Here is a 144,179-nt window from a genome sequence, read left to right as displayed (position 1 = left end):
ATGTGTCACAACATCCAGGGTATCTGCTGTATGCAATGTCTTTGTGATTTATGTGACACACCGTTTATTTCCTGTTCAGTCCTACTTTCACTTTTGAGCGGAGCGGAGCGGGAGCGGAGATGTCTTCCGTCAGCCCGGGAGTGTCCGTGATTTATATGCCTGTAAATTAAAGCTTGCTTTAAACAAGCCAGACTTTGTGGAATTTATTGCTGGCACAAAAGGCACACATACCGTTGCACAAGAAGAAGTTTGAAGTTTGAAGCTTGAACAACTCTGCAAAAGCACTGGAGAAGCAGGAAAACGCAGCAGAAGCGTAGCTGGACACCACTCCAAGTGCTAAACTGGTTTTGAGGCTTTTCCAGTTAAAACCAAAAGCCCAACAGGCTGCCCTCCTTCACTGCACCTGAGGGGAGCAGGCTAGTTTAGGAGCTGCAAGAGGGGCCTTATGGCCCAAACGGTTCTGTACACCTCAGGCAGCCACCTCCCTCTGCCTAACAGTAGGTCTCCACCCCCATCGTTCAGCCCAGACATTGAGATCCAGCGCCGAGGGCCTTCTGGCAGTTCCCTCACTGCGAGAAGCAAAACTACAGGGAACCAGGCAGAGGGCCTTCTCGGTAGTGGCGCCCGCCCTGTGGAACACCCTCCCAGCAGAGGTCAAAGAGATAAATAACTATCTGACATTTAGAAAATACCTGAAGGCAGCCCTGTTTAGGGAAGTTTTTAATGTGTGATATTTTAATGTATTTTAATATCTATTGGAGGCCGCCCAGAGTGGCTGGGGGGACCCAGCCAGATGGGCGGGGTACAAATAATAAATTATTATTATGATTATTATTATTATTATGATTATTATTATTAGGCCAGCCTTGGCCATACCCAAAGACACTCTAGACATACACTTCCATATACAGCCACTAACGCTTATCTGCTATGGGCTGGATGTTATATATATCTTCTTCATAAGCTAATGTGAAAGAGGGAGACTGAAGGGAAATGTTGTTTAGAAAGAAAAGCAGACCTAAACATTGGCACATTCATCATCCACTAAAGTAGGATTGACAAACGCTAATTTGTTAATCCAGCAGATGGCCAGGAGCTATGGCAATACATTTTCAACAACAATGTCCTCTGTTTTAATGTGAACCCTTAATACCTGGTTACAGGTAGGTAGCCGTGTTGGTCTGCCATAGTCAAAACAAAATAAAAAAATAAAAAATTTTCCTTCCAGTAGCACCTTAGAAACCAACTAAGTTTTGGTACAGTATAAGCTTTTGTGTGCATGCACACTTCTTCAGATACCTTAATACCTGGGTAAAACACAGTCCTTCATCGTGCTCTCCTCCCCTGTTCTTGTGCACTTTATTGACAGCTACACTTAGAAGGAAGAAGCGGGATATGCTGGGCCTATATGGCATGCTGAAGCAGCCACCAGTGAGTCAATCGTCTTGCTCTTCCGATCCCTGAAGATAGCTCAGTAATCTGTGTAGAGTATTGTGAGGATGACATGGCTGTACTGGAAAGCCCTAAGGGCTTTGCGACAAGTTACTAAAAGGACCGTTTCCTCTAACAGAACCCTGTCCAAGCAATCACATGGGCTGGTGGGTGGAAATATGTCAGAATCTTTGCTTGTGAAATGCCCTGTCCCAGGAGAACCAAATGGATCCCACCATGATGGTTTTTCATTGTCACTTGAAGACCCTTTTATTCCCGGGGTTTGGGGTTTTTTCCTAGAGTTATACTGCAGCCTTCAGTTAAAGAAACATCCAGGGCCATGTTTAGCAGTTTACAAGATCTATTCCGACATGCCTTTGGCCTCTACAGCCACAGTAGGCTGTGCAACCTTCCAACAGCTTCACCTCACTCCCAAATGCACACTCTTTCATTGTCTCCTGAGGCAGACAGATGCCAACATGGCCTCGCTGGTGCCTGATTTTATTTTCTGTACTTGTTTTGTATTTAACTGATACATTTTAGCAGCTGTGCCTGTTTTGTTTTCGTTTTGTTCTGTTATTATTTTTTAGGTTGAATGTTTTTTTTAATTTTTGATGCGAGCCACCTTGGGCTACTACAATGGAAAGAAGAAGAGGAAGAGGGAAGAGGGCAGCGAGGAGGAGACAATGACTGGGGCTGATGGGAGTTGTAATCCAAAACATCTGGAGGGCACCAGGTTGGCAAAGGCTGGCATAGTGTACGCTGAGAAGGGCAAGTCCGTGATAAGTAGTCATGTTTTCCTTCAAATACCCAGTCAGCTTTCCTGCTCACTACTCCTGTGAATTTTGAAGGAAAGTGTTGATATTTTAACATGTACTTTACCTGTCAGGCTACATATATATTTTAGTCTTGGGTATTCAAAGTTTGTGCTAAGGCAATAGCATGTCAATAATGTTTAAGCAGGGATGGGGTGTGGGCATTCTCTGTCTTTCATATGATTTCCCATTGGTTATCTGGGTGGTACGGAACATACTTTCATCATCATCATCATCATCATCACCATCTGTAGTTCTGAAAAGGATTAGGAGCCAATCACTATTCTTTCTCTTCTTTCTTTCTTTCGAAGAGGCCTCTATAACGTTCAGTGAAGTCACCTGCACTCCCAAACAAATGCACAAGCTTTGGTTTTACTGCTGAGTTCAGCAAAGAAGAACCGCTTTGCCCTTTGGGCAGTTTTGCAAGAATCTGTGCACATTGTTCAGCACTGTTGAGAAACGTCTTGGCCACTCCATCAGCCGGTGCAAAGGGAATGCAGAGCGAGACAATAGTGAGGATGCGCCGCCATGCCTGCACACGCCCAGAGAACCTGCCTGTTACAGTTGGTGTAAGCAAAATATATGCCGCTTTGTGAGAATTAGATATCCCCAATTGCTGGATTTCCCATGGTTAAGTATCTATGCATACCTGAGGTTATCATTAGGGTAATTTTGTTTTCTCTTCATTTGCATTCTTAGCACACACCACTATATGCTTACAGTGCTATTTGCTATATATGGATACACTGCATACTTACATTACATAAACGAGGCATGTTAAACAGAGCAATTCAAAGATATACCTCTCTGTCTCTCAAAAGCTGTGTGAGAAGGCATTCGCAGTGAAAGATGATGACTCACAGGTAGAGGGTTAGAGGTTAGAATGACAGTGCCATGCGGTTCAACAATAGGAGCCGAACGCCCACAACAATAGAGGAAATGAAATTAGGATGATTCTATTTTGGATGTTTATCCCATGAAAAAGCACCCCCTCATCCCATGATAGGATGTTTCATTTATGCCATCTATTTCCACATTTCCAAAGGTAAAGGAATTCCAAGGAACCCTGAGATTGTAGCTGCTCATCAAGACTGTGGACAAGAGAGCAGAAGCAATGGCGCCTTGGGCAGGTCTGTTTTGCCGCCATTTCCTAGAACAGAAATGGCAAAACTGGGGGTTGGGGAGAGCAGGGAATGCCTTCCACTGTTGTGGCTTCAGGAGAGCGGAAGGTAGTTCTGTTGAGCTAAAGAAATACAGCAAAGAGCCCCGGAAACAATTAATTCTATATTCTTTATTTTATAATCTCACATGCCACACATTCAGTGAAACTATGGTAATGATATGTGGCACATTACATTTATTTAACGATAGATCCTATTATAGTAGGGTGTTTGTAGGTGATGCAAAAGCACCATCTTGTAAACTTGCTAATGCTGTAGGTAGGTTTTTGTACTGCAGGAGGTAAGATGAAGGATACAGTGATGATGATGATATTTTTATCCAGTTCTTTTTCCAGTGAGCTCAGGGTGGCATAAATGGGTCTTCCTTTTATTCTCACAATAACCCTGTGAGGTAGGCTAAGCTGAGAGGCAGGGACGAGCCCAAGGCTACCTGGTCAGCTTTGTGGCCAAGCAGGTTTTGAACCTGGGTCTCCCCAGTCTAAATCCAACACTTTTACCTTCTACATGACATCAGCACTCACATAGTAATAGAATGGCTCAAGTAGAAACCAGACTTTGAGATTCGCAGGTTTTATCTTTAAGAAAATGAAAGCTTCATGATTTCAGAGATACGCTCGAAAGCATCATATCTCTATTAAGTTAAAGATCTAGAAACATGCCGGTACATACAAGGACTACATTTTTTTCCATTCTAAAATAATACATCTTGCCCAATGTCAAGATTTCTTTCTTACATTTTTTTTTTTTACATCTGTGGCTCGCTGTTCCAAATTAAATTACAGCACTAATCATTAATGCAATTCACGCAGTTGCTTGGCACCCATCACTTTTTGAAAAAGATCGTCGGTATTGCATTAGAGGAATATTATGGAGATCTACTCAAAAAGTTAGTCCCATCGACCGCACGTAAAGGAGCGAGCCCTGGTAAACAAAGCAGGGCTCACTTCTGAATAAACATGTGTCCAGTTGTGCCTACAATTTACCTCCTTATAAAGTTCGAAACATTGTTGTTGTTGTTGTTGTTCAGTCGTTCAGTCGTGTCCGACTCTTCGTGACCCCATGGACCAGAGCACGCCAGGCACGCCTATCCTTCACTGCCTCTCGCAGTTTGGTCAGACTCATGTTGGTACCTTCAAGAACACTGTCCAACCATCTCATCCTCTGTCGTCCCCTTCTCCTTGTGCCCTCCATCTTTCCCAACATCAGGGTCTTTTTGAGGTAGTCTTCTCTTCTCATGAGGTGGCCAAAGTGTTGGAGCCTCAGCTTCAGGATCTGTCCTTCCAGTGAGCACTCAGGGCTGATTTCCTTCAGAATGGATAGGTTTGATCATCCATGGGACTCTCAAGAGTCTCCTCCAGCACCATAATTCAAAAGCATCAATTCTTTGGCGATCAGCCTTCTTGATGATCCAGCTCTCGCTTCCGTACATTACTACTGGGAAAACCATAGCTTTAACTATACGGACCTTTGTCGGCAAGGTGATGTCTTTGCTTTTTAAGATGCTGTCTAGGTTTGTCATTGCTTTTCTCCCAAGAAGCAGAGTTCGAAACATACCGGTACTTATATCTGGTTATGACGCTTGGTGCTTAACATTTGCTTTTATAGACACATGCAGGAGAAAAGTTCAAGTTCCTTTGGCATTTCATTGTCACATATATTTTTGAAGTCTGCTATTTTTAAGCAGCAGCAGCAGCAGCAGCAGCAGCAGCACTCTTATTGTTGTCACTGCTCCATAACCCATCTCAGATGGATAATTATTATGCAGTGGGAGCCACCATGACTTACCGGTAACTAAACTCCAGCCTCTCTCTGGGGTAAGCAGCCAGCCTCAAATCACCCAAGGCATCAGGTTTACGCAGGACAGCAGGCAGGAACATGCACTGCACACCAACCCTTTGCTCTGCTTGTCTGTGCTGCACGGGTGAAGTCCCAGCCTGCCTCTCCTCTTTGTGCCAGTATTAACCCTCGCCTTTCCCCCTGCCCATTCCCAATTATTTTGAAACACTCCCCTCCTTTCTCATATTTTATATATTTCTCCTCTACACACATTTAATTATATCGTTCTGATCGTTTCCTTACCAACTGCCTCATGTTTGCTTTAATGTTATTTGGTGCGCCTCTTCTAAGGGTAGGTGATATTCCTTTTAATAATGATGGAGCAGTATTAGTTCTTATGCACATCGATCCCCTCCCCCCCCCCAACCACAGCCATAATGTCCTTTCTTCTATCAGACCAAAATCAGCAGATAACGGCTAAGGTTGCCAGGTTCATAGCAGGGGCAATTAGAATAAGGGCTACTAACTGATTGATGATTCAGGATTTTAAAATGTGCTTTTATATCAAATTCTGTTTTCTGTATATATTGTAATGTTTTATTGTTGCTATGGCCATTGGCTAATGTGAATAAAGTTTTATCTCCCCCCCCCCAAAAAAACCTTCCAATCAATAGCTTGGTTTTAAGCATTTGCACAACGTTCTTCAGCCAAAAAGGCTCCCAAACCAGGTTAAAGTTCATTAATGGTGGGGGTGGGGGGGAACACTCAAGCCACACCCTGTCCTCAGGTTTATAATCTAAAAGGTATAACAGGAAGGGGGGGATGGGAAGAGGAAAAAAGCATGTTTGGCACAAGTTCTGAAAGTTGCCAGAGAACAACCAGAGAGGGTGGAAACAGTTCAGGTAGTTTGACTGGCAACTGCTTACAGGTAGGTAGCCGTGTTGGTCTGCCATAGTAAAAACAAAATAAAAAAAATTCCTTCCAGTAACACCTTAGATAAAGGTAAAGGGACCCCTGACCATTAGGTCCAGTTGTTTCCGACTCTGGGGTTGCAGCACTCATCTCGCGTTACTGGCCAAGGGAGCTGGCGTACAGCTTCCGGGTCATGTGGCCAGCATGACAAAGCTGTTTCTGGCGAACCAGAGCAGTGCATGGGAACGCCATTTATCTTACCGCCGGAGCGATACCTATTTATCTACTTGCACTTTTTGACGTGCTTTCAAACTGCTAGGTGGGCAGGAGCTGGGACTGAGCAACAGGAGCTGACCCCATCGCAGGGATTCGAACCGCCAACCTTCTGATCAGCAAGCCCTAGGCTCTGTGGTTTAACCCACAGCGCCACCCACGTCCCTAGTAGCACCTTAGAGACCAACTTAGTTTGTTCTTGGTATGAGCTTTTGTGTGCATGCACACTTCTTCAGATACACTGAAACAGAAGTCATCAGACCCCTATATATAGTGAGAGGGTGGGGAGGGGTATTACTCAGAAGGGTGGTGGGAATGGGTGATTGGCTGATAAGTGTGGTAAACCTGTTGATGACTGTTAACGACTGCAATTGGTCTTACAGGAAAGAGCATGGGGTGAGATGGCTAAAAATAGCTATATCGTGTATAATTAGATAAGAATGGTGACTTCTGTTTCAGTGTATCTGAGGAAGTGTGCATGTAGGCAACTGCTGACAGAGAGCCAAAGGCTGCAGTGACACCATACATTTAATACACATTTAAAGCACATGGCTTCCCCCCAATGAATCCTCAGCACGGTAGTTTACACCTCACAGAGCTACAATTCTCAGCACCCTTAAGAAACTGTGGTTCCCAGGATTCCCTGAAGAAAACTGTGCACTTTAAATGTGTGGTGTGCATACACAGCCATTGGCAGCTGATCTCTCACCTGACCACTAGTTGATTGTGTCACTGCGAGGCAAAGGAGGTGGTGGTGAGGAAGTTGGCGCAGTGAAAATGTACTAGCAGAAATGCCAGATTGGCTCAGTCTGTGTGTTTGCACCGTGCCAACCTCACCGTGACCTCACCTGCTTCCCTTTATCTCCTGGTAAGCAGCAGTGATCTAACTGACATCACTCTCTGTACTGGGGTGTTGTTGTTGTTGTTGTTGTTGTTGTTGTTGTTGTTGTTGTTGTTGTTGTTTTACTGTTACTGTTGAGGTGGTTCTTCTTATGTTTTTAATTCTGTATTTGGATCTTGTTTGTAAATCACCTAGAGACTATATTAGATTACTATCAGCATCAGCATAATTTTTTATGAAATATTTATGCGCTTTCTAACATTGTTGTTACCCACCCTGAACTCTATCAGGAGGAAGGGTGAGGTCTAAGAACAATCAATCAATAAAACATAGATGAACAAATGGAACTATTCACCAACTCAGATAATGCTGTAATTGGGCCCCAAAAGTAATTTCTGCCACTCTTGTCTTGAGCCGTCATGCAGATTTCATTACCCTCTGAAGCATATAGGTGAGAATGATCTCATTCCTGGAGCCTCAGCATGCTGACACAAGGACATTTGTGGAACTTTCATCTTTTCCTGCTTCCTTCTCTTTTGATTCTCTGGCTGGCACATCCCAAATAGGGCTGCAGGGATGGAACACAGCTCCCAATGCCAAAAGATGGAGATGACATAAGAGTTCTAAGAACAGACGGAGGCTGATTGGCTGAAAGTGAGCTAATGGCTTTCGAGTGAGATCTAGTCAAGTAAGGTACATAATCAGTAGCCAAGTCATCTCACGGTGACATCTACAGTTGGGTTGTATCCCATCTACCCCACTCTGGGAGAGCAGCGGTCATGGTCCATCACCCTGTCGCATCTCACTCTCAGATATAAGACAGACTGTGTCACCTTGCTGTTGGTGCCAGCAACTTCGCTGCATGCCTGACTGCATCCCTACCAAGGTCTTTGCTCTACCAGACTTTGTCAGAGCATCTTTCTTCTCCCATCAGGGTCCCATCTGTTTCGAGGAGTGATGACATTCCCCCTCAGCATGACGTTGGCAATCCCAGCTTGTATGAAGCCTTCTGTTTCGCCGAGTTCCTGAAGTCATCGTGGCTCCAGATGGCCTCGTATACGGATGACTTCATCCTTTTAAGCACAAAGTCATTGCATGCACTGCATTGTGGGACTAGGAAGCAACACTTACATTTCTTTATACTGGACTTTCTAGAATGCCAGAGGGAAAGTGATGCTGGTAAAGGAAGATCAATGATCAGGATCACTTCACACATGATATACTTCCAATGTAGAAAACACCTGCATGCATTCTATGTAGATGCCCCCCCCTTTGTAATAAAGCTATGAGGATCTACTTTTGTTGCCTGTGCATACCATTGGAAACCAGGGTTTCTGCTTTGTGGGCATACATTTGCACATGCATGTCCTTGGGCAGACCCACATCATACATTTAAGGCACACCCAACACACATTTAAAGCATACAGCTTCCCTCGGGGATTCCTGGGAACAGTAGCTGCCCTTTCCATAGCTACAATACACAGCAACTTTAACAAACTACAGGTCCCAGGATTCTTTGGAAGGAGTCATGTGTTCTATATGTGCAGTGGATATACAGTTCTCAAACTTGGTGCTCAAACTTAATCCGTTCCGGAAGTCCGTTCCAAAACCAAAGCATTCTAAAACCAAGGTGCGCTTTCCCATGGAAAGTAATGCAAAATGGATAAATCCGTTACGGACTTTTAAAAACAACCCCTAAGACAGCAATTTAACATGAATTTTACTATCTAATGAGACCATTGATCCATAAAATGAAAGCAATAAACAATGTACTGCAGTCACACAATCAGTAGCTGAACTGGGTTCCACACAGTCACAAAAACAAAAACAAAAAGAGCCGCAAAAACAAAAATGCAAAATAAATAGCAAAAACAGACAGACCTCAGCATAACACTCAAAATGGCAGTGTGGCACTCAAATCGGAAGCGTAACATTCAAAATGGAGCACGTTTGGCTTCCGAAAAAGTTCGCAAACCAGAACACTTACTTCTGGATTTGCAGTGTTTGGGATCCGAGGTGTTTGAGTACTGAGGCGTTTGAGAGCCAAGGCACCACTGTACTTTAAATGTATGGTGTGGATCTGCTGCTTGCCTCATATGCACATGGATTATGCAGATTTTATTGAATAGAGGTGCATCTGATGAAGTGAATTGTTCATGCAGCAATCAATTTTATAGCCTTTATGGTGCTATAAGACTCTTGTTTTTTATACAGTCATATCTACATAGTTTATATCTTGTTATCTTGTGTTCTACAGTCTACATTTGTGGGCCTGGGATTTTCTATATAAAGCAGGGAGCAGGAATGCGATGCTTGTCACTCAGTCACTCTCCTAACTTCCTTTCCGTGTCTTCATTCTCAAATTCTATTTTCTGCTAATATTAATATTAATTAAATATGAATTGTGCCAACAGCTGAGCAGATGTTCTTCTAATTAAGCACCTGCCATTTGCAGTCAGTTGTTGCTAATCAAACCGACTCCCACACATGGATGGAACAATTTCCTCTTAAAACCAGCCCAGCTATGAAAGCAATCAAAGGTGGTAGGACTCAAAACTTGTTATTGCTTTCTCAGGGCCATCAAATTTTAGATCTGGAAGGTAGCTTTGAAGTCATCCGATCAGTACAGGGTCTACAATGTAGGATGTAATTACGGTATCCCTGACAGATGGCTGTTTAGCCTTCTCTTTTCCATCAAAGGAGAGCCCACCATCACCTGAGGTTGCCTGTTCCAATGCTCAACAGCTCACAACAACTGGATTTTATTTGATTGGCACAGAAGAGCCAGAGAGCAAGTACGATATGGTTGTTAGAGTGTTGGGCTAAGATCAGGGAGACCAAGGTTCAAATCTCCCACTCAGCCATGAAGTGTGTGACCTTTGACTGGCCATGCTCTCTCAACCTAACCTACTTCACAAGGTTATTATGAGGATAAAACAGGGAAGAGTGGGAACTGTGTATGGCACCTTAAGCTCCATGGAGGGAAGGTGGGGTATAAATGTAAACCTAAATAAAAATAAATAAAGGTGGGTTGGTGGACAGAAGAAGAGTCCTGTTGAATCAGGCTAATGGCACATCTAGTCCAGCATCCTGTTGCCACAGTGGCCAACCAGATGTCTAAGGGAGCCCACAAGGCAGGACCTGAGTGTAATAGCACTCTCCCCACTTCTGAATCCTAGCAACTGGCATTCAGAGACCCCCTGCCTCTGACAGTGGAAGAGGAACACAGCCATCACAGCTAGTAGCCCTGATGCTTTTGGTCAGCTGCCTCCATTTGGTCAGGAGAATGAGCTCAAGGAGCTTTGCTCCTTTCCGCTATTGAATTCATTTATTATATTAATTCATTGGGTTAAACATTTCTGCTCCCTGCAAAATGCACGTTTCTTGTTTGTGTGAATTTTTCACTCCTCTTTTTGAAACTGAATGAGAGTTGGAAGGAAAAGCGAAGGCAGAGGAAGGCACTGACGACAGGAGACAACCAATGTGACATTCTCCCGTCACCATCCAAGTCACACAGAGTTGACGACCGCAACCAGAATGCGGATGACGGGCATCCAAATGAAAAATACAGTGGTACCTCTGGTTACGTACTTAATTCGTTCCAGAAACTGTTCTTAATTCGTAACCTGAAACTGTTCTTAACCTGAAGCACCACTTTAGCTAATGGGGCCTCCCACTGCTGCTGCGCCGCCAGAGCACGATTTCTGTTCTTATCCTGAAGCAAAGTTCTTAACCTGAAGCGTTACTTCTGGGTTAGCGGAGTATGTAACCTGAAGTGTATGTAACCTGAAACGTATGTAACCTGAGGTACCACTGTATTGCAGCGCAGAGGGCAACTTCTGTATCTTGATGTGCAGGGAAAGCTCTTTCTATACAGCTAAATCCTAGCACAGTGGCAGATTCAGTCATGGATTTCTGTGGGACCAACCACGATGTTGATTAGGTGGGGAGGTGCTTGCAATTGACATGTTTGCCAGGATGCAGTTAGCCAGGCATCCTTCGGGTCTTTCAGCTTCTCTTACAAACGGAGTCTGCAGCGAGGACTGCAGATGTGGCAGAGAAAAGAGCCTGCTCTGGACCACGCAGCCCGCTCAGAAGCTTCTAAGTGCTAGCAAGGTTTGCTGACACATCATCCATGCATGCTGGCACCTAGAGGCCTCTGGAGACTCTGCCCAAGCATGCAGGCCTACCCACTCACATCCTCCTTTTCTGTTGCCCTGGGCACAGCACACGGCCAGCTGAGGGAAGCCCCATAGGTTAGAAGCAACTGTTCGCATATGACTCTCTTCAGACTCTTTTCCTGCAATGGAAAGAATTGCAAAATGAAAAGGGCTGGTTGTTAGTTTTGCTCCGCTTCTAATATCAAATGCCCTTTACTGAACCTGTCGTATTTGCGCCTTGACTTGTGAGGTTTTGCATTTAAATTGCAACATTCCTTAAAGATACATAGAACATCTATAAGATACAAAAAAAACAAACAAGCAACTATCCATGCCAGGTTAGAGTAGCAGGTGGAAAGATTAACTGAAGCCATTCATTGGAGGGGGGGGGGGGATTTGATTTAACATATTTAAGTTTATAATCATACCATAGCACATCCAAAGTTACAAGATTCCCCCGAATCTCTGGACTTCCCACCTTCCCCTCCATGGGTTCTGTTGTTAAACCTTTTCTACTGCATCTTTTTTTAAAAATAACTCCCCAAAAATTTATAACCCCATTTTGTCCAGAGTTCTCGTTACGTTACAAGTGTTAATGCAGTCCTGCTAATGTTTTCAGCTGCTTACAGTGGTCTTCAAGGTAAATTATAATTTTTTTCCATTCCTTATTAAAGTTTTGGTCTTCCTGGTTCCTAAGCCTCCCGGTCAGTTTTGCCATTTTGGCAGAGTCCAACAACGTCATTTGCCATTCTTCTCTGGTAGGGACTTTGTCTTCTTTCCATCTCTAAAGCCATTCATTTTTCTTCCTTCATCTCTTTGCACACATGTGCAAAGATCAATGAGGTCCAAAGGAAACCCTGTCTATCATCTATTCAACTAGCTAGCTAGCTAGCTATCCTTCCTGCCTATCTCATATGTTTACAGCACCATTCAGGCATAAAACAGAGGTACAAGCAGGATCAGAAAAACCCTGACCCTTGCAGAACATAAAATAATAAGAAAATATAAATCTGGTGAGGATTGGAAACCCTGAAAGTGAAAATTCACACACCCCACAGCTGCCCGGTGAGGAATGCAGACAGAACCAAACAACAATAACCACAATAACAACAAGTTTAGGCCTGCTTATGGGACTGAATCTGCTTTGGTTGCCCCAGTGGATAACCTTTATTGGGATAAGGACAGGAGGAGAATGTATAAAAGCCCTGTACAGCTTGGGACCAATGGTACCTAAAATATCTTCTCACATCTTATCCGCCCAATCAATCCCTGCCCTCTGCAGGTGTGGGCCTCCTGCAAAGACCACCTTAACAGAAGATCAATTCTGCACAATGCAGGAACCAGGTCTTTAGTGCTGTGACACCTACCGTTTGGAATCCCTCCCCAAGGCGGATTTAAGGCAGCGTGACTGGGAACCAAGCTTAGGGGGTGCCACAGGGCGTCACAACTATGGCGTAACGCATTGAGCAGCATGGAAGGCGAGAGGCAGGGGGTACCATTTTTTTGCCCCATATAGGATGCTGCTGAAATTTGAAAGACCAAAGTCCACTTCTGTCCCTCCCCATGAATAATAGACAGGCACTGCCTTGCTAATACCTGATGGAGACCTTCCTCCTTCAGCAAGCCTTTTAAGATGAGGTCTTTCCCAGTCTACATCTGTATTGACATTGTCCCCCCCCCCCCAGTCCAGATAGCCTGGTCCTAAGTTGTTCAGGACCTGATGACGTCACAAGGACTTAGCTCAGGGGCCAGTGCAATTCATTTATCAAAGGGGTCATATGGGAATGCTAGGATGGACCACTGGCCATCCCAGCCACTGCATTTTGCACCAGCTGCAGCTTCTGAACCAACTTTAAGGGCTGAGACACATACAGCACATTGCAATCAGGGCCGTCTTAAGGGGATCGGCTGCCCTGGTGCAACGATCCCTCGGCGTCCCCGGTGGGCCGCCTCTCCACCCACCTCCCTCCCACGCTGGCCGCCCCTCGGGAGGGGGGGTGGGCGAGCGGGAGATGAGGGGCGTGGCGCTGCAAGCCGGCCGCCCTCCGGAGCCCCAGCTGGAGCGCTGGGAAGGGCGCGCAAAGCCCTGCGCTGCTCCAGCGCCATGCCCCTCATCCCCCGAGGGGTGGCCAGCGCGGGAGGGAGGTGGGCAAGCGGGGGGTGAGGGGCGTGGCGCTGGAGCGGCGCGGGGCTTTGCGCGCCCTTCCCAGCGCTCCAGCTGGCCAGGGCAACCGGTGCGCGAGCGCCTGCCCGCCCACCCGCCCATGGGGGCGGGCGCGGGTTGGGGAGGGGGCGCCTGGTATGCCGGCGGGCTCGCGGGGGCACCCCTGGGGGGCCTGGCGCCCTGGTGCACCGCACCACCCAGCCCCTATGACGAGACAGCCCTGATTGCGATAATCCAGTCTTGAGGTAAGTAATATGTAGCTCACTGAGGCTTAAGCTGTCTCTGCCCAGGAAACAGCACAGCAGGAACACCAGACAAAGCTGCTCCAGGCCATCCAAACGCCCCAGGCAGGCCACCCTAACCTCTAGTGGCAAAGATGGATCAAGGAGCAACCCCAAGCTATCAACCTGCTCCTTCAAGGGAAGGAGTGCAACTCCATCTAGAACTCGCGGGACGTACAGAGGGAGAGGTTTTAAACAATAGGACCATGTAGCATAAGGTCCTGCACTCTTTGCATCAGATGGACTGGTTCATAAGGCTAAATCTGGTGCATCCCACCGGTGACACTGAACGAAGGTTTTATGTATGACCCGTGTATGACAAAATACTTTTTTGTGGGGGGATTTGATTAGGAAACAGTGTGGAAAGATAGTACTGTATCCCTTTCATGAGCACCTGCAGGAATTTGGGGACGTCTTGGTGGGGGAATATAGCACACTGAAAGGGGAGAGCAGGTTAGTTTTGTGAAACAGAATTGTACCTGTACATTTTGCCTCATATCTCGAACTCTGCAAACGCTAGAAACTTAACAACAACAACCCGGAAAACTGGCAATCTGAGGGCTGTCCCCTGTCCCCACTGGATCTCTCTCTCTCTCTCTCTCTCTCTCTCTCTCTCTCTCTCTCTCTCTCACACACACACACACACCCCTCCAGGTTGCAATATATCTGATCTCCCCGTTGCACCCTCGCGCACCCGCACCCCCCCCCTTTCGCTAGACCTCCTCCTTTTCCTCTTTCCTTCCTTCCTTTGGGGTGTGAGCACACCGGGGCGGGCGCGGAGGCCTGGCCACCTGCTTGGCGCGCTCGGTTCCTCCTCCTCCTGCCGCCGGAGGAGGGGTCGGAAGAGAGGCGCGCCTGCCCGCCGCCCCAGCTCCTGCCTGGCAACTGTCTTTCCTGCTGCTTGGCTGCGGGCGCGCCGCTCTGCCTGGAACTTCTGCTGAGCCCAACTTCTTGCAAGCGGCAGCCGGAGCAGCGCTCGCCATGCGCCCTCCGCAGCCGGCCGCGCACTGCGCCTTGAGAGAGGAGGACCCAGCTGGACAAAGAGAGCGCCGATAAACGCTTGCAGGAGGACATCGCCTTCTGCAACAACCAGGTAAAGGCGAGTCGTGGCCGGGGCAGCTTCTCTTGGGAGCCTTTACCATATTTATTTCACGGGGTACCATCAGAAACCTACCTTTGCGGAGGACATCCTGGACCTTGCCTTGCGCAAGAGGCGCATTGAACCCAGAGCCAAGGCTTTTTTGGTTGGGAGCTGGGCATGATTGCGGCAAAATTTTCTGTTCGAGTGTGAGCAGCCGAGGAGCAGTACAAACTGGTGGTGCACGTTTCAGTTTTGCTCTTCCGAGCTTTGGAGACTCGTCGGGGCAGGCGTTGTCTCCCTCCCTCCCTCCCTCTCTCTCTCTCTGCAGTTTATTCATTTCAACCAGCCAGAAAACAGGCAACAAGTTGTTGGTTTTTAAGATGGTGTTGTGAACTTTCCTGTGCACGTTTCCCAAATTTTCTAAAGCATTTCCTTTACATTCTTCTATTTGAATAAATCTGATTTAGGTCTCTACCTTTTTGGTAAATGTGCTGTATAGCACCAACTTTGATAGCGGAGACATGTGCACATTTCTTTTTTTTTTCTTTTTTAAACCCATGTTGGATTAAGCCTCTCAAGAGAGCAGCACTTGTTTGACGGAGGATTTCTCTAGTTTTGCCTGGCAAGTAGCACTTTTTTCATTATTTGAGTGTGTGCATATTGCCGGCTGAAAGTGCAGCTAGGTCCTTCTTTGTGTCATTTCGAAACAAGCCTGTTTTTTGTGTGCAGAGGGGATGCATCAAAAGGCATTATTTCGTCAGAAAGAACAGGATAGATTTGGATTGTGGCTGATACTGTGTGTGCATTGCTCCCTAAACCAGTGGTGAAAGCAACCTGGATGCAGAGTAAATGGGCACAGCCACTGTATCTTTATTCACTTAAAAAAAAAAAGCAAATCAAAGGGCTGAATTCTTATCCAGGATAACATTGTGTGAAAAGTTTTGAATTGACCCCAGGATATAGATTTTTGGGGATCATTAAATAAAGAAGCAGACCTGATGCAGTGATGGCCAAACTTGGCCCTCCACCTGTTTTGGGACTACAACTCCCATCATCCCTAGCTAACAGGACCAGTGGTCAGGGATGATGGGAGTTGTAGTCCCAAAACAGCTGGAGGGCCGAGTTTGGCCATCACTGCCTGAGAGGGAAGGGCAATAGTTCTGGGGCAGAGCACATGTGTTTCATGAGAAAGATCCAAGGTTCAATCCTTGATGCCTCCAGGTAGGAAACTAGGAGAGACCCCCTGCCTCAAACTCTGGAGAGAGTAACTGCTAGATGGAACAATGGTCTAACTTCATGTAAGGCAGTTTCCTATGAGTGAGGAAAAGGAGAAAATGTAAGAGAGCGCTGTTGGGGTGATGCAGCTATAATCTGATTCATATTTGGAAGTATGCACCTTTGTATTCAAGGAGCTTTCTGTCCAAGAAAATGTGCTTTGAATTGGACGGCAAGGGTATGAGGAGTGGGCCATGAAATCCCACAGGATCAGGCAAGCTGCTTGTTCTCTCTGTCTTTTATATGGGTATCAGAAGACTGGCCTACCTTTCAAGGTCATTCTAAGGATTACCGAGATAATAAATGTGATGCGCTTTGAACCCTTGGAATGTATAGTGCCATGTATCGTTATCAGCAAGACTAGTTTACAAATCAAAATGTTGCTTTATCTCTTTGTTCCTCTCATTGATTCCAGTGTGACCCAGAAATATGTATTTATTATTACGCTTATATTCCTGCCTGTCCTCCCAAAGGTGCACAGGGTGGCATCCAACACGCGATAAAACAATAAAAATGCTTTTAAAACATGAGAAGCAACTCCAGAACAAATGCAGACTGGGAAAGATCTCCACTTAAAAGGCTTGTTGAAAGTCATGCAGTCCAAGGTCTAAAATCAAGGGTCTAAAGGTGGTTCAGAATGGTTTTAGGGTTGGATCCATCACCCAGATGAATGAGAATGTTTAAACCGTTTACTTTTGCTTGCCCATGTGATTCTGGCTTGAACAGGAAGCCTAGGAGTAACCGCCCAGATGAGTATTTCTCTTTGATGTCCAATTCTGCGACAATTTACAGTGGTATATTTGTTATGACTAGTTACGAATTGAATGATTATATGGGGGAAAGGTGGATGTGGTGATTGAATCACGCAGGTAGTATGCAAGTGGGGTTTTATGGCCCTCTGTATGTTTGCTTATGGCAGCTATCTTAGCTAACCCATTCATCAATATTGTGCCTTCGTTGGGAATGTTTCATTGGAACTTGCAACTTAAAATGAAGTTGTGTCAGAACAATTGCGCCGAAAAGAGATTTTGCTGCCACACGTGTCTTTCTCTCCTCTGAAGATTCTATGATTTCTATGATTACGGTAAAGGTGGTCCCTCACACCTTCCTGCCTCCTTCAGTCTCAGCGCTGCTCTCCTTGACAGATCTCTAGTTGTGGGAAGTGTTGAACAGATGTTTCAGTGATGCCAAGGCCTTGCAGTTTGCTCTCTTTTCTCGCAGGGGTGTTGTCAGTGAACGTGCATATGTGTCAGCAGATAACCCGATTCTTTGTCTGCCTTCGTATGGCTGACTGCCCTAGATATGAATCTCTAAAGTAAACTGAAGTCAACCGTGGTGTAGATGCTGTTCCCCTCAGCGCCCACAGAGAGTGAATGATAGAGGTTAGGGGAGAGATAGATGGAGACCAGCCGAGAGCATTGACCGAACAAAGGTAACACGCAAAGGTAACATAGGAGCAGAAGTTATCAGATAATTAACCTCCTTGGGGAATTAAAAGTAGACTAGGTGAACAGCAAGAGGCCATAAGGACAAAGATCAGTTGCTCAATAGCATCTGCTTTTTGGACAATGTGGTATTGAGGAGGCGCAGCCTAGCCTATCTAGAATATCTGGATTAGAGACAGTTTAGGAACCCTGTTAATTTAAGTGGAGGAAAACCGGATTAGACCAAAGCATTCTGCTTTAACTGGGTGGAGGCGAGTGAGACAGCCAATGAGATTATGAGACTTTTCTTTGTTTTTCCACTATTCACAGACAAATTGAAGCTCATACAATAAATTAGACTCGATTGCCACTTGAGCCTGAAACGCATTGTAATTGGGTTAGATGTAGTGTGACCCAGCGATGCCTCCATCTGAAACATGCACACAAGTCATCTCCAGGTGGGACAGATTCCAGTCTGAAACCCTGGGAAACCACTGCCAGTCAGTGCAGACAGTCTTGAGCTAGTTGGGCCAATGGTATGACTCAGTATAAGCAATTTCACGTTTCTATGTTCCTATTATGACATACATAAATTCTTTATATGAGGAAGAAAGTGACAATATAATTAATTTATGCAATGCACAGAAACACACACACACACACATATTCTGAATAACAACAGTTGGTTTAGGTTGGGGATTGCTTATTTTCTAACATCCATTTCTCCCCTGTTTTAGTACATCACAGCTCCATAAGAGTATGATGAACATTGCATAATTATTAATCTTATCCACACTATCCCCAAGGAGTTCAGAACAGCAAATCTTGTGGTAGCTCATGTTATCATTTGGGCAGAATGAGAGACTTGCCCCAAAGCTCTCCTGTCTCATAGGTAAGCAGGGATTTGAAACGGACTTTTCCTATGTCTCAGCCTAACTCTCTAACTGCTGTACCGCACAGCTCAGTCCCTTGTGAAATTTGGCTGTAAAACTCAGATCAAGCATAGTCTACTACTGTTTTTATCCTGCTCCCAGCTTTCTGGTTGTAAAGGGCTGTGTGAAGGGACGGAGGTGGTATACGCCACTTTGCACATGTATAAAATGTAGCTTGGGATTTAACAAAGAGTTGGTTAAGTGTACCAAAGCGCATTAATTTCTGTGGGTAAGGGAATTCAGCATGTGACATATTCATGTACGGCGCAGGCAGGCACATGTGCTGGAGAACTCAGATTGATTTCTACTCCCCCCTGTGCACATATGTGCTGCTGCCACATAATCTAGGAAGTGGTCCTTAGAGGAATCTGTCCCCAGAATAGCCGGATGTATGAGGTAAATCCTAATGCTACAGATAATTAGAACATCCACAGAGAGCTCAGTATTGTGAGCTGTGCTATCTTCTTACTTTGCTAAAGAAAACCAACAACCCAGCACCGCCCTTTCCGTTTAGTCACGCTGAAGTCATTTGGCTTGCTTCTGCAGCCTTGCCAATGCTTAATGGGCGCCATAATCGGTCTAGGCCTACTCTCACTTAGGAGCACTGAATAAGTGTGCTGGAATTAGGAGTAGTTTGGGAAGAGCTTCATTTAATTTTGACTTTGTATACATTCTTCTAGTTTGTGTAAGACAGGGGAGGGGAACCTTAGGCCTGTGGCCCAAATGCAGCCCTCCAGGCACCTCTGTCTGACCCTTGGAACTCTCCCCAGGCCACCTACTCCTTGGCTTCTGCTCTCCCCACCCCACCCCATGTTTTGCTTGGCTGCAGTCTATCCTTGAGCTCTGATAATGCGCCTTGCTTGTCAGGATGGAGGATAGAGGAGGGTATATGAATAGTGCGTGCAGAAACTAACTTACTGTACAGGTAAAATGTGCATTTGTTGCTTTGTCAGCTTTTGCCTCTGGCCACAGCCACCACTGGCGTGTGGCCCTTGCAAGGATGACCAGAAGAGAATGTGGCCACCAAATCCAAAAAGGTTTCCCTTGCCTGGTGTAAGATGTAGGGACTTCAGGTGTGCTGGTGGTCTGAGCGTATCTGTAAGGATTTGAGTGTGGTTTCTTACCTTTGTTTACTTTGAACAGTAGACCCTCAAGTTCCCTCCACTTTGCAATGGTGATTTGCAACGTTGCATTGTTGTTGTTGTTTTTATTTGTTTCTTAAATGTGCACACAGCTCTTCATCCGCAGATCTCAGGGCGGATGACGACACAAAAATACATCGGTGGAGAGGGGAAGTGTTGTCCAAGAACACACATCCAGTTTCTCCTTGAGCCTACAGAACTCATTGTACCATCCTCTGGATCACAAAGTGTTCATGTCAACTCGGTAATGTGCTTGCACGCGGTAAGCGCAAAATGGCTTATGCGTGCTTGGAGGTATTCCACAGAAAAGGTGGTGCATCTCTCCTTGTGCCAAACATGTTCCACAGACTGATACTTTTGTCCTGATAAGATATATATGAAGAAGCATTTCGGATGTGTAGGCCAAGTAAACAGAGGGAGAAAACAAGGAATAAGTTTGCATACACCTGGAATCCAACATCTGCTGCAGGCAACAAATGCATTTTGCATTATGTGCTGTTATAAGCGGCTGTTGGCTCCACTGCAAACCATACCGGATTGTTTGTGCCAGTTGTTGGCTACAGACAGGGCTTTTTGTTTCCGTGTCTGTACGTCCTGAAACGCATGCTTGTGTGAGAGTGCATGCACATGTGATGTGCACATTTCCATATGAGAGTCAGCACATTTTAGCCTTCACTGATGCATGGATGTAATAGAATTAAAAAGTGGCAGGTATCTCTTGAAAAGCAAGTGCCATTGTGTGCTTCAGTTTTGCTGAACAGGCAGGTCTTCCAAATTCTCTTGCAGTTTTTCTTAGGAGGTGGAGTAGAAAGGCAAGCTCAATGGAGCAGAGAAGCTTTTACTTGGAAGAAGGAGCCGACCAAACATCAAGATCTAAGACAGTTGGACACTTTTAAGCAAGATGGTGGGAATTGTTGAAAAGCTAAACAGAGGTAATGTTATCGAGTGGGGATGGGGACCCTGTGGCCTTGCAGATGTTGTTGGGTTCCACCTTACGAAGTCAGCACGGCTAATGGTCAAGCATGATAGGAGCAACAACATATGGAGAATCTCAGGTTTCCCATCCCTGCTATGTATCTCAGGTGGAAGGCTATTTGGGCTTGGTGGTATGAGGCAAGCTACTGGGCTTTCAGCCTCAGCCCCATAGGAACAACCTTGGTTTCAAATTGTGGTTTGTCTGAATACCACAAGCCCAGGGCTGGAAGACATGCTAAGCCAAAGCATGATTTAGCGCAGCACAGTGCAACAACAACATAACTGGGGAGAAGCAAAGTGCCTGCAATCTTTTCTCTGGGAGCTGTGCATGTTTGCTTGTTCATGCTAAGGCATGGTTTGGCTTAGCGTTATGTGCAAACCAAGTCCGCAGACTAGCAAAAAGACTGCAGCTTGTTTCTCCAATGCTTTATTTGCTGTTCAGCTTTTTATCCTTGTAACCACAAATCAAGCTGGTGAGTATTTTGGGTGGTGTGGCCAAAGAAACCATGGCTAGACTGCTGTGTTGGGTATGGACATTCCAACAAGCCACACTTTGCCTAAGCAAATCATAGCTTAGCGTTAGGCATAAACCAGACTAACTTGTCACTGCCATAAGAACGGGAAGCCAGGACTATTTTTGTATGCTGAGATTTGACATTGGGGCTATAACATTTGAATGCTGCTGCCTACTGTGGAGATCAGTCAGGCTGCATAATCTCATGCCAGTCTTGCCACACATTCCTGGCAGTCACTGGTGCTGATGTGGAGATTCACAGCAAGATTGGGACAATTGCTGTCAACTGTTTCAAACATATCTTACTAATGTTTTTATTTATTTTTCATGGTGCAGAAGGTACGTTTTGAGAAAACAATTGTTGCAACAATAAACAGCAAGCAACTTGTCCCAATATACTGTAATTACTGACTTTTGTCATGCTATGCAACAAAGTTTCATTTGATTACTCTGAAGGATCATGAACACAGTTTCCCATGAGTGTGGGGTGGATTCCTGCCGCAGTCTGAACAATTTATGTATTGAATAAACATTTGCTATATGTTATAAAAGCAATTGGGATTGTATTGCAGCTCTCAATAGAAAGGCTAAGAGGTCATCAGGATAATCTTGGGTGGGTGGGATCGTAAACCCAAGTTGTGCTAGTGAAGGAGGTGTGTGTGTGTGTGTGTGTGTGTGTGTGTGTGTGTTTCAGTTTTCTCTCAGTGTAAACAGTCCATGAATTAGTGTTGGAAATGTAACAGTAATAATCATTCAGTTTGTAATGTAAGGGTTAATTCTGTTATCATTACATCAGCTAACCAAGGGGGGGGTGGAGATGCTGCTTAGCAACCACTGAATATGGCATGATCTCTGGTGAGGTAACACATGCCCTGACTGGCTATGTAGCTCTGAATGAGTTTTTCTTCTGTATGTTTAGCTCCTAAAAGACAAACTCCCTCTGTTTTTTGCTCTTCAAGTTATACACTCTTTTGTTCAGTTTGTTTAGTAAGTGTTACTGGGATTTTATCTCTGGATTCCAGCTACTTTACTTAAGTGACTCTGAAAAGATAGAAGATACTGAAGAATTAAAAGCGTGTGCTTGTTAGACTGAAGTCATGGTCCATACTGCTTACTGGATGCCTCTTCAAAGGAAACAGTCTCAGTATTTGACTTGGCTGTGATCTTTCAAAGCCTTCCACTCTAAATAAATGGCGATAAGAGATAGAACTATTTATTTAATTAGTTTTCAATCTGTGCTTCATCAAACAAGTGATCTCAGGGTGGGGTGCATCAAATATAAAATCAAACTAACAGTGCAACAATTCCGATAAAAGCATTCAAGGCAACTTAAACATTAATCCATATAACCTCTACTCCTTGCTACAAAAATCAGTGGCCTAATGTGCCCAAACCCCACATGATTAAAAGCCTGTCTTAAGAGCTGAGTTTTTAGCTAGTACTGAAAATCGACCAGTGTTGGCAGGAGGCAGGGAGGACATAGAATCATAGAGTTGGAAGAGACCACAAGGGCCATCCAGTCCAACCCCCTGCCAAGCAGGAAAGTTGACATGTTTTGAGTCTCTTAAAAGAGTAATTGGTGGGCCATAATCTATGGCTGGTTATGGTTGGCTTAGTGGGTCATGGTTTGTTGAGGTTCAGAGCAATGATGAACAGAGGTCTATTCAGAATATTTTGTGGCTACTCTACAGCAACATATAAGAGGGTAATACCTAGGGATTTCTAGTCAAAACTGCCACCCCAGAGGCTTGGTATTATCTTACAAGCTTTCTTTTACATTTAATAGAATGATGACATTCTTAAGGTGACTGGCTAGACTGTGACTAATTATGCAGATGGAAGGAAGAATTTTTGCTTTTTGTGCAGAAGGAAGATAACTTGCCCCTGTTGAAATGCCCCTTTCTACACATTTATTGAACGCACAGGATTCTGTCCTTGCTTGTACATGGTTAGCCCCAGCCAGAGCTGAGGATGCTGTCCCTTCCTCTTTGCCGGACTTGATATCCCATGGTAACAATGGTCAGGTATGATGGGAGTTGTAGTCCAGCACCAATTTTTTGGGGGGGGGCACAGGTTCCCCATCCCTACTGTAGGCATCAATCTCTTTGTGGCTTTAATAGCCCTTTGGAAGCATTCCTATGCATTACAGCTGAGTTCATCACCTCATCCCTTTTTACCTCTTTGCATATACAGTGGTACCTCGGGTTAAGAACTTAATTCGGTCTGGAGATCCGTTCTTAATCTGAAACTGTTCTTAACCTGAGGTACCACTTTAGCTAATGGGGCCTCCCGCTGCCACTGCATCGCCGCCACACAATTTCTGTTCTCATCCTGAAGCAAAGTTCTTAACCCGAGGTACTATTTCTAGGTTAGCAGAGTCTGTAACCTGAAGCATCTGTAACCCGAGGTACCACTGTATAAACTCAACAGTATGAAGTGACAGAGTCTCAAAGCTGACTGCAAACAGAAAGAGACGACTGTTGGCTTCACCTAGCTCTACAAACTGCGAGGTAAAAAACAACAGGTGTATTTGGATCCTAATTCTGAAAGTAGTTGAATATTTTTTTTACAGAAGGTAAAGTGATTCTTAACGCTTTCCTCCAGAGTAGCCCAGGAGTATTTCTGCCTGCAAAGGAGGGAAATGGATTAGTAATGGAGGATCTTGATGGCAGTTTTTGTGACTGGAGATTTGTGTGTGGAGAGTTCATAGGAGAAAATCACCAGAAATACTCTGATTAAGAGAAGAGATTCTGTAGGCCTGTTTTAAAATTTGGGACAAGAGCACATATGAGATGCACATGGCATGCTCCTTTCTTTGCATTCTGTCCTCCTTTATCATTCTAACACCATTGTCTTCAAACAAATTTACTGATTTATTACTGATGTATTAAAATCATTTATATATCACCTTTAAACCAGAAGTTACCATAGTGTTGTACAGTATAATAACTTAAGAAAAACCACTATCTTTTCAAGGTGCTTTTCAGTCTTTGCAAATATTTTCAGAGGTGATCCAGTTTTATTTGCATCCTAAGATTCGTTGCAATGCTACTGCTGGAATATAAAACCATAGATACTGTAGAGTCTGAAATGGCAGTTCTTCCCGATGCCATAATGGCTGATTTTGTGTCCTTCAACCAAGGGAAACTGGGCAAAGTATTTCGAACAGGAATCAATAATTCTTATGAATATAAGATCAGGGAGAGAGGGCTGCAATCAAATACGAAGCTTTTTTCGTAGTCTCTTGGGGACATTGAATTGGTTAAGAAGAGATAATACTACAAAGAGAGGTAGACTAACAGATCTAAGACTTTGATGGTTGTGCTGCAACAGGCTAACATGGCTATCAATTGGGTTGCTAACAAGTGATAAGACCAATAGTTGATTTAGCTGCTATTCTGTCTCTAAATAGGCCTTATCTAGACATCACACTTATTTATTGTGACAGCCATGAGCTTCAGTGAGAGCCAGTGTGGTGTAGTGGTTAAGAGCAGTAGACTCATAATCTGGTGAACCGGGTTCATGTCTCCACTCCTTCACATGCAGCTGCTGGGTGACCTTGGGCTAGTCACACTTCTTTGAAGTCTCTCAGCCCCACTCACCTCACAGAGTGTTTGTTGTGGGGGAGGAAGGGAAAGGAGAATGTTAGCTGCTTTGAGACTCCTTAGGGTAGTGATAAAGTGGGATATCAAATCTAAATTCTTCTTCTTCTTCTTCTTCTTCTTCTTCTTCTTCTTCTTCTTCTTCTGTTTTCCACCCTCTTCTTCTCTGCCATGGTCATGTGTAGATTGGAAGCTTTCACTTCCAGTTTCAATTAACCATAGTTTAGTGTGCTGTCCAAACTATGAACTGTGGTTAATGTTAACTATGATTAATAAGGGCATGTTGAGGGTCACCTAATCTTGAAGTAAATTTTTCTGAGTACTTCTTTGTGACCATACCAGAAGTGGGAAGAGAAGGGAATGTGTGATCCCAAGGCTTGCTGCAGCTGTTTCTTGTAATGCCAAATCATGACTTCATGTGATGTCTGAACATGTGCCACAGTGATCATTATACCATCTATGTCTTTTAGTTAACTTTGGTAATGGTATATGGATTTCTTTTCCTATTGGACTAACAGTGTTATGTGATATTTTTATTCTGTCTCCAATAGTCACATTTAAAAGAGACAAAGTCAGCCCACCTGCATTGATACACCCCCCTAAATTTATTCTTGAGGTCCCCCCCCAGCACTCTGGAGCAGATGTGGGGAGGGTGTCGGGCATGCACAGGAGAAGGGAAAGAGCCAGTGTGGTGTAATGGTTAGAGTGTTGGACTAGGACCAGATCTGGGTTCAAATCCCTACTTGGCCATGGAACTTACTGGGTGAACTCCGGCCAGTCACTGTCTTTCAGCCTAACCTACCTCACAGTGTGGTTGTGAAGATAAAATAGGGAGGAACAGGACCATTTATGCCAGTGGTGGCCAAACTTGGCCCTCCAGCTGTTTTGGGACTACAACTCCCATCATCCCTAGCTAACAGGACCAGTGGCCAGGGTGATGGAAATTGTAGTCCCAAAACAGCTGGAGGGCCAAGTTTGGCCACCACTAGTGTATGCCATCTTGAACTCCTTGGGAGGAAAGGTGGGATATAAATGTGGTTGGCAAACAAAGAAAGAAGGAAGGAAGGAAGGAAGGAAGGAAGGAAGGAAGGAAGGAAGGAAGGAAGGTACTGCTAGCACTAGCAGTAATCCTTGTGCTAAGAAGATGAATCAGTTGAATATAGTTGCTTTTCAACCACCAATTTATACAATGAATTAGGTCAAGACCAAATTGTTTGAAGTTAGAAAATTATTCTCATTCTATATCTTTGTGCTTATTGCTACACAAGAGGGTCAGATTGAGAGACCAACTGAGACAAAAGGAAGAGAAGAACTGCAAAATAGCCCAGGCTACTACTGTGAGGAAACTGAGTGGAGCACAGACAAGAAACAAGTCAAGGGAATAAAGAGAACGAGAAATTAATATGGCACACTAACAAGCCAGAGTTAAGATTTGAGAATGTGATTGACTCTTTAATGGAAATAAGTCGTAAATAAATGTGCTTAAATTTTACTGGCTCATGCCCATGACTTTTAGTTTTATTAAAGCTACCAAGTCAAGTTCAACTCCTTTTTAATAAATATTCACTGTCTCACAGAACAGGAGGGGTCTGTTGACAAAAATGTTAGTTTTAATGTTGTGCCTCTGCCATCTGCGGTGGCACCTCAGCCATGTAATACTCTTCCCAGGGAGGCTCGCCTGGTGCCAACTTTGATGTCATTTTGGCACCAGGAAATGTCCTTTGTTTACTTTCCCAGGCTTTTAATCTTCTGTGCATCACTTTTATGCCGCTTGCGATGTGTGTTTTTAATTCCCTTCAGAGAGCTATATTTCCCAGAGTTCCCCAGGAAGAGCAATTGCTTGTTAAACCACTCCAGGAATTATAGCTCTGGTGGGAATAGGGGTCACCTAACAATTCTCAGCACCCTGAAGACAAACATTGGCTCCCAGGATTCTTTGAGGGAATCCATGTTTAAAGTGGTATAGAGCGCAGATAGGACCTAAAGAAAACTCAGTGGATGGGGGCAGGCCTATCCTAATGGTAAGCACATGCAGTGCCTGCAGAATGTCGCCCTGGCCTCTCCAGCCAAAAGGATTAAGAGGTAGCTGATAGGGAGAACATTGGCCTAAAACCCTGAAAAGTCACTGCTAGACAGAGAAGATAATACTGGGTGAGATGGACAAGCATTCCGCCCTGGGAAAAGTCAGCTTCATATGTTCCCAGGTGTTTTGGGTTTTTTCCAGTTGGAAATTCACAACCGTGAATTCCAAAGTACATGAAATCCAAACTAACAGTGAACGGCAGTTGTACTGCTCATACGTTGTGCAAATTTTTTTTTTTTTAAAAAAATGGGGGAATCCTGTCATTTAGATTCTCAAACTTAATTCTGTGTTTTCCCCGGTCACTTTACTATTTGGTGCCTCAGTTTCCTTATTGTCAGGTGGGATGATGATTAAGGTAATTGTAATGACTGATTAGCTCAGGGCTGAGGAATCCTGTGTCGCCCTCCCGATTTCTTGAACTCCAGCTCCCATCAAGCCCTGTCAGGGATGATGGGAGTTGGAGTCCATCTGGAAGGCCCCCCACCTCCACCCCTGGATTAGCTTAATTAAAGAAAGAAAGCAGCAAGGCCTCTTTCCCTAAAATGTGCAGAGTTCAGAGACTCCCTGACTCACAGTGTATTTTACTACTATAGTATTATAAAGTATTAGTGGTGCTTTGACCATTAGCAGCATAAATAACTGTCAGGCTTGTTCACGTCAAGTAATAAGTAATGATCAGATGATATACTGCCTCTGATTATTTTCCTTCCCAATCAGTTGGACTTGTATGATCCTGTTTGTATGTCTGGAAAGCAAAAATGTACTTTGCTATTTCCACATTTGGAATGAGAAGGAGAGGAAAAGGAAAAGGTGAAGAACGACAGATGTCTCCATTATCAGTGTTGGCATGAGTTATATCTGGTCTCAAAATGCCACTGGGGAGAGAAAGTGAAGGTGTGAAGATGAATTTACAGATACCAATTTTTGGATGCTCTTGATAAGCAGGTGCTAACTGTTGAAGATGGGCAACTTCAAGGCCCCTGCTGGTCTCTCCTTTTATAGGACTGCATGCAGACCATGACTTCCTCCAAAGAATCCTGGGAACTGTAGTTTGCTAAGGGTGCTGGGAACCATAACTTTCTGAGGTATAAAAATGCAGCCTACTTCTTAGTCTTTAAATTGACAGAGCAGTCCTTCAACCCCCCTGTAACATCTGAGGCTCAATTTAGACATAATAGTAAGGTAAAAAGGTAAAGGACCCCTGGGTGGTTAAGTCCTGTCAAAGGCGACTATGGGGTTGCGGCGCTCATCTCACTTTCAGGCCAAGGGAGCCGGTGTTTGTCCACAGACAGCTTTCCAGGTCATATGGCCAGCATGACTAAACCGCTTCTGGCACAACAGGACACTGTGACAAGTGCCAGAGCGCATGGAAACACCATTGACCTTCCCACCGCCGTGGTACCTATTTATCTACTTGCACTGGTGTGCTTTCGAACTGCTAGGTTGGCAGAAGCTGGGACAGAGCAATGGGAGCTCACCCTGTCATGGGGATACGAACCGCCGACCTTCTGTAATCTCCAGCAACAAAATAGGCAGAGGAGACATTTAGGTGAACTGGTGCTTCCATCCAAGAGCTGATCATCTTGCTGTTGACATTTATACCACAGCAGCAGCTTGAAAACAGACCACCACGAATTGTGGCTGCCATTGGATCGGTTCTTAAAAATACCACTTGGAAATAAATGCTTCTAGACCTGAGCCAAGGAGTGATTTGCTACTCCAGAGAAACTCATGTAAGAGTCACTAGCCATGTTTTGATAATCATATATTGGCTTAATGAATGAGTCTCATGCTCCCACGCAGCCATGCCACTTCCCTTTGTGTGAGCTGTCAAACTAATCAGAAAGGGTTTGGTTAACTGTAGTTTCTTCTTTCATCTAAACTCAGAAACTGTGAGGTTTGGAGCTTTCAGGGTTAAAGAAGCTCAACAGTTCGCCCCTCCCACAGGGAGGAAATTGTGTCATACATCCGGGTATCTGCTGTATGCGATGTCTTTGTGATTTATGTGACGCACTGTTTATTTCCTGGTCAGTCTTACTTTCACTTTTGAGCGAACTGGAGAGGCAGGAGATGTCGTCTGAAACTGGTTTTGAGGCTTTTCCAGTTAAAACCAAAAGTCCAACAGAAACCATTGTTAGCAGCTTTTGAAGAAGCCAGGAGGTCTGAAGTCAATTTCAAACCTGCCTCATCCCAAAGCCATACTATTGCTTCCTGGTTTGAGTGAAATGGGAAACTGTAGTTTAAGGTGGGCAGCAGTTTTTAGCCTGAGGGTTATATGGTCAACCTTCTAGTAATGGGCAGAACCAGAGTCAGAAGTGGGGATGACGACAGGAGGTGTGGCTCTTATTTATGTACAGTAGGCTGCATTCTAGCCATGCAAAATGTATGAAAATTACATACTAATTCCAGACAAAAGCACTTGAAGACAGCAGGGAGCAGAGCCGGTGAGTCATGAGGGCCAAAAAGACAGGCCTGGAGGACTGCATTTGGCCCACGGACCTGAGATTTCCCACCTCTGCTATTGAAGGTTTACTGGCTTGCTTGCTCACCCACACAAAGGGAGGAGTGAAGTGGCTACATGCAGAATCATAAGGCTTGTTCATATCTTAGGTTATTAAACTAAGGTGTGATCATCTGAATGTGACTCATGTTATGTCTGAACTGAGCAGAGTACCATTGCACTTCTACAATACAGAGTTGGACCTGAAGGACCGGAAGTCACTGGAGCTTCTTCCACAACTAACCAAAACATCCACGCAGGCATATGCAAGCAGAGCGATGACATTTCTGCTATCTAATCTGCTAATTTATCCATTTATCTGTCTTTATTGCCCTGGGGCACAGTTTTTCTGATGACAGCGCAAACCTCTTTGTTTACTTTATAGGACTCCTACTTCTCACAGAGAACCTTCAAAATGTTTACAATACTCATATCAAAGCCTATAATTGAAGGGTGGGGTATTGCCCCCTCCACCCTGAAGCATAGCCAGGCCCATGATATTCATAAGAGAGCCAGAGTATCTGATTGTAGGTTGGGTTGGGTGCAGGGTGGGGAGAGATTTACTGAATCGTAAAGACGTTTGGGGAAAACTGCCCTGATTCACATCATAGAGCATTTTAAAGGAAAGTTGCCTGCTGCTTCTCTGCTCTTGCAATCCCAATGCATGCCAGTGCCATCAGTGTCCCTTCCCCGTCTTTACAGTATCAGTGGAGAAAGCTTTTAGAGGAAAACAGCTTGGCCAAAATTCTGTGAGTGCAATGGAACCTTTCCTCCCCCAACAACCAGCTTTGGCAGTTTGAGTGTACACTTGCTGATTTGGGCAGCACAATTGTCATGTGCACAGGTACACAGATGGTACACTCATTGAATGTAAAGTGTATATTTGCACTTACATTTACTCTATATTTACCAACCATAAGAAATATGTTGCAAATACGGGTGGAATAGCCAGAAGCCATTCCAAGTAAGGAATTGCAAACAAAAATGCTCAACACTCCAGGTTTTAAATGGTTACCCATATCATGTTGCTCTAGGCTGTTCAGCAATTTGGAAAATATTTCAGTGCTCTTAACAGCAACATTTTTGGGTTTGGGGGTTGTTGTTTTAAGTGAACTTGCGATTCAAAGCTGTTAGGAAAGCAGTTAACGGTACATTTTGCCTGCGTTGCTCCATCCAGTTGACTCTATTCCCCCAAACAAGCTCATACACACACACCCACACACCCCAAAAAAGCATACCCTGCCAAATCCAGTGTAAATACAATCCTGGATAAGCATTCACAAATACACTTGGTCAACAAAAACACACTTTGCTATGGCATGATGATATAGAGATAACCGTGAAAAAACAAGAAGTGAAATTGAAACTAGTTTGTCATGGCATTTTCCAAAGAAAATTAAGTGGGGAGAGAAGTGACACAAAATGCAAAATAGCACGCAAGACTCCTCACCCTCTGCAAATAAAAAAATATGGTGTAGAAAGGTAGTTACTTCACAGGTATCAGAGAGGTTGGGAAGCTTTGCAGTCAGCATAGACTTTTGTAGTTGACACCAAACATTGCATACATTACCACGAGCGGCCATTGGGGTGGCTTCCAGATGTTGTTGGACTACAACTCCCATTAGCCCTTGCTAGCATGGCCAAATGCAAGGGATGATGGGAGTTGTAGTCCAACAACATCTGAAGAGCACCATGTTGTCTACACTTGCTCTACATTCAGATGGCCAAACAACATGTGATGCTAAACATGTCACTGGGAAGCATGTCAAGTTTTAAAAATTATAATAGTAGGCAAGTCTCCCTATTTTCATCAGGACCACAACATACAGAGAGAGTCATTTTAATCCTTACTTTCCCACATCCTGCCCCCCTCCCACCTCCACTTCTGCCTTGTTTTTAGCCTTTAGAGAGAAAGCTCCCATTGTCCATGCTTGTGATTTTCCTGTCTGCTCTATCCCTAGATCTGGATGGAGATATCATGGAAAGACACTGATATTAGAAACCCACATACACTATTAGAGGGATGATCCCTGGGAGAATGGAATCCAGTACAAAACTGATACAAATTTCAGCATTCTCTGTACGAACCAGAAACTGGCTTCAGTGAACTCCCAATTTTCTTGACCCAGGGACAAGGGAATCACATTCAAACAGCCCCTGTTGCCCCTATTCAAACTGAGATAGGACAACAATCATAGTATAGAATGGAATTTCCTCAGGCTGCCTGTTATTTACCTGAGTATCTGATAAGCACTTTATCAGAGGCCAGACTTTTTCTGCACCCAAAAAATTATCATCAAACGTATTCACCAAAGGAAATTAAATCCCTAACTGATCCCTTGACCACTGGCAGTTTTGCCCAACACATCTTCAAGTTTCAGAGCCTTTACTAGGTATTTCCCTGACATAAAAAAGACCTCAATAACCACAGGAACTAGAAACTTGTTGAGATTCCCAGCAAGCCAAATTCTGCACCACAATTTCAGTGCCTGGGGCATCTGAGTAACCTTGGCCTTGACCACAATTAACAGAATAAACCCTATTTTTCTTCTTCTTGACAGGCTGTTGTCTTCCCTTTGCTGCAGAGTTCAGTTTAAGAGCTGGCTTTGTTTCTGCTTCAGTCTTCTTCCTTGCAGTCCTCTGTTAACCTAAAAGTTGGGGTTTTCTTAAAAGGTGAATCTGTTCCACATCAGGGCAGGGAAATGTTTCTTCTGTATTTTTCTCCAGATACTTTTAAATGAATTCTAATAACAACAAAAAAGTTACAGAAAAAGAAGGAATGAAAGAAAAATTGGGTTTTTTAAGGATAAACTGTTACCATTACCAATAAAGAAGGGTGTGAATACAGCTATGTAAATTATTGAGTCAATAATAAAACATGCAAAGAGGAAAATGATGTGTGGCCTGTAATGATAAAGGATCCCATAGTCCAAATAATAATAAAAATATTCAGAAAAGAAGATAAAAATAATATTGAACTATACTAAATTCAGACAGTCACATAGACATGTGGTACCTGTCACACCTGAGCCACTGTACTTGTATATTTAAAAAAATTAGACCAAATGGCAAAGCAGTGAACTTGAGGACTTTGGCCTCTGGGCAAATTTTATGTGAGATTTTTTTCAAGAAGGCTGATTTGCCAGGTCTTAGAATACCAATAATCCAGATTACTGAGATCAAGGTGGGAAATCAGTTCCTTGTTATTCAGGTTTTCATCAAAGTCTGCAAACAAATTCAAAGGAGCCAGACAAGGAGAGGAGTTCCTCCTGTAAAAGGTAAAGAAAGGTACCGGTAAACGACCCCTGGACGGCTAAGTCCAGTCAAAGGCAACTCTGGGGTTGCAGCATTCATCTCGCTTCAGGCCGTGGGAGCCGGCGTTTGTCTACAGACAGTTTTCCAGGTCATGTGGCCAGCATGACTAAACCACTTCTGGCGCAACGGAACAATGTGATAGAAACCGGAGCGCACGGTTTACCTTCCTGCCGCAGGGGTACCTATTTATCTGCTTGCACTGGTGTGCTTTCGAACTGCTAGGTTGGCAGAAGGTGGGACAGAGCAACAGGAGCTAACCCTGTCATTCGGATTTCAACTGCCAACCTTCAGATCAGCAAGCCCAAGAGACCACAGGGCCACCTGCATCAAGTTCCTCCTGTATAATGAGTCCACAAACCCATGTGTGCAACCATATATACACGTAACAAGAAACTGTAGCCAGTCCTGGGCCTTTTATGCATATTTGTATCATATATGCTTTGCCAGTTAGTCTCATAAACACACTTTACATGTTCATGTGTACACACATCCAAAGTGAACACTGATGTACACACTGAGGTGTACACTTTGACTAGGCACTGGAAGAAATTCCCTGGTGATAAGAGGATAAAGGAACCAATTACCTTGTGCTGCATAGGGTGGGATCCTTCTCATGAGGTATACAAGCAGAGATGTCTGCTGTGGATATTCTGACTCTGGATTTCCAATTTGGGGTTGGGTGGCACACAGCTCTCTGCTTCTATTAACTTAGTTCTACAGATTCATATATGTACATGTTCTTTGGTAAGGATGGGGGAAGAAGTTTGACTCAGTTCCGGTTTAAAGGCAAACCTACTTAATTTTCACCTTCTGAAACAATAGGCAAAGTGAAGCACAGCCATCCTTCAAAAGTTGCACTTCTCTGAATTTTGCAGTGCAGTTTCCCAGCCAATTAATGTATGCAAAAATGCATAAACTAGGGTAAAGTGTGCATATAAGCACATCTATGAGTGAAAATAGCATGCAAAGATGCATTATATTGGGGGAAACTGCTTTGCAAAAAGGTGTACGTTAAGCAAAACGGCCTATAAAAGTGGAAATATTAGGAGAAAATTGCATTAAATGCAAAATTATATTAAATCTCATGAGGACTTTTAAAAAAATAAAGTTTGCAAACTAGTGTGGAAAAACAGAGAACTGATTGTAAGTTTGAAAGATTAAGAAAGGGGAAGGAACTGAAATTGACAGGCTTGCCTATCCCTGTTCTTTGGTCTAGTGGAGTATTCTCTCTTCTTTTCTCCTATTCACCCATTTGTTGAGGCAGCTTCCAGGTAATGCTATCAGGGAGCCAGGTGGTGAGCACAGTAGCAGATTTCTGGGCAATGCTGGCTGGCTTCCTTGCATGAGATGGCAAGGATTCCTTTTCCTCCCCCACTTTTCCCAATCACCTGGACAAAGGCTGTCTATGTTGTTGCCACACAAGACCCACATGCAGCAACATGCCTACCCTCTCTCTAAAGGTTACAGGGAAGAATGAAGACAGGGGGAGGGAAATAACTCTTCCAGCTCCACAGATAAGTCAAGAAAGGGTCAGTTTTATTGGGGCTGTAAAAGTGCAAAGATCAGAAAGGCAACTGGGACAGAGATTACGGAGCATATGCAAAAATGGAAGCGAGGCTGAGGGAGTCAGGAGAGAGGTCCAGGGGAATTTATGGTGGGGGTTCTCCAGACTGGGTAAGCACATCCAGTATTTATTTATCCTATGATATTTCCTACCAATCCTTCACCATAAGGTCCAAGGAACGGTTACACAACAATATAGTCATACACTTATAACAACAAGCAAAACAGTTACAGTGATGGAAGCAAGTAGAACAGTAAAATTGTTCTAACCAAAATCAAACAATCCCCCCCCCCTCTTCATTTCCTCCTCCTCCTCCTTCTTCTTCTCTCTCTCTCTCTCTCTCTGGAAATAATTTTTATTTGGTTTTACAAGTGTAGAATTATACCAATTCAAAATACAAATCCATATTTAGAGATTTCTCTGAATCTCTTGACTTCCCACCCTCCCCTCCATGGCTCCTACTGTCAACCTTTTCTATTGCATATTATTTCATAATCCATATTTTATATCTCTCCATATTGTCCATGATATTTGCTACATTACAAGTGTTATTGGAATCCTGCTAATGTAGTCATTTGCTTACAGTGGTCTCCTAGATAAATTATAAATTTTTCCCGTTCTTTATTAAAGTTTTTGTCTTCTTGGTTCCTGAGCTTTCCAGTCAATTTTGCCATTTTGGCATGCTCCAACGACTTGATTTGCCATTCCTCTCTGGTAGGGACTTTATCTTTCTTCCATCTCTGGGCTAGCAAAATCAAACAATATTGATGCTACAAAACAAAATTTGTTGTTGTTGTTTAGTCATTTAGTCGTGTCCAACTCTTCATGACCCCATGGACCAGAGCATGCCAGGCACTCCTGTCTTCCACTGCCTCCTGCAGTTTGGTCAGACTCATGTTGGTACCTTCAAGAACACTGTCCAACCATCTCATCCTCTGTCGTCCCCTTCTCCTTGTGCCCTCCATCTTTCCCAACATCAGGGTCTTTTTGAGGTAGTCTTCTCTTCTCATGAGGTGGCCAAAGTGTTGGAGCCTCAGCTTCAGGATCTGTCCTTCCAGTGAGCACTCAGGGCTGATTTCCTTCAGAATGGATAGGTTTGATCATCCATGGGACTCTCAAGAGTCTCCTCCAGCACCATAATTCAAAAGCATCAATTCTTCGGCGATCAACCTTCTACCATAGCTTTAACTATATGGACCTTTGTCGGCAAGGTGATATATCTGCTTTTTAAGATGCTGTCTAGGTTTGTCATTGCTTTTCTCCCAAGAAGCAGGCGTTCTTTTAATTTCGTGACTGCTGTCACCATCTGCAGTGATCATGGAACCCAAGAAAGTAAAATCTCTCACTGCCTCAATTTCTTCCCCTTCTATTTGCCAGGAGGTGATAGGACCAGTGGCCATGATCTTAGTTTTTTTTATGTTGAGCTTCAGACCATATTTTGCGCTCTCCTGTTTCACACTCATTAAAAGGTTCTTTAATTCCTCCTCACTTTCTTGCCATCAAGGTTGTGTCATCAACATATCTGAGGTTGTTGATATTTCTTCCAGCAATCTTAATTCCGGCTTGGGATTCATCCAGTCCAGCCTTTTGCATCATGAATTCTGCATATAAGTTAAATAAGCAGGGGGACAATATACAGCCTTGTCATACTCCTTTCCCAGTTTTGAACCAATCAGTTATTCCATATCCAGTTCTAACTGGAGCTTCTTGTCCCACATAGAGATTTCTCAGGAGACAAATGAGGTGATCAGGCACTCCCATTTCTTTAAGAACTTGCCATAGTTTGCTGTGGTCAACACAGTCAAATCCTTTTGCATAGTCATGTGTCAAATGGCAGAGTAAAGAGTTGTGTCTTTACTCTTGGGGCGAAAGCTGTACCACTGGGAAGGAGGCAAAGAGTTTCACACTTTAGGCGCTGCCACAGCCAAACCACATTTCTATGGAATCCTTACCAATTCAACAGACAGGGGTTTCCTCTCAATTCAGATGTATTTTTGCTGAATGCTGCCTTTAACATCGTGTCAGGGAGTTTGAAATTGTTTATGTCCACCATCATGTAATCCTTATTTGCATCACAGTGCAAGGTGCAAAATGCACACTACTGTGGATGCCCAGTGAAAGGGCTAGCAAGGGGATCTGCATGGAGACAGGTGTGTTGGGACTTCTTCTTCATCTTTGGTGATCACTTGTAGCCGAGTAAGATTGTCTTCCATAAACAATGAGTCCGTAAGTGACTGTGGAGGCCAATTCTGGATCCACATGTCTTTCCACAGTGGGGACATTGGTTTCCGGGCAGGAGTTGATCACGGTGTGGATTTGCCAAGCGTGCCTTCCTCTTAGCATGTTTCTCCCTTGCGTCCTGAGTTTGAGTGTCTTCAAAGCCCACAACACCATTGGTAAAGGCTGTTCTCCAGTTGGAGCACTCGCAGGCCAGTGTTTCCCAATTGTTAGTGCTTATACTACATTTTTTTAAGATTTGCCTTGAGACAGTCTTTAAACCTCTTTTGTTGACCACCAGCATTACACTTTCCATTTTTAAGTTCGGAATAGAGTAGTTGCTTTGGAAGACAATAATAAGGCATCCACACAACATGTCCAGTCCAACAAAGTTGATGTTCAAGAATCATTGCTTCAACACTGGTGATCTTTGCTTCTTCCAGTACACTGGCATTAGTTCACCTGTCTTCCCAAGTGATGTGTAAAATTTTTCAGAGACACCATTGATGGAATCTTTCAAGGAGTTGGAGATGGCATTTATAAGGACTTACAGGTGGTCAAGAATGAATTTGCTCTGCACACATCACTGTTCCTTCCTTTGAAGCGATTATAATATAAATGGTCTAGCAGTTCAAATGTGTGAATTGCCTCAAACTACACCCCATTTAAATGAACAGGTCCAAAGACAGTTCCGCAGAACTTCAGTCTTATCAGTTCAATCCTTTAACAAAAGTTATTTTTCTGGAGTTTATTTTCTTATTTGCCAGCACCCCCTTTTTTTCTTCCTGTGTGCTGCATTTTTTACATTGTAAGCACATGTCAAAGAGAAACGGCCTTAATTTTAATGCAACGACAGCACTTAGTTAATTTTAGGCACTTATACTCCTAGCAGCAACAGTTGCAGTAGTAATAATATAACTTCCTTTCCCTCTCTATCAAAATTTCATGGATGGCATAGAGAAGCAGAAGTAGAAACTGGGGAAGCAGAGGGAATAGGATACCTTTACTGTTTAGTATCACCCGTCCTCATTCTACCTGCAAACAGACAGTGCAAAAATGTTGGTAGTGCTCTTGTGATGTTCCAGTTCCTTTTACTGGGACTTGTATGGGAAAACACCCCAGTACAGTATTGTTTTGAGACAGGTTCTACAGCCATTTTGTTTTGTTTTTAATAGAAAGACACCCAAATAGAGAGCATCGCCAGTGTCCTCATTGCTGCTGCTGTAGGTCTCAAAGAATCAAGGGCCAACATATTTTTACATTATCAAGAAAGGAAATTGTGTGTGTGTGTGTGAGCGTGCGCATTCATTATACTCCAGATGGAGGAATTAGTCCCTGAGCAAAATATATAATTATTGGTCACCAGTAATATTTCCCACATTTCAAAGAAATTCCTCTCCAGAACCTCACCCTTGTGCCAGCCTCTTCATTTGAATATGTCGTAGCCAGACTCGTAAATGTAGAGTCAAATGGGATTTTAATTTAGGCTCACCAAGATGGCTGCTCAGTTAAAATGCTGAATTAATTAAAAACATAATGAGGTGCTTGGGAAGTGTACTTATATTTAAGAACCTGAAACCTTTAGTGAAGATCATGAGTCATTTGGCAGAGATCTCTTGGTGTTTACCTACCAGCACTTAACACGGAACCACCTGTGTAGCTGGTGTTTCTTCTTCTTCTTCTTACCAATGTATTATTACAAGGAGGATTCCCAAACCACCAGAGCAAATAGGAAGGGCAAAGTGGGGAGATTAGTAATGCTGGTTCTAGTATGGCCACAAAGCAAAACCCCACCTCTCTCTCCATCCAGCCAGTCATAACACAGTATAGCAGGCACACCTGCCTGAGGCTCCCCGCTTCTGGCTTGGGCACACCTCTGTTCCTCTGCTTTTTCTCACCAGTTGCTGTATCAAAGATCAGCACCTTGCCTGGCCCCAGCCTCTGCAGATGACTAGCAAGCCTTTCCAAACCGGTTCCTTTGTTTTGGCAGCCACCAAGCCTCCTTCTTTCCTGCCTGCTTGAGTTGCAATGGTCTTCAGACAACCTTTGCAAAGTCTGGAAGGTGGGGTCAATATGGGGCTTCTGATAGATCCCAGAATCCTGCTCTGAAAATTCTTGAATTGAAGCTCATCATCATGGGTAGATGCCCATGTCTACATTGCCGGGAATTAAAGCGGCGAAAATAGGAAGGGATTTCAGAAAATCGGCAAAATCTCCGGGATTTTACTGACAGAAGCAGGAAATGCCCTTTTCTGGGTAATTAAAAAAAAAAAAAAGCTCAAAGTCTGGAATTTTACTCCTTGAAATATGGCAACCCTAACGTTGCCTGGGTTTGTGAAACAAGGTGGGATAAATGGAATGCTTTGTGGTGATATTGGGGGCAAAGTAGAACACTGATGGGGGAGCACACAAACACAAAGGATGAGAATAGAATACTACAAAATTAATTTTAAAAATAAAAGAGACAGAGCTGGGGCTCTGGGAATTACAGTTCATCGGGGCAGGTGGGCTTCCAACATAAGGGGTGCACAAATATTAGTCAATCCCTCTTCCTTCCTTCAACTGTGAGGCTCGCCCCTGCCTATATTTTCTTCTGAGGACCTTCAGAGAACTCTACTATGCAGCCCAGGATACAACACAAATTCTGCAGAAATGGAGATGAAATCAAAACACCTTTCAGTTTAAGCATTTGTAGTTCTTGCTGGGATACATATTGTATAATCTCGGTGCCAGTGCAGAACTGCTCCACCAGTAATCATTGTATCTTTAAAGGAGGAATCAGAGTTGAACAAAAATGCACAATCAGAATGATCATGTAGCACTGTTTTTAACGAATGGTATTTCAAGCTGTTTCTTTCTCTCTCTCTCTCTCTCTGTGTGTGTGTGTGTGTGTGTTTGGTGGAGTGGGATTGTATGCATTAGTTCCTGATCATTCTAGGAGTTTCCTACATGCACAGTTATGCATATATTGCTAGGGCATTAGATAAGGAACCCGGGGGGGGGCACACTCCCTGTGGGCTCTTTCCTCTTACCATTTACCAGTAAATAGTTGTTTTTCTTGGGAGTTAATCTGTAGGCAATCTTTTTGCCACACCTTGATTAAAATTTGGTAGACCTTCCAAGAATCAAGTGAATTGTTTTGGGAGCTAGATCCAGTCTACAGTTTGCCAGTTGTACACCTCTTGCTTTCATAAAAGAAGACTCATTTTCCCTACTTTTAACACTGATGTGTTCACAGACTGCATTGCTTTCTGTTCATTTTATAGTACACAACTGAGCAGAAGCTGTCATTGTGGTATATGCGAGATTCCAGCCATGAATTATCTATTCATTTTCACATTATCAGACCCTTGTGAATCCATTTTATGTTTCCTGCTCTAAATTTTCACTCACTTACGACTTCAGGCAGTCTTCCCAAAATACAAGTACGTAGTGGACGTACCTTGTGGATCGATGCTTTTTCTGCATGGCCTACACACACAAAGTAGCATGAGGAGCATGAAAAGAGCCCTCCGTACCCTTGCCAGACCACCTCCACACTCTCAGCGTTAAGTTAGAGAAGGAGATTGTGGCCTACCCGCAATGCCTTGCTAACAGCTCATAATGACGGATCTGAGTACTTCCTAGAGAAAGTTTTGGCACCCATTGTCCTAAAGTTAGGAAATTCTTTGAAGGCCTCAGAGATGAAAGCACAAGGTACTTCTGTGCATTTGTTTCCCTAATAAACACCAGGATGCCTTGTAGGCATCTGCTTCTGCTTCTGAGGCAAAGTACCAGACAGACCACACCTTGAGCATCCCTTCCCCACCTTAAAGGTGTGTTATAGAACCCAAAACTAATTAATTACACCTGATGTCTGCAGTACACCATAGCTTATATGGCATACCCCCCCCAGCCCAACCCAGCCCATCATTCCCTTCTGCTATTCAAACTGCAGGCACTGCAGCTTCAGACCTTTTGTTTTGAACTATATACATTCTCCTCCATTAAGTTGGGACCAGGACAAGGAAAGTATGCCAGCATAAACTATTGTAAAGACTTGTAGCACCCTAAAGACTAACAAATGTATTATGATATAAGCTTTCATGGACTACAGTCTACCTTATCAGTTGTCTTTGGGTTTCGGCTTGTGGGACCCACTCAGTTGGCAATAGTTGGGCTTGATGCAACTGCATTAAGCTTGATACCACTTAGTTGGCAGTAGTTGAAAAACACATTGGGGTCCAAGAAAAGCAAAGTGTTCTTTGACCTAAGGCCTGGAAACAATGCCTTATGAGGAACGGCTTAGGGAGCTGGGTATGTTTAGCCTGGAGAAGAGAAGGTTAAGGGGTGACATGATAGCCACGTTCAAATATATAAAAGGATGTCATATAGAGTAAGGAGAAAGGTTGTTTTCTGCTGCTCCAGAGAAGCGGACACGGAGCAATGGATTCAAACAACAAGAAAGAAGATTCCACCTAAACATTAGGAAGAACTTCCTGACAGTAAGAGCTGTTCGACAGTGGAATTTGCTGCCAAGGAGTGTGGTGGAGTCTCCTTCTTTGGAGGTCTTTAAGCGAAGGCTTGATAGCCATCTGTCAGGAATGCTTTGATGCTGTTTCCTGCTTGGCAGAGGGTTGGACTGGATGGCCCTTGTGGTCTCTTCCAACTCTATGATTCTATGATTCTATGACCTTTGTGGATAAGGTAGGGAAAGTGCATTTGTAAATGGAGAGGATTTTGAGGAAGATGAAGTCCTTCATGTTGTTCTGCAGATGAAATTGTCCATTCCGTGCTTCAAGGTTTGAGCTTCAATAAAGCAAGGATAGTATTAGTATGTTCTGCACTGATTGTAGTGTACATCTGTCAGTAGGGAACTACCCCAAACATTTTAAAGTTTGGGCCATGGTTCAGAGCAGAAAAAAGGTAAAGGTAAAGGACTCCTGGATGATTAAGTCCAGTCAAAGGCGACTATGGGGTTGCAGCACCCATCTCACTTTCAGGTTGAGGGAGCCAGCATTTGTGCACAGACAGCTCTCTGAGTCATGTGGCCAGCATGACTAAATTGCTTCTGGTGCAAATGAACATCTTGACATAAGCCAGAGTGCATGGAAAAACCGTTTACCTTCCCACTGCAGGGGTACCTATTTATCTACTTGAACTGGTGTGCTTTCAAACTGCTAAGTTGGCAGGAGCTGGGACAGGGCAATGGGAGCTCACCCCATCGCGGGGATTCGAGCCACTGATCTTCCAATCAGCAAGCCTGAGAGGCTCAGTGGTTTAGACCACAGTGCCACCCACATCAGAGTAACAGTTTTGCAAGCAGAAAGTCCCCAGTTGGTTAATCTCTGGCATCACCAGGTAGGGCTGGGACTGTCCCCTGTCTAAAATCCTGGAGAGCTGCTGCCAGCAGTCAGTGTAAATGTGGAGCTTGATGGGCCAATAGTGTGGCTCAGTATAAAGAACTTTCCTCTGTTCCTTTGTTGAGTTCCCCATCATGCTGTCCTTGGGAGGTGTAGTCTATGTTGCTTCTTTTCAACAGCTGCTAGCCATAATGGCTATGTTCTACCTCCACCGTCAGTGGTACAATACCTCTGAACACCAGTTGCCGGGAATCACAGGTGGGCAGAGTGTCATTATGCTCAAGCTCCACTTGTGGGATTCCCAAAGGCATCTGGTTGGCCACTGTGAGAACAGAATGCTGGACTAGATGGGCCATTGGCCTGACTCAGCATGCTCTTCTGATGTTCTCCATGCGTCAATGCTGGTTTGCTGTAATGCACTCTATGCGTGTCTGATTTGGAAGCTCCAACTAGTGCAAAATTCAGTAGCCTGATTACTGATGGTTGAGGGAAAAAGTCACACCATTGTTAAAACAGCTGAACTGAGTGAGGTTCAAGGCACCCACTTTTATCAAAATTATGCTTGATTGGCACCTTTATTTTTTTTAATCCCAAAAGGTGTTGCATTCACCCCATACATTTAAAACACATTCCTTTCCTCCTCCCAAAGAATCCTGGGAACTGTAGTTACCCCTCACAGAGCTATAATTCATAGCACCCTTCACAAACTACAGTTCCCAGGATTCTTGGTAGGGGTGTGCTTTAAATATGCCTTATGTGTATGGTGTGGGCACAGCCCCAACTGCCTTCAGAGAACTTATTTGCTCACAGATGGTTTAGAGCAGGCATGTCCAAAGTCCATTTCAGGGGCCTAATCCAGCCTACTGGTCGATTTAATCCACTCCCCTGTGGCAGTATATGTCCTGGGGTAAAATCCTCTTTGAAAAAAGTTTGTACACCCCTGGTCTAGAGCCTTGGCACACGACAAGCTGGTTCATGTGACTTGTGAAATGTTAGGGCATGTTGCGGCATGGTTTGTTCATTTTACTGCTTTTTGAATAGTGCTCATTGGCTGTAACAAAGAGATTGGTTGATATACTGCTTTTTGGCCAAGCACCACCAAAAGCATTGAACAACATTACAATAAATACAATGAATCAATTACAACAATATAGAACTGCAAAATCAGTGAACACCCACCAATCACATTAGTGCGCTGCATTCATGATGTCACCAGCTGGCCACTGCTGGGCAAGGAGACCATCTGTGAAAGACCAGAAGCCCTGGTGCAAATTTTGACTACCTAAACTTACACAGCAGGACCCGTCCCTTTTGATATCATATGAAGCCTCTGCTCATTTCGTTTACTGTATGAGACACGAAATCCTTCCTGTTTCACAGGACTTGAGGGCACCAGCATTTGCATGGCTTCTTTCTAGGATCAGCAGATGAGGAACCAAGGGAAAGAGGTGCCTCCTCCGACAAGTTCCTGCATGCTCTCTGACTCTTTAACCCTGTTAAAGTTGTGAAATGAACCGCACTGTTAAAATCATGGCTCTCTGGCTGAGAATAAGCAGTGTGTGTGTGTGTGTGTGTGTGTGTGTGTTTTGTTCTCAAAGTCCAAACCTATCATTTTTCTCTAAGAGCACTTGTGTCTCTCAAATTATTTGCTCAGCATATGGGTTCGCAAGCATCTTTCAGGGAAAGTGAACCCTTCTTTCAGTAGCTGACAGGCCACAGTTCATACTGCTTTGCTTCTGTATTGGTTGAAACAGCAGAATATGCCAGACACTGTCGCCCCAAAATCATGTCATTTGGAGCAAATTTCTAATAGATCTGTACAAATGTGAAAACCCTCATAATCCAATATGGACTGATGGTTAATGCCCCCAAGTTTGCTACTCCTATAGTTGAAAAACAGTGCATTATAGATTAAGTTAAAGTGTGGGAGGTTCTGTTAACTAGATGTCATCTCCTAACTATGCAATTCTCACAATTTTATCATTCTGAGAAAACTATGGTCTTCCAGATTGCTTTTTTTTTTTTAAGCGATTGGTTGACGTGCTGAGGGAGGCATTTACAGCTTTGAGATTTCAAATTATGCCCACAGCATATTTGGATGGGACATATGCCAGAATGCCTGTTTATCTACATCCAGGGAGAGGTGGAAAAAATATTTCATTATTCTCCCTGTAATGTATCCAGGTATTATTCTCCCAGGGGTAGAATTCCCAAAGTAATTCTTTAGAGAATTTCCTTTATAACAATATAGGGAGCAAATCTGCTATTTATTTATTTATTGATAGATATAGATACATATAAAGCTTCTATGTTTCCTTAAGCAGCCCAAAGCATCAGAAAAAAATGTCATTGTATATCAAGGAGTCCTGCATGCTAGGGGACATGTATTCTAAAACGTACATCTTTGCTGTTTGTGTTTTTCTGATGACCATTGGTTTCTATCAAATAAATTTCATAGAATCATAGAATTGTAGAGTTGGAAGGGACCGCCAAGGGTCATCAAGTCCAACCTTCTGCAATGCAGGAATCACAGCTAAAGCATCCATGACAGATGGCCATCCAACCTCTGCTTAAAAACCTCCAAGGAAGGAGAGTCCACAACCTCCCAAGGGAGACCGTCAGTTCCCTGACATACCTGACATCTCAAGCATTTATATTCTCTCCAACTGTTAGGTAAAGCTACTCAATCTGGCTTGGATTGGGTTTTTTTTGGGGGGGGGTATAGCACTCCACCTAAAATCTGTCTTCCTTTGTTTCTTCTGTTTCCCCATTGGCCAGCTACAAAGGAACCTTTGTGTTTTGTCTAAGGATGGAGGACACACGTGGATTGAGACTAGTTTGGGTATTTGCCTAGATAAGGGAACAGCCATTGTGTGTTTCTGCTCCCCAGTACAACCTGAATGGCACCCAAAACGGCCTCATTTGTTTGACTGTTGCCTCCTTCCCAACCTCTGAGAGAGAGAGAGAGAGAGAGAGAGAGAGAGAGAGAGAGAATCCCTTTTGTTGCTGCTGCTTTGCTACCATCTAGCCTGATAAAGAGTTTTGGAGAACTGCATGCAATTTTGTGACATTTTGGTTGGCAAAAAAAGATCTTATCCTTATGTGGATTCCCTCCCTTCCCAGCCCAATTCTATATCCCGTAGCAGCCTAAGTAGTTAGAAGATGGGGTGAGACAGGGTGAGGCTGGAGTTATGCAAGTGCAAAAGCAAAGACAATCTGGTCATTTGGCCAGTGTGGCCATGGAATGGACTAAGTTCAACAACCAAGGTACCGCTGTATCTAGTTGAATAAAGTATCTCCACAAGTGAGACTCACACACACATAACCAGCACAGTTACAAACTGAGGCTACAGCTATGTGCACCTGACGTTTGACTTAAAGTGGAAAGCAAACTATTTTTGGACTTTGGATCTTGAAAAAGTGTCTGGACAAACAAGTCTGTCTTGTTTAAGGCAGGATAGTGCCAAACATCTGACAGGTACCTGATCATTGATTTTTAATTTAAAACAGGAAGGAACAGCACCTGATAGAGATCTCCCGGGATAACCAGGGTAAATATAGGCACCTATAATTAACCCAAAATGTATGTAAATATTCTCTCTTTTCATCCCTGAATGCAAATTTTTCCAAAAAAAGCATTCACCTGTCTTTTTGCAAAAATGTTTTCAGTATTATGATTAGCCTTAAGCACTTTCCTCTGTGATATCCGTAATATCACTAACAAAATGCTGTGTAACTGAAGAGACCAGCCATAAAGCATGTCGTGCGTTAAGGAGGGAAAGGGGGCAGCTAGGTTCTGACACAGGAGAGACAGAAATGTGACCAGGGTATGGGAGGAGTGAAATGAGAGGGAGATGGGTGAGGCAGTGAGGTGGTTGGTGCAGTGCAGGGGGAAAGCCAATGCTTCTGCCACTGCACCCACACCACACTGACCTCCCTGCTGTCTTCCTCACAGTAACTGGCAGGAAGTCAGCTAAGCAGCACAGCCCCACCACATCCTGCTGGTCACCACTGCATGTAGCTTAGGCTCTGTATTCCCCCCCCCCCCGTACCTTGTTTTCCCTTTAGCAATTCCACCTCCTCACTGTTCTCATTTTCCTTCCTTTAGGGCCTGCAATGGAAATTGGAACAAGGAGGCTCGCCGTGACTGTTGCGCTGTGCCTGACGTCTTTTCTGTCTTGTGAAGGGAATTCAGAAAAAGGCAATGCTTCCCTGTTGCACTTCACTTATCCCCTTTACAACACGACAGTCTATGAAAATTCCCCTCCCAAAACCTACGTGGAGAGCTATGTCAAAATGGGCATTTACATCACGGACCCAGCATGGGACATCAGATACAAGATTGCCTCTGGGGACACGAGTGGCCTGTTTAAAACCGAGGAGCATATTGTGGGAGATTTCTGCTTTTTGAGGATCAGGACTAAAAGTGGTAATACCGAGCGGCCAAACAGGGAGTTCAAAGACAAGTACGTGTTAATAATCCAAGCCTTGGAGAAAACATTTGCCTATGAGGCTTGGGCCAAAGTACTGATCCACATCCTTGACAGAAATGACCTGAAGCCTCTGTTCTCACCACCCTCTTACAAAGTCACCATCCAAGAAGATACACCCCTGAAAACCTCCATTGGTGCAGTCAGTGCCACAGATGCTGATGTTGGTCAGAATGCAGAGTTCTATTATGCATTTAGTACAAGGTCACCACTATTTTCCATTCACCCCACTAGTGGGGTAATTATGACTGCTGTGAAACTGAACTCCACCCACAGGGGGATGCACCAGTTAAAGGTTCTGGCTGTGGACAGAATGAAGAAGATCTCTGAAGGAAGTGGCTTTGGAAATGTGGCCAGTCTTACAATCCAGGTGGAGCCATCTATCAAGAAACCCCCCATTATAACATCAGTGAAGGTGAGGCCATCCGATTCTCCAGAGGATCTCCTTTATGCTACGTTGAGTGTGGAAGTAGATGGATCAGGAGCTGGGGTAGATTCAGTTGACATTGTGTCTGGAGATCCAAGGAGGCACTTCAAATCCATTAGATCCTATGTGGGAAGTAATGAGTTCATGATAGTGTCAGCCAGAGAGATCAATTGGAACGATAACCCACATGGTTTTAATCTCAGCCTACGGGCTAAAGACAAAAACAAGCCACCTCTTCTTTCTCAGATTGTAGTTATTCAAATACCACCTTCCAAATATGCCTCTGCGAGATTTGAAAAAGATCTGTATCATGTCCAGCTCAGTGAATTTGCACCTCCTGGCAGTCATGTTGCAATGGTTCAGATTAGTCCAGTTCTCCCAAATCTAAAATACATTCTGAAACCCAGTTCTGGTAGCACAAGCTTTAAAATCAACCCTCAGACAGGCCTGATAACTACAGACAAACTAATAGATTTCCAGCAACAGTCCCACTTTGAACTCAAAGTTACAACAAGTTACAGTGAGGTCTTTGCCACTGTCTTGGTTGGTATTATTGATTGCAACAACCATGCTCCAAGCTTCAACCAACCATCGTACCATGGCAGCTTTGATGAAAATCTGCCTCTGGGCACCAGCATCCTGTCAGTGAAGGCTACAGATAGTGACTCTGGGGAGAACGGTTTCGTCACATATACCATAGCCAATCAGAGAGCTGTTCCATTTGCCATTGACCCATTTTCAGGTATCATCTCCATCTCCAAGTTAATGGATTATGAGCTAATGCAGAGGTTGTACCATTTGCGTGTCTGGGCATCAGATTCGGGGTCTCCTTTTCGCCTTCAGACCGAGGTTTTCGTTTCCCTCAGAATGAATAACATGAATGATAATGCACCAGCATTTGAGAAGATTAACTGCAATGCAAGTATTCCATGGGACTTACCTGTTGGCCACTCTGTGATCACAGTGTCAGCCATTGATAATGACGAGCTTCAGCCCATCAAATATGAAATCATGTCTGGCAATGAGAGGCAGCTTTTTGAATTGGATCCTGTGTCTGGGGTGATTTCTCTTAGAGCTCCTCTAAGAGATCTCCATGATAAACTAGCGACGTCCTACTCTTTAAAAATCACAGCCACAGATGGAGAAAACTCTGCTTTCCCAACCTATGTAAATATCACTGTGGTCTACCAGGACATCCAAGCAGACTTTCAGTGTGAGGATACTGGGGTCCTGAAGGAACTAACTAAGACCATGATCCACTCTATTGAATCCCAGTCTCCAGAGCAAAAACCAGATGAAGATTCCTCCTTGAATGTGCATCTTATAAACCATCATGCGCCACAGTTCGATGATGCCTTCCCAAGATCTATTGATATAATGGAGACAATCCCAGTCAACTCAACCATTGCACAGCTGAGAGCTGTAGACAGTGATACCGGCTTTAATGGAAAGATGGTCTATGTCATATCTTCTGGGAATGAGGATGGTCGCTTTTACATTGACACAGAAACGGGTCTCCTCCTGGTCTCCTCTCCTTTGGACCATGAGAGAACCAGTTTCTACGTACTTAACATTACAGTGTACGACCTAGGCATTCCTCAGAAGTCATCCTGGAAGTTGCTAGCAGTAAACGTTCTGGATACAAATGATAACGCTCCTAAATTTTCACAACATACATATTTGGTTACTATACCAGAGGATGTAGAAATGGGCACAACCATCACCGTGGTGAAAGCCAATGATGCAGATACAAATGACAATGGGAGAGTGAAATATTCCTTTCTGGCACCTTCTGATAAATTTGACATCAATAGCATCACTGGTGAAGTAGCAGTGACTGTTCCCCTTGACAGAGAATTGTGTCCTCATTACATATTAAAAGTTGAAGCCAGAGACCAGCCAGTAACAGGCCAGCAGCTCTTTGCAGTGGCTGACCTGGTTATTTCTTTGGAAGATGTAAATGACAATTCTCCACACTGCATCCCAACCTTGAATAAGGTGAAGGTTCCTGAGGACCTGCCCCTTGGGACAACATTGCTGTTCCTAGAAGCATTTGATCCAGATATTGCATCTGGGGGAGAGCTGAAATATAGCCTGTTCAGAGATGATGAGGATACGTTTCAACTGAATGAGTTTACAGGGGCCCTGATCTTGGAAAAAGAGCTGGACTACGAGAAGAGAGACTCTTACAATCTAACTGTGAGAATCAGCGATGCTGGGACGCCCCTGTCTCTTTCTTCCCTCTGCCATATTGAGATTGATGTTCTGGACGTCAATGAAAACTTGCGCCCACCTCGCTTTGCCTCTTTCGTGTATGAAGGGTCGGTGAAGGAAAACAGACCAGAGGGGACATCGGTGATGACAGTGATAGCGCAAGACGGCGATAAAGGGAAAGATGGAGAAATCCAGTATTTCATCAGAGAGGGAACAGGCATGGCTGTCTTTGATATTGAAAAGGACACAGGTAATAATAATAGACAAGATAGAAAGAATGGCTTAAATGGCATGGGTTGTTTGGCCTGAAATTTTCATTTGCCAGCATTTTTTTAAAAAAATTGCTAGTATTATCTATGTTTATATGTATGCACTATAGCAGTAGTGGGGAACCTCCAGAACACAGCCCTAATTAAGCCCGCCAATCTTTTCCATTTCACCCACAAGGGTGTTATGGCCAAAGCAAGCCTACCTGGCAATCACCTGATATCAGGTGTGCAACAGGTAAAGGGATAATCTAAGCACCACGGTACAAAGCACTGAGATCAAAGACCCCTCCACTGTACTTTACTTGCTTTGAATTCCTTTTTTCCAGTCTTTGCACCAAAGCACTAATATTAGAGATAAGTCATTCGCATACTGTTGGAGAGTTAAACATCATCATTTGTCCCCACATCCTCTCCAGCGCTGGGGTGGGTGACAATGCTGCCTGTTACTCTAAAGGAGCTGGTAGCTGTGGTGCATAGTGCAAAGGTGGGAAGTTAAAATCAAGGGGTGACTGGCTGGGCTGGGCTGGGTGAGGTGGAGGGTGCACCTGGTCAGCTGTGTTGCTGTGCTTTACTGGGTAAAACCGTAAAATGGGGAGGTTGGGGCAATGTGGGTGCACTGATTTGGCTCCACCACTGTCCTCAACATTGCACCAGCCTCCTCCCTGCTCTCCCTCTCATTCCCAGTAAGCACAATGACCACAGGAGTGGCCAGCGTGCTAGGGTGGTGGCATGGAACTGGCACTTACGGCACTTATGGGGCAGGGCAGCGATGAGGGCAGGGCAGGGCAGACCTACCAGCAGGAGCAACCGATTGACTCTGCTGGTGGACCATTGCAGCCCCAACCTCACCGCCCTGGTAAGTGGCAGCAACACCTGTGCTGGGAGTGGCTCTGGGCCACTGCCCCACCATGCCAGCTGCTCCCAGTCTCCATGAAATGTTTTTTGCTAATCTAGAGGGACATAGAATGCAAATGAATTTGCTATATTGGATCAGTTAGACTGCAGTCTTTTTATACTTACCTGAGAACGAGACCCATTGGACACAGTGGGACTTGGGAGTAACCATACGCTACTGGTTGCATCAGAAGCTGGAACCATTCAAATTTAGTTTGTTTTCATTTGACACACAGTTTTTTAAATGATCTTTTTTTATATGTCCGGGTTGATAGCTACTTTGCTGGGCCCACTACTGTTAGAACAAATGCAATGAGTGCAACGTACATCACTAACACCTAAGATACATATTTATATGACTTCCAGTCAATGAATGGTATCTAACTAACTTGTTCCATCATTGTAATGATTTCTGCTTCTGCAACATAACTTTCACCTCCTCCCCTCATTCCACATGCCCCCTAACTCTGTTCTGGAGGGTCCCCCAACCCTCAGGAGCAGATTTGGAGAGGGTGCAGGGCAGCTCCGGGGAGAGGAGGAGAGGAAAGTTTTGTTGCACAAAAATCCTTTCACTGACCGAACAAGTTAATTAGATACCACCCACTGAAAATAAATCAGTATTAATTAATGCATGGACAGGCTTCCTCAACCTCGGCCCTCCAGATGTTTTTGGCCTACAACTCCCATGACCCCTAGCTAGTCAGGGATGATGGAAATTGTAGTCTCAAAACATCTGGAGGGCCAAGGTTGAGGAAGCCTGGGCTACTTTGTCTCTAAAGGGCTTCGGAGTAAGAAAAACACTTACTTTAATTTTTGAAAGAGATTCTTATACACACACATATATTTTTTCTAATTGTGGAATCCATATATCCCCCCCTTTTTATTTCTCTTAGGTACAATCTTTACCACAGGTCTGCTAGACAGAGAATCCAACAGTCATTATTGGTTGACGGTGCTAGCTGTCGATATAGGATCAGTCCCTCTGTCTTCTGTGGTTGACATTTACATTGAAGTCACTGACGTAAATGACAATCCGCCTCAGATGTCGAGACCGATCTTTTATGCCTCTGTCATGGAAAATTCCCCGGCCAACACCTCCATCCTTCAGGTTGAAGCTACTGACCCAGATTCTGGTTCCCAAGGGAAGCTGACCTTCCACATCATAAATGAAAACCATAATAGTTTTTTCGCCATTAATCCTGTCACAGGTAAGGAATAAACACGTGCAGATTCTATGTTTGTTTTTTAATTTTTCCTAATGTGCATGAGGCTTATTTTGTAAGGAGTAAAGTCTGGTATTGCCCAACATTTACAAAGACTCGATCTCAGTATGGCATCTTTGCTTGTTAGAAAATAATTAAGACACTCCTCCACCACAAACAAACAAAATGTTCAGATTGTCTAGAGGGAACAAATGTTTCTTGCTTGGCTTCCTCGCTTGGAGCAGGTGGAAGATAGATGAATGAGAAAACATAAAAATATTGATCATTGCTTTTTCAGCGCAATGAGTATAAAACATGAATAGGCTATTATTGTCTGAATATAGTTCTTAGGATATTGAGAAAACCTGTGGCTTTCCAGATGTTGCTGATGTTGTTGTAATTTATGACCTGCCCTTTCCCCCTAAGGTCCTAGGATGGGTTACAACAACTGAAACTCAGTGTTAATCAACAGATTAAAACAGCTTACAATCACAAAAATTAAAATAAATAAATTAAAGTGAGCCCCAGGATGTTCAGTTACTTTCTTGAATTAAAAACAACAACAACCCAAAACCATTGTTGTTATTGTGTGAAAAGGGAGTCAGTTTGTGCATCAAGAGCAGTCACACTGACAAGAAATAGCCTTTTAGAAGCTTAGGCTTCACAGCTTTCGTATTCAATGCAAACCGCTATCAACACTAGCTCAATTCCCCTTGCTTTACCATTTCTATAAATCTGAGCTGTGTCTATCACTTCCCTTGTTTGGTCGGTGTTAGCAGAGGAGGTATCAACTCAGCCTTTCGCCTCCATTATGTCTGTGTCATCTCTAGCTTAGGGAACAGATCCATCCAGATTGTTCAAATCCTACCAGTGTTTAATGTAAACTGCCTCTGAAAAGTATTCTGGGTCTGGTGTTGGGCCAGTCTTTAAACAAAGCACTCCTGCTGCAAGTGACGCAATGCTAGAGACACTGGCTTCATTCACTGCACGATGTGGAGGCAGTGAGTTCCCATTTGGGCTGCTGTATGTGTATATTAGGGATATGGGTGAAGTGTATTGGAATAGTTCCCTAGTTTTGAGTTTGTGGCTGACAGTAGGAGAGAATTGTTGATGCACCATGTTGTCTTCAGGCAGCAAAACTGGCTTTGTCGTTTGTGATCTACAGCATTTAAATAGGAGCATGCAGACTCTGGCACAACCTCTGCCAGGACTAGTGCCAGTAGCTGGCATGCCTGGTATCTTTTCAGTTTCATTTCATTGACTGCTTCTAATCTGCTTTGTCTTTTGATTTCTTTTCATCTATTGCTTATAACCTGCTTCTCCTTCCCAAGGGAAATAAAAGTACAGTGGTACCTCTGGTTACGTACTTAATTCGTTCCGGAGGTCCGTTCTTAACCTGAAACTGTTCTTAACCTGAAGCACCACTTTAGCTAATGGGGCCTCCCGCTGCCGCTGTGCCGCCAGAGCACGATTTCTGTTCTTATCCTGAAGCAAAGTTATTAACCTGAAGCGTTATTTCTGGGTTAGCAGAATCTGTAACCTGAAGCATATGTAACCTGAAGCGTATGTAACCCGAGGTACCGCTGTAGACTACAACATATCAGAATGATCAATCAACATAGCTAAGAATAATGTATAAAAAACAAAACAAGTAAAGATCAAAATCATATCCAAACCAGAGCAAGGATACAAAAAAATCTGTTAAATCCATAAGAACTAATTAATTCAAGAACCGTTTCCATTAACTGTAAAATGAGCAGTCCTGAGAAGCACAGCATATAACAGAATAAAAGTCAATATTTTTTACTTAGCCAGAAGGTTTCGTGTGAAGTGATGGCACACCCCAGAACCTCCTACACAAAGAGGGTCCTGTGCATCAGATCAAATGCCCATCAGTTTCCGTCAGTTGCCAACCAGATGCCTATGGGCAGCCCACAAGTTGAACATGAGCGCAACCGCACTCTCTTGCCAGTAGTTAGAGGCACACTGCCTCTGCTTCTGGAAATAATAGAGTCATCGTGACTAGTAGCCATTTGTTTACTCACTCCCCATGAACCGGCCAATCCCCTTTTAAAGCTTCCCATAATGGCAACCATCGCAGCATCTTGTGGTAACAAATTCCGTAGTTTAACTTTGTGCTGTTTGAAAAAGCACTTCCTTTTCACTGTCCCGGATCTCTCAACATTCAGCTTCATTAGAAGACTCTGGGTTATGGGGGAGGCAGGAAAATGTATCCCCATCTATTTTTTTTCTGCACCATGCATGACTTTACACATTGTGCTTTATACATCTCTATTGCATATTACTTTATACATCTCTATTGCATATTACTTTTTCCCTAAGCTATAATTCCCCAAACACTGTAAATTTTTCTGATACGGGAGTTGCTCCAGCCCCCTGATCACTTTGGCTGCCCTTTTCTACACTTTTCCAGCTCTGCAATACTCTTTTGAGATGAGTTGACCAGAACTCAACATGCTATTCCTTCAGATCTCAAGGAAATAAACAACTATCTGACTTTCAGAAGACATCTGAAGGCAGCCCTGTTTAGGGAAGTTTAAAATATTTGATCATCATCATCATCATCATCATTCCAAGTGTGAACACACCATAGATTTGTATGAATGCATTGTTTCCTTTAATTTTTGAGCTCTGACAAGACATTGGCTTCCACCCAGTCATATGAAATGTAAAAGTTTCAGTATTATGTTTTTGTTTTCTCTTTAGTTCTGTTCTAGATAGTTAAGGTGCCAGAAGAGAGGAATGATGACCCTAGTTACATATGTAAGGGATTTGTTAAAGTGAGGAAGGCATAAGTGAATCAGATGCATGTGCAAAAGGCAATGTCAGCTAAGGAAGTTGGATAGATTTTTATTGGGAGATGAGCCAGAATTGGCTGAAATCCTGCGCAGGGAATGCGCCACATGGCAGCAGTTTGCAGCTCCTTTGTGACACTTCAAACTACCTGCCGCTGGCAGTGGATTTATGGTATATCCCTACCTGAGCTGATGGCCCAGCTGAGCTTTTGCCAAGTGCTTTCTCACTGGGGAGCTTTTACAGTCCAAAGAAGCCATTTGCACATGTGCTCAGGGACCAGGCATTCAGCTGGAATTTTCTTTGAAGCTTTTATTGCTGCAGCTCAAGCAGCCAAGAAGGCCAGCTGCTTCTGAAACCCAGCAACAGGTTGGATTTTGAGCTGTACAAAGTAGCAAGAAAGCTCCATCTACCCACACGTCTTTGGATCACAGTCTATGGCAGTTTGCGGGCCTCAGACTAACGTATCCAGGAATAATACCAGGGTCCTCCTGCTTAAAGAAATTGAAAACAAAAGATTTGGTGTAAAAATGCAGTGTTAATTAAATGGGTCTGCTACATAGTTATGTTTCCTTTGGTAAACCTTATAAAATGTTTGTAACACTTCAACTCTTTACAAAGGAGCTTCTGCTGTCAAATCTGTGTGATTCTTAGATAATTAAAAAATGGCTGTTTTAGGTTCCTGGGCATGTACAGAATGCCTTTCTTTCACCATCAACTAACCCCAAGCTGTCTTCCACAATGTTGGGTTACTCAGAGAAGTCTCCAGGCTATCACATTAAGCCCCAATGCATCTCTTTGTACCAGTGAGAGATCCCCTTCACCTTATTTTCTTGAACTCTCTCTTCTGGAAGACATGCTTGACTGGAATGACAACCAGGACCAGCCAGTGCAGCATCCTCCTTTCAAAGTGACTTTTCCCCCCTTTGGGTGCTTCCTGATTCAAAGGGCAGCTCAGCTTTTGTGTATTATGTTGTCATTTGGTTGGTGAAATTGCTCAGAAATCTTCTTTGCATCAGGCATCGCTTTAACCAAGATCTATTCATCTACACATTATGGATTAGCCGTAAACTGGCTCGTCTTGTCTTTTTCTCCAACCACATATTGTTCATTTTCCCGCCGCAGGGCTAATTGTGAAGAGTAGCTTGTTATATCATTCATCTTTAAGCTACACTTCATTCCTGATTCGGTAGGTTACACCCATGGCTCTACCCTCGGTTTATTCTTTTCCTTTTTAAGAGAGGGAAAGATGGAGGGAGAGAGTGAAAGAAAATAGAGATGTGTTGCAGTACCTTTTCCAAGATATTCCATTCCCTTTCCCCCTCTCTCTGTTGTTGTTGTTGTTGTTGTTGTTGTTGTTGTTGTTGTTGTTGTTGTTGTTTTACCACCACAACCTCTGTCAACATTCCACAGCTACTGAGCATGCTCAGCTTCTGTCTACACTAACCCATTTGAGGCACAAAAATGTAGTTTTTCTCAATCTGCTTTCAATCTGGATTAATTCTAGATGCTGCTGTCCACAAGAGTGAGTGTGGTTCCTTGATCCCATCCCCACGATTAGGTTAGCTACACCTTTCCTTCTCTGCACATCCCCCAGGTGTACAAAGAAGGGATTGGTGACTGTGATATGCATACCCACAACATCACTGGGCAGGTGTTGGTACAACCCTTCATTGCTGGGACAGCTTGCATCAGTATTCAGATGGACACACTACAAGATGATACAGAATCAAATCTGCAATGGGCTTTTATTTTTGGAATGAAACCCTTTACTCAAGAACCACTTTTTAGGGGAATACAAAGTAGATCTATATGGTAGGTGGACTTTGTAGAAAAAACCAAGTGTGCAGTCTCCATTGATTCTGCAATAAAATGTGTGGATACAGCTGCCACCCACATTGAGCTGTTTGGGCTCCCTCTGTCTTAGAGGGTTTCTTTCTATTATTATTTTAATTAATTGAAGAATTAATTATCTTCTACAAATCTCAGGGATCTCTAAAGCCTGTTGTCAACAGACGCATCCAAGATAATGCCAGTGTAGCTACATAAGGCTCCACACTTGGAGATGAAGTTTGCTCATAATGCAAAAGAGAAAGAGAGAGAGAGAATAAAGGGCATTAAAAGTGGGCCCTGCATTGCTGATTGAGGACTCCTGTTATACGATACTAGCAAACGGCAGTTAATGCTTGGATGAGAAGATCTCTAAAGAAACGAATGCATTAAGCGAGAAGAATAATGGATGATACTGGGTCGAAGGCTTTTGTAGTAACTGGAGAACTTGGATTTCTAACCTTTCCTCCTGCAGCAAGCCTCTGCATGCTCAGGCTGTTCCAAAACGTAATCTGCTGCCTTTTATTATCAAGTCTTACATTTGACTCTTGGAATTAGGAATGATAGAAAATGAACCCAAGAGGTACATGTAGAAAAGCCCACTCCTGGCTCAGATTATCTCCCTTTCTGCTTCCGTGTATGGACAAGTATAATTATTATTATTATTATTATTATTATTATTATTATTTGTACCCCGCCCATCCGGCTGGGTTTCCCCAGCCACTCTGGCTGGCTTCCAACAGAGATTAAAATACATGAAAATATCACACATTAAAAACTTCCCTGAACAGGGCTGCCTTCAGATGTCTTCTGAATGTAAGGTAGTTGTTTATCTCTTTGACATGAGATGGGAGGGCATTCCACAGGGAGGGCGCCACTACCGGGAAGGCCCTCTGCCTGGTTCCCTGTAGCTTTGCTTCTCGCAGTGAGGGACCCGCCAGAAGGCCCTCGGCGCTGGACCTCAGTGTCAAAGTTCTGAAATGCCCAAGGGGCGGTGGGGGGGCAGGGGGGGCGGACTGCTTCCACACAGTTAAGTTCTTTTAGTACCAGTCTGCACTGTTTACAGTCAACCTACATGCAGGCTTTGGACGCGAGTGGCACTGTGGGTTAAACCACAAAGCCTAGGGCTTGCCGATCAGAAGGTCAGCGGTTCGAATCCCTGTGACGGGGTGAGCTCCCGTTGCTTGGTCCCATTGCTTGGTCCCAGCTCCTGCCAACCTAGCAGTTCGAAAGCACGTCAAAGTGCAAGTAGATAAATAGGTACCGCTCCGGCGGGAAGGTCAACGGCGTTTCCGTGCGCTGCTCTGGTTCGACAGAAGCGGCTTAGTCATGCTGGCCACATGACCCGGAAGCTGTACGCTGGCTCCCTCGGCCAATAAAGCGAGATGAGCCCTGCAACCCCGGAGTCGTCTGCAACTGGACCTTATGGTCAGGGGTCCCTTTACCTTTACCTTTTTACATGGAGGCTTGACAGCTTCAAATTTAAATTGGTTATGGTTAAGAGAGAAGTAACATCCCAGTTACACACATATTCAGCAAGTGAAAAGCTGGTTTAAGATTGCCACCACCCCACAATCCCCAGTATGTAATACAAAGTGTAGCAGAAGACATGATGCAATTTGCAGCAGTTAGCCACTAACTTCATATATATTGCAGTGCATTTATATTATCAGTGTTTCTATGGACACCTGCTTCTTGCAAACCGAAAGCAATAAGATACTAGCCCCTGATATCTGCATTGGTCTAGGCTTCTCTGAAGATGTTGAAAGATGTCGACCATAGCTTATGAAATTGCATAGGTTCAACGTGTCAGGTGACGAGCAACTTGAGTCATGAGCAATGCTCTTTTTGAAACCATGTTGGTCATCTTCAAACACACAACGTGGATCTTGAAAAATCTGGACCTTAAACCAAATGCTGCAATTTGTAGGAATTTACAGGATCTGGATGGGTGGGGAGAATTATGTTCTCACACTCTGAGTCCCTAGGAGTTCAAAGGATAAGGAATGCAAAGTCAAATTCTTTATTGCATTAGCTTTTAGCCATAGCATAAACCCAACACAAACCCATAAAAGCAAACAGTACCGAATACGAACAACAGAGTACATAAGTCGCACTGAGCTGCAGACATAGCATGGCATAATAAAACTTAAATTACAGTAAAACAGATAGGAATGCAAATTGTTGCTAAAGCAGCAAATTTTAGGCAAACCAATTAAACCTCATTTAGTTGGGACCCCCCCCTCCCACAACGCACACAGACATGCCCAGTCACTTGGTTTGCATTCTTTTAAATCCTTAAGTTCTAATAAGGTTGGACCAGGACTTTGTCCTCAGCTCCACCTTTGCCAAGCGAAATTGGGGGGTTTTATGCTTGGCCAACTGTGCAGTGTTAATATTTCTGCTTCTGTTCTGACATGACTGGATGTTCTTTCTCTTTGCTTGATGGAAAGCAGAAGCCAGGCATTCCATAACTGCAGGCAGAAACGATACATTCCCAGTTCTCTACATGTGAGCTCAGCCATATAGGTAGCAAACTCCAAACTTGGAGTAAAGAAACCCAGAGGCTTTGCCCCCATGGTTTAGAAATGATGTAGGTAGCTCTCTCTCTCCAACACCATGGCAAGATCTGCTAGCATATGCAGGTCAGTTGCTTTGCCATGAAGTGCAGTCACTCATTCCCCATCTAATTATTATTATTATTATTATTATTATTATTATTATTTATACCCCGCCCTCCCTGGCCAAATATAAAATACATTAAAAACATTTTTTTAAACCCAGTTGATTAAAATAGAGGTTAGAATACAGTTGAAAATACAGCTTAAAATGCAGCCTTATTTTAAACATTATTTTAAAGAATACCCACCACCTTTACAAAATGGCGGCACCTGTAATTCCATAGAGGAAGCAATGACAACCAAGAGTTCGTACCACAGTCATCTCTCAGGTACCTTACGTCAGCGACCTTAATTCGGCCAGAGAAAGGATGGACTCCATAATTTGCTCATCCTGGTTTAAGCAAGTCCTGCTCTCCTGATTTATCCCTTTCCGTCTCCTGGATCAAATTTAAGATTTACTGTCAGCTAATTCCAGGATTTGGGGAGTGGGCAGGGAAAGCTTAGCAAGGAAGGATTCTAAGTTTCTTATAAATCAGCAAACACTACTGGACTCTTTTTCTGTGACTGGAAAGCACTGCTTTTGAGAGGCCTTTGAATTATATACAGCACATCAGACCTGAATCCAATTCTGCAGTGAGCGTGGAGGACACTTCGGAGCTACATTCAGGCGTCAGTCCATTTGTAATCCAAATTGATTGATCAACATAAACACTTTGGTGCTGGGCTTTTCAGGAGTTTAGTAATGAAGGCACTCAGGTTACCAATTAACTAGGGCAACAGCCTAAAGGGAAGGATTGCCCCGGCGTTTCTAAGAGACCCAGCGTTCTAGTCATTTCCCTCTTGGTGAGTTTCGGCAGAGGGCACAGATGTTACATTGCTCCAATGTAGCGCTAGCAGCATCGATGGATGAGGGATTTGATGACTCTTGGCCTTTCTTTCTCTCTCCCTCCCCCCCTTTATTAATAATCTTGCAATACATTACACACACACAGAACAGAATCTCATAAAATAAATTGAAAATTCAATCATATACATAAAAAAGAGGAGGAAAAAAACCAAAAGCATATACAGTACTCATCTTTTCTTACGTATTTATAAACCTTAAGCTTCGGCTGTATTCAGCTGTGTTTATGCTGCTTTTTATGCAATTATTAACAAAGAGTATTAACCATTTTGTACCATTGATCTTATTTCTCATACAGTGGTGCCCCGCTAGACGAAAATAATTCGTTCTGCGAAAATTTTCGTCTAGCGGGTTTTTCGTCTAGCGAAGCGGCAATGACAGCCGCGCTTTCGCTAGACAAAAAAAAAAAAGACGAAAAATTTTTCGTCTTGCGAGGCAGCCCCATAGACTTTTTCATCTAGCGGGGCTGCCTTCCGCTAGATGAATGGCTTCGTCTAGCGAGTTTTTCGTCTAGCGAGGCATTCGTCTAGTGGGGCACCACTGTATATTTCTTTATCCAAGGTCAATCAAATGCTGCCATAGACGAAAAACCACTGGTATATTTTTGTACATATCTCTTGTATTTATCCCATTTTTGTACAAATTCTTGTCTTGATTTGCCCCTTAGGTTTTGGTCAATTGCACCATTTCCACATATTCTTGTAGTTTATTCTGCCAACCCACTATAGTCGGGACATTTCTCCCTTTCTAGTTCTTTGCTACTAGTGTTTGGGCCGCTGCTGTAGCATATATGAATATTTCTCTTAAGTTTTTTGGAATATCTTTAACCAGTTATGGTTAACAAGAATGCTTCTGGCTTAAAAAAAAAAAATTATTCCCCCCAAAAATTTCAAATCATCATAGACAAGGCCCCAAAACTTCTCTTATCTTTCTACACGTCCACCACATGTGGTACATGTCTCCTTTACTTTCCCACACCTCCAACAATTGTTCGCTATATTTTAATAAATCTTGGAAAGCCTTGCCAGGGTAAGATACCATCTATACTGCATCTTTAATTTATTCTCTTTGATATTGTAGCACTTCCAAATATTTTGGTCACTTTCACACTTTAGATTTGTAGGCATTCATTTAAAACATCTTAGGCGTACACCTAAAAATGTGAAGTGTAGTGAAGAAGGACAGCAAGCTTATGAAAAGCAAAAAAGGATTTATTTTTTTCTGTCTAAAGTAGCAAAAATAAGTGTTTATCTTTGGGGGAACGAAAGCTTTAGATGCTGTGCCCTGCCTGTATTTCTAACCCTTTGCTTTTTATAGGAAAATGAGTGGCAGTTAAAAAAGAAAGTGCATTCACTCTAATTAGTTTTTCGTTAATGCCAGCACCATGTCACTGCATCTTCCTTGATCTGCTGTGAACATGGATCCACGTCAACACATCTCATATTTGTGTGCAGGAGCAAAAACACCACAGCTCTATTTTGGAATTAGTGCAATTAACCATTAACCACAATTGCTCTCATATCTCATTACAGGGTGTTTAACAGACCTTGTAAGGAAATCAGTGGGGTGTGTGGCATGGACTGGAATCACAGGGCAGCCAAACAAGATCTCCCTCTAAAAGTACGATCTGCCTTGTCAGGGAGCAAAACAATTAAAAGCAGGATGAGAGAAATTGGGAAAATAAACCCCAAAGCAGAAAAAAGGCAGACGTATTACTCCTGATTTAACATGTGGTCATTGTGCATTATGGGAGCATGAGGAAGAGGACGTAGGTGCTCTGTCTTCTCCCACCTAATGATTCTCCCCTGCAAATGCTTCTCCAGGCTCTTAAAACAGAATTAATTGTGGCTAGGGTAAAAAAATGGCTGGAGACATTTGCAAAGAAGAATTTGATGGCGGGAGGAATAAGTACCTGCCAATTCTCCCTTGCAAATGCCCCAAAGGGGCTCTGTGTAGTAAGGATTAGTTGCAGATTCTCCCAGTTCTATTCTTATTATTCAAAAGTTCCAGGATGCTTTGAGTTCTCTCCAGTTGTCTTCCAGCAAAACAATAATTTCGGAATGTTGATTTTTTTTTTTTAAGTGTATCGGCCTTCACACATGGCTCCTTCACTGTACATTTTCTCTGTTTAGGGCTGTTTGTTTGTTTGTTTGTTTCAGCCTGTTCTTTGTATTACTCCAGCACAGATTAAAAATTAAAAATAAGTTAATAAAAATAAAGGTGCTACATTTCAGGAAGTAACTAATTTTCTTCCTTTTTATTTATTTTTTAATATCTCATACAGTACCAGCAATCCAGCAGAGTAAAAATTGTTAGTTCTTTGCTTGTGTGCCATCTTCTGCATTATTCTTCATCTCAGCTCATATGATACCAGTTTTAGGATTCCTGTCCCTTGTGCTGTCTCCCTGTCCTGTTTTTTTACTTTTATTTATTATTACCTTACATTTCTAATCCACCTTTCTTCCAAGGAGCTCAAGCTGTTGTATATGGTTCTCCCTCTGGTGCACGTTAGGCTGAGAGACAATCGAATCGTTAAAGGTCTCGTTGCAATTGCTTAAACTATTCCATTACAGCATTTAAAAATAAATAAATAGTCGCTCTTAATTTTGTCAAACTTCAGCTATTTAGCTTCGCAGCAGCCGCGGGAACTAGGATGAGAACGCTTTCAATCTGTGTTGTGATGTATATCAGATTAGTTTTTCCAAATGTGAGGGAGGGAAAAGCGGCAATTTCTTATTGCTCTGTTACTTTATTTTAAAGCTAACTCACAAGTAAATGAGGTCATAAAATATAGGAGGAACACTCAGCTTCTGCAGAGCACCAAAACCGCAGTGAGTCACTTTTTGTATTACCACACAAATCTGTCTCTACCTGCCCATTCTCCTCTTGATGGAGAATTTGCCTTTAGTTTTGCTATCAAAACCAGGATCCTTGTGGTGAGCTCCCCATCCCCCACTGGGGAAGCCATGAGTGTGCCATGTGAGTCAAATGCTGTAGGTTTTCTTGCCATAATTAGCAGCCTCAATTGATATGGTTCATGGGTGGGGAAGCCCATTATTTTATGGACCTTGACTCACACATTCACTTGATTTGTTTAGACTATTTATAAACCTCCCTTCGCTGAAGTTGGTTTCAGGTTAGTTTCCAGGATTAAAAACATCAAAATGCAAGAAACCGTAGAGTACAAGCAAGTTTTGGAGCCTTGGTGCCAGGTGAGGACATTCAACATACAGGGTGCCTAGCCTGAAAGGGCCTTCTCTCTAGTTGTTACCTGCTTCATTTATAACAGAGAGAATAGAAAGGCCTCAGCTGTTGGTTTTAGATGGTGGGGAGGGTTATATGGAAGAAGATGCCTGGCCAGGAGGTGGGGACATGGCTGGCATCAGGGGGTTGGCTCCCTCAAGCAGTTGTAAGGCCCACAGCTCAGTGAAGTGGCTGACTATTGCATGCTGGGACACCCATGCAGGTTCCTCACTGCCTGCCCATCCTGCCCAGCCTAGCGAAGAAGTTGGGGTGAAGAGAAGGAGGAACAGCAGTAGGTGCTCCCAACTTTTCCTTGAGTTCCTCAGTTGGGCCTAGAGCGAGAGAAGGCAGGCTACCGTAGCAGAAAGCTCACCGAGGACCAAAACACTGGTGTGGGAGGACGTTAATGGCATCACATCTAATTTGGCCTTCAGTGTGTAGACTGAATATGTGTAGGAAGAGGTGGCGTTGTTGCCATGATGCCAGCCTCCTCCTCACCTGTGTGTGCTCACACTGCACACTTAGAACATCTGTAAAGGGCTGCTGTCAACAAGCACCTCTGCACGGTGCATTCATTCTCTGCTCTGCATGAGTCATCCTGGCTCCATATGTAGGACCCAATTTTGCAGAGACCTTTGGGCTGCACTTCAGAGACCACATGCTTAAGTGCTTTGCCCGAAGCTTTCTTCATGGCCGCAAAGAGGAATGCAAACATTCCTTTATAGTTTCGTTGTTGCCCTTGGGATCTTCTGCTCATGCTTAGATGTGAGGATGAAATAAACAAACAGCAGCCCAGACATGGGCTATATGCAGAGTCCATTAAATTCGTCTTGTTGTAACACATTGTGTTCTTTGGTTTTAAGCATCGTTTGTAAGCCAAATATCCATAATCCCTCAGAGGGAGAAAGTAATGAACAAGTAATGACTGCTAACTGAAGCCCTGTTCCAAAGACTTACATCACAATCCCTGGAGCTGGATAGCACGTCCTGTTTTCCCATGGAATCGTCTTCTGCCTATAGCTGCTCAGCGCAACTTGCAACCTGCCAAACCAAAACCCAACTCACGTGTCTTGTATTGCTGTCGCTAGTTAATCCCATGCATTTTGTAGTCCCAGAAAAACAGTAATAACAAGATATAAAGCCTTGTGTAGGCTATACTATACTATACATGACCGATGGACTGCGCTCAGTTTGGTGGGTCACAGGTTGCATAGGCCAGGCCTGTATAGAAGTTACGAGGATGAACTGGAATCCATGGACCAAAGGGCTAAGAGCCATGATGGCTATGTGCTCCCTCCAGCGTAGGAGGCAGATTCCCACTGAATAGTGTCAGGATGCTGTCAGCGGCTCCTGGATGGTTCCCCAGGAAAGTATAACGACAAGGGAAAGTTTTTTACCATCCCTTTTTATTCAGTATTTACAGAGAGAGGCTATAGAACACAGCCTCTTGGATAATGGCAATGTCCCGAGTCTGGTTTTCTAGTAAAACTAGTTGCTCTAGGACATGGATGGGGAACTTGTGGTCCTCCACAGGTTGTTGAACTGCAACTCCCATAATTAGGATGCTGTTATACCCTTAGGGCAGACCAGTCCTGGAAGTCTGAGGGAAGGATAACGCCACTGATGCTAAGGAAATTATAGTAATCTCAAAGGATAATAAAGTTTAAAGCCTGTCAATCTTTGGCCGATCAGTTACCAGCAAGTAAGGACGAGGGAGAAATTGGGTTCCCTTTGCAGGCAATCCTGCTTAATTTGCACTTTCTGAAACAATATGTGAAGCAAAACACAGCCTTCCCTTGAAATGCTTGTTTCTCTGAATTCTGCAATGCCTTTTTTTGGCCAAATAAAGTATGCATTAAAAGGCATGCATTAGTGAAAATAACATCCAAAAATGCAGTACAGAAGGTGAAATTTTGTGCTGCAAAAAATGTGTTCATTAGAAATTTGTTCTAAAATGCTGAATTGTCATGGGAGTTTTTTAAAATCTGCAAACTTTTGTAGAGAGTAAGAGTTGGACGAACGGGAAACTGAGAGAATCGGATGTTGGCGGACTCACCCATCTCTACTAGCAGGCATGTTGATCTGTCTTTCTGGCACCCTTGGATCTTATCCACTAACTGTTAGCTTGCTCATGTCAGCTTCCTCTAAAATACAGCATTGGCTGGGTTTTTTCCATGTAGCGTTACTTTATTTGCGAAAGCTGAACAACAACCATGACATTTTCCAGAACTTCTTGCAGCTGAAGATAACAAGATATGCTGCTAACCATACATGCATACATCAGGAAAGATTGAAATCTACAGCCTTCAGAATGGAGTCAATGTTTTTGCAATATAAAGTGCGTCTAAGAGTGTGCATGGAGCAACACCTGCTCTAGTCTTGTTGGCATTGTTTTCAATGTAGAGACCATAAGGACTGAGGAGGTACAAGTGTAACAAGAAAGAAGTAAGCATAGTTCAAAATGCTGGCTTACGACTTGTAAAATTATTATTATTAATCCTTAATTAAGGATGTAGATGGTAGTATCACTGCTATAGGAGGCTGTTGCCCCCTCCACCGCATTTCAAACCACATGTGGCAGCAACCAGAGGATAGACCTTTTCTGTGGTAGCCCCCTGACTTCAAAGTTCTCACCAGGGAAGCTCATGGCTATGTTCTACCTTCAGAAGCCATATGCCTCCGAATACCAGCACCCTGAGCTAGATGAATGAGTGGACTGACTTAGCTGCTTAAGTTCCTGTGCCCTGCTGAGAGCTCTCTCAATCCTCCAGAAACTCAGCCAGATAGGTGGGCGAGAAATAATAAATCATCATCATCATCATCATCATCATCCTTCCACTCTGTTTTTAAAAAAAATATATTTATTGGTTTTTATAAAACAAAAACAACTACAGCACAATCAAACATAAACACAACAATACACACATACCTACAATAAAAACAAAACTAAAACAATAACCACAATACAAAACAAAAAATCTCATTAATTATAACTAATAACTATCCTTAACATTGTATATTGACTTCCTCCTGTCTCCTCTTCCTGCGTTCCTTGTCTTTAGTAATTCCTAAACATCTTATATAACCTTATTTACTATAAAATTACGTATTTGTTGATCTTAACTGTTATTTTAACTCATATTTCATCTATCTTAAACACTTAACCTAACTCTACATCTGCAGTCTAGCTTTTCTTCCAAATTATATCTAATTTTCAATCATACAATAATTTTTTTTAATACAGTTTAAATTTCTTCCATTCTTCTTCTACCGCGTCGTCCCTCTGGTCACGAAGTTTCCCGATCATCTCTGAGAGCTCCATATATTCTTCAATCGTTGGTATTACTTCTGTCTTCCAGTTTTTAGCTATCAAAATTCTAGCTGCTGTTGTGGCACACATAAATAAAGTTCTATCACATTTGGAATTTCTTGACCTAGGGTGCCCAGTAAAAAGGCTTCTGGTTTCTTTATAAATGTGTTTTTCAACACCTTCTTCATTTCATTATAAATCTTTTCCCAGAAGTCTTTTACCTTTGGGCACGTCCACCACATATGGAAAAAAGTTCCTTCTGCTTCTTTACATTTCCAGCACTTATTATTTTGACCATGATAAATTTTTGCCAGTTTAACAGGTGTCAAGTACCATCTATACATCATCTTGATTATATTTTCCCATTATCCTTCCACTCTGAATTCTGAAATGGCATCTCCAGGGGGTGGAGGGCCTCAAATATTGCATTATTCGGTGAGATGAATGGGAAAACTTGGCGGAGGTGTTAGGGAATGAAATAAATCATTTTGGTTAATAAAAGAAGTATGGAAAACTTCCATGGTTAGGAGGCAGGAAGTGTTTTTTTTAAAAAAAAAAAAATATCTATGAGCTTCTTTTGCTTGTGGCATAGATTTGCTTCAGGGCAGCATCACCTTTGTAATCGGCTCACGTTGGCATGGCAGGTGAGCGTGGCACAGTATCACATGGGCTACAGCTCTCAGATCTGATCGCACTCTTTTTCTCTCATGGCAGGTCTGATTTATACCACATCTCGGCAGCTCGATCGCGAATACAGGGCTGAGCATATCTTAGAGGTGAGTGATGACGAAGTTGTAATTACTTTTATTTACTTGAAAGTGGTGTGTGTGTTTTTTTAAAGTCCTCAAAGAACATTTCCTTGCAAGTCAGAGCACACCAAAGAGGAGGACTCATTCCATCAGTTCCAAATTGCTCAGGAAGATAATTGCTTGTTCTGCATTTTTGTGGGTTTGCCCCCAGTGCCAGCCTCACTAATACCTCCTGGCTTAGCTTCTTAACTGAAAGGCTGCAATGGGAATCTTGCCACTAAACCCTTGCAGAGTAAAGGGGGGCAAGTGGTTTCCTGCCCCTTTTGACAAAATGGACACTTAGGGGATTTCTTTACTACATGGTACTGAAATGCAGTTTCCAAGCTAAGAGGCAGTAGGTTGCAGGTTCTGAGGCATTCATAGGAGATGTTCTAGACCAGTGGTGTCCAAACTTTTTTCAAAGAGGGCCAGATTTGATGAAGTGAAGGGCCGTGAGGGTCAACCAAAGGGCTGACCAAAGTTGGCCTTTTTTAGGATTCAAGTTGTTGAGGTTTTTTAGGATTTCCCTCCAGGAAATAAGCTGCCACAGGGGCCGGATTAAACTGATAGGGTGGGCCGGATTAGGCCCCTGAAACAGACTTTGGACATGCCTGTTCTAGACTACATCAGTCTCAGACAGGGATAAGGGAGGAATTAGATTCCATTTACATATAAATGCAAATTTATCCAATCTACACTTTCCAAAACAATGAGCAAACTGAAACTCAGGCACCCTTCAAAATTCACACTCTGCTCTGGAAAAGTAATGGTACAAAAATGCACAAATTAGGGTAAAGTGTACATAAAAAATGCATGTATTAGTGAAATATATTTCTTTAGCTTTGCAAAAATAGTATTTATTCAACAAAACTATGTGAAAATGTGTATATTAAGAGAAATGCACACTGGAATGCTGAATCTTTGTTGACTTTAAGAAAAAATAATATCGCAGACTGATGTGGATGTGTGAGGAACTGATCTTAAGGTTGGGAAAATGAGAAACAGAGAAAAAACAAAATGGACATTTTCACCCATCCTTAGTCTCAGCAAGTATGGCCAAGTGTGGTCAAGGATAATAGACACTGTAATCCAAAATTCCTAGTGGGCCCTGGTTTGGAGAAGGCTAGTTTTAGTGTAAGGAGTATATTTTCAGTCTGGGTGTCTCCCGGCTATAACCTGAAGATGCTGTTCATTGAACCTGTGACCTTCTGCATGCAAGGTGTACCACTGGGTTTTAGCCCATCCTCCAAAAGAAGCATAAGAAGCTGCCTTAAAAACAAAGTCAGATCACTGGGCCATGTAATGCAGTTTTGTCCATGCTGACTGACAGTGGCTCTTCAGATGCAGATGCTGTACCACTGAGCTGTGGCCATTCCTCTAACCACCGTGCTGCACTCAAACACATTCTGAGAAAATAGCTCATACCAAAATTCATTGGTGCTGGTAGGAACAATGCATTTCAATAAATTTAGTACATATTCAACTTTTGAAGAGTCATCTCTGTCAGAAGGTGGAGTACAGAAGCTCTGTCAGAAGCAAGTACAGGCTTGGAGCCCTTTAGTAGTTTTTGTTGGGTCTGGAGTGGAGGTTGGATAGATCCCAGCACACAACATAAGATGCACCTCATCCTTTCTTTCTCTTTGCCTTTCTACCAAATAACTCCAAAGAAAGCAGGGGAAACTCAGACAGACTGTTCCCCCTCACCACCACCCTTTTCCCATCTGGCCAGTAGTGGTTAAGAGCGGCAGACTCGTAATCTGGGGAACCGGGTTCGTGTCTCCGCTCCTCCACATGCAGCTGCTGGGTGACCTTGGGCTAGTCACACTTCTCTGAAGTCTCTCAGCCCCACTCACCTCACAGAGTGTTTGTTGTGGGGGAGGAAGGGAAAGGAGAATGTTAGCCGCTTTGAGACTCCTTCGGGTAGTGAAAAGCGGGATATCAAATCCAAACTCTTCTTCTTCTTCTTCTGGCTTCTGCCTGAGAGAATCTGCTCCATTTTGCAGGCTAGCTTCTACAAACAGCAGCTCTTTCAGATGAGCTATATTCAGCTTGCTCAAATGTTCATTATTGGCAAGAGTCAATGCAAAAGAGAATGCTTTGTATTGGACAGCATCTCTGAGATGACACCTTCATGAGTTGTCTCTGTTTTTTTATTCACCAATATCTCTCCACCTAACACATGCACACCTAACTGTTTGGGTTGCAGTTCAGTGTTGTGCATGCAGAAAGTCCTCGCATCTCCACTTTCTGAAACTGGGTTGAACCACTCCCAGTCAGTGTAGACAGCACCGAGTTAGATGGACCAATGGTCTGACTCAATATAAAGCAGCTTCTGTAAGGCTGTATCCAACCTTGCATGATGGGTCTTCTCCTCACGCAACAGGACTTCCCAGTCCTCTCCTCTCCTCTCCTTTCATGCTCCAAAAGGGTCCCTCAATGAATTTGATGGTACACAGGGGGCCCGAGGGGAAGCAGGGGCAGGTTCCATTGAGCAAGGAGAAGTATGTTGCCTGAATGTGACAGCAGCATTGGATACAACCTTTAAACCTCAATGCAGGCAAGCCACACATTGTAACACTTCAACCACTCCCAGAAGACTTTGCCAGATATTAGGAGATCCTCCAAATGTTGCTGAACTATAGCTTTCATCATCCCAGAGCATTTGGTTACGATTACAGGCATCCTGCAACACCTGAAGGACCTTGGGTCTTCTCCTCAGCCATAGCAGGGAAACATCTGGGTTTCATGAGCATTAACTGTTTTCTTGAGGCTTCAGATCTGATACTCTGTTGGCTTTTCCTTATAGGTCTCTGTTTCAGACAACGGGGATCCAACTCTGAAATCCACCAGTAGAGTTGTAATCTACATCACAGATGTCAATGATAATCCTCCCACATTTTCCCAGAAGTTCTTCATGGTTAATCTACCACAGAAAACGGGATCTGAGACTCCTTTGCCAGTCTACAGGATGATTGCCACAGATCGGGATGAGGGACTGAACTGCCAAGTCACTTACAGCCTTGAAGAAAACAATGATGGATTCTTCAGCATCCACCCAGTGACAGGCATGGTCTTCTCCAAAAAGGCTTTTCCTGTCCAGGAGTACAATATATTGACGGTGAGTGAGATATAGGAAGTTAAGGAGGATGGAGGCAGACAGCAGTTTTTTTCTTGAGTATTTAAGGGCCTTGTAGTCAAAGAGGGTATTCAGGTTGTTGTTGTTTAATTGGTATACTGCCCTTCATCCATAGATCTCAGGGCAACATAATTACATCAAGAACCTGTGAAACCTATTTAGTCAAAACCTGCCATGAAACAACAGCAACACGTACGTTGAAGAAGACAAAATGTTCCATCACCTTCTTCAGTTTGCATGGGTAGTCCAAGAGCAGTTTGGTGGGTTATCACTGGACGCCAGTTACTGGGGAGCAGTAGCAAGAGAGGGTTGCTATTTTCAAGCCCACCTTGTGAACTTCCTGGAGGCATCTTGGCTGACCACTGTGGGCAGCAGGACACTTGACTTCCAGCAGGGGTCTTCTTATTTTCCTCTGCATGTTGAGCAACAAGCTCTGCAGGCTACAGAGTCAGACCAGACTCGGCAGCTTTACATATGCCAAAGAAATCCTATCGAACTCTTGTATTGCATGAACCCTGCTACGTTAACAGGGGCAAGCAAATGAATGCCATTTTATCTACCAGCTGAAGGAAGGCAAGGGCAACTGCAGGCTGCCCACTTTGTGGTGCTTCTGGCAATAGAACCATGAAAGACTGATTAGGTTCACTCAGAACATTGGCAAGAGCAACTTTGGTTTCCACTGCATGTAAGCTGGTGTCTCTCTTGGCAGGTCAAGGCTACTGATGGCGGCAGCCCCCCACTCTCTTCCAGCGTGAGGTTACATGTCAACTGGATCCTTAAGCCCCTTCCATCCTCGGAGCCTCTGACTTTTGATGAGCCTCATTTCAACTTTGCTGTCATGGAAACAGACCCAGTGAACCACATGGTGGGAGTGATCAGCGTGGAGGCTGGGCTCGGCCAACTCTGGTTTAATATCACAGGTGAGTGGCATGCGGCTGAGAAATGAGCTCTTGAGGGTGACTCTGGGCTGACAAAATGCTGCCTCGGTTCCCCAGATATTTGGCACGCACATGCCCCAAGCGAACAAAGGCTGTTTATTTTAGATGGCAGGCACATTAGAGTCAAGGCCTTGGCACTGGCAAGGAGCAGCATTGAGGCTGACTCAAGCAGTTGTCCCACAAAAAGCATTGTGCAGGTCTTGCGTTACCTACCCATCGCACTTTGCAAAATGGTATTTCTGGCACTCCCCCAACCTTAAATGAAAATTCTTGTGTTGCAAACGGGCAAAAACACATCTGTGCAGCTCACAGGAAATATGTGGTAATCATAACTATTCCCCACAGCAATAAAAACAAACCAACAGGAGAGAGAGAGAAAAGACCACAAGGGGTTTTGAAAGTCTTTAAATGTTAAGTTGGTAGGGAGCTGCTATGAATGCCCAGCAATTCCCTTGATAAAAATCTATTATGTTTTATTCCTATTCTTCTCTATTTCCCCCCATTAGTCAGAAATGCCCTATGCTTTCATCGTGTAGAAGGATGTCTAAAGATACAACTCTCATCTGTATATTTTTGCAAGAGTTAAGAGAGACCCATTCTAGTTAGATATTCCAGTGTAATGATCAATGCATTTTTGTTGTTGTTGGAGATATGGACCTCACTGGGATTAATAATTGGGACACTGGTGGGTGTCCACTGTGGTCCCATTTCCATCTTCAAGAACTCATAGTTCTGAAGGGGGTTTACCTTTTTTATAGTATATTGTAACATCTGTAAGATGTTCCCCAGGTTCATGTAGGTTTTCATGCACATTTAAGGGTAGAATTTCAGGAATGCGTAGGTTTTTAAAATAATTCTTAGGTGCTAAGATCATTTCGTTTGTATCCTGTGCATCTGACTGATCTTTGATGTATCTTTCAGCTGTACTGATCTGTGGGTGCGTAATTCCTATTTCCTGGCATTACATTGCAGACTTAAGGTTTAGTTTGGGGCTTTGGGGTTTTGTTTGTTTGTTTGTTTTTGTTTTGCCTCTGTTGAGTAAAGCCATTCCTGAAGGCAGATAGTTTGCAGACCTGCAAGAATTGTCCTTCTCAGGGCACCTCCAAGGAATGCTTCTGTGCCTGGTGCAGTTGGGCATGGATAATGGAGTACAAATACAATGAAGGCAGGACAAGAATCAACACAGTACAGAATTGACAATGCTTGAGGAAAGTTTACTTTTGTGTGGGACAGTCTGCCCGCATTGTGTCCCCTTGCAGGTATTTTCTTTGGAATTTAATCTCAGTATTTATCTATTCTCCTAAATCAGGCACTGTTTACAATATGGGATATGAACCTCCTTCACACAGTGAGTCCGGCTAATCCTTTGCCCTGAATCATTACCCTGTTTGGCTGCCATACTCAAGCTAGCATGGGCGGAGTTTTTTTAGTTTTTTTTTAATAAATCCTTTTCTATTTTAGAAATTGTGTTTTACACCCCTCCATTCCCCAGGGAGCTCAGGTTGGGATGGCATTCATGATATGTGGCGATCTCTTTTTATCTACACAACAGTTCTGTGAGAAGGAAGCAGAATACAGCCTTATGCTTTAGGCAGTGGGAAAAGTGGTATATGGGGTTCCTCTGTAGGGATGGGGAATCAACAACATCTGGAGGACCATTAGTTCCCCAGCCCTGGTCTGTTTCTGCAACTGTTCAATTAGCATTATAGAATCGTAGAGCTGGAAGGGACCACAAGGTTCGTCTAGTCCAACCCCTTGCAATGCAGGATTTTTTTTGCCCAGCGTGGGACTCAAACCCCTGATCCTGTGTCTCATGCACTCCCAACTGAGCTAGGCTTCCCCAGAAAGTGTGGACTTTCCCCAGTGTCACAGCAGAGGACATTGCGAGTTCACACATTGAGCTGCCCTTGAGTTCCAAGCCAAAAGTTTCTCTTGGCGCTATAACGCCCTTCCCTTCCACTTGTCTGCTCAAGTGATTTATAATGCAAGTCAGACAATGTCCTCACCTGTCTGCTCAAATAGTTCTACAGGTTCATTTTCTTCCAGATGTCATCTGGCCCCATCCCTTTCCCTTTTGCTCCCTTTTCTATAAAGGCACTGTTTCTTTAAATTTTTGATTCTTTCTAGTAGCACCTTAGAGACCAACTGAGTTTGTTCCTGGTATGAGCTTTCGTGTGCATGCACACTTCTTCAGATACCTTCAGAAAGTGTATCTGAAGAAGTGTGCATGCACACGAAAGCTCATACCAGGAACAAACTCAGTTGGTCTCTAAGGTGCTACTAGAAAGAATTTTCGATTTTGTTTTGACTATGGCAGACCAACACGGCTACCCACCTGTAACTTTAAATTTTTGGTGCCTCTGATCCACTCTCATTTTTATTCCTGGCTCTTCCTAAATTACTTCAGAAGAGCCAAACACATTTTCCCTTAGGGACATATTTTTCTGAGTACTCAGACCAAAGATCCTTTCCCAGATCCCCCATTAATGGTTGTTGGAACTGCTATTGTGGGATAGGCTTTTGTGAGTATGACAGGCCCTAACTGATCATTACCCATGAGATCGTTGATGACCACCAGTGCCTTACCACCCCTGTCTTTCTCTGCCATTTTCTCTACTCATCTCATTTTATTCGAAACATAGTTTAAAAAACAAACAAACTCGGAGGCTTACTACTTTCTCCAATGCCGCCCAAGCCAGGAGTGCTCATGTGGCCTATATGAGCAGGGCTACATTACCTACTCCATATAGTTTTGCTCCACCATTTCAGGAACTCATACAATAGCATCTTAGATTCCCCTTGTTATCTGTGAAACTGTTTCTGTTATCACAGGAACTACAGCTTCTTAAAAATGGCCATAGTTCCTATCTCTCCTTCATCAAGGCTGCCCACTATCCATGACACAGTAGATCCATGGTGACCCTCCATCAAAGTCTCCCAGTTGCTGCTGTTCTGCTTCAAGGAACTCTACTTCCACATCTCTGGAACACAAATAGGACCATAGGAAGTTTCCCTATAATGTGTCAGACTATTGGTCCAGCTAGCTAGTTCAGCATTGCCTATATTGACTCGCAGCACCTCTCTGGGGTTTCAGGCAGGGGATCTCTCCAAGCCCTACCTGGAGATGTCAGGGATTGAACCTGGGGCCTTCTGCATCCGAAGCAGATGCTCTACCACTGAGCTGTGGCCCTTCCCCAATGCCATTTTTGTAGCTAGATGAGTGGTTTCCCTTTACCCAGTTACAAATCATAGAATCATAGATTTGGAAAGGACCCCAAAGGTCATCTAGTGCAAGCCACTGAAATGCAGGAATCTCAACTAAAGTATCCATAACAGGTGGCCACCCAACCTCTGCTTAAAAACCTCCAGTGAAGGAGACTCCACCACCTCAGATGGGAGTCCATGCCACTGCCAAACAGCTCTCACTTTCAGAAAGTTCTTCCCGATGTTTAGTAGGAATCTCCTTTCTTGTAACTTGAAGCCATTGGTTCGAGTCCTACCCTCCACAGCAGGAGAAAACAAGCTTGTTCCCTCTTCCACTTGACAGCCCTTGAGATACTTGAAGATGACCATCATATCTGCTCTCAGTCTCCTCTTTTCCAAACTAAACATCCCCAACTCCCCCAACTATTCCTCAAAAGGCTTGTTGCAGGTGGGTAGCCATGTTGGTCTGCCATAGTCAAAAAAATTTTTTAAAAAAAAATTCCCAGTAGCACCTTAGAGACCAACTAAGTTTGTTCTTGGTATGAGCTTTCGTGTGCATGCACACTTCTTCAGATACACACTTATATCTTCAGATATAAGGCTTGGTTTACAGATCCTTGATCATCTTGGTTGAAAGGGATATTTGTCAGGACTGTAGTCTATCACTCCCATTCTGATCAAGATCCCCCTCCCACCTCAACATATGCCTGCAATTTTTGGGGCGGGGGCAGGGAGAAATAGCTGTGGAGGAAATGCTATTTGGAAATGGGAGGATTAATATGACAGAGTTGATTCCCAGAGAAAAGAGGTGGACTATCATGGACAAAATAGAGCAGTCTATACAGGCCTTATGTGGCAGGAAAAGCTATGAAATAGTGGTGGGGAGATTGTGCAGCTAGCCCAGTGTGTTTAAAAGTTATATTTTCTAAGCTGTGGGGATGGGGTAAGGCAGAGAAAGGAGAAAAATGGGGGGGGGGTTCACTCATGATGTCATGTAGATGTCAGGGAACACAGCATCACTATTCCACAAGATAATGCCTAATGTGGATGCAGGAGAAATTATCTGACTCAGTGTATAGACACACAAAGAGCTCTCTCTAAGAAACCTTGCTTGGAGAATAACCCATAACTATAATATAGAACAGTGTTTCTCAACCTTGGGTCCCCAGCTTTTGCTGGTCTACAATACCCATAATTCCTAGCTAGCAGGACCAGTGGTTAGGGATGATAGGAGTTGTAGTCCAACAACAGCTGGGGACCTAAAATTGAGAAACATTGGTATAGAGCAGGGGTCCCCAAACTAAGGCCCAGGGGCCGGATGCCGCCCAATCGCCTTCTAAATCTGGCCCGTGGACGGTCCGGGAATCAGTGTGTTTTTACATGAGTAGAATGTGTCCTTTTATTTAAAACACATCTCTGGGTTATTTGTGGGGCATAGGAATTTGTTCATTATTTTTTCAAAATATAGTCCGGCCCCCCACAAGGTCTGAGGGACAGTGGACCGGCCCCCTGCTGAAAAAGTTTGCTGACCCATGATATAGAGTATCATAGGCAGCCTTACACAACTTGTGACTCTCCAAGCTGAAAGCAGCCCACCAAATATGTATTGTGGCCTGCCAGGTAACCTCGCAATTTTGCAGCCTCTGCTTGGTCACTATTGTTGGTGGTGAGCTGCATTTCATTTGGTAGGCCGCAGGTTGCTCAAGCCATAATCACTGGCTTCTGACTGCCTTTCATCATCTATGCAGCCTGCTCTTTAGCTTTATGGAATAATGGAGAGTAAAGCTGCAGGTTTTTCTGTCTTATTTCAGTCTTCAGATGCTAAATGTGCATTATTTAAGTCTTTATCCAATTGTAACGAATGGTGGGGAAATGAATAAGAACTCTGCAGTGGCTTCCAAAACATGTTCTTGTGGAGTGGCTTGCTCCGCTGCAAATCTTACAGATGTTTGTCCTTGCCCAGGACTCATCCATGAATCGGAGCAAGTCTCAACAGAGAGAGGGGAACTGGTTTAAGCATCACACCTTGAAGCAAAGCCAGAAAATGTCCTCTCCCCTGCCAATTTCTCCTGATATTCCTTCTTTTCAACAGAACATGCCCTGTGTCCCACTGGTTAATTTCAGCTCCCTTCACCTTGAATAGCCTTTCAACTACAAACTAGGCATTATTGCGCACTTAAGCCTATGGAAAACTTAAGGAAAATAAACAAAGATGCAATGAGGACAATAGAAGCCTTTCATGGAGGTTTTCCACCCACCTTTTTTGCTATTCTGCTGCCTGCCTCTGGATATATTTTATTTGTTGCAAATGCTACCAGCTGCAAGGATACTTTTCCCCCTCTTGGACCCCTGCCTGCCCGGGGAGATGCTGTTACTCAGACACCTGGCCTCCTCCATCATAACTCCTACCCTATCTACTTAAGTTATCTCTTTCCTCTTAGGTGGTGATGATGACATGGATTTTGACATCGAGAAGAGCACTGGCAGCATTGTTATTGCGAGAACCCTGGATGCAAAGAAAAGATCGAACTACAACCTCACAGTGCAGGTCACTGATGGATCGAGCATCATCAAGACACAGGTGGGCATCCACAAAGCCCTGTCCAAACCCTTCTGTGTTCTCAGGGAGGATAAGAACATACACAGATAGAGTTCTCTCAAAAAATTACTTTGCCAAAATGCTAAAAAGTCATGATTCAGCTGAATTTGCATAAGACTGGGGGATAAGGTGCTATAAGGGGCTCCCAATTTGGCCTGTGTAGATTAGCTGCAGCAAAATTGCATCATCTTTCATGCAAGCTCACTTGGGGAACACCCCAAACTCAATGCTCAAATTCTTATTTAGGGTAGCACAGCAAAAAAGAAGAAGATAAGAACACTTACCAAAGGTGTCACTTTTTCTTAAATTCCTTCCTCTGCAGATCCTGCTCAACTGTGGTACAGGACTTGGAGACTCAGGGGCCCAGTTTGCACACAAAGCTAAGCCTAACCACTGCTTAATGTAAATGAGCAAACATGCTGTCTGTCAGAGAGGAAATTACGTTCCCTTTCCTCTTACCTCCTCATTGTGCTGCTGTGTTGAGCTGTACTAAGCCATCTCCAGGAGCTTCCACATGGGAGAGGGCTGCAGCTTAGTGGTAGAGCACATGCTTTGCATGCAGAAGGTCCCAGGTTCAATCCCCGACATTTCCATGTAGGGCTGGGATAGACCCCTGCCTGAAGCCCTGGAGAGCTGCTGCCTGTCAGTGTAGCCAGTACTGAGCTAGATGGGCCAATGGTTTCACTCAGCATAAGGTAGCTTCCTATGTTAAAAGGGTGAGCTGATGACAGTCTCCTGCACCACATCAGTTTTGACCCAAAACAATGAAGGGCTTATTCATTCATTCATTCAGATCAACCGCATCGTCCATGACACTATATTTCAGCACATCTCCACTTGAAAGACACAGATATGTATTGAGATAATTATGGCAGGCATTTGAGATTGATGAGTATTCTTCCCTGTGTGGCCAGGATGAGAGGAACTGAATCCTGAATCTGAATCATGGTGAAGCGGAAGCCCCGAGGCTTCCTAAGATCGTTAAATTGGCAAGTTCATTGCCAATACCTGGCAACTCCAGGTAGGCCTGGGAGAGTACGCTGCCTGAAATCCCAGAGAGCTACTGTCAGTCTATGTAGCCAATACTGAGTTAGCTGGACCAATTGTGTGACTCAGGGTAAGGCAGATTTCTATGTTCCAGGGTGTGAGCAGTCAGAATAATTCTGCATGTAATGTGCCTGTTGCACATAAGTGACAGCATTTGTAAGGCCTGTTAGCAAGTCCAAGAGAAAGGTGAGGACCAAGTCTTTTTGAAGCAATCTGGGAATCGTAACTTTTGTCAAGATACTGAGAATTATTTGCTACAGATCTGTGATCTCTGTTGTTCAGGGGGTCTTTGGCTAGTAGTCATGACAGCTAATGAGTTCAAAAGTGGCCTGATGTTTATAGTGTAGACATGCATTTTGTCTCCCAACAGGTAGGTAGCCTCACCATTCACTCCTGCCAACAAGCGCATATATAGAGGTTTGCCTGGGAAAACAAGGTTTTTAGCAGGGATTTAATCTGATAATTGCTTTACTGGTAGCCACTAAAGTTATGTAAAACCTAGGAGGTGGTGGGAACCAGGTGCTGAGGGTGCTGTTTCAGTGTGACTAGATTGATGGTATTTTCAACATCTTTATAACATTGTCCTGCTGCCACTAAGAGTCATCTTCTGACACCTTGGCTGACATGCAATCCCGGCCTCCAGGAACTTTTCTTCTGTTTACTTTGGCACTGACAATCACTGCTGGGTATGTTGGTGAACCTGCTCTTGCAAAATCATGGCAAGTTGGATTTCATTGAAGAAAGCAGGCGATTGCATCAGGTCGTCTCCTTCCAAGATGCGGTTATGTGATGAAAAACAATTGGATCAAATAGACAGAGATTGCCAAATTCTCTTTGCAACATTTGACAGCGAGCTTAGGGATGGGTTTGTTTTTTTTCCTGTTACAAATACGTTTCCAGGCTGCTTCTGATATATTGTACACTTTCCCCACCATGTCATTCCTGTCCTTATTCTGTTAATTTCCTGGGATGAAATAAGCAGAAGTGCAAATACACCAAATAAGTTTATAATTCCAGTGCTTGTTTCAAAACAGTATGTACACCCAGTGCAGCTAAACTGATTATCGCCAAACATTAATGGTGTCTGAGTTTTTCAGTCCCCCTTGCTTTTGCTTATCTTTATCCTTCACCTTCATAATCCTCAGCCTCATTTGTCTACACTTCAATATGATTGGCTGGGATGCCCCATGCCATTTTAGGAGCATCAGAAGCTATCTTATGCGGTGTCCATCTATCTCAGTATTGTCTACACTGATAGGCAACAGCTCTCCAAGGTTTCAGATGGGACACTCCCAGTCCTGGAGATGGCAGGAATTGAACCTGGGAAATTCCGCATGCAAGGCAGATGCTCTAACACTGAGCTGCGGTCCTTCCTCCATGAGGTCATCACTTCAGATATAGTGTCATCTTGTTCAAGCTGGGCACCCTGGTAGAGCCTACCACTGACACCTGCCCCGTGCCCCCTTGATGTTCTTTTCCAGATAGGCATCACAAGCAGTTCTCACTGCACTTTTAATTCCTCTCCATGCCCCTGAAGTACTGTCACTCTGGGACATGGTGGGGAATGAAAACAGTGGCCCTATCCACCCTGGTCCCATTGCCATGTAAGCCCACATAAGAACATAGGAAGAACCTGCTGGATCAGGCCAATGGCCCATCCCATCCAGCATCCTGTTCTCACAGTGGCCAACCAGATGCCTGTGGGAAACCAGCAGGGAGGGCATATCCAGAGCAGAAGTTGTCCAGCAAAGACCTCAAGCCTAGAACTGGACTCACATCAAGTCATTGACAAAAAGCACATAAAAGCTCTCTGGAACACATGTTTTGGATATGCATTTATGCACATGGCAGAGAGCACACGTCCAAAACCTGCTAACTCTGGCATGCTGAATATACTTCCAAAGCTACAAAAAAAATAACCGCAATAGAGTTTTCTGTCAAAATTGCTGTGCTTGTCTAAGAATTAACTTCACCAAACCAGCCCCAACCCTGCCTTCTCTCTTTACATATGTTCTCCCCACGCTCTTACAGGCCTATATCCGTGTGATTGACATTAACCAGCATTCCCCCAAGTTCTTGGAGTATCAATATGAGGCTCACATTCCAGAAGACACGCCTCCTGGGACAGAAATTGCCTGGGTCCGTGCAACAGACAAGGACCATGGGAAAGGACTGATCTACACCCTTCAGAGCAGCGTGGATCCCAGAAGCATGAAGCTTTTTCAGATGGACCCAAGCAGTGGCACACTCATGATGACGGCAGCGCTTGATTCGCAATCCATGTCTCTGCACACCTTGACAGTCATGGTATGGGAGTCACAGGAAAGCAACTTGTATATTTCTTTGATCTATATCCAACTCTATCCCATGGGCTTGGAGTGCCTTACAGCAGTTTTTCTCGGTTTCACTCAACATGTACTTGTTGCCATGTACAGCTAGGTGTCATGCCAGGTTGCAATGACCGAAACACAATAATACTATTATGGGTTAAGCAAGGCCATTACTTTATTGGTTACAGTCAATATATTGGATTGGGATGGGGTAAGTATCTGTCTGCTGGGAAGAACAGCCCACCACCACCCTGCCCAACTGCAGAGGCCACCATGCAGGAGATGCCACACTCTTTGGGCCCACCATGCCAAGGGCCACCGAGATGGCAACCTGGGGTATGTGCCAATATATGGCAGTTGGCCATGGCCCCCAAGCTAGGTTGAAGACTTTTAAGCACCATGCCCAATACCCCTTATGATAGTCCCCCCATAAGTTTTGGATCTCCACCAATGCCCTTCCCTGCCAAAAATGTGACAATAAGGAATAGATGAACATTCACAAACATATACTCTTGCTGTGGGAAAGGCAATAGCCTCACAGCCATGGGCCAATTGTGACCTTTTCAACCAGCGATCAAAGAACATCCTGAAACTGTGGGAGGAAGGGTGGGGAAGTTGGTGATGACACTGAGTGCTGAAGCCACAGCCCAGGGCTCCTATTTACATCAACCTCCAACAAGGCTTTCCTCTGTTCCACACCCAAGCCCGGCCCACCCCCCGAAGTCAAATGATGGCTCTTGTTGGCTCCTGAGGTTGAGCTCCAATTGGGACATGGTGCGACAGCACCAACCAACCAGATGGCTGTGGTTGCCCCTGTCTTCCACCATGTAAGTGCAAATAGAGCAGAACAGCAGTGAACTGGGAGTTGATGCACGTGCAGGGCAAGAGCCTTTTTCTGTTGCTGTTGCATACAGTTACTCCTTGGAATCAGGGGATTGAGATGTGGCTCACGCGTTCACCCAAATGAATGAGAGTGGTTGCAATGCCAAGTCCATACTGGCCCTTTCCCCCAGGTCCATTTGGCATTCTGCAGCTGGGAAGTGTCACATTGCAATGCCTTCATTCACACATCCACTTGTTCTGCCACTTAGGTGCGAGACCAGGAAGTCCCGGTCAAGCGAGACTTTGCCAGAATTATCATCCACGTAGAGGACTGCAACAGCCACCCTCCCCAGTTCTCCAGCCTCCATTACAAGGCGGAAGTTCTGGATGCGGCCCCAATAGGCACAGAGGTTGTGCAAGTCCGAGCCCTGGATCAAGACCGAGGAGTTAATGCTGAAATCCACTACTGCCTTGAGGCAGGTAAGGGACTTGAGCAATTTATAGCTGCCTATGAATGCAAGTGTTTCCCTGAATACTGAGTGTAATGGCATGTGCTAGCCAAATATGGTTTTTTCCCAGTGTACTATAAATGCAAGAGTAATAGGAGCAAGAAAACTACATGAACTGGAGTGGACTGGCATATGAATGTGCTGGTTGACCTCTGTGAGAACAAGATGCAAGACTAGATGGACCTGGTTCTGCAGGACTCGTGTCCTTCCTCAGCCCCTATCCTTTCACTTTCCATCTTGTGAGCTGAGGACAGTGCCTCTGGGTTCCCCAAGTCTAACCACAGGCTCCAAATTCATTGACCACATTTCCGTTGTATTAGTAGGCAGCACCAGCATCAAGTCAAAAGTCAGATGGTTGTGCATCTGCCAAGGGCACACACCGCAGGTGGAAGCCCACCAACAAGACCTGCTCCTTCTCGTCACCATTGCAACCTGCTTGTTTACCTGCCTCTCATTCAGGCCTAAACTACAGGGATTATAAGAAAGATTATAATTAGGTGCCACTGCTTGCTTGCGCCTTGGCTCTCTGCCTGGTAAAGCAAAAAAACACAAAACGGTGCACAAAAAGGCCGATTTGAAAATTCAGTTTATATGAATAATAGTGTATTCAGCATCAAATGCTAATGAGCAGGAAAAAAAGGCGGAGTAGCTAGCATAAAGCACCCATTTCCAAATATATCCTTCATCAGTGTATATATATATTGCTGTAAAGCCAAACACACAAAACGATAATTCATATCAGTTCAATATACCATCTATAAACATTTTAAAACCATAAGGCTGTGCTGCTTTAAATAAACAATTCCATTAATACAGTAAATGTTATATCAAACATACTCAAAAAGCCTCTCTAGCCATAATTTAATCACTGGAGATCATAAGGCACATAAATAATGGTTGCTTACCAATCTTATGAGGCTTGTATGATTTGGAATTTTTTCTTAGCGCTCATTTGCTCAGCTGTGCCAGCCAGCAAAGCACTATAGTTTGTTTGTTTATTCATTCATTCATCCATTCATTCATTCATTCTCTTGTCGCCCCCACCATGTGGACACGTCATAAAATGTTCAGCAGGTCAGTATCCCTCTGCTCATTCTGGACAGAAGCGGCATCTAAAAATAAAAATGGGCCACCATTTTAGCCAACGTGTTGAACAAATCTGAGTTGCAATTCTTTTTCTATGAGCATTTTTCTTCTTTGAGTTCAGGCCTCTGGTCTGCAGGGCAACACAAGCACACTTTGCTCCCTATCGGTTATCACGGCCTTGCATCTCCAAGCCAGCAGCTCCTAAGTCTGTTTAACTTTTTCAATTGATGCGCGGCTAATACCGTTTCACATTTCTAAATCTCTTTAAACAAAGTGTAGCCTGCCAGGGAAGGCATTGTTTCCCATTATGCTCCGTTGAGTAGGGCTATTTGTCCCTAAAGCTGAAGTCCTTTTCCAGAAATAAGTGCCACTGAAAAAGCAATGGCTTACTTCCAAATAAAGTAGATCAGAACTGGCTATTAAGCCTTTCATTCTAACTGTTAGAAAAGATATACATATATATATTCCAGGGGGAAATAATTGGGGGGGTCCCATCAACAAGTGTTTTTAAGAGCAATTATCTCCCAATAAATGAAATGGGTATATTTTAGGTGGGTGATCAGATGGGTGATGAAAACCAATAAACACAACAGCAATTTAAAGGTGGTTTTTCATTCTTCATGTGAGCCTTTCTTTCTTTTTTCAGGGAACATCGGAGACTTCTTTGCTATAGACAAGTTCTCTGGAATTATTACAGTGTCTCAGAAGCTGGATCAGGCCAAGCAAGAGAGATTTGTTCTCACTGTAAAGGCAGAAGATCAAGGGTTTCCACAACTGAAGGACTCTGCTACTGTGAACATTTTTATGAAGCCTTCTGATGGCACACCTCCACAATTTTCAGAGGAGGAGTACGTTATAGAGATCAGTGAATCTGCTGTCATTGGCTCTCCTGTCATCCTTGTTTCAGCCACGAGCCTTTCGTCTGTTACCTATGAAGTAAAAGAAGGAGACAAAGATGGCTTATTTTCCATCAACTATCAATCTGGCCTTATTTCAACACAAAGGAATCTAGATTTTGAGCAGGCTTCATCTTATCAGCTGAAAATCCGGGCCACCAATATGGCAGGGGCATTTATGGATGTTCTGGTGTTTGTTTATGTCATAGATGAGAATGACAATGTGCCTATCTTTTCTAAGCCTTCCTTTGTTGGCCGGATCAATGAGAACGTTCCATTGGGAAGTATGATTATGGATGAAAACAATGCACCGCTTGTGATTCATGCGTCAGATGCTGACCGAGATTCTAATGCCTTGTTGGTCTATGAAATTTTGCAGCCAGAGGCACTGGATTTTTTCAAAATTGATCCAAGCATGGGCACTCTTACTACTTGTGCAGAAATTGATTACGAGCGTGTCCCAGTTCATCACTTCAATGTCCATGTGCGTGACAGTGGGAAACCCAATTTATTTGCTTCCAAACCCACTGAGGTCACCATTTATATCAAGGATGTCAATGATTGTCCTCCTGTGTTTACAAAAGATATTTATGAACTTTCTGTAGGGCTTCCTGTCCATCACGGGATGGAGCTTTATACCGTACATGCAGAAGATGTGGACTCTGAGATAGCCTACAATATAGTGGAAGGGAATCCTGATCACATTTTCTACATTCATCCAACAACTGGCCTCATCTCTGTGTTGAATGCTACCACCTTAGAACGCTATCATGAACTCACAGTTAGAGCTGGAGATGGTTTATATACAGCGAATGCTATGGTTAGGATTAATTTTATTGAACCACAAGACAGCACCTTAAAATTTGATCGAGAGTTATATACAGCAACAGTGAAGGAAAACACCACAGATATCCAAACTCTGGTTGCTCTTGGTGTCATTGGGAATCAACTGAATGAACCCCTCTTCTACTCCATCATGAATGGCACAGAGAAGTTCAGGGTGATCCAGTCTTCAGGAGTGCTACAGACCAAGGGCGTAGAATTTGATCGTGAAACTCAAGACACTTATGATATTGCAGTGGAAGTAAAGGACATTAGAAATCCACCAAGGGTGTCTCAAGCAATGCTCAAAATCTATGTGGACGACATTAATGACAATGCACCCCATTTTGAAAATGTGCCATATTATATAGCTATGCAGGACGGCACTGAGCCAGGTGATGTCATCTTTCAGGTTTCTGCAACTGACTGGGATCTGGGGAATAATGGAGTCATTTTTTATTCCTTTGCAGAAGATTACAAGTATTTCCGGATTGACCCTTACTTAGGGGACATCTCACTCAAGAAACCCCTTGATTTTCAAACTCTAAATAAATACATACTAAAAGTGATTGCCAGAGATGCCGGTGAACCTCCCTTGTATGCTGAAGAAGAGGTTCTGATCATGGTGAGGGACAAATCCAACCCTCTCTTCCAAAGCCTCTTCTATACTGTGAAAGTGCCTGAAAACATTCCACTCTACACACCTGTTCTCCACATCCAGGCTCGGAGCCCTGAAGGCTTGCGTTTAATATACAACATTGTGGAAGAAGGAGCTCTTAAACATTTCAACATTGACTTCAAGACCGGTGTGCTTATGGTCACCAGCCAACTAGACTATGAATCGGACACAAAACATGCCTTTACAGTCAGAGCTACAGACACAGCAATGGGTGCCTTTTCAGAAGCAATGGTAGAAGTAGAGGTTGAGGACATTAATGACAATCCTCCTGAATTCTCTCAGGTGGTTTATAGTGCGTCAGTCACCGAAGGCCTGCCAGCTCAGACCCCCGTCATACAGCTCCTTGCTACTGACAGAGATTCAGGGAGGAACAAAGTGGTTTCATATCAGATCTTGGAAGACCGTTCAGATGCGTCAAAGTTGTTTAATGTGGATCCCAGCACAGGTGAAATAACAACAACTCAGGTTCTAGATTATGAAGCCAACCATGAATTTCGCATTAGAGTGAGAGCCACAGACCATGGGATGCCTCCTCTCAGCACTGAAGCCCTTGTGGTGATCAGTGTGTTAGACATCAATGACAACCCACCCAAGTTCAGTCAGCTTCACTATGAAGCCAATGTGAGCGAAATGGTTCCCTGTGGCCATGTTGTGATAAAAGTCCAGGCTTTTGACCCTGATAGCAGGGACACCCGTAGATTGGAATATCTGATCCTTTCAGGGAATGAGAAAAGGCATTTCACCATTGACAGCACTTCTGGAATCATTTCCACACTGAATCGTTGCAAAAGGGACCTGGAGTCTTTTTACAACCTCAGAGTCTCTGCATCAGATGGCGTGTTTAAAACCACAGTGCCAGTATACATCAATACCACAAATGTAAATAAATACAGTCCATCATTTCAGCAGGATGTATATGAAGCAGTATTGGCTGAAAATGCCAAGGTTGGAACCAAAGTGATTGAATTGCTAGCCACTGACCCAGATGATGGTCCGTATGGCACTGTAGATTACACCATCATAAACAAGCTTGGCCAAGAGAAATTTGCAATAGATGACAAGGGACGCATTGAAACGCTGCAGAAGTTGGACAGAGAAAATTCCACAGAGAGAGTTGTTGCTATTAAAATCATGGCCAAGGATGGGGGTGGAAAGGTGGCATTCTGTACTGTCAAAATCATACTCACAGATGAAAATGACAACCCACCACAGTTCAAAGCTTCTGAATACATCTTGTCTATCCAGTCCAATGTGAGCAGAGGGTCACCGGTCATTCAAGTTCTAGCTTATGACGCTGATGAAGGAGTGAATGCTGACGTCACCTACTCTGTTGATTCAGTGGAGGAGGTTATTGCAGAGGATGTGATTGAGATTAACACTGCAACTGGAGTTGTTCAAGTCAAAGAGAGTCTCCGCAGGCTAGAAAACAGGACAGTGAACTTCAAAGTCAAAGCTGAAGATGCAGGACCTCCCAATTGGAATTCTGTTGTTCCAGTGAATCTTCAAGTTGTTCCAAAGGAGGTGTCCTTGCCAAGGTTTTCTGAGCCGCTATACACCTTCTCAGCATCTGAAGACCTCCCGGAGGGATCCGAAATAGGATCAGTTAGAGCTGTGGCAGAGGACCCTGTCATCTATAGTTTGGTGAAAGGTACCACTGCCGAAAGCAATAAAGAGGGGATATTTGCTTTGGATAAACAAACAGGTACCTTGACTATTGAGAAGGCAATGGATCATGAGAAGATGAAATGGTACCAGATTGATGTTTTGGCTCACTGCTCACACCAGGATACTGACTTGGTCTCTTTGGTGTCCATCAACATCCATGTAAAAGATGTCAATGACAACAAGCCTGTTTTTGAGGCTGATCCTTACAGGGCCTTTGTAATGGAGAACATGCCACCAGGAACTACCGTGATTCAGGTCACTGCCAATGATCAAGATACTGGAAGTGATGGGCAAGTGAGCTATAGTTTAGGATCAGAACCAAGCAACATCAGAGAGCTCTTCACCATTGACAGTGAAAGTGGTTGGATCATGACTCTTAAAGAGCTAGATTGTGAGGTTCAAGAAACCTACCAGTTTTTTGTTGTGGCATCAGACCATGGTAGGAAACACCAGCTTTCTTCTCAAGCCCTTGTGGTGGTCACCATAACTGATGAAAATGACAATGCTCCGCAGTTCACCTCTGAAATCTACAAAGGGTCCGTGGTTGAGAATGCTGAGCCTGGGCAAACGATCACCACTCTTAGAACTGTAGACAGTGATATTTCAGAGCAGAACAGACAAGTCACATGTTACATCACTGGTAAGAACCTATCTCTCCTAACATTTTGATAAAGTAGAATATGACTTGTTTTCTGGTAGGTTTGCTTGACTTTGAGAAGCACCTTATCCTACAATTAGTCTTGCTGAAATCTCTGCAGCTGATAATATCAGATGATAGCCTTTATTAACTAAGGACCGTGTAATGCAACATGTTTCAAATCAGGTGGTACTGTGGGGTGCAGGCATGTAAACTACATGCCAGCATTTGCCTGGAAGAACAACCCTTTGAAATCAGAGAACACCAAAGCAATCCCTGGCTCCTTCCTACGTCACATTATGCTTCCCTTCTCCTCCTCATGCTGTTCTGGGGAATTTCCTCAGGTCATGGGAGGCGGCAACTGGAAAGCCCCATCGCAGAAGTGGGCTTCTGGTAGTCGAGCTCATTAGCTGAATCTTGCCCATATAGTCCTAATAAAGCAGTTTTGATTCTGCTCAGAGTCAAGTACATAGATGCAGTCAGTGGGGCAGCATTATAACTGGGGCAAACAAATTTTCTTGACGTCCCACACAGAGGAATGAGACTTAAGAGACACAGGATACAATCCTATACTTTGTTGGAGTAAGTCCCATTCAACTTAATGGGGCTTACTTCTGAGTATGCATGCATAGGATAGCAATGTCTCCTTTCTTTACCTCTTCCCCTTAAACTCTTAGGTTTTTTTTGTTTTTTACTTTGTATTGTCTTCAATTATGATGCCTTCTCTGCCTTATCAGAAGGAGATATCTTGGGACAGTTCAGCGTTGCTGAAGTTGATGGAGAATGGAGGGTTTTTTCCAAGAAGCTTCTGAACAGGGAAGAAAGAGAAAAATATCTGCTCAAAGTCATGGTATCTGATGGAAAGTTTCAAGCAGCAACAGAAGTGGAGATTTCAGTCCTTGATGTCAATGATAACAGCCCTGAATGCAAGCAGGTGATTGTGTATGTCTATAAAGCTGTGCCTCCTCATCCGCATACACACACACAAAAAAAACCACACCACTAGCTGTGTGCCAATTTGGACCCAAAGCTGACCTGGAGAAGCCACCTTGTAACCTGGGACAATCCCTTTAGCAATTACATGTTGGCAGTGTTGAGTCATCCCATTCCTCTTGTTTTAGAAGTACTATGACATGTGTTGTGATTCTGTTGCCTCCTACCTGATTGCAGGAGGAGGAGGAGGATATACAAAATAGTTCAAGGTGGAGAAGATGGAGAATAGCAAAACGGAGCAGAATTGCACTCTTTGTACACACTATGGCCTCTTTATATTTTTGATGGTTCTGGATAGCAAAATAGTAGCTGCGCAGTGTAAGAAATCATAAATGCATGGAATTGCACTCTCATAGAAAACTTGCCCCAGAGAAAAACTACGTTGAAAGTGATCAGAGATGATTTAAGTCAGGCATCCCCAAATCCAGTCCTCCGGATATTTTTGGGACTACAATTCCCATCATCCCTAGCTAACAGGACCAGTGGTCAGGGATTATGGGAATTGTAGTTCCAAAACATCTGGAAGGCCAAGTTTGGAGATGCCTGATTTAGGTCCTTTATGAGTATTAGATGGTGAGGATTCACTGGCCTTATTTAACGAAAAGTTGCAGGAGTGGTCTGCGGGGAAGTGTGCCATCATATACCTTGCCTTTCAGCAGCAGTGCCAGTACTACTTACCAGGAGGAAGAGAGGGAAGGGTGACATTGTAGGAGGGTAGCACTGCATGGGTGCACAAACAGAGCCAATCCAGTGCTCCTTCCACTGCGCCCGCACAGCACATATCTCCCTGATGCACTGCCCTCTCGCTCCCAGTAAGTAGCAGTGACACCGCAACTGGAAGGCTAGGTACTCCTGAGCAGCTATGCGCCTTGGAATTTTGTAACTGTTTCCCTTTTCTTACTCTGCCTAGGACACACAATGTGGTAAGGATGGCAGAGGCTGATCTTTGGCTGTTTTGTATTTATAGCCTATACCTGTAGCTCATTCTTCTTTTAGAAAGCTTGAAGCATCTTGCATTAGGATTCCAGTGGTCTTCTCTCTAGGTCCGCATTTCCTTAGCTTCATCATTTGCTATAGCAAAGTCAACCAGGACAATACATATGCCTGTGGATGCATAGCCTTGACTTTAGGCATAGGGGTTGAACTAGATAGGTTCAGCTAATGCAAGAAATGACCACTTCATCACTATTCTGAATACCGGCATCTGTTAATGGAGTGGACAACTTCAGCAAGGCATTTCACTTGGAATGAAGTCATTCTTTTCACTTGAAAACATCCTTTCTTTTCATTCCAGACACCGTACGAAGAGAGAGTTTCAGAAGATGCACCTCAAGGGTTTTCTATTTTGAAAGTGTCAGCCACAGATGTTGATGTTGGTAGCAATGGCCAAATTACCTATAGTCTCCATGGATCTGGTGCTGATGAGTTCAGATTAGACCCCCATACAGGTAAGATGGGCGTCTTCCTCAACGCTCCGGGGTATCCCTGACTCTAATTCCCACGCTTTGCACATACATTAGAGATCAGAATATTGACTCCAACTACCATCAGCCCCAGTCAGCAAGTGTTGTGGAGCAGCATTTTGAATGCAGGGATATCCACCACACGTGGGTATAGCCTATCAAGAAAATACAATTGGTATTCATTCACAATTTTGTTGGAACGCCTTTAAGCCCACAAACCATGCCTAATTAATTACTTTTTAATGTTGTCTTTATACCGCAATGAATTTAAATTACACAAGGGCAGTTGATGTTATATATATATATATATATATATATATATATATATATATATATATATATATAATTGTGCTGATCTTGTTAATGAGCAGACAGTGGGATAAATAATGTACTATTTGTTGAAAACCAAATTGCAACAGACTAGAAACAGCGCTGATTGTGAAGAATAGAAGTCAGAATGGAAATTGTTGCCTTCTGACATCCCTGGCCTGGATTTATATTATTTTCAGAATATTCTCACATGGTATCAGCTCTTGAAGAAGGTATTTTTCTCAATAGTATAATATCTAGTAAGGTCTACTTCTAAAGAGACTGGTACATGCTGTCCATAATTCTCTGCACCAGTCCAAGAGAACGGCATACTCAGGCAACTCTGCAGAGCTGGGAAGGCTATTGGCTATTAAATATGAGTTCCAAAGCCTGGAGCCATTTTTTAAAAAATGTTTAGGTAAGCATGCATGTTTTATCAATTTAAAAGCCCAGGATCCCATGGAACTTGCCCCATATTTATGTCTTTATCCATTCTGATCATTCCCACGCCAGGGGAGTTGACCACATCTTCATTACTTGACCGGGAGCTGAAGCCCAAGTATCAGCTTGTTGCCAAGGCAACAGATGGAGGAGGACGTTTTTGCCAGGTGGGCATAACTGTGGACCTAGAGGATACAAACGACAATGCTCCCAGGTTCTTTCCCAGTCATTGTGCAGTAGCTGTCTTTGATAACACCACAGTAAAGACTCCCGTGGCAGTTGTCTCCGCAAGGGACCCTGATGAAGGTGAGTCAAAATGTGGTGTTTATTGCAAGTTTATAGTACAATCCAGATCAATGTTTTTGGCAAATGAAGAAAATATATCATTCATGAGTGACTTAATTTTAAGTATCTTGAGTGTTTTCTGTAATCTTGTTAAGATATTAATGTATGTGTTTATTTTGTTAATGAATCACTTCCGATGAAGCATCCCAAAGCAATTTAATGATGAGAGAGAGTGTGTGTGTTCAGGATATTTAGGAAGACATCTCATAGGCAAGCACCTATTTGATGGACCATTGACAGATGTGTGCAAATATGATGTGAAAATCAAATGCTACTGAAATTTGAGTTTCAAGTTTAGCTATGCCTAGATAGATTAATGGGAAATTATTTCTGCAGTGGGAAATCTTTGGGTGTGTGTCATTTTTAGAATGAATCTTTTCACATAATAGCGAAGAGCAAAAATTTGTATGCTAATACAAAATGTATGATCCAAATTGTATCATGCATGACAGTAATATATAAAAGTGTATCGTATGTGATTGTAATGTATTAAACAATTCCCAGATCTAGACTAAAAAATCCTTCCAGTAGCACCTTAGAGACCAACTAAGTTTGTTCTTGGTATGAGCTTTCGTGTGCATGCACACTTATTTTGTTTTGACTATGGCAGACCAACACGGCTACCTACCTGTAACCAGATCTAGACTAGCTGTGTCATATCATAGGTAAATGTATCTAGCTACTACAGACCATTGGCTGTTGGATACAACTCTCTTTCATTAGTCTGGTAGGCTTGTCATATGTCAGGAAAATTACTGACATGTCCTGGTTTTTGGGACATCAGCAAAATGTCAAGGGAAACCTGATGGATTTCTAATAAAAGCTCAACATATTACTTTTCAAAATATGGCAACCCTATCAATCTGGTAACTTTATAATGGCAATGTTATTGTTTCACAGATTCTGTACAGTCACTCATTTCTATATACCCTAACACAATTAATCCTAGTCATAACTAGAGCAATTGAAAATGAACAGAAACTAGGCACCTGAAGTCTTCAGCCTCTTGGATTATAATATATTTCAAGTATGTCTTCTTTGAAGTTAATTACTATTTTCCAAAATTTTCTTAGTTTTAAACATTCCTACGAGAGACAAAGAAGCTCTTCCTATTCACCCCATTGCAAAACCAGTTATTTGCTGTTTCCAGTCAGCTTATAATACTGTGGCATGATTTTATACTATTTTATTTAAAATCTAAACAGATGGAAAAACCTGATCTTTATTCAGCAGAAACACCCATACTGCCTCTAGAGTAGTTTGCTGCAGATCATTTTTCTCATTTGTTATGGAGGATTTAACCTCCCCAGGTGATCCAAAGTTATTAAAAAATGATATCATCTGGAAGGATTCCACTTCTTTTTGATCATAATTGTTTCTTCCAAAGAAACATGAATCTTAGAATCTGATTTGCCCCGTTTTGTGCCATGACAATACGCCTAACCTGCAAGCACTTGCAAAATTAAACACAGTAACCTTCCACTCTTCATCAAATAATAACAAAACGCAATCTATAACATCCACATAAACCTATAATTTATGTTATTTTCAGCAAGCACTGCCACCTACTCCAGGTTAAAGCCTGGATCTCTGATCATTAAGGCAAGAAATGAGATGTTAGATGCTTCTTTCCCATGTATTAAATAACAATGGAAATGAAATGGTCTTTCTTGTAATATTTCTGTCTCTTGTGGGTCCACCTTTCCCCCCAGGTCTTAATGCAGAAGTTGTCTATGCTCTTCCTGAGTCAGCTAATGGCCACTTTTCAATAGAGGAGGCAACTGGTGTGATCCGGCTGGAGAAGCCTCTAAAAGAATCACAGGTGACTGCGCTGGAGCTCACCGTGTGTGCCACGGACAGGGGTTTTCCACGCTCCCTCTCCTCCTTTGCTACTGTCACCGTCTCAGTGGTGGATCTGAAGGAATATCTGCCAGTGTTCCTGGATACGGAATATGTGGTTGTGGTACAGGAAGACGTGGCTGTTGGCACAGAGATTCTGAATCTGTCTTCATTAACAAGGGACAGTGCTAAGGGCACCGAGATCAAGTATGAAATTATGAATGGAAATGTTCATGGGAAATTGAGGCTCCATTCCAGCACAGGTAAGTGGGCTATTTAATCAGCAGGCAAGATAAGCCAATGATACTTTTGTTCTTCTGTAAATTGGCTCCTCCTGTCTATCCCAGGTGCTTCTCTTGCACTCTGCAGTTAATTCCCCTGGTCCCTTTCCATACAGATCTGACAACAATGCAGAGCGATGGTTTTATAGGGTGGGGAAAAGGGAAAAGTAGTGGTTCTTTTTGTTCTCACTCAAAAACACACCAATAAATTTTGGTAACTTTTGAATGGAAATGTTGCTTTATCTGAAACGGTTATGTTTGCCTGTGAGGTAGCCACCCATCCCATTAGTTTGTATAGCTAGTGTGTTGGTATGTTGTATGTGTTCAAAACATTTCTTGTCCCTATCTATACATAGGCATCCTGTATGTTAATGGAAGCCTGGATTTCGAAGTTAGCCATGAATATTACTTGTCTGTCGAGGGTATAAGAAAGGGCTCTGCTTCTCTCAGTGACATCACCATGGTTGTGATCAACGTCACGGACATAAATGACCACGTGCCAATGTTCAGCCAAGACCCGTACATTGCCGACATCCGTGAAGATGCAGCTGTTGGTGAAATGGTGCTCACGGTAAGAAATAGCATGGGACTTCACTACTGCCTTTTGGCCACAGCCTCTCCCGCTATAGTTTTGTGTCCTAATGGCCTCTGTGGAGGAAAATGCACTGGGCAGTGCACAGGATTATCACTAGAAGATGAGCCTTTGTCCTGGTGCAATGACGGATGCAGTAAATGGGAGAAGTGGGAAAAGGCAGTGTGAAACGAAGCTGTTTGGCATATGAGCTGATAGCCATCTTCATTCATCATCGTCAGACCAGGCACAATATTGGTACAAAGAGAAAGAATTTAAAAGCAGCCATTACTGGCCTGGTTTGCACCTAACGTCTTTAACAAACCATGAGTGGTTCCGCGGTCTATCAAACAAGCCATAGCTTGCTTCTCCAAAGTTGGCGTTGTCTTCCAGCTGCTCTTGCCTTGTGACTTTGCAGCTTGTCAGGCCTCTGGGTGGCCAAAGAAACCATGGTTAAGGAAGAATGTTGGGCTCATGCATAGTGCCAAGCCATAGTTAAAACAAACCAGGGTTCATAGACCAACACCAAACCATGGTTTCAGATTGAGGTTTTTCTGGCACTAAACAAACCATAGTTATGCCAGTGAGCAGGGTTCACACATAAAGCTAAAGCCAAGGCATAGTTTAGGGTTGTGTGAGAATCAGGCCACTGAGTTTATATTAGTGATCAGCACCTTTTAAATAGGCTGGTATGGGCTTTGGCATTACACAGAGGAAATAGCAACACCTCCAAACAGGACTGTCATTTCCTAGAGCTACACACACACCATCTGCCCCATGGCCTTGATCCATGCCCCCCCCCTCATCAGGCCACCCCACCCCACCCATTCTGCTTCACAAGTTGTCCAAGAGATAAGGCTTATTTCCTGCAAAAGGTTGCTGGTGGTAATAACTCAGCTCTTTTCCTCTCTACAGGTTCTAGCAGATGACAAGGATGGGATGATGAACAACCAGATCACATACTCAATTGTGGTAGGGAATCCACTGGGCCATTTCATCATTGATCCCAAAGGTGGACAAATCCATATTGCCAAGCACCTGGACAGAGAAGAAGTGAGTGACAGATTCAGTGGGAGTTAGGCTAAGATGTGTTAGGGTTTAATACCGAATAATTAAACTACTGGCAACACATCCACAAGACAAAAGAGGAACTTTTCCAAAATGACAATGGGAGTTAATGGTGCCCACCTGCCTAACAAGTTCATAATACTAATAAAATGTGATAGTCAATAAGAAAGGGTAGCTTAACATTCACTGGGCATAGAAATCAATATGAAGCCAAGAGCTTCTGTTTAAATGGGAAAGCAGGAGCATTCAGTGGTTAGAATACCCATATTTGTGGTTTCTTGATTTGGTGTATAAGCCTAATCTCATCTACATCCTCCACCCTTGCTTCGCCGTCTGTGAGTTGTGATCTCTGTTTATAAAATAAGGGTAATGTAGTTATCTTAATTTAATTTAATTTTTATTTACAGGCTTTTACAATATACAGAACAAAAATAAAAATAAATCACAATCCTTCTTGATTCCCCTTCCCCTCTTTCTGCGGTTCCTTGTTTATATTTTAATTTACTGCATATCCAAATTTACTACTGATTGACTGACATGGACTTAGAACTGATCAACCCTGAAAGTCTTAGTAAAGTAGAAGGCACTTATAATATTAGGCCATAAATGATACTTCACTTAATCATTATTTAATGTGTATTGGAATAACCAAGCTCCTTGGTACATGCGTTATATTTTCTAGATATCCAGCTATTCTCTCAAAGTCCGAGCCACTGACAATGGACAGGTGCCTTTTTTCAATGACACCACTGTACTCATTCGGGTGTCTGATGTCAATGATAACCCACCCAGGTTCTTTCAGCTCAATTACAGTGTGACTGTTCAGGTAAAGTATCGATTCCAAAGCATCAGCCTTACCCGATTAGTCTTTTTCAAAGATAATCCTAAGAGTTGCCTTGTTAATCACAGGGTTTCCTATAGGCTAAGAGGCAACTCAAGATTTACAGTAATAATACAAAAAAAAATTACATAGCCCTTGAGTTTAACTGGATTTGAAGATATTAACTGTGTTGCAGTATCCACATTTGGTCAGAAGATTGTTTATAGCATAATTACCAAAATATCTTGTAACATTTAAAGAGGTATACAAAGTGGGGCATTTTATTATGCTCACGTGCTCTGCACATGTATAACCCTAGCACTTTTGGTTTCTGTTTTTGTGATGGCCTTTGACCAAAGCTGTAGCTACAAATGAACCTTGAACCTGTAAGCCAACTTAGGCCATTCTGTAACTAGCTAGACAACTGGTCTTTCCATAGCTGTCAACTTTCCCCTTTTTTTGCGGGAAATTCCCTTATTCCAGCGCCGTTTCCCAATGCAAAAAAAAGGAATGTTGACAGCTCTGGGTCTTTCTCTAACTTTTTTCTCTGAACGTTTCAGGAGAACTCTCCAGTTGGCAGTAGTGTCCTGGAGCTAATCATGAGTGACAGAGACTCCCCAGAGAATGGTCCTCCATATTCTTTCCAAATCACTGATGGGAATGATGGAAAGGCATTCCAGATCAATCAGGATGGAGTGTTGCTGACATCATCCATCCTGAACAGAAGAACAAAAGAACAATACCTTCTGCAAGTCCAGGTAGATCCATCTTAGGCTCGAATCACACATTACGTGGGAGAATTCTGAGTGGCTCTCCCAGCATTTTTATTATTATTATTATAAATGAAATGGAGCCACAGGGCTGGAGAGCTGCCAGTTTCTTTACAGCAGCAATGCTGGCTAAGGAGCCATTTCTCATATCAAAAGTGCACCTATTAGGTATCCTGCTGTTTGTTCTGTTGAGAGAAAGATACAAGTACCTTACAGAGTAAACAGCAGCTTGGAAGTGTGTATTTTGATTGCAAAATCACACTATTGGTTGGGTTAAATAGCTGCTTCCTCAGTGCCACTGCTCCAACAGCATGGGTAACCCACACAGAAAGACCCTTTGGGAACCCACACCTTTGAACAAACATTCCCCACAAAATATTTAGCCTTGAATAAATTACAGACACTCAGCTTTGCAAATTCAGGTGGGTAGCCGTGTTGGTCTGACGCATGCACATGAAAGCTTATACCAAGAACAAACTTAGTTGGTCTCTAAGGTGCTACTGGACAATTTTTTTTAATTTTATATATATATATATCAGCTTTTCAAGTAAGTGAATATTTTGCTCACAGAATTTCAGAAGTTACAACATAAAAGTCTCCATCTGCCAGCAGTAAAATGAAGATAAAAAAAATGGTTCCAAACAACTTAAACACAAAAGCACTTGGTTTCCTTCCTTCCTTCCATTGTTGCGTTAGCAAAGATGCTGGTTATAAAGTCTCCATTTAGGGAGATTCAGTTCACTTGCAAGGAGCCATAGCCGCATGGCTCCTTCTTCTAGGAAGCTCAAAGAGAGAAGAAACAAAAGGTTGCTGGGAGCCTGCTAAACTTCACTCCCATTGGCAACCTGAACTCAAATTAACCCTTTCATTATGCAAGTGTGAGTCATTAACTGTATATTACATCATTTCTTACCTTGAGTAGGAGATGGAGGCATGCTAGAAAACACGTTGATCACAAGTGTTAGTGCCAAGTTGTAAACGTCTGCTGAATTTCCCTCAACAGGTCACAGACAGTGGTATCCCTCCTCTCTCTTCATCTGCATTTGTAAACATCAAGGTGACGCAGCAAAGCAGATATCCACCTTCAGCCCTCTCTCTGGAGATTTTCATCAGTACTAATGAAAGAGCATTCCGCGGTGGGGTTCTTGGCAAAATTCATGCCACAGATCGAGACCCTCACGATACTCTGCTGTACACTCTGGAGTCGGAAGTGCCGGAAAAGAGACACTTCTCCGTGGGGGCTACAGATGGGAAGATAATTGCAGACGGAAGTCTCCCGCACGGTCACTATGCCCTGAATGTAACTGTCAGTGATGGGACCTTTGCAGCCACAACCAGCGTCCACATCCACGTGTGGTCCTTCAGCCAGGAAGCTGTGGATAAGGCGGTGGTGCTGCACTTCCGCCACCTCACCCCCGAGGAGTTTATAGGCGATCACTGGCGCAACCTGCAAAGGTTTCTGGGAAGCATCTTCGAAACCAGGAGGCAGAACATTCACATGGCTAGCTTGCAGCCTTCAGGTGCTACCAATGGAGTGGACCTTCTGCTGGCCATTGGGGAGCCTCATCTTTCGTTCTTTCAGCCCAGCTTCCTTGCTAACCGGATTTCTGAGTCAGCTGAAGAGATGGACCAGCGAGTAGGACTGAAGATGAAGAAGGTGACTCATGTCCCATGCCAGGAGGGGGGCTGTACCACTCAGCGAGCTTGCAAAGAGACAATGCAGCTTGACCCAGGCATGGTGTTCACTTACAGTACTGCCCGACTCAGCGTTCTCACTCCTCGGCACAGTTTGGAACAAATGTGTTCTTGCAATGGTGAGAAAGTCTTCTGATAAATCACCTCCTTGAAAGTATTTCAAGGTTTTCTGTTGATGTCCTTCTTGAACATTGTAGAATGCCCTGCATATTTTGTTTCTGCTCTCTCTCTCTCTCTCTCTCCCTCTCTCCCTCTCTCCCTCACACACACATCCTTCTTGCATCTTTGTCGTTCAGACCAAAAAGAATGTATTTCCAAAAACTCAGAAAATACCTACTCCACCCCCCCCAACTAACCTGTAGCTCAGTGGTAGAGCCTACGCCTTGCATGCAGGTGGTCCCAGATTCAATCCCTGGCATCCCTAGATAGGGTTGGAAATGCCTCCCATCCAAAACCCTGGACATCTGCTGCCAGTCAGGTGAGCTAGATAAATCTGACTCCAAATAAGTCAGCTTCCTATGTAGTCACTGGGAGCACAACAAAGTCCAATCCACCCCCCTGCCCACCTATGAAATCCCTGTGAAACCTACCTGCCTGCCTTGTTCTCCCCAGTTGCTATAACATACACCCATTCCCTGGCACTGTTGCTCCAGCAGCAGTGGACCGGTGGGCTAGGGAATTTGGTCTTTCCCCACTCCCTCTCAGATACTGGCATGCTGCTACACCTAGTATTGCTTTGGCAAGGTGTGGTTTTCACAGTGTTCATGGTCTTCACAGTGCTTGCAATAGGCTTTTGATGGCATCTGTCTGTCTCGAGACACAATAGAAGACGGCGCCACCAGGGATAAAGTCCAACTGCTTGAGAGTGGCTGTTTGCTGTAGTGGTCAATATGGGAGAGAGGTGTTTTATGACAGCTGGGGCAGATGAAGGCATCCAGAAATTAATTTTTGAGACTGTCATCCAGTAGGAAATGTGAATTTTGATAGCTTCACTCCCTGTCTGGTGCATTCTGAGAGCCAGTGTGGTGTAGTGGTTAAGAGCGGTGGACTCGTAATCTGGTGAACCAGGTTTGCGTCCCCGCTCCTGCTCCTCCTCCTCTTCTTCTTTTGTGATGTGGATTGCAAGGGGTGTTCATTAAAACCTCTGTGGTGTTGTGCCTTGGGGAAGCAGAGCTGGCGTAGCCTTGCAGCTAAAGAAGCTGAGCTCTGAATCAGGGGGTCCCTAGTTCAAATCTCACCTCTGCCATGGCTTGCTAGGTAGACTTAGGCAAGCTGCTCTCTCTCAATCCTCCCACCTGTAATACTGGGGGTAGCAATATTGGCTTCCTTTACAGGGTTGCTGCATGGATCTGGTCATGCATGTCCAAATCACACTCAAAAGTGTTATATAAATGTGAAATATTATTATTAAGTATCACTATAGATCATGTTCAAGATAAAGAAAGCATAGAACTGTAGAGTACTGTATGATGTCTTGTTTCTGAAAACAGCCTTTTTTAAACTTTCATTTCCAGGTACAGCCTTGAAGTTCAGTGGACACAGCTACATATGGTACCATCACCAAGGTAAAAGGGATTGGCAAATGCAGTTCCATTTGAAAACCCACCAGCTCCATGCCGTCCTGCTCACTACCAATGGAACCAATAGTGCAGTTCTGCAGGTAGGAATTGTGGATCCTTACATCCTCCACCACCACTACCCTGCAACCCAAGGAAGCAGGCACAATGTCCTTCCCCATCTCAAATGTAGAGCACCTGCATATATAGCTCAGTTGGTTAGAGTGTGGTGCTAATAACACCAAGGTTACAGCTTTGATCCTTGTAAGGGACACCTGCGTATTCCTGCATTGCAGGGCATTGGACTGGATGATTCTCAGGGTCCCTTCCAACTCTTTGATTCTGTATGTAGAGGTGCACTTTGCAACAACAACAAAAGGAGGGGGGAGGGGAAAAAACCAACCATTTTGGTTTCTTGAAAAGTCAGTAAGTTTTCATCTTTATTTAAAGAAGTATTGCTAAACTTATAAAAGTAATATCATTGTGGTGTACGATAAAATCATTAAAACATAATAGTATTATAAAATCATATACAGAACAAAGGGCCAACACTAAACCAAATTAATTCTCCAATTACAACTGCCTGTTTTCAGCAGGCAATGAAATAGCCAAAATTGTAGGTGCCCCTCTGGTTTCAGCAGGAACAGTGTACCAGAATCCTGGTGCCACTGTACTAAAGGCCTTAGTTCGTGTAGAAGCTAAACAAATATGTGATAACTTTGGGACATCATGCTTTATACAGTTTGTACCAGTCTTAGCTTGGTAATGAACTGGCAATCAATGCAGAGCTTTCAGTATCAGGGTATCCTGCCAATTCAATGAACTTACGAACTTGGGAAGCCTCAGGGCTTTCATTTCACCATGATTCGAGTTCATGGTTCAGTTCCTCTCATCCTGGCCACACAGGAAACAGCAGTCATCAATTCCAGCAGGCTGCCATAATTATCTCAATACATATCTGTGTCTTTCAAGTGGAGATGTGCTGAAATATAGTGTGTCATGGGCCATGTGGTTGATCTGGATGAATGAATAAGCTTCTCACATTTGGGGTCAAAGCTGATGTGGTGCAGGAGACTGTCATCTGCTCACCATGTTAACATAGGAACATAGGAAGCTACCTTATACTGAGTGAGACCATTGATCCATCTACCTCAGTATTGTCTACACTGACTAGCCACAGATCTCCAGGCAGAGGAAATATGTTTCAGGCAGAAGATATTCCCAGCCCTATCTGGAGATGCTGAGGATTGATCTAGCATGCAAGAAGATGGCCTACCACTGAGCTGTGGCCCTTCCCCCCCCCCTTTAAAGCAGCCATGGGAGATTGTCTACATATCGGGCACCCAATTTAATCAACAGAGCAGTGCTGAGGGAATGGGAACTTCACCCCTTTCCACCCTATGTGTTCCCGTTCAGCCTGAACCTGCTGTTAACCCCACTGTGGGGGTGAAGGACAGGCATTATCCATGAAGTCTATCTGGACTTTTTACCTTCACCACCCACTTTCTTAAACAACACTCATAAAATTGCTTAAACTGAATTAGGTTGAGACTAGCTGCTCAAAATTTGACAAAATTTGCACATTCAGATTGCACAGTTATGGTGGCTCTGCAGAGGTTGCACAACAAACCTAGTCTCCCAAAATATCAGACTTCTTGTGATAAGGAAAGTAATGGAAAAGACACTGGGAGGTGTGAGGAACGCTTGCCTTGATGCAACATCAGCAAACAGATTGGAATGAATGCTTGTTAAATAGCCAGCATTGACTAATATGCATGCGGGGGGTGGGGTGACTGCTCAACAAAATGGCTGTCTGGTCGCCTACACAGCATTTAGTGAAAAAGAACATGCTTAACGGGCATGAGGTTAGAAATATTGAATATCCTTTGATGATTCATAAGGGGAGAAGGCAGTCACAGAATTGCCTCCTACATTTCTAACACTCAAGAGCCATTGAATAAAGATGAATAGGCAACGCGCTCAGCTAATTATAGCTATTCAGGTAGTCTGATGACAGTTTATAATAATTACTACACATAATTCATTAGCTTTTAATGATCTAGCCTGTTTACACAATAAATCTGAGCTAAAAACACCTCACACATCTTGTTGCTGTTTTTCTCGCACATCTCCCAATTGTTTTTTAAAAAATATTTTTATTAAAGTTTTTTTTTATTTACAAAGGTAGTGCAATGTCTCTTGTATTTTTCCATATAACATTTTTACAAATCAGTTTTTGTTGTTGAGACATTAGGAAGAGCACAAGCAAACAACAGAGAACCTACACAAACAACGCTGACACCAAACCCTACTCATATCAAGTAAAAAAGAAACATTGTCACCCACCCCACCTATCTCCCCGTCCCACCCACCTGTCTCCTAATTGTTTTATCTTTTTGGCTGAAACACATTGCTCAGCCGTGACAATCCCTGAAACGAGATGGAGATACTATAAGGATATAAACCCAAACTAAACTAAACTCAAATCCAAAAAATTCGGGGTGCGAACCCCTAAATAGCTAAGAATATATATAACTTATAAATCAAACTGAAAACCCTAACAAGATGCCGGCTCTTTTCTCGTTTCACTGGATGTAGTCTGTTTCCTCAGAGGGAAATTAATTCTAGAGACTATAGGAAAATGAAAATGAAAAAGGCTTTCAAGGCTGCAAAAACATAAAGGACTCAAGAGCAGTAGGGGGAATTCCTCCCAAACTGTTTAATATAAATTAAACTCAGGTTAGCTAACCTAAACGGTGTGAAAAAAAACTAACAAAACTCATTAATTTGAAAGGATGAAGCCACACAGGCTCCTGAGCAGTCTTGATCATGTATCTGTAGAAGCTTGTTGTAGGAGCCTGTATGGCTTCATCCTTTCAAATTATGATGACAGAGTCCAGCTTGGTTCATATGGGGAGAGGCCATCCTTGAGGTATTGAGGTCCTGAGCTGTTTAAGGCTTTATAGGACAAAACCAGCCCTTTGAATTAGGCCCAGAAACTAATTTGCAGCCAGTGCAGTTGGGCCAGGATTGGCATTATACGCTCAAACCGTCTTGCCCCGGTGAGCAACCTGGCAACTGAATTCTGCACCAGCTGAAGTTTCCAAACTGTCTTCAGAGGCAGCCCCACGTATAACTCATTGCCACAGCTGTCAACTTTTCCCTTTTTTAAAGGGAAACTCCCTTATTCCGAATAGGATTCCTCGCAAGAAAAGGGAAAAGTTGACAGCTATGCTCATTGCAGTAATCTAACCAAGAGGCGATGACCCAAGTCTTCATTGGCCTTTGCTTTAATTGATGGCAGGCATTTTTTTTTCAGGGTCATCCTACATGACTTACTCCTTGACGAACAGCCCATGTGAAAGTTGACAGATTAGAAAGAGGGAAGAAGAGACTTAGTCAAGCACCAACATGTGCTTGTATTTCTCTTGATGAGTTTCATCACTCAAGACATCTAGCCAGAAGCAGGAACATTTTAATCTGATATCATTCCCTTTTCTTTCTTTTTTGGCTGTACTTTTAGAATCTTTATGGAATTCAAAGGTGTGCTTACTGCTTCTCCCTTGGCAGCAGAGGAAGAACTTCACCCTCCAGATACAGTTTTCTTTTTACTTGACGGTCCTTGGTTGAGTTTAATGCACCTTGATGCAGGAAGAGGAGCTTGTAACTTACTGACTTCGAAATTTTAATATAGCTTTCCCGATTGCTGCAGCACAGCACTTAGCAGAGAAAACAAATTATTTTAAAATTACCTTTGAATCCCTTGCCCTATTTGTTTAGTTCAGGCACCCCCAACCTTCGGTCCTCCAGATGTTTTGGACTACAATTCCCATCATCCCTGACCACTGGTCCTGTTAGCTCGGGATCATGGGAGTTGTAGTCCCAAAACATCTGGAGGGCCGCAGGTTGGGGGTGCCTGGTTTAGTTTAAAAACACACACAGCTATTTTACTCATTTTAATACTTCAGTGCACAATCTGTCCTAAGCACATTTAAATCCCAATAATTTCTACGGGAGAATGAAGCCGTCTGCTCAGTTGACATCAGAAGCATCTTAAAGTGATTAACTTTGGTCAAATTGTATCTTTACGGTTGTTTTATCTTTCACTCCTTGAAACAGAATTTTTTTTTCTTCCTTTCACCTCCCCTCCCCCAACATCTTGTAAACCAACAACTTTCCTCCACAGCTATTTACATCACCTTCTGTGAGCAAAGCTGTTCAGCGTGGCTCATAAATGGTATAAAGCATATGAAATTAAAATAATGTTATAAAGATCTGTAAAATAGCACAAATGCAAAGCCAACAATCAAACAGGTATGAAGCCCTTCCCTAACAAGGAAACAAAAAAAGACAGTAAGATGTAATTTGCAGAAATTGCAACAGATTTTTCACTTGCGAAACATAGGCTGGGCTTAGGCAGGCCTTTTCGGAGAATAAATTCCATAGGGAAGGGCATTCTGGCAAGCACTCTTCTTCAGCCCTCCATAAACATAAGCGATAGGGCGGACTTAATAAGAGGGTGGGAACCATACCTCAATGCCCAAACACATGCCTTGCATGCAGAAGGTCCCTGCTTCGATTCCTAGCTGGACTAGATGGGTCATTGGACTGATTCCGTAGGCTCATCTTGTGTTCTATGAGCTATAGATTTGGTGCGGGTATATGTATATCTTACTATTCACTATGATTTATTTATTATTGAGAATATTGATGATAGTAATAGCATGTTTAAGAAGAATAAAATAAATATTGTTCTAGAAGGGAAGTCAGGTATAGCATTTCCTTGACTGTGATGATTCATTCCAGAGAAAATCACTGTAATCTCACCTCATTGAGAATAATGATTTTCTTTAAACAAAATCCAGCAAACTAGCTCCTTATTCATACTATGTAACTTCTGTGGAAAGGATATCCTTAGGGAAAGTAGGTTCCCCTTCCCCTTGAGATCTGTGTAAAGTTGCAATTTCACCACAACCACTCCAGCATGTCACCGTACCACGGCAGTTGTCAAGGCAGATCTTTGCCACTCTTCTTGCACCCCCTGCCTTCATTCCTCCCCTTGGAATTGGCTCTGGGGAGAGTCAGGAAAACCTCTAGAGCAGCACACAGGGGTGGAGAAGGTGGGATAATTCCATTCCATTTGGAAAGCCAAAATGCTTCTCCTGACAGAACTATTGCCCGTAGTAGGGAGGATTCAAGAGCATGCTGTAACTTTAGGTTTTCGCAATTGGAGTGGAACAAAGGGCTCTGTTACACCCAGCACAACAGATCCACTTTATAAAATAATAAGACTTTTGTGGTTTTGAAAGTGGGGGAAATGTATTGGGAAAATGTGGGCATCCCACATTCCTACAAGCAAATCTGGATGAGTGCAGGACCAGTGCTCATGGTTGCATAAACAAATCAAAATGGATAATCTAACCTCCACATTAGCTTTGTAAGCAAATCTGGATGAATGTTCAGGATGGAATTCAACATAGCACTAAGGGGAGGGGGGCGTGCAGGACACCCCCACCCACCCAAAAAAAACCTGTTCTGGGGATTCCACCAATCTTCCAGAGCAGATTTAGGAGGCATGGCGGGGGAGAGGGAGGAAAATCCCATTGCATGAGAAGACCTTGTTCTGTGCACACAACAACTTAGCTGAACCCCACCTTCAATAGATAGGTCTTCATGGACTCTGCTTCCACCTTGCTGAGAAGCTGCTGACTATTACAATCAATCTTTTTCTCTGCCTCTGTGTCTTCTCTGCTGACTCTCCCCTGTGCAAAACTGTCAGCTGCCTTCCACTGTTCGGATTCTGCTAACACTCCTCCCTGGCGCCAGCAAAAGAGCAGTTCCGGCTTAGGCAGCAACTTCTATAGCATTGACAAGAGGGCGAGGACAGAGTTGTTGCACAGCCATTTGGTAGGCAAGTCGTCAGTCAAGTCTTCAGTGCCAGTGTTATTTCTTTACTTCTGAATCATCTAAGGCCCAAATGGCAGGCATGATTACTATGAATTTTGAATGGCTGTAAATTCTATGAAAAATCAGTCTTAATTAATGACAATGCAAGTTTGGGTTATAATGTATGTACTGTATTTTCTGAGCTTCTTTTGATTTACATTTACATTTTGTTTGGTTTTGGTGTGGGAACCCACAATAAAATAACACTTTAAAAATGTGTTCGATGCTTAGGCTACGTACACACTGTACCTTTAAATCACATTTGAAGCACATCCCTGCCCCAGTCAAAGAATTCTGGGCATTATACTTAACCCTTCACAGAGTTACAATTCCCAACATCCTTAGCAAACTGTCGTGCCCTGAATTCATTGAGGAGGGAAATGTGCTTAAAGGTATAGTGTGAATGCAGCCCCAGACTCTAAAAACAGAACAAGAAAGCAAAACGGGCACTTCTTATTTATTTATGTATTTAAAAAGCAAACACCTCTACCTGTTTTGGTATGTTTTGCAGCTTGTGAATGGAGTGCCTCGCCTTGGGTACAGATGTCGGAGCGGTTTCAGCGGTAACCTTTCGTCCAGCCAATTTGTGGGTGACAGGAAGTGGCACTCTGTCTTCCTGGAAGTGAAAGGCGATTCCATCCGTTTGCTTGTTGACAGCTTGGGAAATGCCTCTCTGCAGCTCCCCGAGGCCTGCAACCCTTCCCATTCCAGGAGAGATCTGCTCATTGGAGGGTTTGTGCAGCATCATCAGGCTCAGAGGGTCACTGATGGGTTCAGAGGGTGCCTGAATGCCATTACGCTCGATGGAAGAGACCTGGTGGTCTTACCAAAGGAAAAGAGGTCCAGGGGTGTTGTTGAAGAGGCAGGCGTTCGGCAATGCTGCCCACACACCGGTGCCTGTAGGAGCAACCCGTGCCTCAATGACGGACTCTGCATTGAGATACAAGGTGGAGGTAAGAGCTCTGTTAATAGCAGTAATGGGCAATGTACAATTTTTTTTGGGGGGGGGAGGATAGAGCAGCATCCCCAACTTGACAGCCTCCAGATGTTTTGGTCTTCAGCTCCCATCATCCCTGACCATTGACCATGCTGGCTCAGGCTTATGGGAGTTGTAGTCTGAAACATCCACAGGGCACAAGGCTGGGGAAGGGTGGCCTAGAGAAATAACAGCAGGGATTAGTCACATTTAAGGAAAATAGCTTCTGTGAAAATATGAACGATAGTGAAGACCTTGGCCTGTTTAGGATGTCATGCTGCCTCTTCATAAAGCATGGCTTAAGAAGCCAGAAACGAGCATAAAGCCTGCACACAGGGCATTTTTTCCAGGAGAAACTCAGGCCTGGCATCTCTCATGCCATTTTAAGAGAATGAGGGAAGTGTTCGTGGTGAATTCCAGCACCTCTTTTTTTTTTTTTTAAGAAAAATAACACTGCCTGCACACACTTTCTTTACCTCTGCTCCTGGCTTAATATCCTGATTGGTTAACCAACAATAAACCAGACTTCTCTGTTTGGAATGTACCAAGGAACTGTGGTTTAAACAAGCCAGGATCTTCATGCCAAAGCCAACACAGGAGGGGAGGAGGAAGGCAGAGGCAAGAGACTTGACCCAGGCTTCCTAAGCCAATGGTTTATGGAACTGGCAGTGTCACAGGTGAACTGGGCTTGTGTGACGCTGGCTGCTGTTGCCAGGTATTCCCACTAGCTGGCTTTGCAGTTATTGCTGGAACTCCTTGAGGTGATACAGTCAATTGGGAAATTCCAAAGGATTTGATCATTGAAGGACCAAACTGCTTCATTGCCTTCATTCAAATGTGCCTGGGGAAAAGGCAGCAGAAAGAAAGCTCTTCCTTCAATTTTCTGTTCCCGTCCCTTCTTTCAATAACTTAAGCACTTGGGAGTCTGGTCTTTAGATCCATTTGTACTGTCAGACAGGACTAGAGGTTTACTTGGTTTGTCTGTACCTACCTACCTACCCAACATTTGTATCCTGCCCTTCCTCCAAGGAGCTCATGGCATTTTCTCCACATAGCACCCCTAAGCTGGGGTTGGGTAGACTAGCCTCAAGTCACCCAATGAGCTTAATGCAGGGTTGCCGGACAAATGGCAGTTGCTGAATTCCTACACATCAGCCTCTCCCCCCTTTACGTTTAAATCAACCGTGCAAGGGACAAGAATGTGAAAAGTGTGGGGTTTTTCTCTTTGCCAGCATTTGCTGCAAAGGGGGAAGGGTGTGGAATGGATGAAGGTTTTAGCCTGTGGCCAGCGAAGAAGATTTGGATAACAAGAATGTTTAGGCTGGCAGGATGGGAGGAGCAGGGGAACCTGTTTTGGCCTGTGAGTATTTTGGAAGGCAAGCGAGTGGCACTGGGAAAGGGGCTTAAATAATTGGGTTGGGAACTCCAAAGAGAGGCATATTCATTACGAAGGCATGCATGTACTCAGGCCCAAAGTCGGTGAGTAATAATTTCCAATTAGAATGCAGGGATGGTTATAATGGAGTCATATTGGGAGGCTAGATGTGGAAAGATAGCACATTAGAAGAGGAAAAGATGAGGGCTTTTTAGGGGTTCACCACCATACTTAAAGCAGGCCCCCCCAGCAAAACCACACATAGCAAAATGTGTGTTGTTCTGATGCCTACTGAACAGGGGTGCTCGGGCCTTCAGCCACCTCTGGTTTGGTGGCCAAATGCGAACACTGACCCTTGGACAAATGTCTTTAATGGTGACCCCAGAAGTTCTCACTAAGACTCCTTAGAGTTGTGGCTTCCCCCAAAGAATCCCGGGAACTGAAGGTTTGTTAAAGGTGCTGAGAGTTGTTAGGAAACCACTATTCCCCTCACAGAGCTCAGAGTGGTTTACCATTCAGCCCCTCTTCCCAGGGAACTCTAGGAATTGTAACTCTGTGGGGGAAATAGGGGTCTCCTAACCACTCTCAGCACCCTTAACAACCATACTTCCCAGGGTTCTTTGGGGAAAGCCATGACTCTTTAAAGTAGCATAAATGTACGCTCCAAGTGGGGCCTTACATTCATACACGCAGTCCTTGATTGACCGGTTTCATTTCCATTCAGTAATGTAACCCATCTTCTTCACTTGGGGGGGGGGGAAGACAAATCATAAACTCCAGCTCTAGTGCACAAGCATAATGTGCAATGAGCTTTAAGCAGAATCATTTATACACTCTCTGTCACTGGTGTCCACATCAGTGGAAAGCATTCCGTCCCAATGCTCATGGGATGAAGCCACACATTTTATAAGCAAGGAGGGCACCCAGCAAAGGTGCTCGTTTGCTTGTAGAGATTTTTCCTTTCCCTATTCTGGGGTGGTGGTGGTGGGACTGATGGGTGCTTGGAGGTGACTTGGATAGCAGTGTGTGGTAATGGGAGACGCGCACTGAAAAACACTTTGAACCACCTTCTGTAGGCATGTGCACCTTTTGTTATTTCTGCCTGAAGCCTGCTGTCGAGTTGCATGCCCTGACAGGTGAGCAGTTAGCAAAAGGCAGAGAGCACACGTCCTCCTTTCCTTCAGCTCAGAGCAAAAAGCTTACAATTCTTGTCTTGTCAGATCAGCAGCTCAGGCGCACTTGTCAGACAACAATTCTCAGAGAGACAAGGGTGTATAAGTTCATGTCCTCACAGATTTGCATGCACTTCTGCAGCGCGTGGTGACAGCATGCTTGGGGACATGCATGACAGTCACCGTGTGGTGGTGGAAAAATGCCCGTACAAAGTGTGTGCCTGCATAAATGCAGAAGCTGTGGTTGGGGGTTGTTCTAGAATGCCAACAATAAGCTAGAACAGCCCTGGAATTGGTATCTGAGCATTGTCTGATCATTTTGTACGTGCATTTCACTTGGGCACCTGTGCTGGGAGAAAACAGGAAGGTGGGAAATATGGAAAGCAAAATGGCAACGGAGAGTCATGTCTTTTGTGGCCATGATTCCACATGCGCTATCCAATAGGTGCCCATGACGCCGGTGCAGTTGAGGTAGTGCAGCTGCAGTGCTAATTACTGTAGTAGCTTGAGCTGTGAATGATTCCAATTTTCCCAACAACTCAACATTTGTTTCAGTACATTGTAAATGTTATTTCCCAGGAATGGATGGCTGTAACAACTGTGCATTCCACACAGGGCTGGCCGTACCATAAGGCAGAGTGAGGCAATAGCCTCAGGTGGTAGATTGGAGGGCAATAGCTCTGATATTCCTCCTGAGCCCCTGGCCATTCTCCCCTGTTGCAGATCTGAGCGATACGTCCCATAGAGCTGTCCTGCTCCCTCATAACTACTCCCAGGTGCACTGGGAAACACTATCATCAAATTGCTGGGCGTCAGGGTGTAGGATTCCACTGTCACCCAGCTTCTTTATATTGAATTGGGTGGGAGGGCCTATCTTGTCCATTGCCTCCAGGCTGGTTCCCTGATTCCGCACATGAAAAAAATGTCATTCTGGTTTCACTTGTTTTTCAAACCTTCTCCATTTCTCTCTCTCCTGTCACTAGGTTATTCTTGCATCTGCCCCATACAGTTTTCTGGAGACCACTGCGAAGTTGCTGATAACCTTTGTGAAGGCAAGCCCTGTTTGAATGGGGGGAGTTGTGCCCTCTCCGAGAAAGGCGGCTATACCTGCCATTGCCCAGAGTGGTACTGGGGAGAAAGGTAGGTGTGGCCCTTAAGCGTTACCCCCTCCATGCTTGAATGACACAAGAAGCAGGGAATCGTAGCACTGCCACCACCAACAGTTTTCACGCCACGTCTGAAACGCAACAACTGTCAGAGGAGTCGGTTTACACGTTTCAGATGCTAGATGGGTTCACACATGCTCGTTCAGAATGGATGCCCTAATTCCATTTAAAAAAAAAAAAACACTGCGAAATGATAACTGCCTGTAGAGTTTTGCTATCAACCAGTGGCAGTCTCTTACTTAAATATGAAGTCAGGTGAGAACTCGTGGTTAGGCTCAGAACAAAAAGGTTGTTGGCGGAACTTTGAATTCACTTAGATGATTAGAGAAAAAGGAAAGGGCAGTTAATATTTATAATAAGTCTTGGTTTGATGACAACAATGAAAAAGGAGAATAACTCTCCTCATCTTGCCTGTGTGAGGAAAATGCACAAATCGTCACTAGATGGTGCTGCTGTACAAGCACCTACAGGTCTTTGGCTACATAACTGATGAGTAATATATTTTCATTATTATTACCTGCCATCAATGTCACTATAATTAATTAATTAATTAATTAATTAAACGGGGGAAATTATTTACACACATAACAGATACAGTTGTTTGGGCAAGGAGCAGGATGTTTGGGGTTATGGGAACCCAATTATGGATCTCCCTAGGCTATACACACCAGATCCTAGGGGCTGAGACACTTTCGCCTACCCCCCATTATTCTTATTTTTTTAAGACAGCTTGGGCCCCTCAATGTTCAAGGGGCATTCAGCTCTACCCCCTGGCTCCTCATGACGTCGCACCTGTGACATCAGGATGTCGTGTTGGGCCCTCTCAATCCTCTTGAGAAGTTGGTGCCTCTGCTCAAGGCACAGCACCAACAATTGCCCAAGTCAGGCTCTGGCTAAAGCCTCAGGGCTAGGAAGAGCATCTCACCAGCCTGACTGACCACCAGGCCCAGATGGCAATGTGTAGGCATCACTTCACTTGAGAGTAAAGCTTGACTCCCATCCAGCTAGCTGCTCCCCTTGCTCCTCCGTCCACCTGCTTTTGGGGAGCTCTGAGGAAGGTCCAAGGGTATCCTCAGAGCCAGGTATTGTAGGTGAGGTAGCCAGAAAAAAAATAGGGGAGGGGGCTGTGGGGAGCAGGGGGGAGGGAAGGGTGGTCAAACTGCTGCAGCGAAAAGGAGAGTGGAGGCAGGGAGGGGGGGGACATCGGCTGGATTGTGCCAATGACCTCTGAAGTTTGGCACTTTTAGAGCTGTTAGGATGACATAGGCCAACACAAAGCTGGCATTCATAAAGTTTATAGCCTCTCATCCTATTCACCAGCATTTCCATGCCATTACCATGAGACTGTCTAGCCTTCTATGAACATTTGTTCTTCCTTTATCTTTGATACCATGTTATACGCAGGTTATACACCAAAGTGTTTTCAAAGTGTGGTCATGCTATAGATTATCACTGAAGAAAAATGACATCAAGTTTTGAAATATTATGACCTTTTACAGTATTAAAATGGAAATGGTTTTGTTAGCACACCAGCAATATTTACAGTATATTTAAAAAAAAATTAAGGAATGAAGGTGAACATTCTGAACAGAACATTCTTTAATACAAAAATAGCTTTGTTTTTTTTAACCCTGGGTTTTTTTGTTTTGTTTTGTTTTGTTTTTGCATATTGAACTTTGAATCAGTTCTTCTGAATTAGATCCCGATGGCTAGATTTAGCTACACTGAACTGTAATTCTTCCACTGAAGGCAAAATGAGTTAAGATACCTAATTGTTTCTTCAATGGTACTATGGACACAACAATTTTTAGCTAGACTGGAATGCATTTTTTTTGTTCCTCTGGCACTCTAACCCACCCCCCCCCATGACCTCACAGGTAGAGTCTCTGATACGTGTGATGTCACATTGTCTAATGATGCCTTCCATCATCTCTTCCGCAGATGTGAAAAAGTTGCGGAGAAATGCCTGGAAAACCCATGTCTGAACTCTGCGCGCTGTGTGAATTCTGATGGTTCCATTCACTGCATCTGCACGGGCGACTTCCAGGGGGCATTCTGCACGCAGAAAATTGTGACTCCAACGATTAGTCCATCCAGCTGGATCTTGGGGCCTGGAGAGATTGCCGAGATTTCCGCTGGGCTGTTAGGTGTCCTCATCCTGGTGACAGCGTTTATACTCATCCGCAAATTCTACTGCCACAAAGTCAAGGCTCACAAGCCTGTGGCCAAAGAAGACCCAGACCTGCTCTCCAAAAGCGAATTATCCAAAAGTGTCGGGGTTGGCACTCAAGGTCTTAACCCCATCGAACTAAACATCCTCAGCGACGGTCACCACCACCATCTCGATGCACTAGACCCAGGCAAGCCTGCCGTCACGACAGAGTTTGCGGCCTTCAGCACAAACCATGTTCAGAAACAGCGGGGCGCCATTGTGTGCAGTGTGGCCCCCAATCTCCCAATTGCCACGCCCTCATCTGAAAACGAGCCCGTCATCAAGAGCACCTGGGCTGGAGAAAAGATGGGTTTGTTTGACCTTCTTTCTCTATTCCCGCCTCCCTTCCCTCTGCTGCGTTCAGGTGCTTCCAAATGACCTTCCTTTCCAGCAGTTAGTGCTCACGGTTGTTATTGTGTGAGGTGTCTTTGTCTCACAGTAGCCATTCTGTCACAGGGATCTCCGTTTCTTGCCATTCAAAACACAATATTTTGTCTCTGGGGAAACGTATTTTCTCCTTTGCCCTCCCCAATATAGATCATCAGTTCTACTAGGGTTGATGTGAGTATCGTGTAACTTTGACTGTGCCCACTACGTCAGTGGTCAGAAGCTTCTCCTGCCATTTTGCGGTCTTTCAAAAAGAAATGTTTTTCATTTTTGAGAAGCTTTCCTCTCTGCACCCCTTAAGCACAGGAATTTAATGTTGCCCTTAAAAGAAACAGAAGTGAGCTAGCTAGCCAGGCTACTTCCACATCAATGCAACACTTGAGGGTTAAAACAAAATAATCTTTGATTGGTAGGTTTTCCTTATCTCTCACACCAGTGCACAGATTTCCCTCCGGGTAAAAGGATTTGGTGACCACTTGTATGACTGTCACACCAAAGCAAGATTACCCCACACACACACACACACACACACACACAACCATTAGATGGGGAAAGGGTGCTGATCTGTGCTTTTGTATTATCTGAAAAGAGGTGAGTGTGCCGTCAGCAAAACAACAAGAAGCCACTAGCTCAGAGAGGAGACAAAAGTAATGTAGGCAAAATATTTGCTCCTTCCAGCCCCATGGTTTTGCTCTTGATCCCTGGAATCTTTATGCAGCCTTGTCAGTGGTATGCCCTGCTGTTGAAATGTGTGGATCCTGATGTTCTGTCACCAAGGGCATTTTCACACACCAAAAACTAGACTGGTTTGCCTATGATCTGTTTCAACGCAGCAGTGCTTTTGTCTGGGCCTGCAAAGTTTGATTATACTTGCCTTTTTACAAAAAGAGAGCAGCTTGGCAATCATTTGGGGGGGGGGGATACTATGGCATTTATCAGCTTGAAGTTCCTTCCCCTGCAAGCAGAAGCTGTGTGCAGATAAGATGAAATCAACTTTAAGCAGCTGTGTTTAATAAGGGAATTGCTAATTTCAACTTACATTTCAGTCTTGATTGAATGGCTTCTTGCTATGACATCTCTGGGTTTCTGTTAACTCTAACCCACAGCATACACAAAAACTTCTATTGATTAGTTTCAACACACACTCTGATGCAACATTCAGGGGCAATAATATATCCACGTTTATTACTGTGCAGAAGGAGTTAATTACATAGACAGAGTAGTGAGCAAGCTGAGCTCTGATGGAAATAATTTCGTGATTTTTAAGCCACGTTTCAGTGTCAGAGGCTATCATGTCCATCAAACTGACTTGCTTTCACTTCTCACCTAGCAGTCAAAGAGGCCAGCTATGAGTCTCACATGCCAGTAACAACATATTTCAGAAATGAAGTAATGTGATGGATGTATGAGCCATATTAAAGGGAAGGTGAATGAGATAACCAATCAGAATAGGAAAAAATATCATGGTCCACCACTATTGCATTTTGGATAAGGGAGGATGGGATGACCACAGGCTTAGAAATGAAGAATGGCACATTCAGAACAGAAATTTTGCATGTTTGATCCCAGAATTTTCTAATATGTGAGAGGTAATTAAAGTTCTGATCACTAGAGGCTAGATAAAAAAGAGGTGGGAAGTCTTCCCACCTGTTTTCCATGGTGAAATAATGGAACTGCCAAATACACTCAACATGGGGCTACTACTAGAAACATCATCTCCATGGTAAGTTTGCCCCCATAACGATGCATTGTGACCCCATGGACCAGAGCACGCCAGGCACGCCTATCTTTCACTGCCTCCCGCAGTTTGGTCAGACTCATGTTGGTAGCCTCGATAACACCGTCCAACCATCTCGTCCTCTGCCATCCCCTTCTCCTTGTGCCCTCAATCTTTCCCACCATCAGGGTCTTTTCCAGGGAGTCTTCTCTTCTCATGAGGTGGCCAAATACACACAAATGGCTATATAAACCAACAGGTGAAGGAGGGGAGAAGTTTACTGTGTGAAGGTCCAAATTCTTCCTTATCCTTCAAGGATTGTGTTCCCCAGTCACTTCTCTGCCTTTCGGCTAAGATCAAGTGTGAAAGATTGTGTTCCCTTGGAAATAGCTCGTTCTAACTTCTTATGATGAACTGATTCTAGACATTCCTTGGGAGGTATTAACATGCTTTTGATTTTATTCCAGTGTACCCAGGAGAAACAACCTACTGGCCTCCAAGATACCAGCCAGCAGATCTCCAAGAGTACCATCAGTATGAAGTGATTCAAGGCCCTCTTCCACCTTCTCCATGCCGTAGGCAGCCTCCTCCTTCCGTAGACTCAGATACAACAGGCCTTTACGGGGGCTTTCCTTTCCCGCTTGACCAAAGCAACAAGCGGGCCCCAATACCACCCCGCTACAGCAACCAGAATCTGGAAGACTTCTTACCTCCTGGTCCTGGAGAGCTACCTGCTTCCCAGTGCCAGAATGAATATACTGCCATTAGCTACTACCCTTCCCAGCGGGTAGAGAACGAAGGGCCACCTTACCATCCAGACAGTGGGTACAAGAGAGTAAGCATGCGACTCAGTGTGGCCCAGCCATCCTACGCAGACTGTGAGGTGAGGCCTACGTCCACTATCAGAACTCAGCCAGTACCGCCTCCCAGTTATGAGGGCTCTGACATGGTGGAGAGTGACTATGGGAGCTGCGAGGAGGTGATGTTTTAGTGGGACTTGTGTTTGAAACGGGGAGGACTTCCAATTTCATCTGCACAATGAAGGAGAGGCAACTTTCTTTGGAGTGTCCCTTTCCCGGAACATGTGACTTCCTGTGGTATTCTAAGCAGCCTCATCCATGCACATAGTTACACTGAAAATTACCATTGGTGCCACAGCCCTGGTCAACAACCACTTCTGCTTTGGACTGGATTCCAAAGAGAGCTTGTTTGTTTTTTGAGCTGGATTGTATCTGGAGAGCAAAAGAGAACACTGGCATCTTCTGAGCAATAGAGAGTCAGGTGTGGACAGAGAACTTCAGCGCCATCTTCCAACCCCTTGCATGGACACGTTCTATATAAAATACGTTAGAATGCATTGTAACCAAAGAACAATGGGCACTTGTGGTTGTCAGCTGCCAAAGCAGCGGAAATCAGGGCTGAACTGATTGCTTATTGTAAAATATAAGGGAAACATTGGAGTGGCAGCGAGAAATCTCTCAGTGCTGCCTTTGGATCTGGCATCAAAGGTTTACATTAGGCGGAAAGCTCCCTGAGGAGAAAAGGAGGCGGGTGAGGATGGGATGCCCTGCAGTTCAATGTCCCCTTGCTCCTTTCATAGAGAGGGGGACTCTCCTGTCACATCCATTCATTCATTGGCCTGTCACCCTCGAGCCCTGCGAAAGAAAAGGGCCTGAGGAAGAAAAAGAAAGAGAGAAAGAGAACAGTTATATTTTTATAGGAGAAAGAGTTGCTGCCCAGAAAGCATCGTCTCCTTAACTTAGGCCACAAATTGTCACTGGCACTAGAGGTCAAGTGAAAGTAATGAGTGCAGATGGTGGACTAGGAAAGGGCATGAAGGCAATGTGCCATATTTGTACCACAAGCCTTGGTCTGTTTACCTGTAAGTGGCGTCCTCTACAAAGGCTCCATATTAACCAGATCAAGGAAGTCAAGGGTGGTGGTCAGTCTATCTTTCTGCAATTCCCATGATTTATGAGAGCCTGTGTTACTGTGTTGCTGCCCTAGGGAATGAGTAAACAGAGTATGCTGGCTCCATCTGCATCAGCTTTAGTACATGCCACGAACCATGGGCATGTAACTGTATATTTCCTCTCTCTATATATATATAAATAGATATACATATGGACCTACTTGTGCAAGGTGATGTGTGTGAGAATGCGTGCGACTCTACTGATGGACAAACATGGGGAAAGAGAGCCCAAATTGGGTGTGGAGTGGATTATTTAATACAAGGCTGGCCTGTACCTTTAATGCACTGTGCATCTTTAGTTAAATGAAATATTTCTCTGTGAGAGTTTATTATGGACATTTGTTTATCAAAAGCAATAAAGTGGACTTTTTTAAATGTTTTATTTGCAGATCAATTTGGGTTACTGGATAACTGTCCAGCAGCAAGCAATCAGCACAAATCACACTAAAGACAGGGCTATGGAATTTTTACCCAAAGCAAACAAACCACAGGAGTATTCAGCTCTACTCAGTCAACTCAGTAGTAAGACACTGGCCTTGGCCCCACAGTAATCGTAAGAAGATAAGAGCCCTGCTGGGTCAGACCAAAGGCCCATCTAGTCCAGCATCCTGTTCTCACACTAGCCACCTAGATTCCTATGGGAAGCCCACAAGCACTCTCCCCATATGTGATCTCCAGCAGCTGGTATTCAGAGACATATTGCCTCCACCAGTGCTGGTAGAACACAGCCATCGTGGCTAATAGCCATTGATTGGCTTATCCTCCAGGAATTTCTCACATCCAAATTTCAGGCCGTTTGTCAGACATAACTGCACATCCCCGCTCACAACAATTTATTTATTTATTTATGCACCCATCCAGTTCAGTAGGGCTCAGGTGTACATTGAGATGTAGCTTTGCCTCCACATTGATTAAATGCATTGAAACTGCTTATGCACATGCATCATTGTCCAATTATTCTATTGTGATATTTGAAAGCTTGAAAAGGCACCTGATGATTGGTACAATGCAGTGGCAAAGTAGCTTCTCTATCAGTAGGCAATCAACAGACCTTACAATAGGAAAAACTCTCCCAGCTTCTCCTGTCTTAAGGAAATGGAAGTCAGCATCTCGTATCAGGCATTATTTATATTTCCCCCCAACATGGAAATAACCTCTATGCAGAGGCGTAGGAAGGTCAGGTGGTATTCGGTGCAGAAAATTTCTTGTCAGCCCCCCCCCCATTGATTCCCCCCTTGCAAAAATGGTTTTACGCTATTTCATATTTTCTTACAAAGGAATAATGACAAGTAATAATAATAATAAACTTTTCTTTATATCCCGCCCTCCCTGGCCAAAGTCGGGCTCAGGGTGGCTAACATCAGATACATAACATTGGTATAAAATCAAACAATAATTAAAATACCTCCTAAAAACATCTCAAAACCAAATGAAAGTCTAATTAGATGGCTTTCCACAGGGTTAGGGTTGGGAACAGTAAGTGCTCCTCTGAACTGAAATTTCAGCCTTCACAACATAGGAAAACAGCTAAGTAAACAGCTATTTTGGTGGAGGAGGGTCAAGATATTAACCGATATGCATGAAATTTCATATATAGCTATATAATCCCTAGTATTATAATATAAGACCTTTGGAGCAGGCATTTTTTTAAAAAGTTTTTAATGAACCGCCCTAGTAGGGCAGTAATTGTTCCTTGATAATTTTGTCACCCCCTCCATTATGGAACATGGGGCGGTCCACCCCCTATGCCCCCCTTGCTACGCCCCTGCCTCTATGCAAGCTTGCTGACTATGAAGTCTTAACCAGAATGAGTTTTTCATGCAGAAAAACCAAGTAATTGCAATGTTGCATTTAGAATACCACTAGTTGTTCTTATGGCATCCCTACCAACTATCTGCTCCGGTGATTATTTATTACTCATTCTTTTGTATCAGGAGAAGACAATCACAGTGAAGTGAGGAACCTTCCTCCTATGAGCTTATGTGTGGAAAAACTGATCCAGCTGGGGTTGGTGTTGCCTGATGCCAGAAAAAGAAATCACCAAGAAATGTGGCAATTGTGTTCTTTCAAGGCATTTAAGTTGCAGCCATTAGAGAAAAATGAGAGCATGTGGGAAGTGGCTTCTGTTGGTGTTTCCCTGTGAGAATTCTGAGCAAAAAATTAAAAAGTTGCAAATATTTATAGATTGCTTTTACGTGTGTCCCAAAGCAATTTACAAACATACCACAAAACAGCTTAAAAAAAAAACAGCAAAAGAGCCCAACGATTATAGATTTTCTATCTTTTATTTTGTATTGTTTTAAAACCTGAAGCAGAGACCTTTTCATCCAGATGGGAAAGTTCGCTGAAACAAAAATAAATTTATTATGTTTCCAGAAAATATGAATGGGGCGCCTGTCATGTCTCCACAGGGATTGTGTGCCCCCCAAAATTGTGAGGCTTTCTGGGACAATTCTAAACCAATAATCAGACTGTGCTAGCTTGTGCTTTCTAATCTCTGCAGGGTTTATCTTTGTCCCCCCCCTCCCCAAATCCCCTAAATTCCTCAAGTTAACCGAGGGAAGAAAGAAGGGTTAGAAGTGACATTGGACCAGTTGCCAACACTTGAGTGAGTCAGACACACTGTGAGATGTTCAGCTGCAAGTGAGAAGGGGGGACCTTTTAAGAATGGAACGGCTTTGTCTAAGAAAATGGCATTGATGGAAGTAGCACCTCATTGCCCACCTTCCTCACACCCTGGTGCGCTGCAAATGTCTTTTCAGAGAGCCTTCGAGTTCAGTGGAGAAGCCTGCCTTGAAAAGAGCAGCCAGTGTTTGTTATTTCTCCCCAGCCTTTTGGCCGACAAAGACGGGGGCGGGGGGGGGGAGAGAGAGAATAAATTGCTATTTTAGAACAGCTTCTCTCTCCCTCCCTCCCCAGCCACTCTCTCTGACCTACTGCTTTGAATGTAAGAAACTGGGTTGCTTTGTGAGAGACGGGTGCCTTTTATCTGCTCCTAACCAGAAGCCTCTCTGCAGGCGTTCCAAGATTATAAAAGCAGGACCCAGGTGGCGAACTTGCGGAAACGAGGTCAAACCAACCTGTCTTCCTCCCAGTTGCCTTTCCAGGGAAGTCTCCTTCGGTCTTGGATTCCCATCCATGGCCACTGAGCAAATCCCTGCTCCCTAAAATTAGGGAATCATAGCGTTGTAAAGTTGGGAGGGACCACAAGGATCATCTAGTCCAACCCCCTTCAATGCAGGGATCTTGTGCCCAACGTGGGGCTTGAACCCACAAACCCAGAGACCAAAAGCCTCATGCTCTACCAACTGTGCTGTCCCCTTAAACTGCAATCCAATTAGCTTCACCATAGAGAAAAAGAAGCCTAGTGTCCATGTGCCTTTCTCATAATCCTTTGCTGCAAATGACTGCTGCTAATTCACAACCACCTTCAGTGAATACTTTCAGACTCCAGTGCCTGCTCAGAGATCAGTCCCCGCTGAGTAAATCAGCAGGTATAAGATTACAGCCCCAGCTTGTTCATTTTAAACATTCATTGCCTCAAGAAGCTCATTGTGACAAACAGCATGGATTAGCAGCCCTAATCGGAGTAGGACTATGGGTGTAAAGTGGTTTGTGTTAACCAAGGCAAGAGGTGAGAAAGTGTATTAGTAGTAGCATTCTCATTGTATTTTTATTTTATTACAGCCTCTCCAATGGGGTGGGTGGGGATCAAATACACTAGTTCCAGATCCAGTGGTTAGGATTGCCCACTTAGCAACATCTAAAACAATTTGACTGCAGCAATAAATGCAACAAAATAGCCGGGAAACTAAAAGAGCAGAAAGAAATGCGGCAACCATTACTCATGGAAAGCAAACCACTTTAAAAGGGGAACAACCATTTTGTGACCACCAAAAATTCCTAAAAGGGAAGGTTTTAACTAACTTAGGGTATATTTATTTATTTATTTATTTTAAAAACAACAAGACACAAAGCAATCAAAAGGAGAAAAAAACCAAAATATTCATTCCAAACTTAATACTTATTGTATGTGACATTTTGTGATCATGACCTCCGGTCATCCCATTGTGATTCCCAAGTTACATTATTTAACTACACACTAAGCTTCATCTCAGGACACGGGTGGCGCTGTGGGTTAAACCACAGAGCCTTGGGCTTGCTGATCAGAAGGTTGGTGGTTCGAATCCCTGCAACGGGGTGAGCTCCTGTTGCTCAGTCCCTGCTCCTGCCAACCTAGCAGTTTGAAAGCATGTCAAAGTGCAAGTAGATAAATAGGTACCGCTCTGGCGGGAAGTGGCTTAATCATGCTGGCCACATGACCCGGAAGCTGCGCGCCGGCTCCCTTGGCCAGTAAAGCGAGATGAGTGCCGCAACCCCAGAGTCGTCCGCAACTGGACCTAATGGTCAGGGGTCCCTTTACCTTTACCTTAAACTTCATCTCTTCTAGGTTGTTTCGGTTACATTAATCTTGTAAGGTACTCTTAATTCATGCAGAAAGTCAACCCAGGCCTGCCAACGGATTTACATTTTTACAATGTTCCCGCAGATAGACTCTGTATATGTCCCATTCTCTATCAAATTTTTGGTCAGTGACATCTCGGAATTTTGCTGATAATCTAGCTAGTTCTACATATTCTCGCATTTTGTTCTGCCAGTCTAATTTTGATGGGATAGCATCTCCTCTCCTTAACTAACTTAAGTTAGGCCAACATTAAGGGGGAGTTCCAGAGCTGGGGTGCAGTCACAGAAGACCCTCTTCCTGGTACCAACTAGGAGGCATCTGCAGGATGTTGGGAAACCTAGGAGAGCTTCTGATGTTGATCTCAAGGGGGGGTTATTTGTTTTCAAACGTTTTTCTTCCAGTTTTTCATAGGCGCTTCAAAGAGGTTCAGAAATTAGAAAAGGAAAGCAGTAGATTATCCATTCAATTAAAAATCTAAACAAGCCTAAAATAAATAAATGTTTGGCCCTCTGCTTCTTTGAAGGCACAGGTGCACAATGGAAAAGCCAAGCCCTCCATGTCTAGCCAGTGGTAGCCAGTGACTTTATCACATGAAAATATTTGTGGGGTGGGGTAGTGTGTGATGGCAGGTCTCCCCAAAATGATGCCCTCTAGATGTTGTTGGACCCCAATTCCCATCAGCCCCAACCGATATGGTCAGAGATGATGGGAGTTGTAGTCCAGCAATAGCTGTAGGACACCAGCTTGGGAAAGGCTCAAGCCACTCCATGTCATATTGGGACACAGGAACAACCTAGCAAAAAATTTGGAAACCTTCTGTTTCCAAATGAACTCCCCCCCCCAAAAAATCTACAATATCCCAGCACAATTATAGGTCTCAGTCCTATGCATACTTCGGAGGTCATAAATCTCACTGAACAACGCAATAGGGTATACTTGGATGTAAGAAGTGCCCACAGTTTTGAGCATAAGAACATAAGAGCCTAGTGGATCAAGCCAAAGGCTCATTGCAGTCCAACATCCTATTTTCATAATGGCCAACCATATGCCCAGGAAAAACCTGCCACCAGGCAGACCCAGAGCACAAGAACACTCTGATGTAAGCCATTTAGGGCTAACCAGTATTTTGACATGAGTCCAGAAATGAATCAGTAATTTTGTAAAACTAGCACAAAACTTTGGCATAGTTTTATTTGGGGGTGGGGAGAGATTTGTGGTTTATAATAAATGGAGCTTTTTGTGGTTTATAATAAATGGAGCTAATTTTGCTTCCAGGAGAAGGTCCTAAACAGACTTGTAACTCAGTCCTAGACATGTCTACTCAGAAGTAAATGGTCTTTCTTCCTGGCAAGTGCATGGAATGACAGCCTTACTCCCAAAAGTAAGTTCCACTGAAATTTAGGGATTTGGAAATATGTTATGTTGTTAAGGCTAAAAGTCTTATCTTGGAAGCAAGTCCCACTGAAGTACAGTGGTACCTCTGGTTAGTACTTAATTCGTCCCGGGGGTCCGTTCTTAACCTGAAGCTGTTCTTAACCTGAAGCACCACTTTAGCTAATGGGGCCTCCCACTGCGGTTCACGGAAGGTTTTGGAACTTATAAACAAGCTTAGAATGCTATTACTGCCATGGCCAAATTCGCTGTCCTGTTCAGTGACATCGATGCCAATGAAAAAGTCCGCCTATGAGCCATTTTCAAGAGGAATGAATGGCAGCAGACAAAACCAGGTGTGGGGTGTGGTGTGGGGTGAGGAAATGTTCAGGAAATGAAAGACATGTGGGCTTCATTACACCCTCCCACGGACATTCAAATGTTTTTGATGAAATTTGTAAATAGTAAGGAAAAGGTGGTAATTCATTGCAAAGAAAATATCCTACTAAATTGAGAATGTGTGCAGACGTAATCATCGAGCAGCCTTCGAACAACCAAAAGCAATAGGAATACATGGGCTTGCTTTGAAGAGCCCCAGCCAGACATTCTCTCTGCCTCTCGGGCTGGAAGGAGTTAATACAGTAGCCCGAACTAGCGTCCGCAGGCAGCAACAAGTGCGAGGACAGCGGCTATATAACCGCAGGAAGCGGGTTGCAGTCCATCATTGCCTCCGACGCCTCCAGAGCCGAGCGGAGGGTAGGAAGGAGACCCCCAAATCGTAGCCCCCTCGGGCCAGACACGGGGCTGTTCTGGAGGGAGGAGAGAGAAAGCATTGATGGGGCGGTTCTCAAAGTAAGAGGGCAAAGAGTTGGCAACTTCGCCTCGCCGACGCCTTTCCCGCATCTCCAGAGAACTTTGTCCCTCCAGCGTGCGCCCCCTCCAGCCTTACCAGTGCGGCCGGCAGCGCGCAAGAAAGGGAGAGGGGCGGGTCGCGAGTATGAATGGGAGCAGATTCCTACGAGGCGAGTTGGTCGGCGGTGGCAAGGCGCGTGCATGAACGGAGCAGCTGGACGCACAAGCTTCGGGGGAGAAACAGAGCCGCGGGAATCTCGGAAGCTGCCGTCTGCAGTCAGAGCATCCATGCAGCTGAATGTTTGTCTGCGCCGAGGGCGGCTCGACGCCTCTCCGTGGATAGTCACGGCCCTACTTGGGCACGCTGGGGATTGAACCCGAGACCTTTTGCATCAGACAGGGGCAGAGCAGATGGTCGGTCCTTCCCGTGCATGAGCGCGCCCTGAACAGAACTGGAAGTGTGGCCATAGCAGTTGCGGCGTGGCGAAGCTCCCTCGACGAGCCCACACTCTTCCTCCTCTCCAAGTGTCCCGCCGCGGTCACTCTCAGCTGCTCTCCCCGCTGCTCAGCCTCGCTTGCACGACTCTAAGGAGCCGGGAAATCTCGTTGGGCTCAGCAGCTTCTGGGTGATCCGTCCGCGGCTCATAAGAAAAGGGACCCGGTGGAACGGAGCGCTCAGACGAAACCAGCCGGGAAGATTTCCCCGATTCCTCTGCCCTGAGTCTTTGCCAAACCCCGGAGTTGTGGATCGGCCGGCAAGAGTCTTTCCAAATAAGCCACCCGGCTGCCTCCGAGTCACCACGAGGAGGAGGAGGAGTCCAAGCCATGCGCCTCTCCCCGCCGCGAGCAACTTCTCTGCAAAACTTCTGCAAGGCGGCGCGCAACGCTCTCCTCCGGGCTTAGCGTTTGCTGCGCCGGTTTCCAAAGAGGCCATGCAGCGTTGCTGGGCGCTGCCTTCGCGCCCGGCTTTGGCAGGAGCCTGGGAAGCGTTGCCCCCCTCGATCCCCGTGCGATGAGCTTCCTCCTCTCAAGTTGGGGGTCGCCCTCGATTGCCCTGCACTATCACCTCCCCCCGCCCGGAAATCGGAGGTGGTGGGAGCCCCCCACCTCAACCCCCAATAAGCGAGGATGGAAGAGGAAGGGTGGCTGCCGCGGAAGAATCAGTCTGCCCGGCTGGAAAGGGAAGAGGCGGGTCCCTATCCCGTTTGGGTGGTGGCCCTCCTTGCTGTCGTCCTCATTGTCACCATCGCCGTGGACATTCTGGGCAACCTGCTGGTGATCCTGTCCGTGTACAAGAACAAGAAACTGAGGAAAGCAGGTACAGTAATGGTATTGCTGGCCAAATGACACCTGTCCCCAGAGACAGCATCCTGCACCGCTCTCGTTCAGCCTCAGATGCTACCATAACTGACCGGGGTTTGGCCTAGGATGGGGTTGCCTGCCCATTCTTTAACCTGTCTGTAAAGGTAGCAGGATGCAGAAGAATCTGCCCTCCTTGTTCCAAGTTCCCATTCTCCACTGCCTGTCTGAGGAACTGCTGAGAGTCTTCGCTCCAGCAGAAGCAGAATATCATGCTGTGTCTGCCCAGCAGGATCTCCTAGATAAATTTTCTTGTAGCACCAAATTAGATTCTGGAGAGGCATTTCTCCCCCACAATATATGATGAAATGCAGAAGAAGCCCAGTGCTGACATTTATTTATTTTATTTAGGCATGCAGATATTTGCTGTCTGAGCAGGACCCTCCTTGGTCAGAAGAAGTGCAGGATGCCACCTTGGGTTCATTCAAGAGCACCTACTTTCTGAATAAACTCCCTTTCTAGGGGGCAGATGGCATGTTTATTGAGCGTTGTTTGCAGGGACATTAGATGACTTACATCCAAACATGGACGTAACCCTAGATCCACAAAAATTATTGAAAAGCAATGAAAGAACTCAATTAACTGAGGTTGTGCCCGTCCCTCCCCTGGAGAAGCCTGCCCCCGTTAATGTCCTCTTTGGGGCAGGTATATTTCCCCCCAAAAGCTCAACAACTGGGGGGGGGCATCTCCTAAAAAAGCTGAACAACTTTGGCTGCCTCCCCCCTAACAAAAATCCTGGCTACACCCATGCATCCAAACAAGTGTGTTAGCCACACTTTCCAGCACATTTCCCCTGCAACTTTCCTTATTGCAAAACACACACAGTCCCAATCCAGTCTTTTAGGAGAGTGTGTCCACAGTGCAAGAGCGTAAAATCAGCTTTTAATTGTGCAGCCTGAATAAGCTGGTGCATGATCGAATCTCACCCAAAATTAGCTAGATGGTTTGAAAGTGCCCTGGATATGAAATAATTCTGAATAGCAACTCTCTGTTTTGAAGACTAGAGAGATTTGCTTTGGGAAGATATTTTTAACACCCTCATACAGTTTTAAACCATCAGACTTTGGGCTGATCCGGAAAGATGGCATTCTTATGATCTGGGACGCCTTTGAGGACACCTCATTTTCTGAAAAATGTCCTGCTTTCTAGAAAACACAACTTGTAAATCAGGGGTTGGGGTCCTGTGGCTCTCCAGTTGGCCATCCTGGCCAGGGCCGTCTTTAGCAAATATCCGCTCAGCGCCCCCCAAATTACCACTGATAGTGGGGGGGGGGGTTACAAAGCTGCGCACTGCCAGCCATATAGTTGGTAGGGTGCAGCTTCTATCATAAGCCTCTGCGGGGATCACTCTCCTCCCGTGGAGGCAAGCTGCACACCAGTCAGCCATATGGTTGACGGGGTGCAGCTGGCGGACATGCAGGGAGGCCGCCAGCAAAGCCGCACAGCTCCCCCACTCGCTGGGGCACCCCTGAGAGGCCAGCGCCCTGGCGCAACGTACCACTAAGCCGTATGGGAAAGACGGCTCTGATCCTGGCTGCGGGTATCCAACAATATCTGGCCATAGGCTTCCCTGTCCCTGATTCAGAATTATTTGAAGTTGCCTTCAAAGTGATCTCCAAAACACAGAGACTCTGAATCAGCTACATGAAGGTGGGGAAAGTGCAGGGTGTTTTGAGTACAGCTTTGCATAATTTAATTTTATTCAATAATGTACTGTATATACTGCTTAACTGCATGCATCTCTAAGCAGCATACAAGGGATACAATACAGAAAAGATTAAAACTATAAAACCAGACTTCAATTAACATGTCTGAGGGAATTTTTAAAAGACCTTAGTAGGTGCTGGAAATTCAACAGGAAGGGGTCCTGTCCAACCTCAATGGGAAGGGAGGTTGACAGAATTCCCATAATACTGAATTTGTGGTTGTGGGGCATGGTGGACTTAGTGGTGCATGAAGAAAGCACTGAAGGAATTTAAGGAGATAAGCTATGAGCAGAGGAAGCCTCTCGGGCACCTGGGGTGGCGAATGCCGCACGGCACCCATAGGGGCTAGGGACGGAGCGTGCTATGCGGTGCCCATAGGGACGGGCAGCGGCGGCGCTAGCAGTGGCAGGGAGCGTCGAGGGGGGAGCCACCCATGGCAATGTAACCCCCCCTCAGGGATGACACCTGGGGTGGGCCGCACCCACCTTGCTCCACCTCTGGCTACAAGCCATAGGTTACTTGATAATTTCTGGGCAGCTTCACCTATGTAGCTGTTGTCTGACACACACACACACACACACACACACACACACACACACACATATACACACATACATATCACTAATCCCTGTTAATGCAAGATAACAGACCAGCCTGGTGTCCCTCCCCCCTCCTCAGATGCTGTGGACTACAACTCCCATCATTCCTCACCACTGACTATTCTGAATGGGGCTGTTGCAAATCCAAAACATCTGGAGGTCATCAGTTTGGAGAGCTAGATAAAATGGGATGGCCACTGGTCTCACCACCTGGCTCGGAATGGCTGTCCTTTTTGTGCCTACACAAAAACCCTGTTGAGCAATAATATCTCAAGCACACTTCTGCACAAGTAGTTTGAATTCATTGCGTGTTATCTTCAAGTAGAAAACACAGCTGAAGCTTTTGAGCCTGAGGATATGGCTGGCTCTGCCGTGTCCACTTGCATTCCCTGCTTAGTTTCGCTTGTGCCTGACCCAGGGTGTCTGGAACAAACAGCCTTTCCGTCTATTGAAATTTTGCTGTGAGCAGCTTCAGCAAACAGCAGCTGCACTTCTGTTTGGGGATAAACATGTAGGGCTCTCTTGCTGGTTTTGTCCATCTGTAGACACTGCAAACAGCTTGCGTGCTTGCGGTTTTTCTAATATAAAGTAGCAAAAATAATGACACACTTCTTATAATTGCTTTGTAGACAAGGGGTGGTGGGAAACATACAGAATTATAAGATCTGGGGTTACTGCTGAGATCCATATCTGGAATAATAAATACACCCTCTCTGTCCTTGGGTCAATTAAACAGCAGGGGCTTGCTAGCCATAAACAATAGTGAAACAGAACCAGGCGTTCACAATTATTAGCCTGAGTGACCACACTTGTGTTTCACTTTCTGCTTATACCAGAGGTCCATGATCTCAGTATTAAAAGTAAGTTGTGAAATGGCAGAAACTCAGGTATACATTGTCTAAAACATTTTGATTAAGGGCTATTTTATTTAACCTGTAATTAAAATAAAACAGGCAAACCTGTTTAGGGAAGTTTTAATGTTTGATGTTTTATTGTGTTTTTAATATTCTGTTGGGAGCTGCCCAGAGTGGCTGGGGAAACCCAGCCAGATGGGTGGGATATAAATTAAAAATTATTATTATTATAAATAAAATTCCGGAACATCAAGTGCACAAATGTCTTCCTCTTGTTTTTGTGCTGAGTGACAAGGACACAGGTGAAAGCAGGCCATTTTTTACTGAGTGGGTGGGCTTTTTACTCTCTGAGATAGCTCAGTCTGTAGAGCATGAGACTCTTAATCTCGGGGTCATGGGTTCAAGCCTAACATTGGGCAGCAGAATGAAAACACAAGCTACAGTCATACCTTGGATCTCAAACACCTTGGCTCCCGAACAAATCAAAACCCAGAAGTGAGTGTTCCAGTTTTCGAACGTTCTTTTGGAAGTGGAACGTCCAACACAGCTTCCGATTGACTGCAGCCAATCAGAAGCCGTGCTTTGGTTTCTAAACGTTTTGGAAGTCAAACGGACTTACGGAACGGATTCCGTTCGACTTCCAAGGTACGACTGTATTTCAAATATAGACAAGAAGCTTAAGGGTACAAGTATGCAGGCACCGGTAGTTTTTATTTTAAAAAAGGATGTTGCTAGTTGTTTATTAACAATGGTTACTTTTCAAGTGCCTTTAACTGTTCAACTTTTGAATTCTAGGGAATGCCTTTGTGGTCAGCCTGGCTTTTGCAGACTTGCTGGTGGCTCTGTACCCCTACCCGCTGGCCCTGATCGCCATTTTCCATGACGAGTGGGTCATGGGCTACCTCCACTGTCAGGTCAGTGGATTCCTGATGGGGATGAGCGTCGTTGGCTCCATCTTCAACATCACCGGCATCGCCCTGAACCGCTACTGCTACATTTGCCACAGCCTGAAGTACGACAAGGTCTTCTCCCTCGGCAACACACTGGGCTACGTGGGGGTCGTTTGGGCCCTCACCTTGCTGGCCATCATGCCAAACCTCTTTGTGGACTCCCTCAGGTACGACCCGCGGGTGTACTCTTGCACTTTTGCCCAGTCCGTCAGCTCCCTTTACACCATTGCGGTGGTGGTGGTCCATTTCTTCCTGCCCATCGCCATTGTCAGCTTCTGCTACCTGAGGATCTGGGCCTTGGTGCTCCAGGTGCGGCGGCGAGTCAAGCCCGACGTCCGGCCCAAAATGAAGCCGCACGACTTCCGGAACTTCCTCACCATGTTTATGGTCTTTGTGCTTTTTGCCATCTGTTGGGCACCGCTGAACTTCATTGGTTTTGTCGTGGCTCTGAAGCCAGCTCTGGAACCTTCCATCCCTAAATGGCTCTTCACGGGCAGCTACTTCATGGCATACTTTAACAGCTGCTTAAACCAGTGTTTTTCATCCTTTTTTGGGCAAAGGCACACTTGTTTCATGAAAAAAATCACGAGGCACACCACCATTAGAAAATGTTAAAAAATTTAACTCTGTGCCTATATTGACTATACATAAAGTAATTCTCTTGAATAGGAATCAAATAAACACAAAGAAAGTATTTTATAATGACTTTATTATGAAATAGTAAGTAAACAGAAATATGAAAAATTATAACATACTTTATTCAGTGCGCAACCAGGGCCTGTTTGGCTGAACACAAAGCTGATATTAACTAGATAAGAGTCCCTTCTAAATAAAATACATAGGATTGCACTACGTAATATTAACTTATTAATGTACTGCTTTTCAGTCAGGATTGGCTCTCACACCAGGTTCCAGTTAAAACCCACAAAAAGGTACAATATAATTAAGGATATATTTGGCATATGTCAGGAAGTCTCTTCTGGTTCTTGGCAGCTAGCGATACAGTCCAGGCTCTTCCCTTTGAATCAAGACGGACAGAGCAGAAGGTGCTACCGGTATATAGAGAGACTGTGAATCCACTGACTGGCCAGCATATTGCCAGTGAGACAAAATTTAACCCGAATGAAATGTAACTTGGCATATGAGGCTTTAACTTATTAAAAAAAAAGAGCCAGAAGAGACGTGCTTACACTATGTACTCACCAACAACTTAATACATAGCCTACATAGGCATATCAGAAGGAGCTGCACAGCTCTTCCCTGAGCCTGGCTGCCTTTTCCCTTTTCGACTGTTCAGCTCCCCAAGAACAGCAACCGCGCTGCTGCTTCTCCCTCAGAATCCAGCGCAACCCAACTATTTTTAAACTAGCCCCGCCTCCGCTGCCTCAGTCCCTGACTGTTAAGTGCGTGCACCCTCCCCTAGGAGTGGGTGTGACTTTTCACTCGAGTTCCCTCCCACCTCCTCGTGGCGATGCGTGGGGGTGGGGGGAAGAGGACGAGGGCGAGCAACGGGTTGGCGCAGTGCGCCTGCGCACGCAGCGCGAGAAACTACCCGGCAGGTTGCAGTTGGTGGTTCCGCCGTAAGAACCCGCCTGGGCTCTGCCGGCTGCCGTTGTTTCCAAGCTGAGGGAGGAAAGGAAAGGCTCGGCGGTTGCTCAGTGGGTGGGGCTGCTGGCGCCGCAAGCTCCATTTCGGCTGTTGGTCGCGCGGCGAAAATTTGACTTTTTTAAAAAAATCTTTTTAATTTTTTAATTTTTCCCACGGCACACCAGGCAACATCTCGCGGCACACTAGTGTGCCGCGGAACAGTGGTTGAAAAACACTGGCTTAAACGCCGTGATTTATGGAGCTCTGAATCACAATTTCCGAAAGGAGTACAAGAAAATCATACTAACCCTTTGCCAGCTGGTTTGCAGAACTGACTGAAAGAAATCCACCGAAGCCCAAATGGGTTTCAGAGGTTGGGTGTCGGATAGCAAAGTTACCGGAATACTTTTTGTAACTTGAGAAATAATCTGCAAAAGAGTTGTTTGTTACTTGCCTGCAACAGGGTGCTAGATGGTGGCTTGCAATGGCTTGTTCAGTGAGGTTTGAGAGTAGCACTTGAGAGCTGTGTTGGCATAGCAAACATCAGCTTCCTTAGTTTTTCTTATCAGTAAAATCACCGTGGTGGCTGATAAGAGCTGAACCAAATAATTCTTAGCAAATAATTATTGTAATAATTTTGTCCTACTCTCCATATGGAACATCTCGCTGGTTTCTCTACTTTATTCTTAAAGTCCCACAGCATTTGAGATTGTTTTTGAGAAGCTATCCAATATCCCCAAAATGGGCTTTGTTGAACGAAGTCCAGGGACCTTGACTAGGAAAGAATTATGACTGGTGCTTTCTTTCTCGGTAGATTTCTTTCTTCGGTAGATTCTGAGAATGCAATCTGCACAGAGCTGCAGGTTTTTGTACATGGATCATCAGCTGGGCTGAGTACACAAAAATGTTTTGGGGTTGAGAGAGAGAAATGGACTGCTGAAATTTAAACAATACTGGTATGAATTTTTTTTTATCACAGTTCAAAAATCTATGCTCAGGCATGCATCGAGGACCCCCAAAAGTGTGCACAGATTTTTCTCTTGTGGTTTCTTTGATCAAAGTGAAATGATTTGGAAAATATCTGCGTAATTCACTTTGGCTACCATCTCTTTTTGGTGGAGGAATTCAAAACTGAGTGCAAGCTAGGAAAAAGGGACAGGAGAATGCTAGATTTCAGGAAGCCCATTGCAAAACTTCAGGCTCAACTTTTGGAAAGTCCCATGTTTGTGAGCTAGAGGAGTCAGGGTGCCTGCTCCAAAATAAAAAAATAGGCAATTACAGGGATCTAATCCCTGAGGCTATCCCTTGGCTACCTGAAGAAGTGTCTCCTTTGGCTCTTCTTGTTCGGAGTGAAGGTGGGAATGAGGCCATGTTCTTCCAGGCAATGCGAAAATCAGCTTTCCATCCTTCCATTGCTCATACTTGTCCCAGAGCAGATTTGAACTCAGCAAGGCAGGGGATGGAGTCAAGTAGGGGTAGGATAGTCAGGCCTTACCAGGTCAGTGCACAGTCCAGCCGGATAATCTTTCCAGTTTTCTACTGCCCACATTTTGCTCAGTTGTGCCAAGCACAACCAAGCATATGGAAGAAGGCCAGGTCCCTGTCTTTCTGTCTGCCTAGTACAAAGACACCCAGCACATCTCCAGAAAGGGTAAGAGAACCAGAGAGATCTATGTAGGGCCTTAGCTTGGTGGTAGAGCATTTGCTTTGGATGCTGAAGATCCCATTTTCAGTCTCCAGCATCTCTGGGTAAAGCTGAGGGTCTAAAATCCTAGAGACCTGCTGCTGCCAGTCAGTGTAGACCCTACTGAGCTAGAGAGTTCAATGGTCTGATTCAGCAGAAGACATATTTGTGCAAACTTTCAAAAGAAGTTGATGGTCAAATGTGAATACTATTGAGATGGATGTTCAATGATAACGGAAAGCCCTTATATGAAAAATGAAGGTAGTCAGAAGAACACTCTGAAACCCAGCCCATCATTACAACTCATTGGGTTAGATGAAATTCCACAGAAAACGATCACCAACCTTTCCAGAACAAAATCGAAAATTCTTTCTAGTAGCACCTTAGAGACCAACTGAGTTTGTTCCTGGTATGAGCTTTCGTGTGCATGCACACGAAAGCTCATACCAGGAACAAACTCAGTTGGTCTCTAAGGTGCTACTAGAAAGAATTTTCGATTTTGTTTTGACTATGGCAGACCAACACGGCTACCCACCTGTAACTCAACCTTTCCAGGTTGATAGAAGAGCAGCAGGCCCCAAAGACCGAGCCAAGTTTCTGTGTGGAATCTTCAGCAACCCTGGTGCAACAGGCTTTAAGAACATTTACTGCTGAAACAACTGGCATGGATATGGATCAGAATGCAATAAATCATTTAAAAAAAAAAACAACAGAGGGTGACCTATCCAACAAGCTGAAAGACTGATGGTGAGAGGAGATGGATATGGAACTGTTTGAAGCCTTCTCTTGCCCTCGACATATAAAATGCAACCCACTACTCTAAATGCATGTGTATTTCTTTCTGTAGCCTGCACTGGGCATTTCTATAAACACAAGAAATTTTGCTCTGAATGCCTTGAGTAGCCACACCTCTGATGTCGCAGGTGCAAACTACTCCCAGGCTCCTCGGTGTGCACACTTACAGCACAAACATCTGCAAGGATGGAGCCTTGGTGTGCATAAACTACATGTAGTCCCCAGGGGGTGGGGCTAATTGACACATGTGACATGGAGGCTGTGGATGCTCTGGTCAGCCCTGCTCCCATTCCTGTACATTGGGAAAATGGGAGAGTAAGACTTGGATTGGGCTAAATCTTTTTGTGAATCTGCTTCCTCTTCTGGAACAGCAAACAGCTGCATTTCCTCCCACCGTACAAGGGGCTTTGTCGTTTTCCAAAGAGTGTCAGTGTTCTGTGGAAATAGGGTTCGATTCAGTTCAGGGTTTACATAATTCACACTTTATGGAACAATACAGAAACCAAAACACTGCCATCTTTCAAAATTCGCATTCTCTGAATTTTGCAATGCAGTTCTCCAGCCAAGCAATGTGCACAAAACTGCATATACAAGGGTAAAGTGTGCACAGAAATGCACAGATTAGTGAATATAACATACAGAAATGTGTTTTATTGGGGGAAATTGCAAAAAAGAGAGATTACATTAGGGAATATTGCATGCAAACATTCATATTAGGAGAAATGTGGGTGGAGGATTCTTAAGGGAAAAAATGACAAAGGGATGCAAAAATATGAATAATTTAAGATTGGAAAAATGAGAAACTGAAACTGTCCTTCTGTGTGTGGAGAGAGCACTGCCTTCCCTTCCAATAGTAAGAGCCTGGAAGTTTCGCTGCCTTTATCTGTTACATATATCCCCATAAGTCACTAAAGAATAACAGAGAAAGGGTTCTCTTGGCCCCCATCTTTCCTGCCTTCTCTTTAACTTCGTTTCCTGGGACACTTGCAGTATTTTTAAATTTTTAAATTTGTATTTTAATCTGTTATTTTAAATTGATTGTGTTTATGTTTTTTGCTGTGATTTTAATTAGTGTTAGCCGCCCTGAGCCCGGTTTTTTTTTGGCTGGGAAGGGCGGGGTATAAATAAAATTATTATTATTATTATTATTATTATTATTATTATTATTATTATTAAGGTAACATTTTCATCCCACCTTTCTTTAAAAAAAAACCAAAAAACCTCAAGGTGGCCAGCAGCAAGTTAGAAACTGTTAGCTGGTGTGCAGGGTCCCCGCAACAATTGAAACTTTAAAAAATGATGACACATGGAACAGGGTCTAGGAATGAGAGACCAGCCAATCACATTTCTAAAGAAAAGTGCAGGATCAGACTGTCTTAAACGTTGAGAGGTGGTACATCTTGCAGAAGCATTGGAACAGGTATGGATTTAACACACCTGCAAACAAACGTGTCATACACATGGCAGATTCCCTGTCAAAAGGGGGTATGTGTGGGTGGGTGGGTGGGTGGATGGATGGAGATAAGAGACAGAGATGATAGAGATAGATAGATAGATAGATAGATAGATAGATAGATAGATAGATAGATAGATAGATAGATAGATAGATAGATGTAGCAGCTATGGAAGTCACAGTATACAACATGTTTTCCATGATTAAAACTGGAAAATTTGGGTTCTCCCCATTAAAGCAAGAGTGGGGAACCTGTGGCTTTACAGATGATGTACGACAGCTTCTATCATCCCTGGTTATTGACTACACTGGGGAAAGGGCTGCTGATGGAAATTGGAGCCCAGCAACATCTGGAGGGCCATGGGTTGCTTATCCCTACAGGAAAGTGGCCAGATGCAGAGGTGGAGAGAACTTCTGTGCATTTAACCGTAATGCAAAAGATGGCACTTGGGAAGCTACAGGACCTGTGCGTAGGGGGGGGGGGAGGAAAACGTAACCTATTCACCTTCAAATAAAGCACATCTCATTACTATGTCAGCCAGGTTTTTTTTCCCACTGTTTAAAAATACAAACCAAGCCTCTCTATTCTCACAGCCATCTCAAAACAGTAGAATAGAATTTGGGCAATACAAATATTTTCAGTACAAGGACATGAGGAGAAATTTGGCACTGGAACATGGAAGCTTTGATCAGCAGTGATGTAGAAAATTGCTCTCTAAATATCTGATGAAGTCCAAAAGAATTGGGGGGGGGGAGGGTGTGCTTATCAGGATTTGAAAACCATGACACTAATTAACATTTCCCATAATCTACAAGTAATGTTCAACTTATGTTGAGTTTCAGGGCATGAAGAGTTCAAATCTTTATGAAAAGCCAGGGACTTAAATCATTAAAAAATCTGGCTTTAGATTTTTAATGGAATGATTTATGGATTGACTAAGGCTGCAACCTTTCGTGCACTTATTTGTAAATAAACTCCATTGAACTCTATGGGTCTTATGCCTCCCTATTCTTAGGACTCTATGTTTGCTGGAGAGAAGGATTCCGTTGGCAGTTTGGTTGCTGGGAAAACATAACCGAAATAGAAGAAATTATGGGAAGATGCTTCAAGTCCCCTTCAACAAATGATTGACAGATCGTGCATTTTCACACTGTACACTGATTGCCTGGGGAGGCCAACTCGGAGGGCTGTGTTATTCCTGGCACAGTTGTCAATTGTAAAGGTGCCAATGGCACATTTGAAACCAAGTGAAGTGCCCTCTGGTGGACAGAAAGCACACAGACTCATGCTAACGGCGCAAGATTTTTTCAGAGGCTAATGTGGGAACATCATACTTCTGATGTTCCTTCCTTTAGGATGCCAAGATCAGCTTCCCACTTCCCAAGCATACAATAAATGGACAATGGAATCTGGCTCAGACTTCAGCTGAACTCATTTCAGCTGAACCCTATTAAAAATTCCAACCAAAAATCAATTTGAGGTTCTCAGGCCCTAGGAGTGATTTAACAACAACAATAAAAATTTACCACAAACTCCGGATTTTTCTGCTTCCCCGCTCCTATCACATTTGTATCCTAAGTCTGCTTTCTCCCCTAAAATGAGTTTTGACTTCTGCCCTGAAGTCCTGCCTTGGTAGCACCACAGGGAGGGGGGGGAAGTGAGGGTTTGCCAGTTTTGCCAGTGCCCCTTTCCTCCTGCAGCCACCACTGCCCACCCTGTTCCAGAAGTTTGCCCAGAGAAGCACGTGAACTGCAGGGAAGGAAAGAGGAATTGGTGAGAACAAGCCTCCCCACGACCCCATTCCTCCAGCAGGAGAGTCCCCTCTTAACAGAGCAAAATTCCATCCTCCGGGAACTCTGGCTTCAAATTTCTATCCAGTACTATGCTATAGTATACAGAAGAGGCGGGGAACCTCCACCCTGCCCTATCAGGTGTGTAAAGTCACAGCTGGGGCAAAAAGGAGGTTGCACCCTCAGAACCCTTTGAAAGGCACTTTGAAGCTCCAACTATCAGCTGATTGTTGGGGCTTCAAAGTGCAGTACAGGGGTCTCTGCAAGCATCAAGGATCAGCTGGTTGTTAGGGCTTGCCAAAGCTTCAACAATCAAGTGGAATCGGCTGCAATACTTTATCATAATCTTCTCTCTCTCTCTCTCTCTCTCTCTCTCTCTCTCACACACACACACACACACACACACACACACACAAATATGCCAAACAAATGTTGCCAACAAATGTTCCTAAAGTAATGTTATGAGTTGTGAGTGCCAGATTCCCCTAAATTCCTGGGACTGGTAGGTGTTAGAACTTGATGCCTGGAGTGTTAAAATTGGCTGCTGGACATTGGATTTGGCAAAGCTTTAAAATAACAGGCCATACGAACTCCCTGTGTTCAGGAAATGACCTGGGACATCAGCCATTAACCAAAAACATAGGGAACCCTATCAGGAAAGCCGGAGAGAGGGGACTCTGTGGCAGATGGAAATTGGGACAGGCCCCTCCCTCAGCTCTGAGTTAGTTTGAAGACAAGATCAGAATTTTAGAGTTGATGGGCTTTTGGCAGTGATGTTGCAGGAAGCAAGCTGAGGAGAGGGTCAGAGCCACATGTTGATTTCTGTTGGAATCCAAGGTTGCAGTTATGGGAGAAGCAAGACCATTTTGGGGTATCAATACTGCGAGCCCCACCATCACCTTCTTCTTTGGCGATCACTCGTAGCTGAGTAAGATTGTCTTCTATGAACACTGTTTTAACAGTGAGTCCATAAGTGACTGTGGAGGCCTATTCTGGATCCACACATCCTTCCACAGTGGGGACATAGGTTTCTTGGTGGGAGTTGATCATGGTTTGGATTTGCCAAGCTTGCCTTCCTCTTAGCGCGTTTCTCCCTTGCGTCCTGAGTTCGAGTGTCTTCAAAGCCCATGACACCTTTGGTAGAGGCTGCTCTCCAATTGGAGAGCTCACAGGCCAGTGTTTCCCAATTGTCGTGTTCATGCTACATTTTTTAAGATTTGCCATGAGAGAGTCTTTAAACCTCTTTTGTGTAAATAAACCGTATATCACAAGGACACCATAGTCTTTGCTGTGCCTCATTTCCAAAAGGAAACATAGACCTCTGGTAAGTGCCTAGAAGCTCTGGATTCTTGCATCGCTCGGAGATTGGGGTGCCGTGCAACAATAGTCTTTTGAAATGATAGACTTAGTTAGATGTCGCTATGCCTCATACTTGGAGCGTCTTAAAGAATCTTGCAACTGGGTCACATAGAAGGACATGTGGTCCAGTCCCACCCCAGCACCGAACTGCTCCCCAACATCTGAGGGCAAAACTAGGCATTCCTGTGTAAATAATCAACCCATGGAAAGTATGATGTGATGATTGCTAATTCCTCCGGGATGTTTTTGAAGTCATTTTGGGAACTGTAGAAAAATAACCAAAAAAATACATTTTGTCAGAAGAGTAAGCCACACATCTGACATACAGAACTGGCAAAGTCCCATGTGTCGGACTCGTTTCTTGTTTGCCATTGCAAAAGGCCACTTGACACATTCATGGACACCACTCAGTTATCCGGCCTTTTATGACTTGCAGCAGACAATGTGAACGGCCTCCACTGAGGTTTCCCATGTAGGGAGCTACAGTATTTGATGCATAAAATTTACATACTGGTTTAGCTGAGGTTTGATACTTGGTATGGGTATTTTTACTTAGGTTCATAGTTTTATAGGATTGGGGTTGGGTGTCCTACCAGCCCCCCCCCCAACCTCTACAATTCTAGATCATAAAAGGGCCAACCTGGAGATTATTTTAGGATACTGTCAGTTTTGCAGGCAGGATAAATGTACATGTCAGATATTTAGTTTTGTACAATGAAAGTGGGTTAAACAATTGTCTTAGCCCAAAAAGTCCATTATAAAAAACCACTGAGGAAAGTGGCTCTAAAATGTATTGAAAAGTTTCAGATGAACAAATGATTCATCAGAAAATGTATTAACAACCCACAAGCAAACTGGGATGAATACTCCTTGTCATCTAAACCCTCTACAAACAAGTTGGGATACATGCTTAGAAAGACTAGCCTAACTTTCACATATGCTTTATGCAAGCAAATCAGGATGCTCAGTAAACAGGCTGTCGGAAGGAGTCATTAACAGAATAGTCAATTATGTTTCCTTTGCTAAGGAGATTACTCACCACCCACTGGACTCTTTTGCAAGGAGAACTTTTGGAATCAGGGCTTCATCTCCTCCCTCACAAAAAACGGCCCATGCAAATCAGTGTCTGCATAAAGGCAAGCAGCTTGTAGCTGCAGCTGGAATCTATGAGTTGCTTCAGACTACAGTCACACCCAGAGCACAACCACTGTAATCAATGAACACAAGTAATGTTAAATTCATTTATTTCAGTGGCTATATTCTGAGTATAGGTAAAGGTAAGCTAAAGGTAAAGGATCCCTGGATGATTAAATCCAGTCAAAGGCAACTCATCTCACTTTCAGGCCGAGGGAGCTGCCGTTTGTCCACAGACAGCTTTCTGGGTCACGTGGCCAGCATGACTAAACTGCTTCTGGTGCAACAGGACATCATGACGGAAACCAGAGTTTACCTTCCCGACGCAGCGGTACCTATTTATCTACTTGCACTAGTTTGCTTTTGAACTGCTAGGTTGGCAGGAGCTGGGACAGAGCAACAGGAGCTCAACCCGTTGCACGTATTTGAAGCACCAACCTTCCAATCGGCAAGTCCCAGAGGCTCAGTGGTTTAGACCACAGCGCCACCCGCGTCCCTACATTCTGAGCATAGTTTTATACAGCCCACTATAAGGCAAGGTCAGCGATGGGTATTTCTTTGGCTCTCTGAAGGGGTCCCCAATCCCCAAAATATGATAGGGGAACAGTGTTTTGTGGTGTGATTTGAGCACAAGTGGCAGTTCAGAGCTTAAAATGACGTATTTGTAAATAAAAGCAAATCTTACGAGAATGCTGTAAGCCTTGTGTGGTCCTTTTCAAAACGAAGTGGAGCTGCGTACATACAGGAATCCCTGGAATTTTTCACCTCTCAGATAATTGGTGCAAGCATAACGACGTTTTAATTGTTGCCCATCATCTACTCAGTCCCCAGGAGAAAAATAAAATCACTTGTTTGAATGTTTGACATGGCCAAGATGTACAGAGACACACAAACCCTGTTCGCTCATTTCTCTTCCTGCAACTCCGAAGTACATGGCTTCCAATTTTTCACTTCAAAACTTAAATGTGCCAATCTCAAAATTAGGTTTCCAATTTTCAGTACTGAAACATTCTAATTTTATAGATTATTAGCCAGTGGTGCCATGTTCTGAATTCTAAATGAGAGATCATAGTGAAAAATGAGAGAGATCAATGGCAGCCTCAAGTTGTTGCAGTCCTACTCTCCAGAGTGTGTGAAGTGCATAAGAAAAAAACAATTAAGAGACACCGGATCGTGGCAATTATGCTATGATATAACTTACATTATATTTCACAGAGCTAAATTTTGTGATGTAGGTAATAAAGCCCTGCTTTTACAGGTGATGTCGCATTTCAGGTGGTTTCCCCAGCCACTCTGGGCGGCTCCCAATCTAATATTAAAAACACAATAGGGCATTAAACATTAAAAACTTCCCTAAATGGCATTAATTGCCATTTAAACTCCCAACGTTTACATGTTTTCCTTTTTACACGTTTATATACACACCACAGCTGAGGATTACATTTCATGCATCTGATTAAGTGGAATCCAGGACAGAGGAACTGATTCAGTGTATTTATCCCAAACACATGAGATGGTGGACACTCACTGGACTGCACTCCTCTTCAGAGTGCAGGTGGGAAGAGGGTTAAAATGATGCTGTCCCATACAAAAAAAAACAAAACCAACCCGAAAAGTAAGATAAGAAGAAAGTTCCTAGCTTAGTTTTCCTTCCTCCAAAAAGGGCAATATCCCATCACATGAGCTCCCAATTTGCAGTCAAGTTCAACCCAGATACAGTGGTACCTCTAGTTATGAACTTAATTCGTTCCAGAGGTCCGTTCTTAATCTGAAACTGTTCTTAACTAGAGGCGTGCTTTTGCTAATGGGGCCTCTTGCTGCCACTGTGCCGCCAGCACACGATTTCCATTCTCATCCTGGGGCAAAGTTCTCAACTTGAGGTAACTCTTCCAGGTTAGCAGAGTTCGTAACCCGAAGGATTTGTAACCTGAGGCGTTTGTAACTCGAGGTACCACTGTACAGCTCTTAAGCACATTGTTTGTGGGAACAAGGCCTCAGAGCAGGGAGCAGGTTAGGGTTACGGTAGCCAATATGGCCAACGGTCAAGGATGATAGTTCAACATCAGGGCCAAGGGATTGCACAGGATGTCTGTTCCTGCATTATTGGGTTACCTTGAGATGGCTTTAGGACAGCCCATAAAAATACTGTGTCTAAAGCACTTCTGTAAGTTGATCAGGAAAAGAAAGCTACATTCTGAGAGAGGAAAACCAATACATTTTTCAGAATCTGAGAACTGTTTGCCTGAAAACAGCGCTCTCACAAAACAGTGCATCAAAGGTTGATAGTAAACGTATCGTTAAGGCATAATAAAGGAAGACTAGACAGTTTTGAGTTTATTTTTCTTCATTAGAACCATGTTTCTTATCAAGATCTCATATTCAGAAATCATCATCGTCATCATATTATTATTATTATATACACAATTTCCAGGGCTATTTACATAAAGAAAAACACAGTGACAATTAAAATCCAGGTAAAACAAATCAGAACATACAATACTCTGTGCGACATCTCACCAAGCTTCTGGTTAAAAAAGCAACCCAGTTCTTTGTGTGGTTACCCAGTCCTCACCCAGAGAGGCTTAAATAACTAAAATTAGTAATCTGATTAAGTTAGATATTAAGAGACGTATACAAACAAAGTCATTATTGAATACTTATAAAGTAAAAAACAGACTTTATTGAATAATATTTCCAGTAAAGAACATGATTCAGGAACAGCACCATTATACACACATACACAACTGAGCATTTCCACTTGATATGCACAGTAGCAGCAAACAAAACATTTGCTTGCAACAGACAAATTTAGGCACAAATAAATACACAATGAATGACTCCGTATACACACACACACACCTTTGTCCATCTTCAAAGCTACCTCTTCTTTCCCAACCATTTTGCGGATAATCGTATGTATTTCCTTCTGCTTGGTCGTTTTTGAGAAACATCAACATATTTCCCAATTTAACTTGCCCTAAAAACTGGTTTGTTTGAATCTGCCCTATATATATATATGTATATGAGACAACACAGGAAGGTCCTTCAAAGGAGCACTGGCATTCCCATATTCTCCTCTAGCTAATCACAGGCAAACCCAGAATAACCTCGTGGGATTTCAAAGTAATCCCAGAGGCTGGATCTGCACAGGCAACAAGGCTTTCCCATAGTCTTCTATAAGGAGGCACATAAATGATGTGCTTCAATCTGGCAACTATGTTGTATGTGTCATTGTGCAGAGCAAAACGTTACCAGTTTGGAGCTTCTGCTGTGAGTTTACGCAGGTCACAGCCAGCAAATCCCCTCCCACAGAAATTTAAGGGAAGACCTGAGTTGCGTTTGGATCTTGTAAGCACCTTTCCCACAACTGTGATCAACATGGTAGTATTTTTTAAAAAATGAAACATACATTTGGTTTGAGATTGAAATGCCCTTTCTATCCTTTTTTCAAAGTCAACACAGAAATAACAATACAGATGACTCTCTCAGAGAGAGTATGTGAAAGGTCAGATTATTGTCTCAACTAGACCAACAAAGTATTTTGAAACTTAACCAGGTATCAACTGTCCAGAAACTGGGGCATGGAAATCCTTCTCTGGATTTAATCACAAGGTGCTGGTAATGTTTTAACAGGGTAAAAATATTCAGTTCCTATTGTCTGCGTTCTGTACAGAGCACAACTAGGCCTCAGTTCACTTGCATGGTACTTTGAACAGCAAGTAAAACGGGTACTTCATAAACCATAGATCTCCAAAGACCACCATATACCCGGTAACAGTAACAAGGCTGCACAGATAAGTGCATTTGCCAGCACCCAAACAATACATGTTATATTTAGCAGTAATCCAGATACTAATCTGTGGTGTCCCCTCACAATCTCCAGTTAGAGATTCATGGCTGTTAAAGCAGTTTTATTTATCTAGGAGTCAGGTAGAACCATTATTCACACTGAAAGGAGCAATTCAACTAATATTTAATTAGACTGGAAATTATTGTGGTACCATTACAGTAACAGATTAAGACAGATTAAAATGTTTCTAAATGCAGTGGTACTGAATGTTTAATTCAATGTTTATCCATGCTGGACATTATGGGAGTAATAAAAGTCAAGGAGGACACCTCATAATATGAAGAGAAAGGAAGAGGGTGGCATTCTGACCCGGAGAATGCAAAAATCATCTTCTTCCAGCAGGTTATTTTTAAGAGGATACGCAAAATAGTTTAAATGGCACTCAACTGAGAAGCTGGATGAGCTCCAGGGCTAAATGAAGGCAACTCAGGTTCTCAAATGATTGCTTCATCGCCCCTTTAAAGTTCCCTTGTTCTGCTTACCCTACGACAAACAACTGCTAGTCTTCAGACACTAATCAGACACTAAAAATTAAGATGCAACAGTAGGAAGTAAAAGTCCCTATGAGTTGTAACCCTAGTGATTCTAGTAAACTAATGCGCAACAATCAGAAATAGTCTTGAGGGAATGGCCTGCCTAAATGCCAGCTCATAAGAAAGCTGTGAAATCACTGTTTAAAGCCAATTAAATTTTATCTCCTGTAATTCTTACTTAAAAGCTGTGTGAGTGTTCTGTAAAATATAATCTAAAAATATTGTGCCCTAATTTCTGCCTACCGACACAGCAGGGTTCTGCACTCTAAGTGCCCACACTGAGGTTCTGGATTCAGTGGGCAAAAAGTAAGCAATTTCAATTAATGTCACAGCATTGAGTAACAAGACAGTACAGTGGTACCTCGGTTTACAAACTTAATCCATTCCAGAAGTCCATTCTTAAACCGAAACCGTTGTTAAAATGAGGCGCGCTTTCCCTAATGAGGCCTCCTACCGCCGGTGCCCTTCCACTGTTTGGATTCCGTTCTTAGACTGAGGTAAAGTTCGCAAACCGGGACACTACTTCCGGTTTTGCGGAGTTCGTAAACAGAATCATTCGTAAACAGGACTGTTCTTAAACCGAGGTACCACTGTATAGAGAATTTGTCCAGTTTTTAATCCTATTTCTCTAAACTCCTGCCTTCCTTACCATGTAGGAAGAGAAATGCTTTTCCAGGGTAAACCTAAAGTCTACCTCAAAGGAAAGGATACATTTGTAGTAGTGTAATGAGAATTAAAAGGGGGCATAGGAAGCTATTCTACATTTCTCTGAGAGTGGTAGTAGGATTTACATTAAAGGTAAAGGTAAAGGGACCCCTGACCATTAGGTCCAGTCACAGACAACTCTGGGGTTGTGGCGCTCATCTCGCTTTATTGGCCGAGGGAGCTGGCGTACAGCTTCTGAGTCATGTAGCCAGCATGACTAAGCCACTTCTGGCGAACCAGAGCAGCGCACGGAAATGCCGTTTACCTTCCCGCCGGAGCAGTACCTATTTATCTACTTGCACTTGACGTGCTTTTGAACTGCTAGGTTGGCAGGAGCTGGGACCGAGCAACGGGAGCTCACCCTGTCGTGGGGATTCGAACCGCCGGCCTTCTGATTGACAAGCCCTAGGCTCTGTGGTTTAACCCACAGAGCCACCAAAGTTAATAAAGAGTCATGATTACATATTATATAGTCAAAGGAACATTTTTAAAAAGGAAGTGTGAATAAGTACTTCCTTACATTTACACTTGAGCAAAGCTATATCAGAAACTTTTTTTTATGAACAGTAAAGTACAATGTCTGAAGTGTCATCTCTGGCACTCATGAAATCTCCCACTTCTAACCCCCGGCCTGAAATTTGGGGTTTTATAATTCTGTAAAGGCAGCCATGTTGCTTAGCTGCTCTAAGTTTCTAGCTGCCATGCACATCATACCTTTCTTTGTTTAGCTGAGAAACTAACAGTACAATTCTGCACAAATTTACCCACAAGCAAATCCCATTAAACTCAATAGTTGTTACGCCCAGAGAAATAAATACAGGATTCTTCGGAAGCCTTGCTGAATCAAGACAGAAGTGCAAGACGCTGCAATGTAAGCTGTAC

The 144,179-nt window shown here is 43.9% G+C and overlaps 2 protein-coding genes across 2 annotated transcripts; both read left to right on the top strand.

Moving 5' to 3' along the window:
- The first annotated feature begins 45,912 nt into the window (after positions 1 to 45,912).
- FAT2 (FAT atypical cadherin 2) lies at positions 45,913 to 115,526 on the top strand. Its single transcript, XM_033140319.1, has 23 exons — positions 45,913 to 49,181; positions 50,988 to 51,302; positions 66,733 to 66,794; positions 69,613 to 69,924; positions 70,652 to 70,862; positions 76,526 to 76,665; positions 79,762 to 80,037; positions 81,152 to 81,362; positions 83,124 to 87,179; positions 87,914 to 88,110; positions 89,464 to 89,617; positions 90,455 to 90,688; positions 92,440 to 92,829; positions 93,204 to 93,418; positions 94,334 to 94,471; positions 95,169 to 95,312; positions 95,867 to 96,064; positions 97,080 to 97,890; positions 99,286 to 99,431; positions 105,785 to 106,226; positions 109,780 to 109,936; positions 111,904 to 112,322; positions 114,746 to 115,526. The coding sequence occupies exons 1-23, from the start codon at positions 45,917 to 45,919 to the stop codon at positions 115,267 to 115,269; spliced, it is 13,017 nt and encodes a 4,338-aa protein (XP_032996210.1). The 5' UTR covers positions 45,913 to 45,916; the 3' UTR covers positions 115,270 to 115,526.
- An 8,219-nt stretch (positions 115,527 to 123,745) lies between these two features.
- Positions 123,746 to 130,563, top strand: LOC117041474 (melatonin receptor type 1A-like). Its single transcript, XM_033140320.1, has 3 exons — positions 123,746 to 124,256; positions 128,252 to 128,929; positions 130,232 to 130,563. The coding sequence occupies exons 1-3, from the start codon at positions 124,067 to 124,069 to the stop codon at positions 130,330 to 130,332; spliced, it is 969 nt and encodes a 322-aa protein (XP_032996211.1). The 5' UTR covers positions 123,746 to 124,066; the 3' UTR covers positions 130,333 to 130,563.
- Positions 130,564 to 144,179: the final 13,616 nt, after the last annotated feature.

The sequence above is a fragment of the Lacerta agilis genome, chromosome 2 (assembly GCF_009819535.1).
Source record: "Lacerta agilis isolate rLacAgi1 chromosome 2, rLacAgi1.pri, whole genome shotgun sequence".
NCBI classification, from domain to species: Eukaryota; Metazoa; Chordata; class Lepidosauria; order Squamata; family Lacertidae; genus Lacerta; species Lacerta agilis.
This window is presented reverse-complemented; position numbering and strand designations above follow the sequence as displayed.

What these genes read in the sequence shown, in the direction of transcription:
- LOC117041474 (XM_033140320.1), top strand. Translation starts at nt 124,067, where the DNA reads ATGGAAGAGGAAGGGTGGCTGCCGCGGAAGAATCAGTCTGCCCGGCTG. An exon ending in CAAGAAACTGAGGAAAGCAG is followed by an intron (nt 124,257 to 128,251) that starts GTACAGTAATGG and finishes TTTGAATTCTAG; the next exon opens with GGAATGCCTTTGTGGTCAGC. An exon ending in CATGGCATACTTTAACAGCT is followed by an intron (nt 128,930 to 130,231) that starts GCTTAAACCAGT and finishes TGAAAAACACTG; the next exon opens with GCTTAAACGCCGTGATTTAT.
- FAT2 (XM_033140319.1), top strand. Translation starts at nt 45,917, where the DNA reads ATGGAAATTGGAACAAGGAGGCTCGCCGTGACTGTTGCGCTGTGCCTG. An exon ending in CGAGCATCATCAAGACACAG is followed by an intron (nt 76,666 to 79,761) that starts GTGGGCATCCAC and finishes ACGCTCTTACAG; the next exon opens with GCCTATATCCGTGTGATTGA. An exon ending in GAGTGGTACTGGGGAGAAAG is followed by an intron (nt 109,937 to 111,903) that starts GTAGGTGTGGCC and finishes TCTCTTCCGCAG; the next exon opens with ATGTGAAAAAGTTGCGGAGA.